The 142,258-nt window shown below is 40.5% G+C and overlaps 10 protein-coding genes across 23 annotated transcripts; 3 read left to right on the top strand and 7 right to left on the bottom strand.

Moving 5' to 3' along the window:
* The first annotated feature begins 655 nt into the window (after positions 1-655).
* gpm6bb (glycoprotein M6Bb) lies at positions 656-29,878 on the top strand. 2 transcript variants are annotated; one of them, XM_068704845.1, is made up of 7 exons: positions 656-792; positions 22,853-23,039; positions 23,824-23,980; positions 24,180-24,348; positions 25,193-25,266; positions 25,402-25,467; positions 27,751-29,878. In XM_068704845.1, the coding sequence occupies exons 1-7, from the start codon at positions 789-791 to the stop codon at positions 27,898-27,900; spliced, it is 807 nt and encodes a 268-aa protein (XP_068560946.1). In that variant the 5' UTR covers positions 656-788; the 3' UTR covers positions 27,901-29,878. The 2 variants fall into 2 exon arrangements, with proteins under 2 accessions (XP_068560946.1, XP_068560947.1); XM_068704846.1 differs by lacking the exon at positions 27,751-29,878 and adding an exon at positions 25,873-27,314 and having other exon boundaries at positions 658-792.
* Positions 29,879-29,955: 77 nt separating this feature from the next.
* ofd1 (OFD1 centriole and centriolar satellite protein) lies at positions 29,956-38,639 on the bottom strand. Of its 4 annotated transcripts, none has more exons than XM_068704844.1 (23): positions 38,556-38,639; positions 38,256-38,377; positions 37,956-38,159; positions 37,794-37,862; positions 37,668-37,695; positions 37,481-37,591; positions 37,252-37,388; positions 36,654-36,827; positions 36,365-36,471; positions 36,150-36,269; positions 35,600-35,673; positions 35,406-35,497; positions 35,004-35,193; positions 34,114-34,244; positions 33,819-33,930; positions 32,696-33,415; positions 32,266-32,419; positions 32,069-32,160; positions 31,295-31,423; positions 30,923-31,086; positions 30,643-30,825; positions 30,463-30,547; positions 29,956-30,189 (listed from the first exon to the last, which is right to left on the bottom strand). In XM_068704844.1, the coding sequence occupies exons 2-22, from the start codon at positions 38,349-38,351 to the stop codon at positions 30,473-30,475; spliced, it is 3,162 nt and encodes a 1,053-aa protein (XP_068560945.1). In that variant the 5' UTR covers positions 38,352-38,377; positions 38,556-38,639; the 3' UTR covers positions 29,956-30,189; positions 30,463-30,472. The 4 variants fall into 4 exon arrangements, with proteins under 4 accessions (XP_068560945.1, XP_068560941.1, XP_068560944.1 ...); XM_068704840.1 differs by having other exon boundaries at positions 30,477-30,547; XM_068704843.1 differs by having other exon boundaries at positions 30,477-30,547; positions 32,266-32,416.
* Positions 38,640-38,790: 151 nt separating this feature from the next.
* Positions 38,791-40,515, top strand: trappc2 (trafficking protein particle complex subunit 2). Its single transcript, XM_068704837.1, has 5 exons — positions 38,791-38,864; positions 39,132-39,258; positions 39,541-39,689; positions 40,091-40,172; positions 40,265-40,515. The coding sequence occupies exons 2-5, from the start codon at positions 39,166-39,168 to the stop codon at positions 40,361-40,363; spliced, it is 423 nt and encodes a 140-aa protein (XP_068560938.1). The 5' UTR covers positions 38,791-38,864; positions 39,132-39,165; the 3' UTR covers positions 40,364-40,515.
* Positions 40,516-40,822: 307 nt separating this feature from the next.
* rab9a (RAB9A, member RAS oncogene family) lies at positions 40,823-43,406 on the bottom strand. 3 transcript variants are annotated; one of them, XM_068704834.1, is made up of 3 exons: positions 43,056-43,406; positions 42,623-42,754; positions 40,823-42,480 (listed from the first exon to the last, which is right to left on the bottom strand). In XM_068704834.1, the coding sequence occupies exon 3, from the start codon at positions 42,439-42,441 to the stop codon at positions 41,833-41,835; it is 609 nt and encodes a 202-aa protein (XP_068560935.1). In that variant the 5' UTR covers positions 42,442-42,480; positions 42,623-42,754; positions 43,056-43,406; the 3' UTR covers positions 40,823-41,832. The 3 variants fall into 3 exon arrangements, with proteins under 3 accessions (XP_068560935.1, XP_068560936.1, XP_068560937.1); XM_068704835.1 differs by having other exon boundaries at positions 43,083-43,406; XM_068704836.1 differs by lacking the exon at positions 43,056-43,406 and adding an exon at positions 42,846-43,036.
* Positions 43,407-44,642: 1,236 nt separating this feature from the next.
* egfl6 (EGF-like-domain, multiple 6) lies at positions 44,643-52,704 on the bottom strand. The gene is made up of 12 exons (XM_068704833.1): positions 52,570-52,704; positions 51,093-51,199; positions 50,759-50,851; positions 50,420-50,539; positions 50,188-50,307; positions 49,009-49,143; positions 48,802-48,924; positions 47,671-47,916; positions 46,002-46,076; positions 45,821-45,913; positions 45,470-45,732; positions 44,643-45,185 (listed from the first exon to the last, which is right to left on the bottom strand). Exons 1-12 carry the CDS (start codon positions 52,641-52,643, stop codon positions 45,078-45,080), a joined length of 1,557 nt encoding a protein of 518 aa, XP_068560934.1. The 5' UTR covers positions 52,644-52,704; the 3' UTR covers positions 44,643-45,077.
* Positions 52,705-67,699: 14,995 nt separating this feature from the next.
* On the bottom strand, positions 67,700-69,084 carry tmsb4x (thymosin beta 4 X-linked). Of its 2 annotated transcripts, XM_068704839.1 has the most exons (4): positions 68,977-69,084; positions 68,193-68,305; positions 68,053-68,094; positions 67,700-67,936 (listed from the first exon to the last, which is right to left on the bottom strand). In XM_068704839.1, the coding sequence occupies exons 2-3, from the start codon at positions 68,290-68,292 to the stop codon at positions 68,069-68,071; spliced, it is 126 nt and encodes a 41-aa protein (XP_068560940.1). In that variant the 5' UTR covers positions 68,293-68,305; positions 68,977-69,084; the 3' UTR covers positions 67,700-67,936; positions 68,053-68,068. The 2 variants fall into 2 exon arrangements, with proteins under 2 accessions (XP_068560940.1, XP_068560939.1); XM_068704838.1 differs by having other exon boundaries at positions 67,700-68,094.
* Positions 69,085-69,693: 609 nt separating this feature from the next.
* LOC137868205 (toll-like receptor 7) lies at positions 69,694-74,747 on the bottom strand. Its single transcript, XM_068704832.1, has 2 exons — positions 74,137-74,747; positions 69,694-72,996 (listed from the first exon to the last, which is right to left on the bottom strand). Exons 1-2 carry the CDS (start codon positions 74,137-74,139, stop codon positions 69,925-69,927), a joined length of 3,075 nt encoding a protein of 1,024 aa, XP_068560933.1. The 5' UTR covers positions 74,140-74,747; the 3' UTR covers positions 69,694-69,924.
* Positions 74,748-74,807: 60 nt separating this feature from the next.
* On the bottom strand, positions 74,808-78,350 carry tlr7 (toll-like receptor 7). The gene is made up of 2 exons (XM_068704831.1): positions 78,266-78,350; positions 74,808-77,978 (listed from the first exon to the last, which is right to left on the bottom strand). The coding sequence occupies exons 1-2, from the start codon at positions 78,278-78,280 to the stop codon at positions 74,826-74,828; spliced, it is 3,168 nt and encodes a 1,055-aa protein (XP_068560932.1). The 5' UTR covers positions 78,281-78,350; the 3' UTR covers positions 74,808-74,825.
* A 1,258-nt stretch (positions 78,351-79,608) lies between these two features.
* Positions 79,609-109,858, bottom strand: frmpd4 (FERM and PDZ domain containing 4). 5 transcript variants are annotated; one of them, XM_068704825.1, is made up of 17 exons: positions 109,739-109,858; positions 98,183-98,299; positions 92,085-92,245; positions 91,673-91,793; positions 91,169-91,214; positions 90,093-90,197; positions 88,097-88,204; positions 87,557-87,688; positions 86,824-86,943; positions 86,485-86,621; positions 86,068-86,194; positions 85,746-85,835; positions 85,437-85,619; positions 85,183-85,306; positions 84,120-85,097; positions 82,334-83,542; positions 79,609-81,379 (listed from the first exon to the last, which is right to left on the bottom strand). In XM_068704825.1, exons 1-17 carry the CDS (start codon positions 109,780-109,782, stop codon positions 80,133-80,135), a joined length of 5,049 nt encoding a protein of 1,682 aa, XP_068560926.1. In that variant the 5' UTR covers positions 109,783-109,858; the 3' UTR covers positions 79,609-80,132. The 5 variants fall into 5 exon arrangements, with proteins under 5 accessions (XP_068560926.1, XP_068560928.1, XP_068560927.1 ...); XM_068704827.1 differs by having other exon boundaries at positions 91,691-91,793; XM_068704826.1 differs by lacking the exon at positions 109,739-109,858 and adding an exon at positions 105,291-105,807.
* Positions 109,859-116,680: 6,822 nt separating this feature from the next.
* LOC137868202 (rho GTPase-activating protein 6-like) lies at positions 116,681-137,054 on the top strand. Of its 3 annotated transcripts, XM_068704823.1 has the most exons (14): positions 124,724-124,741; positions 127,384-127,438; positions 128,370-128,529; positions 129,105-129,176; positions 130,093-130,346; positions 130,543-130,738; positions 130,934-130,989; positions 131,104-131,254; positions 131,373-131,521; positions 132,703-132,882; positions 133,618-133,715; positions 133,859-134,121; positions 134,490-134,564; positions 134,648-137,054. In XM_068704823.1, exons 2-14 carry the CDS (start codon positions 127,394-127,396, stop codon positions 135,205-135,207), a joined length of 2,259 nt encoding a protein of 752 aa, XP_068560924.1. In that variant the 5' UTR covers positions 124,724-124,741; positions 127,384-127,393; the 3' UTR covers positions 135,208-137,054. The 3 variants fall into 3 exon arrangements, with proteins under 3 accessions (XP_068560923.1, XP_068560925.1, XP_068560924.1); XM_068704822.1 differs by lacking the exons at positions 124,724-124,741; positions 127,384-127,438 and adding an exon at positions 116,681-116,912; XM_068704824.1 differs by lacking the exon at positions 127,384-127,438 and having other exon boundaries at positions 124,548-124,741.
* The last annotated feature ends 5,204 nt before the right edge of the window (positions 137,055-142,258 follow it).

The raw sequence follows: 142,258 nt of genomic DNA, 5'->3' as shown, positions 1-142,258 counted from the left end.
CTAACTTATCACTACATTCAAGTCACAGAACTTCCTCTAGAAAATGTGGTCACAACTTGGAAGACAGGTAAAAAAATATTATTGGATGTTTGTTTTTTTATCCAGATGGTTAGAACACTTTTTTAGGATTGTGAAATATTCCTTGAGAAAAGCAATGTGTTGTTTAACATTGTTGGTCATTTATTTTTGTGATAAACAAATACTCAACTTTCTGACTGAGGTGTAATGGTTACAATGAGAGGCACAAACCAGTGTTAGAATAATTCCTGACTCTGCAGTTTAATCGGTGGGCTCTGACCTGCAGTAACATCCCATATCTGTCTGCTGTCAGATTGACACAACTGACCTGATAACACTGAATCCTCCACATTGGCTTGCTTTTTGTAAAGAACAATAGTATAAAATAGCAACAATAATAATCTTGATTGAAATCCGTTTATTTGATCGACTTGCTGAACATGATAAACGTTATCTCTTGTGTGTCTATAGGGGACTTTGTGGACTCACAAGACAGTTTAAGAACAGAAGTGGCTGATGATGAATTGGTGACCAGTGAAACTTCCTGATGAGGGCTGAGAAGATGGGGGGGGGGGGGGGGGGGGGGCGTCCTCCCATCAGTAATCCCCCTCAGCAGTGACGTCATACAGGCTGTCTCCAAAGGGACGCGCGGCGTTGAGTGTTTGAGCAGCCAGGCGGCCAGTGTGCATCCCAGGACGCAACATCAGTGTAGCTGGGGCTCAACTTTCAGCTGATCGCTTCACTTCGGACACTTTGGGAAACTAACAACAATGGGTACGTTGTTTTTGTTTGTTTTTACCTTTAAATGCTCCAGCAGCCCATAGTAGTAGACGGATATAAATGTCGCTGTTTTAAAAAAAAATTCATGATGACAGCATGGTTCATAGTTTGTTACTGTCGCGCAAACTTTCTGGGCACGCCGATTTTTTTTATTTTTTTAACGTTCACTCAGCTCCGTCTGCTGCTGCAGAGATAGGCTGTTTACCTGACCCGGATTCATGAGAACCGGCATTAGAACAGCCTGCTGAAGCAACTTGAGGAAAGCGATTAGAGAGATTAAGTCCATCTGGATTCCTGCAGTCAACTCTGTGCGAGTCTGCGGAGGTGTTAAATCCAGATCAACATGCTGCCTCTACTGTCTCTCTTACTGTTGCTTTCAATAGGGCTTCAGTGGTGAACTATTGAGATGAGCTATTTGATGAAAACCTGACTTATTTTTATGATCATTATTGTTCAGCAGTAATTGATCATGTTGCTATGTTTGACAACGATTGCCAGTTAAAGGTATTTCCAAAATCAAACTGCACAGCATCTTCTGCTGGTAATGAATGACTAAGAGTTACTGGAAAAAAACTAACACGCAACATATTGTGTTAGTCAGATGCTCCATAGCTGAAGCCTGCATGCTTTGTGTTATGCCAGAATTAGTAATTGCTTTGTGAAGGGCTGAGCTGGGACTGTCTCATCTTTAAAAACAGTCCCAAGTGTTGGCCATCTGTGTTCCCAACATGGGGAGGGGGGGATGCATGGGAGGATCGAGGTGCTGATGCTATGGATGTTTAACTTCTCGCTAACTTTAAGTCTTTGAAAGAGTGATAAACTATGGACCAGATGGGAGAGTTGACATTAAAAACACTCATTCTGCTCTGGGATAGATAGTTTACAGTAAAAAATGACTCAGAATGGATCCAATTATTGTAATTTTACCATTTTTAAATTTTTGTGTTGGTTTTTGGGCAGCATTCATTGGCTTGTGTTGTTTGCCACGGCACAGCTGAGGCCAGCGAAGAACGCTGTGTGCAAATGTGTATCAATGCTCATTAATTCGCTCTGAAGCTCTCACAGAGGCGTCTTTGTGCTTCTAATTTGGAGCTGCTCCTTTGTGCGACTTCAGTGGCTCTTAATGTAGAGAGAGAAGTTCACAGCATTGCAAGTTTCAGAGCGGATGCTCTGTGAACTAATTCCCGACAGACCCTCTTTCACTGTCTCGCGGAGGATATTACTCTGCACGGCAATCAACCTTTGTGCATTTCCACTTGCTAAAGTTCCCATTTTTTTATTCGAAGATTCTCCATGACCCTTGTAGCCTGTTGTGGGCAGGAGTAGGTTCATTTGGAGAGTTGCTATTTGCTGTTGAGGTTTCCTTTTGTTTGGTCAGAGAAACTGACACCGTACTGCTGTGCTGTGATTTGCCGTTTCATGTGAAATGGCTTTGAAGACAGAAAATGGATTAACTGTGTGCGTGAATCCATTCAGCCCCAAATAAACAGGATGTCTTGAAGGCGATTCTGTGTGGAGCTGTGAAGTGAAGATGTCGTTCAGAGGTTATATAACCTATGTCTGATTTGATTTTACAGTGACCTTCACCTCGCAGAGGGGCCACATGTTTTTAAGAGAAATTCTCCTCTGTCCTTGCGGCGAACGATTTAACAGTGCATTGGGCTGTGTGAGGGACGTGGGAGGATAACTTGGCCTCAGTCCGCTGTGCTCAATTCAGAGGGAGACAGACAGTCATTTTCCACAAATATCTTGTTAGGTTCTTCTTGGTGTTTGTCCTGTGACAATTACTCACCCAACGGTGTTTGGTTACCAAGAGTTACTAGATAACCAAACACACATGAAAGAATTGTGGCTTCAGTTCTATTTTATCGTTTAACCCAACATCTGAAGAGAAAGCCTGAAGACAAAAATACATGTGACGATCATGCTCATTTTACCAAGAAAAGCATGACATGGTGCTCCATAAAAAGCTTAATAGTTTGTCTTTGCTGCAGTTTGTAGGCCCTGAACTAGAGAAGAAATCAAACATAAGCAAAGTTTACATTTTATTTTTCACAATGGAAAACAGTTTAGAAACTCTCAGTCTCATTTAGTGTGGAAGATTTGCCATCATTTCGATTTATGTCTTTTACAGATACAATTTGATTATGTGCTTGACATTTAAAGCTGTCTTATGACAGAAGATTCAACTAATCAAATACAGCAAATTATGGACACGGCTATGAACAGTGTGTCTGTTCTTCTTGGAGCCAGATTCTGATCGCAAAAAAGAAAGAAGAAGGAAAGATTGTTTTTCCTTATGGAAACTGGTGAACCCTCTAGTCGGAGTGTTTTGTATTCAGCGTGGTGGTCTTGTGGAAAAGGCCATCAAGGTTGAATGCAAACCAGATCCAAGTGTTACATCATTGTTTTTGAGTATTTCAAGAAAAGAGAGTAAATCACAGCTGACAGTTTTGAATGTGTCTTAAATTAAACATCTTGCTGTTGTTGTTACTGACACATGGGTTGCTGGTGTACAAGTGGCGGCTTAAACCTGATGTCAAATGTTAGTAGTTTCTATTTATTCTGATTGATTCTGTTCTTCAATGATCCACAAACACAGGGGTTGGGCAGTGTCCTTCATAATGATTTTTACATGTGTCTCCAAGGTGTCGGCTGTCTCATGCTCTTTAACGCGTCCTCCATCTGAACTAGGATGTCTGGAAAGTGTCCGATTATTTAGCTCACACATCAGCAGTGATCACTGTCACAGACACATGTGCTGTGACCCTGCATCCTGAGTCTGAAGAGAGGAAAGACCCATGACTGCTAACGCTGTGCCGGCGGAGGTGTTTTTGTGCTCTCGGAATCAACAACTTGTCATCTGACGGCAGAGCAATAACAGAGAGTCAGATACATTCCCTCTGCTTTTAGTTGACTCATGGCGAAATGGTCCTCAGAGGCATGTCGTAGGTCATGCACATGCTTCTGTTTCCAAGAGATACAGAGGAGAAAAAAAACCCACAAGCCTGCAAGAATGAGTCACTGCAGAGATGGTCAAAGGGTGCGGAGAGCAAAACTGAACGTTGTTGTTTTGTGTTTGTTTGTTCGATTCAAAGCATTCTCTCGTTAACTCCAAAAAGATGCCCTCCATGAGTTCAGTCCAGATAAAGTACGCGCTAACCTTTTTTTTATGACTGATCCCCACATTTTTATGTCACCATCAATAATTCCTAAATTGCTTTTCGTCTTTGGTTTGCAGTCATTAATTATACTGAATATCCCTCATAATGAGGTAGACGCTGTCATAGTTACATGATTTCTGGGCTTCTTTCCATTTGGCATAGGATATGACCGAGCCTATTTGGTAATTATACAGCAGATGAGGCCCCATACAGTACTTTTTGCAACTTTGCAGCTCTAAATAAAAAAGAGAACCAGTTAGTTCAATCATGATCTCATTCATCTACTGCTTTCCTTCCTACTCCACTTTATTTACTCCTCTCTCTCTGGGTTTCCTTTCCTCTCTCATCACTGCTTTCCTCTGCCTTTATACATTTTTTTATTTCTCTCGAGCCCTGCAGGTCTGCCAGAGCAGTCATGATAATTTGTTGAGCTTAATAACTCCTCCGACAACAAAGAGGGCCATTGAGTATTGTGACATGAAATGATAGGAATAGAAGTTCCTGAGTGGAGATGCTTGTTGAAGCAAGTGCCTTGGCTGTCACTTCTACTAAAAGCCTATTCACAGTTGAACAGAAGGGATGCACTGGTTGCATGGGCGACTCTGTGTATGTGTGTGTGTGCGCAAGTTTGTCCTTGTTAGAGAGATGCCACAGTCAAACTGCCACATGGTAGAAACAGGATTGCATTTAAATATCTGAAAATAGTCCCTATATGCAAAACACCACAGGCTTTCAGATATGCACAGGCAGCTGACCCCTGGTATTGTATACAATATGCCAAAAATACAATCTGGTCTTTATTTTATCTGAAAGAACACCCACAATTGTCACGGTTAAAGTGTCAAATACATGCAAAATATGGTCTAATTTGGGTTTTTTTCTTCATTTTTACAATATGTTGGCATCAGTGCATGTTCCTATAGTGCAGTGGTGATATTTGCTAGTGAGGCTGCAATCTATCAGTGTTTCGTTCACAGTCAGAGGATTGTTCCAGAAGGTCTGAGGGAAATAATAGATTGGGGAAAGCAAAGAGCCCCTGCAGCTGATGAACATTCACTCACTCATTCAACAGGCATTCAGTGCTACTGCAGGGGTTTCTCCCATCTACTGTAAACCACATTGCAGCAACTCTGTATGACCACATTTGCTACAGCACCAAAAACACTGCCTATGCCTTGATTCACTCTCTCCGAATCCCACGAGCAGGGGACATTGATTAAATAGTCAATAATGTTTTCACCGAATGACCTATTTTCCTGTTCCAGTCTTTGGTAAACAAGAAAATAGATCATAATGCAGCCAATGTTAAGAGTGAGTGAACAGTGTGATTGATGACTGCGGCAGAGAGGGGCTATGCAAACTAATGCGTCAAATACCGAGGCTTGGTCAGTCGCCCAAAACTTCAAACTATGTCACTCTATGTAACCCTCTAGCGTTAGTTTTGGAATGCGTCAGAGACATTGTGTCAATATATGCTCGTTACATGCATAGTGTCATAGTGTTTTCAAAGTAAATTTCCATCTTCACAGGAAGTTAGGTTTAGACAACAAAAACACATAATTAGGTTTAGGAAAATATTGTGGTTGACGTTAACTTTTAGTATGTCTTTTATTTAAGGTGCCTAGTCATTGATTGCCTTAGTTTTTAAGTCTGAATCACTGATTTTCAGCCTATTTTAGCATTATATTGTTTATTGTTGTAATGTTTAGTCTTGCAAAATGATATTGTATTGTTGTCTTTTATTTATTTATTTTATTTGCTCTGTGAACCATGTTGGGCTCCATGATCGGTGGTATCTAAATTGAGTTGAGTTCAGAATAACTACTCAAGTTTCTTCTGAGTGACATGCCAATAGCGAGTCCCGTAAACCATGTGTCTAATGATTGACATGACAATACACGTCAACGTTGACTTTTAGTTTCACATGGATCATGAACAGCGGTCTCCTGGGTGAAAGTCCTGTGTTTGTTTGACCTATCCGCAAACAGCACCCGAAACCATCGCCTCTCCCATAGACTGCATATAGCAAGTGGATGTAGTCACTGTGACGTCACCCATTGGTTTGTGAAGTACCGTTCTGAAGTCATTAAAAGATCCCCTCTTAATGTCCTTCAAAAGTAAGTGGTGCTTGCTCCAGCTTCACCAAGGCTTTCCTCTTGTTCAAATTTAAAATATTTTTTTTCAAGTGGTGAACCAAATCCAGGCTTCAGAATCTCTCTTCAGACACCTGTTGGATTTGTCAAAGATGCACAGTTGATATTTTTCCACACTCTTATCATCAGAGAGGGGGGATGAGGAAGTGTCTCTGTCAGCCAAGATGGTTGGTTCTTTCAACACAATGCATTAATTCTTCCTATTTTGGGAGAAAATGTATCAATGCGGGTATTGTTTTAATGTTTCCAAAACTTCTATGTCGATGATTATTTGGGACTTCGATGTGACCACAGTTCAGATGGGAAAGCAGTTAGGTGAAATGAGAAGAAATAATAGGGCCTCCAGCTAATTTCCCTGCAAGATCATCTGTGAGGAGTGAGAGCAGAATGCATTAGTCTGCTTTTCAACTGTGGGAGCCTGTAGGATTGAGCTGTTGGCTGTGTGCCCACTGAGTGTATTCAACCCTCTACAGATAGGTCTTTGTCCTCGGCGCTTTAACGCAGCTGCTAAACAACCGTAAGACAAAAGCATCTGGGGTACCCCAGCACACCAATGAGAAATGTTCACCATATGAAGAGCCCTGCCAGACAGCCTGAGACCATTTAGATGCAACCAAATGCTATGCATGGGATGAATTAATCAGGAATTTAAATGAATACCCATGTAACCCCTTATGACTTTTTCTTTGCCCCTATATTCAGGATTATTTGTGAAATCCTACTCCAGATATTCAAAGATGTGTTTTTTTGACAATACTGTCATGAAAGCGAACCTTGTGAAGTCTTGCTTTTTCACAGTTTGTTGCTTATCCAAGTTGTGGCAAGAAATGCACATGACTCCTCTGTGCTCATGTTGTCGTGATGTGGTGCTGCATGTGACACAGTGAAACCAGAGTTAGAGGTCACTTGACACACACACACTCTCTCTCTCTCTCTCTCTCTCTCTCTCTCTCTCTCTCTCTCTCTCTCTCGCCAGCCAGGAATCATTTTCCTGCCCAAGACAAAGTTTTTTAAGTTAGATTTTTTATTGTCTGCTTATTGTCCTCCAGAGAACGTCTTGATATGCAGGAGGAGGCACTTCTGCCAAGCAGGAGAAAATCTGCAATCGCTGAGCTTTTAGAAAGCAACAGCTGCGGGGAAACCCAATAGCTGAGGGAGAGTGTTTGGGGAGACTGTTTTGGAGATGGATTTCAATTTGACTAAATTGTTGAATGGTTTTGTAGAAAAAATGTAGTGTATTCCACTGAGTCATTTAGTAATGTGTTACGCTTTTACCATTTATATGCACAGGCTTTTTTATCACTTACTGTTAGGGCTAAACGACTTTATAAAAATATGTAAATGCAATTATTTTGACTGATATTGCAAATATGATTTACTATATTAGAGGGATTGATTATTTTCGCATTGTTATTCTCATTTTCCTTGAAAATTAGATTCAAATTGTTATGGTGTGATTTTGTGGGGATCTGTACCAAACAAAGATGTAGAATATGATGTGTAGGCTGGGAAATCCCTTCAGCACAACATATTGCACCTTGCCATATTATGACTCTTTCAATTAATTGTGCAGCCCTACTCACTGTAAGTTCACTTGAGAGGAAATGAGAAACCTACCAGCTAACAGCAGCTTCAGGGGAGAGGAAATCCCAGATGTTTCTGTCTAAAAAACAGCTTGACCCTGTAAACCACACGCAGACCAGAGGAGAGATCAGTTAGCAGTATGAATGTTACAGCTACACCACTGAGAGGTCTCATAAGTCATCTTAGCTTTTGACCTCCACTCTATGGAAAAACAATACGGTAACAACAGTGTCCACGGCTGAAAATGGGAAAGTAATGTTGTGAAGGAACGGAGCAAGCCGGAATGTACAGAGCAAGCTTCCTGCAACTGAACACATGTTGTGTGTGTGTGTGTGTGTGTGTGAGAGAGAGAGAGAGAGAGAGAGAGAGAGAGAGAGAGAGAGAGAGAGAGAGAGAGAGAGAGATAGAGCGAGAGAGAGAGAGAGAGAGAGAGAGAGAGTATTACAGCTTGTAGATGTGTGCATAGTGTCTTTTGACAGTATTAGCTTTAAGAGTTGCTTTGGGTGGCCTTGTGTTTGTTGTTGTTAGGCAGGTTTAGATTATACATTTTCCAAGACAATATAAGAACATCATTTTCTGTATTTATTGATTTCAAAGTTATTTGAATTTGAAGCACTGACTCGTCCTGTTTCTTTTCACACTTAAAGCTACACATCTTCAAAAAGAAACAAAGTAAACAGTGTTTTATTTCGTCATTGACATTCATGACACCGTTATGCAAATGATTTTTAATCAGTTTCTAGGGCCAAAGTGTTCTGTAAACACAGATTAGAGCACTTATTTGCAAACAAAATGATTTAACAAACATGACTCTCTTTTGATGTATTATCAGACCAGTGGTTCCATCAAGTTTGCACAGACTGAGAGAGAGAGTGTAAATCTTTATACACTAATAATGATGTTGCGACATCTGTTGGTGCCATAAATGGAGTTTACATTGCACAGTAAATGCTTTAAAGTGTCCAGTATGATGGACAAAAGGGTATTACCGCCTGTTCTGTTGGAAAATGGCCTATCAGTACTTAAAGCAGTAAAGTAATGGATTGACCCACTCTCACAGAGTTCAGCCAGGGGAGAGTATATAACGAACCACTAGAGAGATTAGCTGCCATCTTTCTCTTGCGATGAGCTGTATTAGCCACTTATTGTTAAGCACTTAGTCCACGTCTAAACTGCTTCCATCATGAATCTGAGGACAAACAAATCCCTGCAGGGGTGAAAGTGTCAGGTTCAGGTTGCGGCCGACTCCCTGTCCTTCCAGGATCCAGCCGCGGGACGCAGGGCTTAGAGAAGAGCCTTGTGGAACAATGGCATTAAAGTGATCTCCGTGTCATCTGCTCTGTTGTCATAGCGCTGGCGATGAATCCTGACATGGTGGAGTCCAAGTGGCTACTATGTCTCACTGGCTGGGGCTAAAAGGAGGAGGTTTCTACTCCTTCTAATGAGGGATGGGGTGAACAGAGAAGAGGAGGGATTGAAAAGGGTAAAGTCTTGGGTCAGGGGTGAGAGGTTGGCAGCGTGAGGTGGAGGACAATAGGATTGGCGGGTGACACGCAGAGAAAGAAATCCCAGCAGCTGGGATAGACAGAGAGGGTGGGGGCTGTTCATGGGAAGCAACTCCAAGATTAGCTGGAAAGTCTCGTCTAATGTCCCTGTGTCTCTGTGCTTCATTATGTCTCTATTGTGTGTGTGTGTGTGTGTGTGCGTTCACATGCTTTTGCCCTGTGCAACAAGTAGGCAAATGAAAGACTGTCTCGAGCCCTGTGTTATTTGGCATCTCAGCACCTGGAGTGTGAGAACATTTGAGTTATGGAGATCCTAATCAGTGTAAGAATGACATCTGTAGAAATATTTTGCTTTCACACAATTTCTAGGTCTCCTGGCGCAACATGCTAGATTTTCTTTACAAACATCCATATAAATTCAGTAAAATTTGATGTTTTTCTTTTTTTTTTAACCCATGTGTCAAATGTTTCATGCCAAAAATACATTTTACTGGAGCTGGTTATTCAGGTTTGACGTTATTATCACTCAATATCAGCATGCTTGTGTTGTTAAATTTCCAAAAGATTATTCATAAATCAATAACAGTATGTGCACATCTGTAGTACAAGACTAAACAAATAACCTGCTAACTACCTTAAGATTCAAAGTGACACTGTCACTCATGAAACTCATGTATTATAAAAGGAAACTCAGTGGTCTTTGTCTTGAGCTAAATAAACAAATGCTTACAGTGATGGATATTGTATTTCAAAGATTAACACCACTAAGGGAAGTCCCTGTAGTGCTTATTTGTACTCTGTGCAGTCTAATAGACTGTCAGACATTCAAAATGGCTTTGGAAGGTGCTCATTGTCAAAATGACTGCAAGGTGGTTGCAGTTTGCAGTTAATCTGTGCAGAGAAAAGATGAATATAAAGAGAGTACAGATTAAATCAGATTAGAAGGACATCAAACCTTAAAGGGCCATAATTACATGTACACAAAGGAGCTCTAAAGCGGCTTTATTCAATATTCTATTAACAACGGACCACATGACTATTTGTATGTGGAAGATGTCGCTCATAGTGACAAATCCACAGAACTTTAACACCTGACTTTGCACCTGACTACTACTTTAAAGCATCTTTCAGCTCATTGCTTTGGTTTTGTGGTTTGCATCTGTTTTCAGTGAATCATTCTACGCTACCTGTTCAGCACCAAATGGCCGACGAACAAACATCCCTATTAGCTGGTGACCATAGTGGAACGTGTAGCACCTGAACAGCCAGATATTTCCCTCAAGAGTTTGTGGAGACCAAAAGGAGACCATGTTTCTGCTAGATATAGTATAAGTATATATACTGTGGAGTAAGCGCTTTTTTCTCTCACAAATAATCTTTCCCGAAACTCGTCTATTCTGGAGGAACTGCTGGACGTGTTGGCCAATGTTATGGAATTAAAGCGTTTTTTTAAACCCCCTATTTTGTCGTAGAGTCAACTATTCAGGAGTGGCTGGGTATTTTCATTTTCCTCCACTTCTTGGCAAAGTATTATCACAATATAGATTGAAAAAGACAAGAGGTTATTATCTAACATTATTCTAACTGGATAATGGAGAGGTGTTTGCTTGCAGTACCTTTTGGCTGGTTCATTGGCTGCATAATGTAAGCGTGGCAGACCACAAAGACGGCAAATAGCCTCTTCCAGACCGGAGGCGTCATTAAAATATTTACTGCACGCTGAAAGAGAAAACAAACAATTATGCAGACCTTTACTTTTCTCTAAAATGGCAGCAACACGGCCTGTATGGGAGGTGGTATGGTACTACCTCTATAAACGCCTTATCGCTCTCTTTCACTCTCTTCCAGGTTTCTGTTTCCTGGTATTGATTTGCTCGTTTGACTCCAGACTGAAATTGTTAAATTCTTAGTCTAAAGGTTTTGACATTGCATTGGTTTTCTGTCCGGCCAAGCCATAGTGGCACTTTCCAAGGTACTGTAAGCTAGGAAGCCTGGATAATAGGAAGCATCTGTGGCTCTCCCTGCAACACGCTTAGGCCAAAACCACAGTGGCTGTGGAGGTGCCAGAGTCAGGGTTGTGAAGTCATTTTTAAAAGAAAAACATGGCTGCCAGGCATCCTCGAGTAAGCGTTTTGCTCCTTTTCCAGACCTAACACGATAGAGTATCACAAACATGCAATTAGTGAAGTACTGAGTCAGATACTTTGGACATTGTTTGGTCAAACACTTGTAATTACACTGGAGAGCAAAATTCAATCTGGAAATTGTACAGTGGAAGAAACGCCAAGACATACATGTCTCTATAAGAAATGGCTGAAATTGCATAGCAGAGCTGGATTTCCACTTTTTCAGCATACACCTTCACATGTTTACAGTGGTTTGGGAGAATACTTTTATATGTGGAAAAAATTTAACAAATTATTTGTGGCTACAAAGGGACCTGTGTGTGAAGTCTGATAAATTGCCTCAAGTGATGTCACCTGAGTCAGCATTGGTTGGTGCTGAAGACTACAAGTTTTAATGCCAAATAGAATCTGGAGGTGTGAAGTAACACAGTGAGCTTGCCGTGTAGCCTGCTCCTCATCTCTGCTGGAGGCTAGCATTTCAAGGCTACATTAGCTGCATAATACATCCGAACCTCTGACTCAACTGTTGGCGGTCAAGTTGCATTGTGGGTAATGTCGGTGCCAGGATTCGACAAGGAAGAAGATGAATGCATTGAATTGCATAGACCTTTTGTTTTTAAACAGTCCAATGAAAGATAAGCATCAAAGGCGCTCATTCAAGTATAAAGGTTGAAAAGCGTTTATTTAAGTATGACACCATAATGATTCAAATACCCTTTAACCTTCACTCTACTCCACCACTGAGTGTGTTGAAGAGTGTGTTTTTTTCCTGCTATACACACAATGTTAATATCCCTTAGTTTATAGCTATTTTCCAGGGCCAAAGGGATCCAAAAGGATCATTATAAGTCAGACCCCTGTGGTTTTCCCTCTCACAATCCACATATTTTGTTGTAATGGATGAGGACAGTTAGCATATTCATTTTGTTCCATTGCAGAGGGAAACTTTTCTTAGGAAATATGAATACAATTCTCATGTTGGTTGGATTTACTTGGAAGAATTAGCTGTTCTTCTAGGGTGAGTTTGAGACATGCATTTTGATGTTTTAACTAATCATTTTTCATAACTGAATTGTTGAGCAAAATTTGTACAGAATTTGTAATGCCTTTTGTTATTCTGTAGACTCAGAGGAAAATGGGTCGACAAAACAAGTGAATGGATCTGGTAGTGTGCTGCTTTTGTAAACCAATCATGACAATGATTCAGCACGCCAAACATGAAGGCGGACATACAGAGCAGATTGACCTATGAAAATGTGCTGCATTGACATCCAGGACAGTAATACCATGAATGAATGCAATTCACTGACTGCAACAAGATTGCCAAAACAGGGTTTACAAGAATCTCTCTCTCCAATGTGGTTATATACCACCAATCACTACAAGAAATGAAATGCTACAGCTGTTTCCATGAGAGCAGCAAAATATTCCTCATCTGCTCTGCTTTGGTGGGATGAGCCTGCTTTCTCAGGCCAGTGTTGGTAAGGGGAACTCGGGCCTGGGCACTTGTCTGCTTCCCTGAGAACTCCGTCCTCACTGTGAGCCAAGCAGGGTGCAGGTCTTCACGGGTGACTGAACACTGAGGAGCATTCAGGGCCCCCAGTCTCACAGCGTGAAAGGTTGACCCACAATGAAGCCTCCTCCATTTGTATAAGCTTCATCATCATTCAAATTGTGTCCTCAAGTAGGGGAGTGGCGCTGTCTCGACACTGAAGCGGAGCATGCAGCTTTCAGGCTTGGCCTCCTATGTTCACATGAATATTCCCACAGCTAGTCTGTCACAGTATTTCTGGTAAAGCTCCAATCAGTCTGTTGCTCTTTATGTGTCTAACAATACCTTTCTTGCTTTCATTTCTGACGTTCAAGCTTCTTTTTTAGCTTGTTGTTTTGATTTAAGGTTATTACATTTACTGTGTTCAGTTTCTCTTCTCAAAATCAACCCTGTTGCCAGCAGCAGGCAGCTGTTTCCAGCAAAAGATAAAATGAATACACACTGTGCTACCTGCCCAGGCTATTGAACATCTAACTACTAAAGAGCAAGATATTCATCTCAAGAGTTGATGGAGACCAAAACAGAGCTCAAAGCAGAGTGAATGTTATATTCGTCAGCTGGAACTTTAAATTATTTCTATTGAACACAAAGTAGACGCAATATTGTGCATTTGATTCCTAGAATTAGGTTAATTGCATTAGCTGAGATCATTCATGCTTCACAATCACTGGCTCATTCACCAGTGGCTGCTAGCTGACTTATGTAAAACCAAACAGCAAACATTTGCTATAATTGGCTTCCCAAGTGTCTTTGACTGAAACAGGGGCTAAAGCCAAGATTGAGGATATGAATATCTTTCATAATCAGTGTTTTATTGACTTATTATTTGCCTTTAGAGGACGAAAACGAGCATTGTATCAAAACTATACATGCTGAATTTCTATTTCTGAGGTAACACTGGGTTGACCACACTTTTTCAATGCATGACTTTTCTTCTGTTAAAGAACCCTTTGTTCACTTTGGTTTTCCCTAGCTTAAGATCCAAGCCAAAAAAACATTATTTTAATTGCAGAGTACATTTGTCTTTATTTCCAATCAAAAGCATATGTTTATGCTTATGTTTATGCTGAAAACCCAATTCGACCAGGCCTGATCACATGTTTGGAATTTTCTTTTGCATGTGTGCAATAAACTCAATCATTTTGTTGCTTGTTGTACTCTGGATCTGCCTCTTTGTGGTTAAGTGTGTGACACATTTACTCTTGTGTATCAACGGCTTTTCTTTTGAAGCTTCACTTGAGCTCCTCATTACAATTAATGGGGAAATCACAAGCACAGCTACCTCGAAATCAACTGGAGAATTCAAACCACCATCACTTCTGCTGATGGGCTGGAGGCTCCCTTCCCCACATAACAAGGATGTCAGTTCTGCTGGCGTTTTACAGGGCTGATGGTGAAAAAGCTAGAAGATTAGTGCGGCATTTGTCGTTGTGGGATCCCCGCTAAGTTCACTTCCCTGACCCCTGAGGCTCCCCTCCCCTGCTGATCCCCCTCCTCTCTGAGGTCTGGTATCCGTGAGAAGACCCCACTCCAGCTCCGCTCCAGCAGGGCTCTCCCCCCACCGCTGAAAGGCCTTTCTCTCATTAGCATGCCCCTGGGGCTTCTTGCCCTGCTGTTGCCAAACAAACACAGCCAAGATCTTCTTCCCTGTCTCCTCACTGTCTGTTTCGCCAGTCATCTCTCGCTTATCTTGAACAAGTTGTTTCTCCTCGTATCATCCTTTAAGCATTCTCTATTTTCTCCGACCTTTTATCAGCATTCTTCATGTTTCTGCCGTTAGGATACTCTGGATTTCCCATTTTCAGAGGCTGTTTCCTCAAGGACACGCTCAGTGTCCTTGTTTAGGAAATGTAGATTTGCCTGTCTTTCCTGTGTCCTTTTTATGTGAGTTAGAGGCCACCAGATGGAGGGAAGACGGCGGTCAGAGGTTGCTAATGTATGCTGCAGGAGCAGAGGGCATATGGTGCCAATCAAAAGATGAAGGGCTAACCCCCCAGCCACACTACTCCACCACAGCACGCCCGCGCACACACACTCCCCCTTTCTTGAACTGTGGTCAGATGTGAACTAGAGAGAGGTGATTGTGTGCCTATATGCTTTCTGTCCCAGCCTGTACAACAGAGAAGGGTTTTCACCCACTCTAAAGAAAGGGTCTGTACTCACCCATCTGCACCCGAGCCTGTTCTCATCGGATTGCTATTCAGGGTTGCGCTTCAGTTTCTCAGACAGGCACGCCTGAGAGGAGGGAGTGTGTTAAGGGCATAGACGAGGATTTATCTGTCATTTGAGGGCAAATTAATTTGACTTGGAATGAATTGCAAAACAGTCATAACAAACACCACAGATGCACATTTTGCCTGTGATACAAGGATTTATGAGACATATGACTGGGGCTCAACCAAATCTCTTCTGACAAGACCTCTGTCTCTTGTAAAGGAACTGGGATGTACAGTTGAGCGGTGCCTTTGTGAGGCAGGACGAGACAAAAAGAGCGAAAGTAGAGGAAAGAGCAAGAGAGAGAGAGAGAGTGAGAGAGTGAGAGAGAGAGAGAGAGAGAGAGAGAGAGAGAGAGAGAGAGAGAGAGAGAGAGACGTCCACGAAGGAGAGGGAGCAAACAAGGGAACGAGAGAGGAGAGAGTAAGGAAGAGAGAATTTGCTGAAAGGAAGCATTTTTGTTGAATGGGAGAAAAACAACCATGGAAACTCCATCAGAAGAAAACCAAGACCAGAGGCTGGACAAAAGAGGTACCAATGAGCGCTCACAAAGAGCCAGTTCAGTTCTTTTCACTACTGTGTTTACTGGGGCTTTAACCTACTCCAGCCTGCTTGGTTTCACTCTACACAATAGTTGGGTAGATTCTGCTCAGCAGGGACTTTGTTCATCCTTGTTTCATAATCACACATAACTAATGATATTCCAGTCTCTTATTGTGCAACGCATCACCTCTGTCATGCTTCTAGTGTGTTGTTCTTTGCTGCAGTAGTTTGCCTGTGCTTGTTTTATGATCTTGTTAATTTAAGTATGTGGGATGTTTTCAGCAGACATCCATCCTGCAGCAGAAGGGATGCTGTGATGCCACTGGTCATCATCATGCTAGTGTCACTTTTAAGGACAATGAGCCTGTTGCAGAATCAACAGCAGATCAATCAAACCTCAGGGTGCGTTTGACTTGTTCTTTCAGGATGGTGGATGATTAATGAGGTGGATGAGGGGCTGGCAAGGACAAAGATAAATGAACCAGACACTACCAGTCTCACAAATAGACAGCCGTGAGGAGTGTGTACACTGAGGAGAGAGAGAGAGAGAGTCATTAAGTCTGTCTTCTAAACATCTATTTCAGGTCAAATATTGTACATTTAGACAAGCACTTTTTCCAAGAAAGGTTGTGGTGCTTACTAATGTAATAATGTAGTGGAAATGAATGAAGAACTGTAACTTTGAAACATCTCTTTTCTTTGAGTGATATTTAATCACCTCGAAGTCATGCACCTTTGACAATGTTGACAGTGTCTGAAACAGTCACTGGGGCAGTAACTGAAAATAACTGTCATTCTGTCAATCTGTCAGATGATAGAGCAAATGTCCATCACAGCTTCCCATTGTCCAAGTTCATTTTGTCCGACCAACAGCTAAAAATCTCAAAGTACTCCATTTACAGTTAAATAAAACTGAGGAAAGCAGCAAATCCTCACATTTGAGAAGATGGAACCAGCTAATGTTTAGAAGTTTTGCTTGACAACTTACTCAAAAGATTAACATCTACAAGAATTATTTTTTTGTTTTTTTTTGCTTATTCCCCCACTCGTATATTTTTTAGAGAGTAGAGAGTCCCGTAATGATGGGTGAGAGATGGAGATCACATTGTGATCACATGGTTCGGGCTATGAGCCATGTTTTAAAAGGAGCTGTTCCCGAAGCTGAGGCTGGGTCTGGAACCTGTGGGCCTGTAAAGCCCACTGAGACACTGTATGTGATATTGGCCTATAAAAAGAGTTGACCTGACTTGACACCCATCATTTACTTGTGTTTCACACAGTTCATGATCACAAATTTACTCCTTTAATGTAACCAAACACTCAATTTATGAGCCATTACGGCCATCATTGCCTTTTATTGTCATTGAGTACATCCACACATCTCCCTCCCCTCCATTCACACACAGTCATGGTGAGCTGCAGGCAACAGCTATTAGCTGACAGAGTGTAAGTTTCCCTCGTTAGAATTCTGAGACCACTTTTTGACGTATTGGCAGGGTCAGATCTCGATCCACGTCCCTTGAGGATGGCCATTATAGCCATTATGGCGATTTTAAGACTCCTCTCAAAGTGGAGAGTGTGGAAAATGAGACTGTTTCTCATAAATGGGGTTTTGGCAGCTCGCCCCAGTGAAGCAACAAACAACAATACTTAACATTAGCTGTAAACAGACACATCTGTCAGCAATGAGGCTGGATGCAAGATTAAAACTGGATGGTGCTTTTTATCGGAGCTGAAAGCCAATTTGTTGTTCAGGTCTCAGGGATGAGATGGAAGAGTTGCAATGTTTTCATCTCAAATTGTGTGTCCAAGTTTGTTTATTTGTGTGAGTGAGATTTATTTGTATATAATATACATACTCTTACTATGTACATATGGTTATGCGGTGCTTCTATGTGTTTCTATGTGGTTTATTGTTTGCGTAGGTGGTTGTGTTTGTGTTTTGTCATCAAGCTAAACAATGTTTTTCAAAATGTCTGCTGCTGACTTGATCACATACAGTTGGTATTTCTCAATCGAGGACAATTTTCCACTTTCCATTGAGGGTCCCAGCTGTTGGAAGATTTCAGCTTTGTGATGTTGACAGGCTGTGTTCACGTGATGCCTGTAGGATGAAGAAGGTGATGAAGGTGATGAAGCAGAGCCAGCTGCAGGGGTTAGTGTGATGAGTCTGGGCTCAAGCAAACTGTCATTAGAGGCATGGATGGATTAACTTGTTTGGAGACACTGGGAAAAGCATCTTGTTGGGGCCCCTGTTACCCCCGGTACCCATCATGTACAAAGCACACAGCACTCTATGGCGGCTTCATTATATTTGTAGGCAAACCCAGACAACAACTTGTCTTCCTCTTCCTTCCTTCCTATTCCTGGTCTTCCTATTCCTGGTCTTCCTGTTAAGGCTGCTTGCTATTAACGATCGTTTTCATTATCAATTCATTTACCAATGCTTTTTGCACTCGTTTGGAGTCCAAGGAGACATCTTCAAATGTCTTATTCCGTTTGGCCAGCAGTCTAAAACACCAAGATATTTCGTTTACTATCAGGAAAAACAGAGAACTAGATGATATAGACATTTGAGAAGCTGGACAAATCATTTTTGATTAACCGATTATCAAAACTGTTTAGTTTTCTGTTTAAGTAATTAACCAATGAATTGACTAATTGATGTATCTCTAACTGCTAAAGCAGTACCTAGCCACAGGTTTTCTGTACCTAAGTATGTGGTAATTTGATAACAAAAACTGTTTAATTTATGAACAGGGAACCATGTGAGCACAATATACACTAAAATAATACACTAAAATAATGAAGATGTTATTACACAACGCAGCCCAGTTGATATTGTCCTCAAATTATGTTAATTCCGTCACAAATTTGCAAGTTATCAAATTACCAAAAACAGGGCACCTTGGTGGTCACCAAACATGAACTTCGGGGACTTTTTGTTGTTCATTCCCCCTTTCTATCTCCCCTTTACCCGTAACCCAGCCCCGTTTTCTCGGTCAGCCTAGCTGTGTGTGTGTGTTTGTCAGTCTTAATGAGCCATCTCATTCACACGTTGGCTGATATGAGCTGCTTTGACAAACAGGATTCTCCCGGAGTGTGAAGTGGCTGCTGTGGCCCATTGAGGCCGAGCTGTGTGCAGTGCTGGAGGGGCACACAGGATGGAGCTCAGCGGTGGGCTTGTCCTGGGCCTCGCGCCTGCGGGCCGGAAAGAGCGGGACCGTGGTTCACTGCTATTCTGAACGGCCCCTGAGAGTCCAGTGTGATGGACAGTCTATGGCTGCACACACTGGCTCTTTGTGTCAGGGCTTCTTGGACTCTGTCTCTATTTTTTTCTATCTTTCTCACACAATGTCATAAATGCGCGCACACACACACACACACACACACACACACACACACACACACACACACACACACGTTTTCTCACACAGGCGTCTTTTTTTTCTCTCCCTCCTCGTGACCCCGATGTGGCAAATGTAGCCTCTGCTGTAAGGCCTGACATTGTCATTACAAACAGTCGCTAACTTGTCTGTGTTTCTCTCTCTCACTCTATTTTTCATTCAATATGTCCTCTTATTTGTGTACCGTAGCGATGAGATGGAGAGTGGAGATTCTTGAAGTGGTAAGTCTAACCAGGAGCATTAGTAGTCAGCGGCTGGGAGCATGTGAGAGTCATCAGAGGGAAAAGGCCCAACGTGAACAAGCCAGCAGGATCCATTTAGTACAAGCTTGTTGTTGAGAGAGTCATCAGCTCCTACTGTTACTGTCCCCGGTGGAGGAGGATGACTTGAACTAAAGTCTGCTCCACAATATCCTGTACGCTATAAAATCCCACACAGTACACTCTGATCTGTACTTTGCTGTGTTGTAGATTTACTGATACTGCCTGTCTATTTTATAACTCTAAAATAGACATTACAACTTCCTCTGTGAAATGTTGTGTTACCCATCAGTCCTCTCTAATTGCAGAATCCATCGTCCTCTTTGAACTAGACTTTGTAATTTGAATTACATTGAACACAAACAAAGAACATCTGAATATTAAAGTCGTTTTTTTCTTTTACAGTAAATTAAAACAATAGGTAGATGAGAATCTTCTCATCTAAAAAGAAAGCGAATATATGAATTTCCCAAAATGTCAATTTATTCCTTTTAACCCAGCCCCACCTCCCTCAAAAGAGAAGGAAAAAGAAACAAAGCTGGTTTCAAGAGCTGATTCTGAATCACGAGGGCTTCTATAAAGACGGTAGATTTAATGACAAGGATAACATGATATCTCACAGACCCCACAATATCCACCAAAATTCCCCTTATTGAATTTATCGGCTGAATGAGAGTGATTTTACTCTGGTGCAGACTACCGTCCCCATGGTTCTGCTTAAAAGTGTAGTTGGGCTTTGATGTCTCCCCTGATGTCTAACACCAAGTCTAAAGCTTTCACAGAGGCCCTTTGTGAACAGAGTAGTATTCCTGAGGCTGCTAATAGTTGAACCTCGTCAAAGGGTCTGTCCTCGCCAGTGTTTTTTTCAGTCAACCAGAACACAGTTCTACTAACCTGCCAACATGTCCGGACCAGCTGTGAAAATACCACCTTGGATATATTGCGTTATTAAGGATAACAACCAGTAAGTGACACAAGGTTTATCCATTGAGAGAGAGAGAGAGAGAGAGAGAGAGAGAGAGAGAGAGAGAGAGAGAGAGAGAGAGAGAGAGATGTCTAATGTGCCAATATTCTCTGTCTGAATGGTTGGATGCTTTAAAAGCAAACCACCACTGTGGAATGGACACTAATCAAACAGATGGCTTATCGATCAGAATGGTGGCTTTCAAACATAAACTATGTTTTGTCTCCCTAAGTGCTCCAAGTTAGACAAGCATAACGGATGCAAACATGTCAGACTGACCTTGTCCGTGACAGGCTCCAGGGGAGGGTGGTACAATGGTCAACACGACATTTTAAAGCATTGCATACATTCAGTCTAGACAGTTTTGGTTCTTATAGCTGAAGACTTCCCAGTCTGTTATCGTTTTTTTCTCATTTTCACATCCAGTTAAAATCAGCCCATCGAGGCAGACTGACAGATATCATGGCATCCAGCACCATTCTATCACTTATACACAAATGATCTAATGGGACTAGTGACGCATATCAAGACAGGGTTTGAAGGCAAACAGACACATAATGAGTTGGGCGGTCATGCTGATTTTCATCCATGACATGTCACAATTGATTACAATCAAATGAATTGACAGTAAACCATTGAGACTTGTGACTGCCTCTGTCATTCATTAAATGCGCATTAAATACGAGAAATTTGGTAATAGGCCGGCTTTTGGAAACATTTCTTTTCTTCAGGAGGACGAACAGTGAGAGCTGGTGGATTTAGAGCAAAGATACAGTCTGCTACTGGATCAGAACTACCTGACAGTGACATCCACTACTAGAGCAGTTCTTCCTTTAAATGAACCGTATTTACTTTGCAGCTGGGCTCAATATCCTGTGGAGCTCTGCGCTCTGACTCCCAGCAGCCCACTCCCCCTCCCCCGACATGTTCATCAGAGACATGTGGGCTGCGGTAGAAGTTAGCGACTCTGCTGTGGGCACACTCATTGAGTTGAGGTTAACATGCTGCCATGGCAACTCCTATTCACCCACCATGGGACAAAAATGTTTTTATCTCCCTGTACTACACAAACAGTTAGGATAAAGCGTCCGAATGCAGAAGTGTTGACCCAGCAGCAGTATATCTGTTTTAATTTCCTTTTGTTACGGCAAGGAGCACGAACACAGATGAACTTTCGGGATCCAAGTAGAATTTTAGGTCTGTTTTTCTTCAAGAAAAACACGAATAAGTGTTGAGATATGCTCAGCAGCCTCGCGTTTCCCGTTTCCTATACTACATACAAGAAAGAGCAGAGATAAGAGAAAAACAGGGAATGTGAAAATTCATGTGTTCAGTCAATCACCTGTTAGCCTCTGCTCACCCTATCTACAACTCTTTCTCCACGCTATATGTTTTCTACTACATTATTATTGTCTTGTTTCTATTACATACAGTAGGCAGGGCTTGGATAATGGTGCATTTGCAAAAATCTGTTCTGTGACCAATGAAAACCTGTTATAATTGTGGCCACTTGGGGAGCAGAAAAGTTAGCTGATGTGGCAAACATGTTATTAAACAATTGCTTATTTGTACATCCAGCAAATGCGGAGTAACATTAATATTCATTTGGAGATGTGTTTGTGTGTACTTGACGTATAAACCAGGGCTCACTCTCCGTCTAGCTCTGTGTCACATACACAGTCATTTCATCCATTGTTAATGTAAAAGTATTGATTAAAGCAGCTTTAAACACTTTAGTTTCCATGTGACATTAGGCTTATGTGAGAGCTTTGGGGAGCATAAACAGCCAACGATCTGGATGTCCTATGACTCAACAACATCCTGTCAGACACATGTGGATCTGATTGGAAGCATACTGTGGTTTGTTTGCATGCATCCACAAATACAGCATTGTGGTGACCGGCTCCATTTCACGAGGTATAACAACACACTGAATGAGGCAGATCCATCTGGGTCACTTCATTTCCTCATTGTGAGTTACCATTGATTTCCATTACAGCTTGGCTGACACTCATTGCTCTGACCTGCTGGATGGCCATTAGTGCCCTTTAAGTGTAGTGATGAATTGTCAGATGGAACAGTAAAGGTAATGTAGACTGTAAAAAGCCACATGCAGCACACTGGACTGTTGCCGCTGGTAGTTGACATAGCAGAAGTTTTGAAAGGAAGCACGGCCACAGATGCATTTTCTGAAACTTATTTTGAAACGGACTTGTCTGCTCTGTCTTTGTCAGTTCCTTTGTTCTTGAGATTTATTAGTGAAAAGCCTGTGTTTCTATTCTTTAATGAGTCCCGATGCGAGACAAAATGCCCTTTGGTGTCTGTGATAGATCTGTTCAGGGTGTGCTGGGATAGGCTTGATGGATAAATGAATGACTCATGTGAATATTCATCTCACACTTCATCCCTCTGAGATCACTTCCTGTCCTGCAAGTTAAACACAATCTTCCCTTCCTTTTATGGAATTGGGGGCTGTTGTTTACTATTGCCTTATAAAGCAAAACATTTTGGCATAAAACACTGTTGCATGATATCCAATGACACTTGTCGCTGACCTAGTTTGTCTGTCTTTTTTTCTACAGGCTGCTTTGAGTGCTGCATCAAATGTTTAGGCGGGGTGCCGTATGCGTCGCTGGTGGCTACAATCCTCTGCTTCTCTGGCGTCGCCCTGTTCTGTGGATGTGGCCATGTGGCTCTCACTGGCACCGTGACCATCCTGGAAACTCACTTCTCCAAGGTCATCAGTGATCATGCCATGCTGACTGATGTGTAAGTGACCTCATATGTATGTGCTACATGGCAGCTTATAATGCTTGCCTGTGCTGTGTCTGATAATTACAAAATATTGTGTTTTTGAATGTCACAGTAGGATCCATTACACTAAAAGTGTGCTCTTACATAACCATCACAATAAAGAGAGGTCTAAAAGTAAGATAGATCTCACTTTTAATGAAGTTGACTTTATGTAGGCTATTTTTAGCTGACCACGTCTCCCACGTTCACCTCATCCTGGAGAACAGTCCTAATATGGCTCTTTTTTTATTTTATTTTGAAGTGGATCCATTAGTCGAGACAATAAAAATGGAATTACAAGAGACAGGACTGCACATATGTTTTATGTTGGTGTAGATTTGGAGTACACTGTTTAATTTAAGATGTCTGCAGGGGCAGTCTGTCTCCTGGCAGATGATTTCCAGAGACATGCATCACCTGTTATCTCTACATTTGGGCTTAGCGTCTCTCTTTACGTCTTAGAGAAGCTGGATCCCTATCTTAATCATAACCATCTGTTTAATGATCTGATTAATAAGCCAGCCCAGGTTACTCATGTTTTCAAGATTGCATGCAAGTTATAAGTTACCAATGATTGTAAGCAACTATTTCTGTGGTAGGTCATGGTTTTACTTTACCTGACATTTGTAGTGGGTTTTTCCAGGTGTTACGTTTGGAGGCTAAAAGCATGTTAGCGATCGATTTTTGCTTTCTTTGTTTTTTAACCTATTGCAGCTTTACAGGCATGACTTGGCTCATGTGTGACATTGCTCTTTAACAGAATACAGCTGATGCAGTATGTCATCTATGGCATTGCTTCGTTTTTCTTCCTGTATGGGATCATCCTGCTTGCTGAGGGTTTCTACACAACCAGTGCAGTGAAAGAACTGCACAGCGAGTTCAAGACCACCATCTGTGGACGCTGCATCAGTGGAATGGTATGTCAATACAACCACACTGCTGTGTCCGACTGGATTTTTAAACACAGAGTACTTAAACAAAAAAGGTTTCATGCATTGTGATTAAAATAAAAGATACATAGAAATGTGTTCATTATTGGAAAAAAGTATGACAGAAAAGAAAGAGCATTAGGATGAGGAGGGGGAGCATAACATTGTACCATGTCTGTGTCCTCAGTTTGTCTTCCTCACATACATTCTGGGTGTGGCCTGGCTCGGTGTGTTCGGCTTCTCCGCCGTGCCGGTCTTCCTCTTCTACAACATGTGGTCTACCTGTGCCACCATGAAGTCTTCCATGGCCAACCTCACCAACATTGATTCCATCTGTGTGGATGTTCGTCAGTACGGTAAGAGAATAGCACTTTGTGCAAGAGTATGCCTTTTTTTATTAGTGTATACACTGAGGTGGCTTAGAACTAATACAATACTCTAAATTAGGGGATTAGAGGGGGTCCTCAAAAAAAAACCAAGCAATGTCTACTTGTGAGCGCTCATCACCTGTTGCATATGTCTTCTGATAGTGATCAGTTTAAATCAAAGAATAATAATTTAATTTTAATTTAACTATTTTGAAAGGCCCTGAAACGTAGAATTATCCAGTTATTCACAAGAAAAATGCTAAGAGGAAAATCTGTTAAAATTCAAAATTATTTTGTATGTTTTTTTTCTGCTTTCCTAATATTTTGATAATTTTGCGACCCCTCCGATCGATCTAATCTAATGGGGCTCCCGACCCCTGATATAAACAATAACTTAAATTTATAAGTTCATCTGCTTTCTTTCTCCTTTTCCTGAAAGATGTCCTCCAGCATATTACTTTTGGACTTCCATAAAGTTTGTGAACTTGCAAGGGACAGATGAAAATAAAAGAATGCTTCAAATCAAAGCGACAGAGACCGAGCCATCATATCTTTTAGTCATAGGTCAGGTTCTAAAACACCAGATCGTACACTAGCTATAATGCAACTCAACTGCATCTTTCATTACACTCTCCCAGACTGGCTTTCCATCAGAATTAAGAATGATCTTCATGTGTAAATTTGGTGGAGTGCCTCTTTTTTCAGATTATTTTGTTTTTTAATTGTGTTTTGCTCAATTCATAGTATTGGACAGTTTGATCATAATTCACGTGATGCAATGAAGGAAGTAGAAAGGAGTGTATATAAAAACCTGTGAATTTCATGGCTACAGGCATTATCCCATGGAATGCCACACCTGGCAAAGCCTGTGGATCTACGCTAGGTGACATCTGTGAGACTAGTGAGGTAAGAGGTTGTTTTCTAACCAAACACATTCTTACTAATGGCATAGATACATTCAGCAAATGACAGCAGCATTATATGTCATGGACATCATGTATTTAAATGGGAGAATAATCACTGTTTGTTATCTTTTTCCAGTTCTACCTGTCTTATCACCTATACATCGTAGCCTGCGCCGGGGCAGGAGCCACTGTGATCGCTCTGGTAAGCTTCCCTCCGGTCTCTCCATCCTCTCCCTTTAGTCCATCTTTGCACGGTTTGTATCGGCAGATCATGTGTCAAGTGCTCCTCTTCTCATTCCCATACCAAGGAAGATTAGGCTTTTCCTCAGCTCCAATTCCATTTGCTGTTCCCCATCTGCTTAGATGCACATGGCCCTGTTTTTATAATATGGATGGAAGAGAGCACAGTTTGGGCTTATCTTTGTGTACCATAAAAGACTGTAAATTCTAAAAAATCACAATCATGAGTTTAAACAATAAAATTACAGATAGGATTTTTTTATATGATACTTACATTTATGATTGGTCACTTTACTAACTTATCAGAGTAGTGACGAGGAGGTCACCGGCATGTTGTCTTACAACCTTTTCTGTTCTCTTCCACCAGCTGATCTACATGATGGCTACCACTTATAACTTTGCTGTTTTGAAGTTTAAAAGTCGAGAAGACTGCTGCACTAAGTTTTAATCTGTTTTAAGAGCACAGTACAGCATTTGAGGCTGTACTCTATAGAGGCAGTTGCCACTGACAAAAATCAAACTAAAAAAACAACAACCTGAAAATAGGAAAACCAACATCTCTGCATTAGTAATCACATGAAGTGTAAATAGCTCACTGTATGCTTCCTTTAGTATTTGGTACCTAGGGATATTGCTTGTCTGAGGACACCCGATGAAAGTCGTCTCCAGATTGGGGTGGTGTTTTGTTGGCTGGTTTGTTCTGCTTTCTTTGGCACTCACTTATAGAAATTTATCACTATCAGATTTTATAGAAATGTGCACAGCTAGAAATCCACTACACATTTTTTTATATTTGTAATGCTTGAAGCTGATTTTGACCTGCACAAAACCTTACAGTATTTAGCTTGCAGCATTAATGGACGAGCATCAGTCGACTCTAGTCGGAGCTGAAATGCGAATTTGTGCACAAACTCCTGAGGCACTTGTGGAACTCTATGTAAGACTGTTGCACAGGCTGTAAGATACAATTTTAGAAATGATCCAAGTTGGACATGAGACCATCAATACTGCACCAAGCCCATATAGATGAACAGAATACAGCTCTGAAATTAGTCCGTGAGGACATCGGATGACAAATATTTAAGGTGTTCTCAGGCTTTGTTTTTGAATGCCAGATTATCAGCTTTAGTGAGGATGAATTCCAGTGATAAATCTGTAAAAGGACCAGTTACAGAGGCAAAGTGCCTTGTCCATTTCTTTGGTTTCTTTCCTTAGCCTTAAAATGTTGGCACTGACTCCTGAAACCATGAAGTGTTACACAGAAAATATTCAGTATTATTTCTTTTGTCACAAGTTAGATTCTAAACTGAACTAAAACCCTTTCATCAACTGTATTCTGCTGATGAATATTATGGTGATCAGTTGTGTTTATTGTAGGTTTCAAAGTAACTGCACATACCTAGCACAGCACACTATGAAGGGTTAGGCCAGTACCAGGGGTATTCTTCTGCATGAGGCCCTAAGCCTCACTTTAATTTCATGTATTTTATAAATAAATAAGAAATTATCCTATTTTAGAGTAGAGTAAATGTGTTGTTTTTGTCTATGAGGGCTGATGCTGGAATAGCCTCAGCTATGAAGTTGATGTTTTGTTTCCTACATTTTCCTTTTATTCTTTCTCAAAGTGCCATTTAAGAGCCGTTTGTTTTTATCTTAACACTGAGCCTGCATGCTTACATTTTTCAGATTCTTTGATCTGTTTATAGTTACTTATACTCCATATTTCATATATTTAATTTTCTCTTAAGTTTTTGAAGACTGTAGCTTTTACTTTCTATATAAAATAAACAATCTTTGTTTACAAAGGTATTCCTACTTGGTCTATTTCTTATAAATCCTACAGCAAGATGCAATAATACTGAACCGCATATGTATCAGGGTCAGATTCACAACATCTCATGCTTTGAACTAACCTCAAGCTTTTGCAGCTGCATACAACTCACATGCACAACCTGTGGCTCTCTTTCTCTTTACTCATCCTAACGACTTAAAAGTGTCACTTCTGTAGTATTGTGCGTAGCAAGATAGTAGCATAACTCCAGTATTAGTGATGCTTGTAACAGGAATGTTACAACGAGTCGTTTTCAGTAATGTCTTTTGTCACCCTTGTTTGTTGAAGTCTTTTGAAGAACTTAACTTTGTGTCTGTGTATGTCCGTGATGTACATACTGTAGCTCTGACTCCTGTAGCTTGCTTTGCATCTTTGACATGCTCACCGGCCATCCACCTCACCCTTCTCTTCCAGATCCACTTCCTCATGATTCTCTCAGCAAACTGGGCCTACCTTAAGGATGCCAGTCAAATGCATGCCTACCAAGACATCAAAATGAAGGAAGAGCGGGAGCTGCAGGACATCACGTCACGCTCAAAGGAATGCCTCAATTCCTACACATAAGGATACACACGCACAATCCATACAAACCCTCAACACACACACACACACACTTCAAGACAAATAGACACTGCAGCCAACCACTGTGGCCCCTTTGGTCCAAGACAACGCTCAGCTAAAATAACCTGCCAACTGCCCTAACACTGTGCAGTACTAACCAGGCTCCTAACAAACTAATGCATCAGTGTTGCTTTCTGCACTAACTCACCAAGAAGTGTTTTGGAACTGCTACTTAAAATTTCATTCATGCTTTTTTTTTTTTTCTGAAAGAAAAACAGCAGGTTTGAATTCTGATATTCACGTAGTGTTTGATTTTCTCTTGCCCTTTTATCATCTCCAGTTTTTTGCTGGCAAAGCTTGAGACGTTGCACTATTCTTATACAACACATAACGATGACATGTTGTTTTTCCGTCTTGCTCTGTCTTTCTTTTGAGCGGTGGCGGCCAGTTTTCAACAAAGGAATGTAACATTTTACATGTTTGCTTTTTTTTTTCCAATCAAAAATGCAGATTAATTATACACAACATGAAAGGCCTTACATTTAAAGTGGGTGTGTTACATCTAGATAGCATGTCAGAAAAACCATCAAATTATAATGTACTGACACAAGACTGCGTCATAAGATTTTTTACTTTAACTTCACAACCCTGTTCCGTTGTAAAAGTTAAAATATTGATAATATGTGTGTTAATAATTGGCTCTAGATTCTAATTTCTATTGTACAGCTAATTAAAAGTCACTCAGAACATTCATGGCCTCCATTAACACTACCTCAGGTGTGCACTAGAGCCTATGGAACAACTTAACTGGAACAAACATTTGTAAAATGATGGTTTGAAATCCCCATCATAATCACATGCACACACCGGGAGCTCCTCAACATCACAGTATCTTAGATGTAACCTTTACAGATAATGCCATGCCTGCTAAATGTGAACTGTAGCCAATAATTAGACAAAAGCATATTCAATATCTTTACATTTTGGTCCATGTATATTCATTAATGCAAATGACAAAAGATCAAGGCAGCCTTCATACATTGTAATATATGATACAAATTTATTTGATTTAGGAAAATCTTATAAAGCAAGTGTAAGTACATCCCATGTGCATTGGTATTGTGGAAAAACCTACAGAACTTAAGGTGTGAAAAATGTTAACTTGTTACAAGTCAGGATTCTTAGTGCGTTTCTTATTTTGAAAGATACAATTACTTAATTTTTGTTTTTAATTTTCTATTATTGCACCTGTTTTGATGTGCAAATGTCATAATGCTGACATAATTACTCATGTAATCTTTTATTTCTATTAGTTGAGTTACTGGTTTCTTTGTTGCATGAAGACAACCGTTTCTGCAGTGACATGTGATGTGCAGTCATGTATACTGACATCAGTAGTAGGCAGTGTTTGCCTGTTTCCTTTTTATTCTGCATACAAATTAATCAATTTTTATGTATAATTAGTTATAGTGCTTTTTTTTTTTCCTTCAAGTCAAAGGTATACGAGTCTTATATTATTTTGTTGCCTCATAGTATACCTGTATTTTCTATGAATGTCAAGGGCTTCCTCGTGAATTACTGATGCTCAACTTTTAATTCAACTTTCAAATAACAATTAGTTGCAACACCAGTCATTTATAAAATTGTACGGCAATCTAAATGGTAAATTTAGCCAAAGTATGAATGCCATTGAGTTTTACTCAGTATCTGGGAGATTTTGTTGGACAAAACCTGCATAGTTCTCTGCAGGACTAATAGCCACAGGTGGCCAAGGAGAAAGATGTCAGATGTACATGAAGCTAATGTACATCTCATCTCAGTATGCTGTGTTTCCTGTTGAATGAACCAAAAACTAAAGAATAAAGGCTACCTATCAATCACCAGGAGGACAACAATCCAGCATCCTGTCTGACTGAAAACCCCTTTATGACATTACTCAACTGGCCTGTTGACTGTTTTTATGAATAAAAAATAAAAATACTCGGTTGTGTTGTTTATTCTTTTGTGTGATAGAAAGATCTCGTTTTGGGGGTGTACAGTCAATCCAAATAAATTAAATTAAAAGATCCAATATGATTTATTCAAACATACTGTATAGAGTTGGTGTACAAATTGTGACAAATATACATACTGAAAAGCAAAATCTTAAAACAAACAATAAATGCTTCACACGTGTTAAAAACAGTACAAGACTGAATAGGCCTGTATAATTCATCACTTTATGATCACACTCTGGAACGAGCAGCTCACCAGAAATCATCATCTTCATCCTTGTGTGAATATGCTGCAACGCTGGGAACACAATACCAAGTTAATTAGTGAAAGCCTTGAGGGGCAGAGAAACCAAAATAGTATTTCTCAATTAATGTATCCTTAAGACGACATAATTCCAGAACAAATAACGTTAAAAAGAACAAGAGATGAGAAACCACGAAAGAAATTAAATGTTTTGGAAGGGGATTTTCTAGGCTTATATGTTTATTATTTTCCTACAGTAACAGCATAGCTTTTGAATAATACAATTTAAGTTGATGTATTCATAAGCAAAGCCTTAAGTCTAGTCACCTGTTGTTAGTTACCTGTTATCTTTCTCCTCGGACAAACTCTTAGCCTCTGGGCTCGTATGTCCTGCTTCTTCTCTTCCAGGGCTCTGAAACCACGCACACACACTCGGTATAACACACAGTGCAGCCGCTACAAGTCAAGTCATTCAAGCAAAGTTTTACAGGAGTTCGTGAAACTCACCTGTACATGCTGCTTTTCTCTGGTTTCCAGGACCAGCTTCATGTATTTCTCTAATGGATTTTCACCTTTAGACTCCTCCCCGTCATTATCTGCCTCTTGCGTCTGCTCTTCATCTCTTTTCTTAAGTTCAGTTTCTTCTTCCTCTTCTTTTTCAAGTCCTGGTTGCTCCATCTCTTGCAAAAGCTGGTTAGACATACATACTGTCAACATTCAGTTTACCAGGCCACCCTTTCTTGATAAAGAAGTGTTTTAAAAGAACTTGGTGTAAGATAATCATTACCATCTCTTTCTCCAGTCTTTCAAGTTCTTGCAGCTCCCGCTCTCTGGCTTCCTCTTGCTCCCTTTGCCTTTGTTCTAGTCTTTCCTTTCGCTCCCTTTCCCACCTCTGCTCCTCATCCTCTTCATCTTCATCCCTAGCACATTCACCTGAGGCTTGTGGGACTTCTATAAGACATTTGGATTGACTTGAGACAAATCAACTGTCCGTCATCACTTACAGGGATAATGGACCCCAGAATGGCCACACTATATGAGAGATTCGTACAGTCAGACTGATGGTGTACAGTAGATGGTGGCCATTCTTTTCATTTGGGGTCAACCAAGAATATGCGTCAATAACGGGTGGGGAGGGGGGGGACGACTAACGACTCACCCGCTTGGCCCTGCAAGTCCATTGGGTCTTCTGGGAGGTCCTGTGGGCGGGGGACAGCGGGGCTGTCAGGGGCCTCCTCACAGAGAGGGATGGCAGTGTCCAGGAGAAGCTCTGGAATGTGGCTGGGCTCTGGAGGGAGACATGCACAAAGAGATCTTTTATGCTCCACCATAATGCAAAAGGGCCAGAGGACCGACACAGAATACATAATCAGCTGCCCTTCATCTTCACCATTGTGCGAGGCCACTGAAAAGGCACTTTGGAGGCCAGTCACACACTCATTAAAAAGCAGCCATTCCCAAATCCTAAACCTCCACACCGGATATACTCCCATTTTGTTACTGTGATTTTGTTTAAATTATTGATAATGAAATTCAAGAAAAAGAAATAAAAAATAATGTATGGATGTTCCACACAGGAAACGGTGAAATATTTTGGCACAACAGAAAGTCTCTGCTCCATGTTTCCCAGATAGTGAAACCACGTGCAACAGAGGGAAGTGTACTTTATGTGCCAGCAGATTAAACGTTCCCCGTTGATTACAATAGATCTGTTTAAGCGCAATTTAACAACCAAACCATTTAAGCCTTTCATATCAGTATACAGAATATATCACACTCCCATGTTGAATTTGCAAACTGGAAAAGATCTAAACTGGGTCTCACATCGCCAGAGGAAGGCTGCAGTGCATTATGGACAAAACACAACCGAGTCATGCCGTAGTGTAGTTAAAACAATAATTAAAATTAATAAATAAATACTAGTTTAGAGTACCTGACAAAATCCCTGTGAGATCTTCTAGGCTTATTTTTTCCGGCTGTGGGGAAGACTCGGAGCTGGAGAACACGGGGTGCAACTTTGGTGGACTGACAGAAACAGGGGCAAAAATGACAATATTAGTATTCCCTACCTCTACGTAAAAGTGTATAAACATTCTGTAATGTCCTTGCCAAAGTGATGCCAGATGGTACCTGGACTGGTCTCGGGCTGTGCTCTGGAGCTGAGGACTGCGAGGTGGACTGAGCTCAGAGGAAAAGTCACCTGTGGTCACCACCTCGTTGTGGGGGGCACGAGGGAGCTGTCTGTCAAACGACAACTCTGGAAACGCCACCGGAGACCCAACTGCTTCAGCCAAATTTAAAGACTTTATGTTAGGCAATATCCTCATGGGATACAGATGAGAAATGTGTCGACTGACTGTTTTGAATGTTTTAAGCTTCTGGTACATTAATAAAATATATTACAGTACGTGTTAAATGTGTAGTGTATGGGCGCTGACGATATAGAACTATTTCATTCTTTATTTCTTGAGATTTAAAAGAGGTTGGTGCGTCTAATCCCCTTTGAAGTATTTTCACGGGATAAAGCAATTTTCTTTTTTTCTTTTATATATAAAGGTACCTTCTGTAATCTCTCTTTGAAGCTTTTTCCTGGAGGACGAGTGCAGTGCAGAGGACAGGCGTCTGGAAGGAGGGCTGTTTGCACCCTGAGGGTGTCCGTCTCTTAGAAACAGATTGTCAGTCAATGAATGAAGACTGTGGTCAGAGACAACTGTGGACTGGGGTTGGTTATGGTCTTCCAAGAAGGTCACTCTTGGTTGCGCAGGTGGTGCGGTTCTTGTGTCATAGTGTGCCGAGGAGAGGGCTCTGGTGCTACGTGGAGACAGCGGTCTCTGCGAGACCTTTGATTTGTTTGGTGAGCGGGTGTGTGAATGGCGAGCGGCTTGTTGTCTTAGAGGAGAGTCAGGACGGTGTGAAGGATGTGCTCGCTGTGGGGAAAGAGGTCCTAGGGGAAGCATGTGTGAGACGGTGGAGCGCACTGCCCTCTGATGGTAGTTCCTGTAGGCTTCCTCCAAGGTCTCAGCCTCCTTCTGCAGCTCCCGGATCCGAGCCTTTGTCTCTGCCACCATCTCCGTGTCGGAGTCTGGAGAGTCACTCCAAGGTGACTTGTGTCCTCGCGAGGGCCCCCCTGCTTCACAAAAATCATCATAACCTACTGTGGCCCTCAGCAGAGCTCTGTCCACATAGATGTCAGGGGGAACAAGCTTGTCAGCGCTGAGCTCCAGTACTGAGCGATCGACAAGAGACGGCTTGGGGTTACGCAGCACTTCATTTTCAAGAGCTGCCATCATCGCATGGGTTACACAAAAGAAAAGGGAAAAAAAAGCAAACAAGAGGAGAGTTGAACACTAATACAGAAGACCAGCCACCATTAAAGAGTACAAATCAGAAAAATAGGGTTGCTACAACTTTTTTAAAGAATTCTTAACATGCATTTATAACTAGGATCTTGTTGCTACTACTATAAAACGGCTTCCTTTGTTGTTTTTGCTAAAGAAAAAAAATGTATTCTAGTAATTGAAAAGAGAGAATGTTTGATGTTTATATTTGTAAGTATAACCAAGAAAGGAAGCCGGTTTGTGAAAAGCAGAAATAAAGTTAACTTCAGTTACGTATTGTAACATTTACGACATACAGACACGGCAGACGCAATGCCTGGTACACATGCCCAGTCACTGGGGTACCTTGTTGAGTTTGGCGAAGCTGCATCTTAATTTCCTCGATGTGGTTAGTCATCCACTGTGACCTCTCCTCACACTCCATCAACTGAGCCTTGAGCTGAGCACACCGCTCCACCTGCAGACAACAGGACATCACGTGAGAAGTTATTTTTTTGCACACAGTATTAAGGTCTGTGGGTCACCAGAAACCCAGATTACAAAAGAAATTCCCAAAACCGAGACAAAACCGCGTGGGAAAAAAAGAAAAAGCTGACCAAATAGTTTCCCACACTCAGCGAGAGGCTGTGATGTGACTGACCTCACTCTGGAGCTGTGCCTGAAGCACCTGTTTCTGGTTGTCAAACTCTTCCTCATCCAGACTGCGAGTGCTCTGCAGCCTCCGTAGCTCCATCTGCAAGGCCAACTGCTCCTTGGACGGCTTGCTCAAATCTGAGAGAGGGGTTATTGGGAGTTACAACACAATTTTAAAAAAGGCATACTTTTTTTTTTTTTTTTTGCCAGTCCAGTGTCTATTTCCGTGGGAGAGCTATCTGAGAGGGGGAAACAAGCCTATGGGGATACACAGGAGTTGTTCTGATTTAGGGTGTCATGTTTTAAGTGCTCCAGATCAAAGTTTTGGCTGTATGGATCAGACCAGCATGAGAGTACAGCACATGGGGCTTTGTACCATGTTTCTGCCTTTTGTTAGTGACGAGGAAAGAGGCCCGCTGCTCCCCTGCCCCTTATCCTCAAACAGGAAGAATACGGCATCCCTCAGAGAGAGGTGAATGTTTGGTTCTCGGCCACGGGTAAAGGGAGCCCTCTGTCTCTGCTCCCCTTCACATCCCTATTCCCTCACTGGTTCTTTTTTTACAGAGTTGTCTGCAGAGCTACAAACACAGCACAGAGGCCCCGCATTGGCAAGCAAGACAAATAAAAAAAAAAAAAAGACTGAGCTGAGCCAGAAGCCGTGTGACGGACTAACATGAATGCTTCGCAGTACACTGCATCTCCCACAGCTCACAGCGAGCTCACACTCGAGCACTGTGAACGGACATAGAAACTGGATTTATCTCAAAATATTCCGAGGTGGCAATTTTCTAGGTTTAAAATCAATAACTCTCGGGCATTACATTTACGAGTCACACAGGAATCAGCTGTGCATTACTGCAAAAAGAAAACCGGGATCCAATCCAAGCTAATCGTCACCTGCATGGAGAAGCCGGTTCTCCTCTTGGGCCTCCTCCAGCTGTTTCTTCAGCAGTCGCTGCTGCCCCTGCAGCTCGGCTTTCTCCCTTTTCAAGCTGGGGTAGTCACTCGTGGTCTCCAGTCTTTCCCTTAACAGCTCCTTCTGTTGAGTCAGCAGAGAAATCTGCTGCTGCGCTGTGTCTAGCTCAAACTGGAAAACAACAGAGGACACATGAAAAGAGACGGCAAAATAAAGCTGGAGATCTAATTAACCCATTACATTATTACTACATTACATTATCATCACATCACACGGTATGATTGAAAGTTTTGTCTGAATGCAAGTTTTCAAATATTTAGTATTGCGTCCATTGAAGGAGCTGAAGTTAACACTGCTGGATGACTGGAGTTGTGTTGTGTTACCTGCAGCCGTCTCAGCTCTGAACAGGCTCTGCTGTGCTCCTCTAATTTGCCATTAATTACAGCCGACTCCTTTTGGATACGAACAGTTTCCACTGAGAAGTAAAAAAAAAACATAAATTGTAAACACAAAATCAAACCGAAACATGGGCAATAGAAAACTAGTCAGCAGCAATAATCATAATCATAATCCTCACCTTTGTTTCTGTTCTCATTCTCGGTTAGTTTTTCTGTTCTCTTGATAAATTCATCCTTCAACTCAAGCTGATACCTAATTTTATAAAGAAATGTAAATAATAATAAGGTGCTTTGTAATTAAAATCAACACAAACAATCTTGGAAATCCATGCAGCCTTTTCCTATTACAGAGGGGTACAGATTAATAAACCAAAGCTAAATATAGAATGTGCCCAATTTACACCTATTTACTGACATCCACTCAAAAACAAAACAACGCACTCTGAGACTCATTGACAGCATTCAAACAATTAGAGCTAAAATATGTTTGCAGTAGAATTGAATGAATCGATGACTGCAGATTTTACGTTCAGGATACTGTTGTTCCTTTGAACCTACAAAACAGTGACATCCTCTGGTCACAAAACGACAATACCCCAAACAAAGATACAAACCTGACAATTAGAGAATATATCAAATGACAAAGCATATGGGTAACCAACTAAATATGTCTAATTGGTGGTGACAATGTGAACCAAAAAAAAAAAAGCCAGTACGACATAAAAATACCTGGAAAGTTCATTCTTCAGGCTTTGGTCGTATGTGTCCTCCATAGTCTTCACTGCCAGTTCTCTCCTCCTCAGCAGCTCCTCAGTGGTCTTGACCTTCTCCTCATGAATTTGACATGTCCTACCATCACACAAACACACTCTCTATGTACTAGTAGTCACAACGAGAGGGCATAGCATCACCTTACTTACATGAATGGTAAACAAAGCCCTTACTTTTCAAAAGCCTCCATTCTCATCCTCAGCTCATTCTCTCTTTGTCGCACCGTTTCAATTTCTTTCAGGACTGATTGTCTCTGCATGTAAACATTTCTTTCTTCAATCTAGAAGGAGAGACAAAAACAAACAACAGCATCAAATGCACTGACTTAGATTTGAGCAATTGGAAATAATGCCAACTGTGATGTTGAGAGTCTGCTCTAAATTCACTTTTAAGAAATGATGTTTGCTATGGTTTATCTTGAGAGAAAACAACAAAACACACATGAAATTAGCAGTACTCTACCTCTTGTTGTTTTTGTAATCGATCGATGGCATTTTTCTCTCGCTCCATCAACGCCTTTGCCTTCATCTCGTAGGTCCTCTCCATCTCTTGCTTCAGCTTATCAAATTCTTTATGAAATTTTGCTTTTTCTTCCATCTTCACCGTTGCAATTTCAACATCTTTAAAGTGTTGCATCTTAAGAAACAAGACACAATGTTGAGGCCAGCAGGAAAGCAACATGATCACATATTAGCCACTCATAAAACGTAAAGCACTTCACATCTTAAATTTACACCGTAAAGTACTTCAGCCTTTTACAAGGGTGTTGTTGGTGCACATATGAGAATGCAGCTGTTGTAGAAAAGTTATGCTTCCATGGTCCAAGAGTTCTTTGTGTATAAGGCGAATGTAATGCTACTTTAAGTTTTCGGTATATCCTTGTTCATGCAGACGTGCTGTGCTATAAGCTTCTCTGATCAGATTGTGTTGTATTAAAAGTTTCATCAAAAGTAAAGATTGAACTGTAGTACAAGTTTTCTACATCAGCAGCTGTGCTTCATATTTTCTCATACATTTTCTCATACATTGATTCATCAACATTAAAGAAAAATACACAAACCTTTGTGTTCATTTCTGCTTGCATCTGCGCTTCAATGTCTTTTCTATATGCATCCAGTTTGGATTGGAATGAAAACCATTTGTCCCCACTGTATTTGGAGCTCTCATATTCCTCATCGATTATTTTCATCTTCTCGACTGAGTATGGAAGACAAAAAAAAAAACACGTTAAAAATGTGCGTTGAAAGGAATGCTTGTGGAGCACAATGCAAGACTTTATCTCATCGTACCGAGAGACTCTCCATAACTTGCTGTGCTGGTTGTCTGAGTGTCAGCATCACGGCACCGGCTGTGAGTATAATGGTGTGTTAGCTGCGTCAGGAGGCTGATCAGGAACCCTGCTGGACAAAGAGAAAACACATCAAGGACAGGCCTAAAGGGCACTTTTATTCAAAAGGAACAGTATGCTGCACATACCTTTATCACTGTTGCCTTTGTTTGAAGACTGTAAACAATAGGAAATAATAACACTATTATTACTAACAATATGCTATTATTATTTATATTTCTAACATTCTAGATGTTAATCATATTATTCATTACCAGGGATCGGTGAAGCGCTGATTCAGGATTAATTCTAAGAAGTTGAAGCAGGTCTCCTGTCATGACAACCTGCCAAAATAGATCAGAGAGCAACATCTTCATCTTCCACGATGTTCTTCACACTTTAAATTGCAGTAAATTAAACAAAACGCTCGTGCTTACCTTGTCTTTACATAGGCCACTCTCAGGGTAGAACACAGAGAGGGTGTACTCGTACCCTGAGCTGCGGAGATGATCGGCCACTATGCTGTTACACGCCGAGACCAACAGGGGTTCAGAGTTCACATGTACTGGTCTGGGAACTGGTTCTCCTCCAGTCAGAGGTGGGTGTTTCAACTCCTGGATGAGCTGGTTCCGCAGCTGCGTCTGAATGAGGTCAGAAGAGTAACAGAGAGCAAGCGGAATGAAGACTAAACTCTTTAGACTACGAGAGTCAACAGCGACTTTATTCGCACGACTTACTTTGAGTGTATCAAGCACTCCTTTGTTTTTAAAAGTTTGATAGAGTCTTTTCCTCAGCTCATCTGGGGATAACGTGTCTTCCTTGGCCGAAGACATAACTGTCGAGTGTTGTTTTGTCGGTCCTGACAGAAGAAAAACACAAGAAACGCAAACGTTAGACAGCAGCAGGGCAAAGCTGCCATAGCGAGCTATATAACAACAACTTTCTAAGTATTCGTACCTAGTGTTTGACTGTAACGTTAATTACTCTGTATTCATTATACCTGGCATTCTGGAAAAGATAATACTTTCTGTGGTTACCTGCGTAACGACCAGAAACCGTTTCGGCGTCCCTTCAGAAAAGCAGTGCCTCTAGCATTTAAATCCGTCAACGGATATGTCGGCTCCGGGCCCATAGTTATGACGTCACGAGAAAATCTTCAATTTGTTTATTTTTTATTATTCAATAATTTATCATATATTTAATGGAATAGTCAACGTTATCTATATGAAGCTAAGCTTAAAACGGCGTTCGCCAAACCGTTAACCGATAAATATATTGGGCTGCTTGACCGTGTCGTCATCTTTACGCGTCTGTGATCACTTCTCTCCAGGAAGCAAAATTAACAGGTAAACAGAAGTCGATTGTATCAAAGTAATACGCTTTTGCTATTGTGCGTACGTTATTTTCTTATACTCCTTCAAGAAGCGATTTGTTTATTTTAGTCTCACAAGAATCCCTTGAAGACTTACACGTTGTCTCGCGTCTGCGGAGCACTACGGCTTTACGTTAGCTTGCTAGCTAAAAGGATCATAACCAATTGAGTGGTATTAACACTGCTATTTGGAAAGATTACATTGTTTAACCTATTTTTGTTTGGTTTGAATTGTGTGCAGGACAGTTTGACTTGGCAGAGACGAAGAGGAAACAATGTCTGGAAGTTTTTATTTTGTCATGGTTGGTCATCAGGACAATCCTGTGTTTGAGATGGAGTTCTTGCCAGCTGGGAAGCCTGAATCAAAGGTAACACTTCCAGTACATAATAATGCAATAACAGTGGTAAACAAATGTTATTTATTAGCCTAGCCATATACTACAGCTTACTGTCAGGATATAATCTATGAAGCATATGACCTTTACATATGAAGCATACGACCACACCACTGTGTTTAATCACAGTGGTGTGGTCGTATGCTTCATATGTAAAGGCCTTGGTGCTAAAAGACCTTTACAGTTATTTAAATTCAATCAGAGTGTCTGTTAATGTATCATTTTGTTTAATATGATTTGCGTCATTGACCACAGGATGACCATCGTCACTTGAACCAGTTCATTGCACACGCTGCCCTGGATTTGGTGGATGAAAACATGTGGCTGTCCAACAATATGTACTTGAAAACTGTGGACAAGTTCAACGAGTGGTTTGTTTCTGCCTTCGTCACTGCAGGACATATCCTTTCTGTTCCACGGGATTCTTCCCTTTTTATCCCCACACAGAACAGACTGTACATCATTCTTTATAAATGGTGGAAATCGCAATCTAATCAAATCAAATGTTGTAGTTTACTGACTGAAGAGACAGACAAAAGCCCTACATGGCTAATCTCATGTTTAATAAACATTTGTAATTTTTCCTTTTTTTGCCATTTTATAGATAACACAATTAATAAAAAAAAAAATCAACATATCGATAATGAAAATAATTGTTAGTTGAAGCCCAACTGCCATTATTTAACATGTTAGTTTGCATTAAAATGTGATTACATACCCAGTCATATTGTTGTTATAATGTACCGTGATATTCCAGAAATTCATTGGCATGGCTTTATTTTCTTTAATTATTTGCCTCACATATAAGATTCATCATGCTGCATGATGTGCGACAAGAAGATGGAATCAAAAACTTTTTTAATGACGTTTATGATTTATACATTAAGGTGAGTTGTCTTCCATGATTACAAGCATTTGAAATGGGGGATCCTTTGTTTTGTTTTATGCCTTCAGTGTAAAAATGTGTTTTGTCTTCCAGTTTGCGATGAATCCATTCTATGAAATCAATGCACCAGTCCGCTCAACAGCTTTCGAGAGGAAAGTACAGTTTCTTGGAAAGAAACATCTCCTGAGTTGATCACTTCACATGCACAAGGATTCCATGCATGTGCTTGTCTACTTGTTGTGTATATATCTAACACATTTTATGTCTGATGGCTTTCTTTTCCTGTTGCAAAAATCTAAAATGTATTCAACAGTTTTCTATTAAACATTTTCTTGTCTGATGTAGTTCCTAAGGTAATGTTTGTCTTTCTTTATTTCTGGGACTTTGGATACTGTATGTTGATCATAAATATTAGACTTTAAGGCATTCAACCGTCAACTTATCCCCAGAGAGCTTGACCAACAATGACAACATTTTGATTAATAGACAGAATTTTGAACCTTGACATAGTTAGGTTCTTTGTTTATATAATAGTTTCGGTATTGTATCATTGCAGTGGTTAAGCACAGCGGAATGGTAACATCCTGTTCAGACTAAACTTTGGGTTAACAGACTTGTCAGAGTTTTCGGGCTACAAAACATGCTTAAAGAGACGATTCTCTGGGGGTTTATTTATCATTTGGCATACCAGTAGTACAACTTTGAATGTAAAAGACAAACGGTTCAAACATGAACGGTTCACCATTTTAACTACTAAGCCGTGGGAAAGACTTCCAACTGTTAAAAATGGGAAAATGTTAAGAGTGCTTCAAAGATGAAAATCATTTAAATCAATGAACCCAAACAATGAGAAAGAAAGAAAACTGTTTACTCAATCATGACCACTCCTTCATTACACTTTCCTCAAGGCATTATTGATTTTTAAGGTAAAAACTGTTTACAAAATACAAAAGGCTCCAGAAACTTAGTTACACCATAGGCCATGCATGTTAACTTTGCTTCAATATTTATCTTCTGTTGGGGATCGTGTCCCACAGCCATAATCTATTCACAAAGCAGAATATGCATTCATCACGATAAGCCTCAATTTGTTAGTTACACATAGTAGTGACTTAGCTACTTAATAATTCTCAGAAATAAGACTATTAAGCTGCATAACTCATTTAATTATGCGGTCATGTATTATTTCATTTAGGAGTGACGTTCAGAAACCCTTTGATGATCTCACTCCCTTGGTAGCACACATTTTAAGTCACATAATTTGCCTTCATGACAGAAAGGAACATTCAACCATTTGAGAGGGAAGTGAAACTGTTCCAATATATTTGTCTAGTTTCCCGCAGGTAGTCTTGGGACAACACATAATATAGTTCATTTTTCTGCTACTTCTCCAAAGCCCCAGCCTTTGAACTGTGGCAGAGTTATGTGAATGCTTCAGTGATTTCATGTTTATTTGTAATTAGAGATGCATTTAGTGTTTTCCTCTCCTCTCTTCAAACAGAAGTCCAACTGTTAGCATGATCAAACTTCAACAGTATAACAAATCATAAAGCCAGTGGTATAATTTGTTTAAATAAGTTGTTACTACAGCATTGTAAACCTACAGCCTTGTCACATAACAGGCATAACAGCAAATTATTGTTAGTGATAGGTCCTGAATGTTATGAACAGCAAGTGCCAGCAGAGCGAGGCTTTCTGTGCAGCTTGACTGTGTCTGTGGGGATGAGGTGGTCCGTTCTTTCATCCAATGCCAAAACTCTGCGCACTGCCTCCTCAAAGGCCACCGCTACATTGGTGGCATCCTTGGCACTGGTCTCATAATAGGGGTAATCCCCGTTCTCCTGGCACCATTGCTTCGCCTCCTCGGATGACACCTGCCTTTCTGTCACATCCACTTTGTTGCCCAAGACCACGAATGGAAACTTCTCTGGCTCCTTGACATCTGCGTAGTAGATGAACTCCTTCTTCCAGTTGCCTAAATTGACAAAACTCTGGTTGTCATCGACACTGAAGGTGAGCAGGCAGCAGTCGGAGCCACGATAGAAAGGAGTCCTCAAGCTGCGGAAGCGCTCTTGGCCAGCAGTGTCCCAGATCTGCAGGGTCACCTGGTGGCCATCTACCTCCAGTTCCTTGTTGAGGAACTCCACGCCAATGGTGTGGAAGAGGTGCGCATCAAACTTGTTGGTGACGTAGCGATTCATGATGGAGCTTTTTCCGACACCGCCATCACCCAGCAGAATGACTTTGAGCAGGGATGTCTTTGTCGTCATGGCTGTTCAATCCCGATCGACCACTTTAGAATAATTGACCTAATGAAGAGATGCAGTGTGTAAGAGACATTTTTATTACCTGTATGACACTATAATATAATTTTGAAAAAACATTGCAAGCAACAAGCACTTTACTCCAGACACATAATTTTTGGTAGAAATGTTGAGTATTTTATCTCACCCCTGATAGATTTTGGCCTCCTCCACTTGTCCAGATCATGTGCTGTAGACCCTGGTCCTTGGTCACATGCTCGTGTGTTTAATGTTGATGTGAGCAGCCATGTAACGTTAGGTAACGTTAACGTTCAACCAGCTGTAAAACACCAGTTTCCTGATTAACAGATGGCCCAATAAAGCATAATCCGCTTCCAAACGTTCAATACACTGTTTGTGAGCACTCTTACCTGATATAAAGATTTAGCTTGTTAAGATAACGCGCACACACTAATAAACTAATAGATGAAACATGCTAGCACACAAGTACAGTTAAGTCTAAATTGCGAGTCTATCAGCTGGCTACGCGTTAGCTAAGCTAAGCTAACATGAAAAAAAGGAAAACAGGGGAACACAGCTGGAGTTAGGTTCTACTGCACTAATTACATTCGCTAGCTTACCTGTGGGCGAGATTGCTAGTAACGCACCTTACAGTTTGGGCCAAGCAGCTACTGAGTCAACGAGAAACATAACACGAAACCACTGAATTAATATTAAAGCATGTGTTTGACAGCTCCTCGCCTTGGTGTAGCTCGAGATAACGTCAGGTCGCACCGTTTCCGGGTGAACCTCGAAGGCTTGATGCTAACGCAGCTAGCTGCTAACAAGCTAACGATACATGGACTGGACGCCTCGGATCATGTGATCTTGTCGGACAGAAACAACCAACGAGAGCTGAGAAAACGTTACAAGCTCTTACGACCGCAGACTGTGTTTACAACGTACACATACAATATTATTCGCAGAGTTGCACGTCAAATCGTTTGATTAATTCATTTTAAACAGTGTGTCTATTTGTCTTCCCATATTCTCCGTCGGTAACACATCTTTTACTTCTTTGTATTATTCATGCTCAACCAACAGAGAGCGACATTTAACCATAGACGTTATGCATTTAACCAACGTTACTTTAAAGTCCCCATTTCTGATTATGGTTTGTTAATTTAGCTGTTATCTGCCAGCATCTCAGCTGCTCTAAAATTCACTCAAGCCCATCGAAAAAAACATTAGATGTAGTCGCCCTGTAACATGAAGTTAATTTCACTGTTGCACTATAACCATGTTTTTATTGAGATGTCTTCAGAAGGTACGGACGGAATATTACGTAGCAACACCACTATGTAAACATACCCCAAAATCACCTACACGAATCTTACCAACAAAATACACTAGAGCTGACGAACGATATGTCAATTATCAATTTTAAGTGCTTTAATGCAGAGTGGTCCATTTAGAATTGTTTTTGATCGTTGACATCTGGGACTTTTCTGAATGAAAGTAGACTCACTGACCAGTGTTCTAATGATGACAATGTTGTGGAGCACAGATTACAGTATGCGCCTCTGACTTTTATTAGTAGTACTAATTTTAACCAAGTAAAGCACAAATACCTCAGGATTGTACAAACACTAACATTATTTCAAGAAGTAATGTTAGTGTTGGTACAATCTAATTTGATACACAAGATATCAGACAGCAATATTACCTTCAAAACCCCCAAAACAGACAGTGCCAGCCAATGCTGCCACCACATGTCTTTGGTTGTTAGAGCAAACAATTGTTTTTGCCCCTTTTTGATATATCTATGTCAGTATGAAATCATTTTTCACTGAAGTTGAGGAATAAAATGTACCACCATGAAAAGTTTTTTTTGTGATACAATTCCAGTCCTGGCATCTATAAATTAACAGTTCATTTATAGTGGTATTTCTTCAATCAATAGACTGGATGTCCTAAAATTAACCCCATTCTTCATATTACCTTGGGTTTGTCCACACTGTAGCACTGATTATGATACAGTCACATCCATTACCAGAAAAGTCTAGGCGATGATTTGCATAAACTTTCAATTGACACAATCAAGGAAGAGGATTGGAAGACAGAGTTAGAAAAAAAAAAACAGATTTATTGTAATAGTACAATATAATATGAAAGCAAAATTTACAGCAGTTACGTACTGATACTTTTATCATTTGAACTAACCAGCCTTCAAAAACAGTTATTCATCTAAGATTGAATTTCAGATTTAATTCACGTAAGAATTCACATTACATGTCATAGATTATTTTCAGTTAACTTCAGCAATTACATACACAACAAAGGACTAAGCACAACTCTGTTACATCTAACTAAAAGACAAAGTAAGCATTTCCACCTATTCCTGAGATCTGGGTGATCTGTATCTTCGGAGACCATTTTGAAAATCACGATAGAGAATGAAGCCAAATGTACCAATGTAGCAGCATGGTGATTAAGTAAACATGCATGCACTCAAAGTACAGATCTTACCTTGAGACCATATCTGTATATTCGTGTGGATGTCTTGTAAGACAGCGTGAAACTCCAGACCAACATACAGACAGGAAACCGGAATCTTTGACATGTGTCATATTTTTGAAATTGTAAATCCGGGGTGGAGATTCTTAAACAAATGGACTGACATCCTCTTGACAGGGCCCTGAGGTTAGCACAACATTGTCCAGTCCAATCTCTCCTCCAACATCTTTCCCATGCTGAGCTTCAAAGACAATCTGAAAGACATTCAAAGGTACCATGGCATTTTCAGTTTGTATATTCGAGAAGTGATTCAACAATATTGGGCTTGTCTTTCAAACATAGGCCACTGTGAATCACATTAATTTAACATTTTAGAGAAAAACCCAGCTAGTCACAAAAGTTCTGCATAGACTTCTTATACAATATTTGTGCTGTTGTTCAATCTCCTTTGGCTGGTTTTATTCTCGTTAGCTGTTACAGCACTAGTTCAACGATCATCTATTGAAAATAAGTGCTATGAAACTATAAAATTACTCACAGATTCTGGCGCTTCCTCTGTCCAGGCCACAGTGAGGAGCTCTGTCTGCCAGCTCTGGTCTCTGCTTTGGCTCTGCTCCCATACGGGGTAAGCATTATTATCCAGCAGCACCCTGAGAGTTCCCACATTGTGACCCACCACACGGTAGTCAAAGGTGAGGCAGAAGCTGCCCTGCTGGGTCCGGTCACTGAGAAGCAACTTCAGCTTGGCTATATCCTCTGACTCCCCTAGGAGCCCACTCATGGCCATGTAGTACTCAGCACCTGAGAGAGTTTGTCGTATAAATGAATGCATCTACATTCCAAATTTATCTTAAATAACCTGTAATACACATATTAATAATTTTGTTACCGTTATGGTAGGCTACGCTCCAGTCCATGTCATCAGCCTTGTCTTGGACCCACTCACATGCTCCCTGATCAAAGTTGCAATCCAGGATAAACTCTAGAGGGTAAAACCAAAGGAGCACATTAGGAAAAGTATCATAAACAGTCATTAAATAACAATGGAACATGAACAGATATTTGATTACCTTCCTGAACGGGTGTTATTTGGATTTCTTTGACTTCTGTGGCGGGGCCAAACACTGATTCAAAGTCCTCTGATACTGTGTTAAGAGTCAAAAGAGAAAAATCTGTGTAAATTCATGAATTTTCTGTTGGATATACACCCACTTTCCAGTTTATTAGGTACACTTACACTTATACCTATCTTAAACTATTGCATTCAAACAGTCCTGTAATAAAACCAAAAGGTTATAAAGTTCTGTTTCCAAAAAAAACTACCTAGGATTTAATGCAGGACTGCATTCTTTTTAACATAAAATATGCCCCTTACACTTTTGCCTCACAGACATGACAAATAATGTTTTGTCTATGAATTCCTCATAAAATATGTGATCTTAAAAAAAAGAAAATTATGCAGCAAAGAGAAATTCCACAGTGAAACAAAAGCGAGAAAGTGCCTTTTAACCAACAGGTGTAGACCTGCCCTGCTGTCACTCATGTCTTGAGATGAATCTGCAACTTTAGGAAACAGCCCACCCCAAGTATTTTAAAGCTCTTGCAGCTAACCACCCCCATGGCAAGCGGCCTTAGAGAGTCAAACGAGTGACAGCTGGGTTATTGAACCTGCTCAGCTAGAGTGGGCTAGTGTTAAGAGGTCTAGAGTGCTGATGACAGACTTTCCAACTAGGAGTCAAGTCTGTTTGCACAACAGCTGTTTTGGGGAAAACATAATAAAAGGCTTGGAGGCTTAGTAACCTCCCTCCCTTCCTCACCCTCCTCCCAGAAGATGGGAAGCAGGATGAGTTGTATCCCTGGGCTCTCTCATGCCGACAGAGTAAAATTCCTCCCTGGAGGTGATGGATGTCTTGGGGCCTGTCTCCTCTTGCTATCTGAGTTCACACAGGCCAGGGTGTTTCCATGAAGATCAAGATTCTTTGTGAAAGGTAACCTCATGTGCGGGGTTTCTCATTGAGGTGCATACCGCGGAATGACCACACTGCCCACTCGTCTCTTTTTATCTGATGAAAGTGTCAGAAAGGAGCATCTATACACAAATCAGGCGTGAATGACATGATCTAGAAAGCACCATGTCACATAACCAATTAGATTGATTCTAATCATTTCTTCATTCTACATTGCTGGGTTCTTATTCAGAGCTTTATATTTTAGTTTTAGCCAATGGTTTGATATCATGAAAGAGTTTTAAAAATATGTCAGCTTAGAGTTGATAGGATCTTAGAGTTAGTGACCCTATTTTTTTTACAATGCTGGAGGACATGACAGCATGACAGTAATAATGCTTGTGGTTCTTTGAGGAAATAACTAGGACATCTTTGACTAATCAGATTCAATATGTCTGAGCATGTTGTTCACTAAAGAGTCAACAAATGTGTTCCTCCATTGTTAGTAACATCAAACCCTTCAAGAAGAGTTATACAGGTCTTAGTGGAGCCTGTGGGCGACAGGGGACATGAAGCAACAGGCCCCTTTCTTCTCTGGTCAAGGTCTTAGGCCTGACCTGCAATTTAATACTTACTGCAGCTGCCTACTGAAAAATCGACAATTGTATTCAGATGCTTTGTAGACATGAGAGCTAAGTCTCTGTAGAAACTGAGTTTGTTTAGTCTGTGTAAGGTTAATACATTGTGGACCACCCAGAATTACTGCAAAGGAGCCAAACGAAAGGGCACTTACTGAAAACATCTCCTCTTGGATTGAGCTGGTTGTCTTCCTCCACCTCCTCTTCTTCCTCCTCAGGAAATTCATCCACCTGTTTCTGCTCAGTCTGGGGGCCAACGTAGACCTCTCCATCATAGTCAAAAGGCTGCTGATGGAACTTAGGCGGCAGCGTTGCGGCTGGTTCAGGGATTATATTTTTGATGTCCTCGTTGTCCAGCGTACCTCCCAGAATCCCAGGCTTCACTTGGGAGTCCTGGATGGCTGCAGGCAGGAAGAGGAATCAGATTAGACATGTGGAACTGCAATCATGAGTGGGAAAGACAGTTTGTTTCCGGGCTTCAGGTACATTTCTTGTCATGTATTCTGCAGCTGCTGCTCTTGTCCTACTCCATGCAGATGAAGCATGACAGCAACATTCATTGCACATAACTTAAATTAGTGTTTTAAGTGCACAAGCATTTTGTCACACAAGGTCTGTATTTTAGAAGTCATGCTGAGGATTCCAGGTCTCATATCAAGCTGTGTGTGCATAGGACGTGCAACATTTTCAGCCATGAGCATGGGGGAGAGTTTGGAGAAGTGTTCTTAAAAAGTAGGAGGCAAGAGGAGGGAATAAATGGGGTTGCAGGCCAGGGAGTGAACAGTAGAAGCAGTCTTGGATTCCACACAATCTCACCATTGAGGAAATCATCTGCACTGCCTTTGTCTCCGTCCCACGACCTCTGATAAAACGGCTTGACTACAAAAAATAAAGGCATCTTTCATTTATGCTGAAACCGCTGGCCTCTGTAATTTGGCATCATGAGGCTTCACCTGTTATTATCTGGGCCTGGGTTAAAGAGTACAACACTACCAGCCTTTCAACTTCTTCTTCAGATGGCCGGCTACCGTACAATATTTAGACAGGTGTGTATTCAATCTGTGGCTCTCTCTTGCTGTGAAGAGGTATGGAGTCTAACAACAGGAAACTAGACTTGGCCTGTTCACTGAGTAAATGAAATATGTGGCTGTAAAACTGCTTCTGACAAATCTGACTGACTACTGTCACCTGGGAAAGGCCTGAGACATGAGTTGTTGAAATCTATTATGAATGGACTTGGAAGACAAGTTAATTCATGATTCTGTGTTGCAGTTCTTGGATCTCACCAGAGCATTCAAAGCCATTGCCTCTGAAGCCAGGCTGGCACCTGCACTTGAAGGATCCTTGAGTGTTCACACAGACAGCATGGTGGCTGCACTTGTGGATGCTGGCTGCACACTCATCAAGGTCTGGAATTGGAAGAAGCCTATTTGTACCTTTAGGAGCAGAATTTATCTTGATTGTTTTCCTCGTTATAAACTCGTATACCTTACCTACACAGTCGTATTTGCCGTCAACATATTTCAAGTCGTAGCCATTCTGACATTTGCAGAAGTAGCTTCCAAAGGTGTTCACACATTGTCTGTCGTAGGGGCAGAGGTTATTCCCTGTTACACATTCATCAATATCTGAAGGGAAACAGAATACAGGTGTTTGACATTAGTCACATGTCACATTAGGCAATATAACATTTTTGTTTCTTAGTCATTCTTTTGTAATGGCTTATTTCCACTGCTCTGCGACCCTTGATACACACTGCTGGCTATTTTTCGTGAATTGGGTGTGTTTCCTCTGATTCACATGGAGTCCTCAGCTGCTCTTTTTGATCTGCCAGCAGGGAACTTCGCTGTGGTTAGTGTACTGAGTTCATTACAACATCCCGGTGATCATGAACACGATCCCTCACTGGCTTCCTACTAGCATCACTGCTAATTTGTGTTTGCAGTGGCCCCAGGCCAGGTTGGAAGCAGTGTTTCCACTGAGTGTGGTAAGTGAGCTGCACATTTAGTTGTGGATGCAATGAATGACTTAACATTAAAAATGTGCAAGATTGCTTTTTTAGATAATAGTAACATCACCATTGATAATGCTTTTGAACGTGATACAGTGCCAAATAGTTGTAGTAGTCAGCCTATTGCTGTAGAGACAATCATTTAATGAATTAATATACATATTTTCATTCAGTTCATAAAAGTGTACTTCTGCTGTATCTCTTTTTTTTAGTGTGTTGAATTGATGGTAATCTTTAAGTTTAATGCTCCAGAACTATTATATTACTTCGTGATCTGTATGCCAGACTGGCTCTCTCTCACAGCTCAGGCAGTTTTGTGGGTAGAAATATAACTTAATTGCACCCATCTTATTTACAAGCCAAGCATGGAGAAGCCACATAATAGAATATGTACAGAATTGTTCCCCTATGCAAAAACTCACAATCCATGAGACAGAAACAAGCCAAAGTAAAGCCTTTTTTCAACTCTGTACTTTTTTATTGTTCCATCTGATTTTTCACTCTCCTTACATTTTGCTTTTCTCTAATCATTTATCATATTTGACATATAGGTTTTACTTGCATGATACCATATGCATAAAAACATTCATATACTATATTATTGTGTGTGTGTGTGTGTGTGTGTGTGTGTGTGTGTGTGTGTGTGTGTGTGGTAGCTCACCTACACAAGTCCTCCCATCTTGCCCCAGCTGCAGCCCCGCAGACGGGCAGAGGCAGCGAATCTCCCCCTGAACCTCCTCACAGCCATACTGACAGTGAGCAGCAGAGCATGTCCTGGAATCTTCGCGCATGGACACAAAAGGAACGCATTTATAAATATTCAAACTTGCCAACTTTGATTTTCATTTGTTTCCACTTAGGCTATGCACGGATAGGAGCACAATGGGACTCACTCGCACAAGATCCATCAGGCATTACGGTGTAACCATTGAGGCAGTAGCATTTGTAACTTCCAAAGGTGTTCATGCAGCGATGCTCACAGGGACGAGGTTTCAGGCCGCACTCATTCAGATCTGGAAATAAGAGTCACCCTTATTTTTCCACAAGCAACACCGTCTTCTCTAAAACCTAAAATATTTACTTTTTAACTGAAATGCTTTTATTGAAACACAAGAGAAAAAGATTTGCGTAAAGTGAAACATACCCAGAATTAGTCAGTAAAGCTTATCAACTGGAAATTAGATTATCCTGTACCCAGTTTGACCCATGTTTTCCAGACCCCAACTACCCACCTTGATTACACGTCTTTCCAGTGTATCCTGGGAAACACTTGCATTTGTTGGGGCCAACACACTCTCCGTGCTTGCAGCCATGGTCACACTGAGCTGGTAAAACATTTAACATGAAGAGAATATCACCAGAAATATCAGTGGTTTGAGAATGATGGATTATTATCAAACCACACATTTCTATTATACAGGCAAGGTTTTTCAATCTAGACTGTCGTTGCCTCCACATTTATTTTGGTGAGGAAAATATCTTTCATGAAAAGAATAACAATTGTTAGGAGACTGTGCATTGTGGCAGTAAATTAGATTTTATATAGATATATAAATGCTCTCTTACCCTCACACTGTCCTTTAGTGTTTTTCTTCCAGCCATAGCAACACTCCAGCCTCCTGCCATAGCGACAAACACCTGGTTGGTTTCCAGTGAGGACTTGTCTGTAGTGCCTTTATAGAGCAAGAGAAAAACAAAAGGTAAGATATGTAATTTCACTGTCTCAGCTAAATTTATAACCCACCCTGGTTAATGGATGGAACATCAGATAGTAAATTTGACCTTTAAGCAAAATCTTATTTCAACAATGAAACACTATATGGACATGTTATTACAAATTCAACCATATTGACATGAAAAAATCAGCACCCAACACATCCACAGTCTCACTAAGCTCTCCTAATTGTAGATTTCAGCCAACCTTGTCTTATAATTTTGGTCCCGATGGTAGTTGTGTGAAACAAAAACAACTAAAATGTCCCCTCACAGGCTTGTTTAGTGAAAAAAGGGAGCTCCCCGTGGAGTAACAGCCAGCTGACAGGATGTAGGCTACAGATGGAGAAAAACACACTAATCAGACACTTCCTGCGTTGTACATTGATACCTTATGCACAACCATATGTCCTCTTTTTTCACTGTACCTTGATCTTTACCTGACTCCATTTTCTGGAGTCAGATGAGATTCACAGTTAAGTTATTCTCAGTTGTGGTCAGCAAGTCAGCATTGCATTCAAAATAACTTACATTATATATAGATTATATTGCATGTGTGTATTTTTAACCTGTAAATTAAATTAAGATGCCATTTGACTTTGACTTAGTACATAAATAAATTCATGTCAGAATAATACATACAAATCTGACTTTACAGCTTTCAGCTTCATTTGTTCTACTTTTAAGCGCAGTGCCAAACTCTTATATCCCAGATGTTTAGGTGTCACAGGGATAGCATCCTATAAGCAGCCTCGGCTCCAGTTGGACTGGGGGAATCTGAGACTTGATAGAAATCAACCAGAATAGCCCACAGGAGAGCGGCTCCTTAGAGCGACAGGTGCTCTTCAGTTATTAACAGTTGCTGTGCCACTTTTAGCTGACACACTGTCATAGCTGTCATAGTCCTCTGCTGGCAGCAGCAGCAGCAGTGTGTATATACCATCAATGCAAGAGTTTTCCCTGTAAAGATTTAAAGCCAATAATTCTGTGTCAAATAGCGGGGAGGGTTCATGTTACTCATTAAGCTCCACTTAAAGTAAAAGCATGTAGAGGAACTGTCAGTTAAAATGGTAGTAATTCCCTTTTTGGCAACAGGAAATGGGCCAAATGAGTCAGTACAGTTGGTGGCACTTTTGGTTTATTATTGGTGCCATTGCAATGTGATACTCACTGTATGATACGTAGAAATATATCTGACATTATCTAGGAAGGTCTTTATCATTCTTGACTGAGTAAATATCCAAGTAAAGTTTACACCTGCTGCAGGTCTCAAGGTAGAAAACATAGCATACAACATTAAACGCCCTTATGCTCTAATTCACTGACTTACCTGTGGGCTTCCGCACTACCAGAGGAGATGTGGACTATGAAAAAAAGAGCCCCGACCAAGGTGAACGGCTGCATGTCTGTGGCTGTGAGCAGCCGGAGAGCTCTGCTTCCCACGGGGCTGACTTTGGTTTCTGTGAGTTCCAACTATTCCTACCGGGGGCTTATGCTCATTAAAAGGCTTAGACAGGAACAGGTCTTAGTCTTTGGTCCTCTACACAGAGCACGCCAGATTTCATGTATTTCCAAAGTACAAAGTTGAGTTCTCCTTCAGGGAAAAAACCCCTCTCTTTCCCACTCTTTTCAGTGGTGCAGCTACACTCTATGTCCCAATGTCCCTTCCTCTTTGAAATTCCAGAGGTGGGTTGACAGAGCTCTGTGAGGGATAGGTTGTGATTTTCGGAGGTAGGAGTGGGTTTGTAAGGGGGGTGGGGGTGCTTCTCTCTTCACTGAAACCCTATACAAGACCACATGAAAATCTTCATGTGGATCACCAGCTGAAAAAAAACATACTGATGGACAAATGTCAAATGCAGAGCAACCAATTGATCTAATTTGGGTTTTTCTTCTGGGATAACGTGAGCTTTACATGCATTTTTTGCTTGACGGTCTGCCGTTTCTTTGGGGGATAATTAGCTGTATCGGCTAATTTTGGAACTCAGACATGTTTAGGCCTGTCATTAGCAGCTGCAGCGCTCTTTGATGTCTCACTCACAGGTAGCACATGAAGTGTTGCTCTCCCACACATGCTAATTCCAAGTTCAGCTATAAAAATGTTTAATGAGTTTTCAAGCTTTCAAAGTCCGCTCCAACATCTGGTCCTGTTCCTCTATGTACTCTTAAAAATGGACAGGTGATGTTTCTGTGTGAAAGTTTACATTTGTTGTGGAAATACATACATATAAGACAGAGGGGATTTCTGCACTGAATTAATTTACACGCTGCATTTCTGCCACATTGTTCAAACAGGCTCAAACTGAAGATTTGAAAACTGCACTGGAAAAAGTTTTCAGATGAGAGGGAGGTCTGCAGTTAAACATTTTAGTCAAGCTCAACAATAAATGTCTGTGATTATTTCTCCAGACATTCAGTACCCGTCTCAGGTAGCAGAAATCAGCTCGCTAATGTTGGTTTAATCTTATTTTGTTTAGACAGCGTGAGGTCAAAACAGGTCTGGACACTGTTGCACCCATGTTTTTTGCAAAAATACACATGTTTTGTTTGTTATGGCTCCACTCATGTGTTGCTTTAGAACAAATCAGTGTGGCATAGACGCGACTCTAAGCTCACATACACTCCTTTACAGAGCAAGATGAACCTGAACTCCTATTGCCGGATCCACATGCAGCATTTCCTAAATGCTAATCCAAAAGGAAGTGTGGTTGCTGGTAAGCAGGCAGTGGTTGCTGCAAATATGCAGCATTGAGTTGTGGCATTGGCAGAAAGTATGTGATATATGTTAATGGGGGAGCAAATATCCGTACAAACCCCATGGACAGAAACTAGTAGTTTTACTTTCCTCGGAGTAACCATACTACCTTTGGGGAGCTTAATTGGTAACAAAGGTGGTATTTTCAAAAAAAAGAAAAAAGTAACTTCCACTAGACATGGCAACTTTTATTGTATTTTTGAAGAGATAGATTTTCACAAATGTTCTACTCCAATGAATTATGTAAGTGTAGCAATTATAGAATATGATAGAATGACAATACGAGCCGTATTCTCACAAACAAAACAATGGATTGTTGTGTTGTGGGTTTCTGTACTGTGTCAGGCTCTAGTCTGTGTTAATACATTCAACAACAACGCAAAAATGTGTGCTTACTTTACGGTGCATTACATTATGTATAGCAACTGTGTTTTGGCATCATATGTAGTACTTTCTGCAATCATTAGCCCTTGTTTCATTTCATGCTTGATGTCTTCACTACCTCTGGCAATCCGAGCTCCTAAATGAAAATAACATTTCTGTTTCTAGTCTGCAACCTGACTCTGTATGACTGACATCTCACACACACACGTGTCATGCTATACATTCCTTGGTGCTGTTATCTTGGCTGTGTGAGCTCCTCTGTGCTTATTCTCACAACAACAGCACCATCTCCTGGAGAAAGCCCTGGCATGTAGACCTGGGTTCAAACTTTAATCAACTGGAAGTTAGCAAGTACCTTTCAAAATATTCCTGTCTTACAGTTGTTCTCAATTGCTAAGACACATTTTTTGAAACTGTCACCCATTTTCTCAGAACTACAAACACAAAACCACATTGTCCAAACTACGTTCCCAAAACCCCTGACTCTTCTGGCAAAATTAAACACTCGCCCCTAAACCATTTAACCTGTGCTCAAAATCAAGCAATGCTTTCAAATCACAAACACAGTACATAAATATTCAAACACAGTAGATCAATCATTAGACACAACACAAAAAAATGAAGAACACAGCAGCCAGGGCATGTAGTTAAAGAAAAAGTGTTTATTATACACAGTAAATGTGTTTTGGTAAAGAATAGAATACAGTACCCAACTGTCAAACAATTGTATAGTAATAAAAACAATTCTAAATGAAAAGCATATTACAATGAAGTCAATATCAGTGTTCACTCTGCCTCAGCGTCTTGTCTTCGTGCTGGGTCTGGCCAGAGGACTTCATCCACCTGACAGGCGATGTTCTCCCTTGCCAGGCAACGGGGGAAAAAACCCTCTGGTGTGCCGGACCCAAGCTTGGCAAGACTCCACAGTGACGTCACCACAAGCCAATTCCATGGCTTGTATTAGATTCACCCTTGTGTATGGGTGTCTGTCATACACCTTCCACCGCCACGCAGAGAAAAATTCTTCAATAGGGTTTAGAAAAGGGCTGGTCGGTGGAAGGCTGACATTTAGGAAATTTGGGTTGAACTCACATTGTCCCAAACTACCACATAGACAGGTTGCACTGCCTGCTGGTGAACCTGGTGCTCACGTAAAGCATCCCAAAGACCATCCAGAAAGGCAAAAAGATGATCCATGTTATATGGCCCCAGGGTTGCATGATGGTGAAGAACCCCATGGTTACTCATGGCTGCACAAAGGGTGATATTGCCACCACGCTGGCCGGGAACTTCCACAATGGCACGTTGGCCAATTATGTTCCTGCCTCTCCCTCTCCTCTTTGCCAGGTTGAACCCTGCTTCATCCACAAAAATGCATTCATGCGGCGTCTCCATGGAATCCAGTTCAAACATTCTCTACACGTGAAAAAAGATACATACACCAAGTAGTGTAGTACATAAGGTATACAGAAATACAGACTCCTGAGTGTTCTTTATGCACACTTTATGCGCAGTAAAGTACAGTAAAGAGTGTACACTTACTTGAACATACTGAAATCGTAGTTCTTTGACCCGTTCTGAGTTACGCTCGAAGGGTACTCTGTAAACTTGTTTCATGCGTACCCTGTTGCGTTTGAGCACACGATCAATAGTTGAAATGCTGACACTGTTGATTCCTTCAAAGTTGATATTGTCCTCAACAACTCTTTCCTGGATTTCACGGAGTCTGATGGCATTGTTCTCAAGAACCATATCTACAATCAGAGCCTCTTGCTGCTGTGAGAACATAGCAGCCCTTCCACCCGCATGTTGTAGTTCTGCAAGAAGGGAAAATGCACAGTAATCTAAATCAAGTATACCGTAAATAGCAATGGACATCACAATACAGTTTTTCTATGCATGTTTCCCCCTAGTCTAGTTCCCCCGTTTTTCTGTTGACAAAAGGATGTGCTGACTTAGAGTACACTGTAATTACTAGTTATTGTATTCAGTACTGTAGACAGTATGTACCAAAATGAAAATAAACATTTACCTGTTTTCTTGTCTGAATAACCTGATGATGGTGGCCACAGAGAACCTGCTCAAATTAGGTTAAACTCGGAGTCCTGCTTCCCGCATTGTCATTCCATGCACAAGAACATGGTCAATTTCATCTGAAATGACTGTTCTTGGTCTTCCTCGTCCTCGTCCTCTTCCTCTACCTCTACCTCTACCTCCTCGTCCACCACCTCTAACTTGAACTCTTCCTCTGTCTCTTAGATTGTCTCTTTCCATTCTTGCATCCATCCAACACACCTGTGCCACCAGTGCACTCTGACCTGGCTTATATTCAATCGGTTTAATCACATCATTGGAAACAAGTGCGAACAATTTTGAGGTGTTGTGTTTTATCAATGACAACTGCGTTGTAATTGTGGTTATTGTTTGCAGCATGTGTTTACCCTTTTGGAACACAAGTGCACATACAGTGCCTTATGTTTTTAGAGAATGAGATTGTGTTTAGAGTTTAGCCAAAAGAGTGCCTCATTCGTAAAATGAGTTTAGGTCATTGAAAATTTAGTTCAGAGAATGTGATTTAGTGTCTTAGCAATTGAGAAAAACTGTAAGTATGTGAATATGTTTTCAGTGACTGAAAAAACATAGATTGTTTCATTTGTTGTAGTATGAAGCACTCTGTGCTGTTAGTTAGATATAAAAGAGTTTCACAAAAGCCTAGCCTGACACATTTAGTTGTGTTCTTAGTACTACTATTAAGAAATATTTCTTTTAAACATTGCAAGTACGTGTAGTTTATCATAAAGTATTTTTGGAGTATAAAATCAGAGTCTGCTTTGCTCCCCCTGTGAATACATTTCCCCTCAAGGACCACAGAGATGAGTTTGTTTCTTAATATTTTTCATCAATTCTATTTTCTTCCAGGAGGGGGAGACATAGTTCAGCACTTGCCAACGCACATAAAGAGCCAAGAGGTAGACAAAAGGCCATGTGTTACATATACAGAGTTTCATCTTCATAAATCCAAAATCTAACTATTCTATAATCTGGATTGCAGATGTGTTTAGTTATAGAGAAGTAAAGGACGTGTCTTTACTGACTATGCATAGCAATTCATTGTTTTTTGATTAAATGTGTTTAGCATAGGTCGGAACAGAAGTCTTAACTGTGAGTGGAATTTTACCAGTGTTGGTGATTTATTGCGTGCTTTGTCTCCTTCCTGTCTATCATATATACATATATATATATATATATATATATATATATATATATATATATATATACAGTATATATGTGTGTTGACTGAAGTCAGCTTCATCATATCCTGAGAACAGGAAGAGGCACATTAAAGAGAGTTTGTTATTGATGGGTCAGTGATCTACTTTGCTGTTTCCTGTGGCTTATAACATGGTGTTCTGATCATTAAAGGGTTAGTTGTATCTTTCTTAGGGTGTGTGTTATGGATCTAGACCCAATCTTGTCGTCTCCTTATGATTTAAAACTGGCTTCAAGTGGTGCAGCATTTTATTGAGGCATTGCTAACTTTCAGGAAGTGTGCCTCCCGACTTCCTGGCATTCACTCAGGCCAATGCTTTCCACACACTTAACCCGGCTCCAAGCCTGCAGACATGACTCGATAGTTATAATTTGATAATGCAGCTGAAACTGGGATTAGCAGACTCCAGTAACCCCAGTTACCCCCCACGCTAGATGTATGCTATTTTTTAAAGGAAATTAGTGGCCCCTACGCAGGGCACACATATATATCCACTCAGCGTCCTTTACATTGGCCCCTGGCACAATGAGCAAGGCTTTTACTATAAAAGGAGAGACTAGGCTGTTGAAGTTATTTTGAAAGTGATGTGTGTACACAACCACATCCTGCCCTGAGTGGGAGATGAAATGAGCAATGAATGCACTGCAGATAATACTGACTGCTGTGAAAATGGGCCACGGCTCATCAAAGACATTGAGGTACACTTTTTGAGGTAAAGATTTAAACACTGCTGTATCGATTTGACCAAAGTATGTGCAATAGTCAAATTTCAAAAAAGCTTTGCGTAACAATCATTGGAGCATTTTTATTTCAATGTAGTCAACTATCAAAACAAAAAAATGGCAACTGCCTGCAAAGCTTTCATCTTCAAAATGAGACATTTTCTGTCACATTGCAGCGTGATCTTTCTAACACCTGATCAATTGTGTATCGCTCCAGGACGATCTCTGCAACAGTGCAGGGAGGGGTGTGTGACTTCCTCCTTCAATCATAGATGTGAAGTTGAGAAATCTTTTTGACTGGGTGTGTCTGACTGGAGTATTGTGCATGCCCGTCTCTCGAGCGTTACATTTGAAAGTTTGTGAGGAGAGAGGATGAAACAAGTGATTTCAAAGTTCTATTGAGTTTGTGCAGGTGCTTCCGTGTATAAAAGTGTAAAGGAAACACATCGAATCACGTGTTTGAGGGCCACATTGTAGCTAAGGAGATATAGAGAAAAAAAAAACTACCTTTATACAGGAAAACGTTCAGTGTCCAAGAGAACCTCAGATACTTGAAGTTTCATTGTTGTACTTCTATTTGTACTTTTGCTCTGTCCTTTACGTGACCCAACAGAAACCTCTTGTAAGTCCCCAAAAGTAGTAGCCTTATAAGTCCAGGTGCTCTTTCTAGAACATCTGCTGTCCACAGATTACACAATGACAGGCTGCTGCTAAGTGAGGTTGAAACCAGTGCAACCAGAGAGACAGGCATTGGGGGATTCAGGCTGTCTGCGAGATCACACAGACACTTTAGTCCCTTGACATGACGGGTGTAACGGGTTCGGGTGTGCCAAACGCAGGCTCTGGCCCCAGCTGGACACCTCCCGCTCTCCTCTCATCAATAATGCAGCAGCTGTACCATGCTGTGAGGGTGGCTTGATGGGGAAGCACCAGACATCTCAAGAGGTTTGATGTGTGGCTCGCCATTATTTATTAATGGATTTGCCTGGTCAGAGACATCACAGTGTCCTCTGTAATCTGTCACAGTCTCAAACAAAGCTCTTACTGTATGCTAGGACCACTCTGCTGCAGAGCTGGTGATATAGCCTCACAGAAGTAATGTTGCATCAGTTGCTTTGCTGGAGTTGTACCACAGTACAGTATTAGAGGGGGAGACTAGATTTTGTCTGTTGCATTGATGCAGGCTTTTCACTAATCCAAGTGAGGAATTAACACTTAAGATTCATTCTTCTCAGAGGACCCTGACTAGACTTCAAACACCACTTAAAACAACATCATATGATACTGTATACAAGTACAGATGTTGCAGTAGGTTCTTTTACTTCCATTTCTTCAAATCTGTGGTTAGCCTATGGGGGACTTCCCCTGTGCACTTCCTGTCAGATGACTATATCTAAATACACGTCCCTTTCACACAGTCTCTTTTATTAACCTTCTTTGAGAGAACCAATGACTCAACTTTACCAGGTTCTAATCTTCTGTTTCTTTTCTGTCAGTACCGCTCAGTCCTGCTTTACCAGTTATACTGTAGTTACAAGTTGCATTGTTCTTTGATGTCTGCAGGGCCTCATTCTGCCATTTAACCTTTTAAAGTGGCAGGACCCCAAAGGTCAGTGTTCAAAAGTGCCCTTTATTCTTCTTAACTGGTGAGGTTCATGCTTGGTATAGTTATAAAACTATGTACCCGAAGAAGAGAACCTATCCCACCTTAGTGCAGCGATCACATAAACTGCATACCTAACAGGATAAGACATGCTGCCGTATCACTTTTAACTCCGACCATGTGTGCACAAGAGTTCTGATGTGCCTGCACTGTTGTAGAGATTATAGGCTCCTGATAATACATTTTAAAATGACTGTGCTGTTATTACATACTTGTGTGGTGTATCAGCATGATGAGAACAACCATGTTTCATTTCCTGTTTCTTGTAAGAATGATTTTTGTATCTATTGCTGCAGGGACACAATATACAGGGATAAAAAAAGACTCTACAGGCATGACATTTTAAACTGCAGTAATTAACTGTTTGGGGTCGTATACAATGTATTATTAAACTGAAAGATAAAAGTGCACTGTATGTATGTTTTGGTGTTTATATGCATACATACTGTGTGTAGGTACTGTATGACCTAATAATTATGTTGATAAACATGCAGAGCTGTGCAGACAGGTCTGAGGCTTGTTTGTTAAATCTAGGTTCCTCTGTAGCGTGGCCATCAGGAAGTGGAAACAGTCTGCCAGAAAAGGAAGAGAGAAAATGTCACACAGCAAAAGTCGGAAGTTTTAAAACTTTTAACCAAGCTTTGTTTTGATGGCTTTCACAGACCCACTTTGAGCTGTACACACACACACACACACACACACACACACACACACACACACACACACACACACACACACACACACACACACACATCTCAAAGTGTTTATCCATATTAGGCCTAATTACAGGGAGATCAAACCATTCTCAGACCCAATCTGAATGCCATAGCTTAAGACGTCTTGTTTCACAACAACTTTTGCAGACTAGTGCAAACATGGTTTGTGGGCAAATCTACACAGAGGATCAACCTTTAAATCCCTGAGTTGTGCCAATATTCTGCACATCTAGTTAGGACATGCTGACCTGGGTTATTGGAGGACTGATACCTAAGCACATTCCTCAGACAGATCTCATCAAGCTGCCCTAGTCCTAGTCTGGGCCGTGGTGCATAGCAGTAAAAGATTAAAAAACAAACAAACGTTGAAATAACTCATTCGTTTGGACAATGCAACACACACAAACTAAAAACACACAGAGAGTTGCGTGCAAGTTACATCAAATGAAATGTATTACCATCACCAGTTCTCAAAATATACAAACAGACTTCTGCACCAGAGTTTCAGATCTCACAAGTATAATGTGTGCAGCTTTTGGTACCATTTGCCAACATAAATCATGCTGTTCTGTGCAATTTGCACAAAATGTTCCTCAGAAGCAGTGTAAAATCTTGGCACACAATAATATCCTGAGGACATCATTTCAAACGGCTTCAAGTCTCCACTTGCAGCTCCTTATTTCTTATGCCTTATGTTAATAGAATATTAGGAGTATTCAGAGTCCTTTGCTATAATGATACTTCATAAAATCATCAGTTAACTTGTGCGTAAAATGATGAACAGATTCCTTTTCTTTTTTTGACTTGCTTGCAAACAAGAATTACAAATTCAGCAATGGTCAGCAAAACTTTGAGTTTTATTTAAACACTCTGTCAGTCTATATATGGTGCAAGTCCACTCGCACGTTAATTTAAACATTTGCTTTGACAGTATGGCACTGCGACTCTTTAACCACATCCTGTTTCAGGCTTCAGACACATTCACAAACAAGCTCCTGTTACATACAGCGGCAAAGTTTAATGTGAGATGTGAAGGAGATTTAACAGCCAGGACATGATAACACTTTCTTGTCAACACGGGGTACTAAGAGGTGAAAGTAATATTGCAGGACCAATATAAAATACGAACGCAAACTTTGAAATAGGACACATTATAAGTGCTTAAAAAGTTGTTATATATTTTCTCAGAGAAATGCTAATCATGTGCAGACACTGTAATAAACAACCAGGAAAGCCATACTGTAAGTTAGAGACTGCATAAGAGGGAGGAGGAGAAGTTGACACACTGTGAGGATTTGTCAAGAGCATTATCCTGCTCTTGAATGATTCATACAAGCCAAAAGGACTTAGCTGGAGGGCAACATCATTAGTGGAGCTTTGTTTTCCTGTGTCCAATGACAACAACCACAGCAATGATATATCAAGGCCCTGTCCTATTATTCATGGGAAATGTTGCCATACATCCTTGATGTGATTACTAAGACACTATCTGACACAAAACAAACGCTCGGTCAAAAACGACCCCACAGAATAGACACATGCACTAGACAGCGTTTGAATTGTCCAATTCTACTTTTAAACACATACATTTTCCCTTATTCATTATGCAGATTCATCACAGTACTGATCACAGTTCTGTATAAAAATGTATCCAAACATGGACCAGTCAGTTTCCTGATGAATATATCACCTTGATGTCTCATCTCAAGAGTTTTCTCAGCAGTAGAGGTATGATATTTCGCTCAACTGACCCATCAAATACATCATTCTTAAGACAGCTTGTGTGAGCTCTGCATTTCCTATACGCAGTTTGTGCCCCTCGATCTAAAACACTCGCTTCCGGTGTTCACGTCACATGATTACTGCCACAGAATTTCTATCTCCTCCTTTAAACACATTCAAATCGGTGTGTCACTCATTCCTCTCACTTCCTGTGTCGGAGTCAGAACTGATCACAGTTATCACGCTAGCTTAAACCCCCACCTTGTTGTTGTAGTACTAGAATGTAACACTGTGAATTATTCCTGCATTTAGGTTGCCAGACTCACAGCTGGTGAGCTACTGAGCTCGCCAGGGTGCTCTTGCAGCTGAAAGGTTGCATGCACATGTCACATTGAATCACACTACACTGCATCTCCTCCGTCAGTGCACTCGGAACACATCTGCCTAGCTAGTCAGATTGCACAAAATATAGTCCAGCAAGCCAAACAGGTATTTGTTAATTATCGGATGCCTATGTGTAAATAACCCTGTAATCTTCCTCACTTCCTTGAATGGTTGTTGAGCTCTATGCCATGTCATTTTTTTTTTTTTTTTTTTTTTTTTTTGCAAGAACTAGCTCTTGAAATGTTCTGAAATAAGAGAGTAGTGTTGATCATTTAGACATGATGTTTTACATTTATTTCAGGAGTTACATGAGTAGTGAAAAGCTTCGAGATAAAAGGGAGATGGAAATATTACAATTTTGATGTTTATGAATATTCCAAAATGTCTTAGGTAGATGGGGATTCCTCTTTGAGAAATTTGGACTCATGACCTCAGTATGTCTAAAAATCCAGGCTTAATGCCTGCCTGTTCCTCTATTTCAGTGCAGTTTGTTTGTGTTTTGCGTACGTTGTAATGTTTTGAAGACCTTTAAGTCTTAAAAAAGTTTGCAACCAATACTCATCTGGCAGATGCTGACTGCTGATTGTTTTTTGAACAGGTGTCTGTGATTGTGATGGAGATATCTGTTGAAATGTTTTTCCGTGGAGATCCTAAATTATTTTTTCTGCATTCTGTTTATTTTGTTTTCTATTTGAGTCTATTCTTTTTTTTGTTCACTTTACTTTAAGAATCTGTTTCATCTACTTCTGCTTTAGAAAGGGAGTATTTTCATTAGGTTTCTGTAATTCTTAGGACTGCATTCCAGGTGCATTTTCTACTAAGTTGGGGTTTGGTGTTCATTACACTAACTAAAGGTTAACAGGCCTCAGAGAATACGAAACAGGTCAGGCAACAATTTGTCTCTCTTTGCATGCGCTTTGGTAATCAGGTTTTTTTTTCTTCTAGAGATTCCAATCAAAACCTGCACACAGATAAATATTTGTGTGTCCCTGCAAAGTGATCGGTTTGTTAGCCAGATATATGGGTAATCTCCCGTCTGCCGCAGATCTCAAGCACATTTCTGAGAGTTTCTTTGTCACACATAGCAACCATTATGGTGTGTCACTGGATTGGCCAGCTCACACCCTCAGCTTTTGTGTCTACCTATCACACAATAGCAGCACTGCTTTTTCCCACCGTGGGTATGATAATGAAGACAAAGATGAATTGTTCTTTTCTTGGTTCACTCTGAATCAGGAACATAAAGACGCTGAACCTCCCTTTACAGATGAATGAACATTTTTTTCCCAGCTTTAGTGAAAACTGAGTAAACCTTTCTCATATAAATCAATCTGCATCTGTAGTATGTCTGACAGTATTGTGACAGTATTTAGTTTACTGTCGATAACATTCCATAATGTTCCTCTTCCTAATGCATCTTTGGATATTTGTAATTATTCTGTTATTCTTATTATTCTGTTCTGTTATTTTATGTCAGTGACAAAACAGATAATTAGACACAGTAATTTGGTACAATTAGGATTTGTTATAAATAGACTCCCAAATAAACCTTTAATTATTCATACTGTCCCTATGTACTGAAACGTAACAAAAAAACACAGCAAAAATCAATATAATCATAACAACAAAAAAAAAAGAAAACTTTGCACAGTGAGAAACCAAACCAGCAGAAAATAGTTTACTGGGGAGTTGAGTTTCACTTGTTTTACTTCACCCAGCAGCTATTTCTTACGGGTCAGCCTACGACCCTTTACTCCTTTTAAATGATAGCACAACTAGATAAAACCATTAGTGTTGTTGGATTCCATTTAAGTAGTAACTTATGTGTAAAGAAATAGAAGAACAGAATGTTTTTACCAAAATACTTCTAAGTATTATGAAGGAATCTAATGATCATGTGACAAAGATAAACTACATATATAGTAAAACCACCACACAAGAGAGACATTTTTAAATCATTACTACTGTACTTGCACCAATCTAGTGATCCTAGTTATCAAATTGCCTGCTTAATTTAATTGATCTAGTGCTCTGATCATGTGAAAATGTTTGGGAAGCTAAAATCTCCTGTCTGCTGCCATGGAAACACCGTGCAAGAAATATTGACCGGGCGTTCAGGTTTTAGTCTGAACATGAGGAAGCAGCAGAGATGAACTTGACCGCGCTGCTGCTACAGCAGCTGTGAGATCCTGTCACATCCTTCTGCTTGTAAACACAACAACCGGTGGAAACAAGCATTGTTTTTGCCCTCGTAGTATTTCCTCTAAAAAAAAACCCCAAAAGATGTCAGGGGATTTGCTGCTATTATCAACAGGGGTTTATTATTTTGTGCCTGTTGTTTATTGTATTGGTTTAAAATATCAGACACTGATTGGTAGTCAATTTATTTGCATTAGTAAAGCAGAATCTCACGTTACATTTTCAATAACAAAACTTGAAATGTGAGAAAAATGGTCTTGATCATCCCTCCTTCTCACATTGTGACTCATTGCTACACTGTAATTCAACACGGACTGCAACATTAATCACATCCAGTGCAAACCATGTGATCTGAAACATAGCTACAGTCAGTTCACAGGCCATCCTCCATGACACAGCATATATCAGTTAAGTTAATCAGGAGACACAAGTCAGATGAATAAAAGATAATTGTTTATTATTGACGGATGATATGTGATGATAAAGTCTTGACAGCGCTTGGACTCTACAGGGAGATGTGTAATCGAGGGGCGTCTGCCCTGAGTAACAGCCAAATAAATCCCCCCCATGGAGTCCAGACACTGGTGGTGGCTGATAAGGCTGATAGACTCATGAGTTGATGAAGCTGATGAATCTGATGAAGCTGATGAATCTGCAAAGACTTTGCAAAGATGGAGAGGCGTAGGGGCGCGTAGCAGCAACATAAATGTACTGAAGGTAGAGAGACAACCATATTTAAAAGGAGACGGAAGCGAGATGATAGGCTAACAATGTAATTGTGTCGCTGTGCTATTGTATAGAAGAGACCAGCTGATCTAAACAACTGATATCATGATTTACAGCCCCAAACAATGACAGTAAGGAAGATATGAGTGAGCATGCGTGAGAGGAGTGAATGACAGATCTATGAGGAATAAACTATGTTTCCTACAGTTCCCAACTGAACTTAACTAGAGCTTTATTTCTAAGCCACTTGCGGAGTAACACTATCGTATGGATGTTGGGATACAGTATACAGTGTACTGTAAGCCTTATAGATACCCAGTGTGGTTTCATTTCTTAAAGCACATTACGTATGTAGCTAGAGGCAGTCTAAGATGCAGTTGTGTTGTTCGTAGTGGGCTGCAGTCAGTCCGTGCCACAGCCGGTTCAGAGGGTGCCCGTCACAACACTGGCAGATGGCCTCTTGGTGCCTCGAGCCAAGTTCACCACAATCAGCCCTCAGTGTCATTTGCATCCCTTTTCACAGACAGTTATGAGGTTTCGACTGGGGCTGACCCACACGAGGAGCAGCAGCAGCAAAAACAGGGTAACTCAGTACTATGGTACAGTAAAGATTTTGATCGTTCCAACATACCGTCTCTCAAAGTGTCCATGGAGCATAATGCTGCATTCATGTAGCAAGGTTGTCAGGAGAAAATGTGTCTGCTGCTTTATACATACATCACTTATCAGTTTAACAAAGAGTGGAGAGTGTAACAGGAGAAGGCAGTGTCTTGTAATGTGTAATATTGGCTACTGTTTTCCCCAAAGCACACATTGTTATAAGACACTGAGAAGCTGTTGTGTGGCAAGACTGCACATAAGGATGGGAGAGGACTTAAGGGGGGGGGGGAAGCTGGCATCACATGTGATTATAAATTTGGCCTTTTGCTGCTGCTTAAAAGGGCTATGGAAAAATAAACTAACATGTCCCTTTTCCCACATTAAAAATCTTAGATTAAATGCAGCCTCATGGAGAAAAGGATGAATGTGAACTTGTTTCAATCCCTCAGCAGAGCCCATTATTACAGCACAGCTGTTAGTCTTTTTATTGACAGTTATGTAATCTCTCTCCCCACATGAAATACTGTCAACTCTGTGCTGCAGAATGAGGTGTAGGATAGATTCTCCTTCTGTAAATTAGTCTTTTTTCTTGGTTTCTTTCTTTCGTCATTGTTTTCACATTCAATGAGGTCACAAAAGCCATCATTTACTCAAACTACTGCAGTATGGAATGACCAGTCCTGAGTGGGCAAATTTGTTTTAAATGGCAACTGTTGTGCAAGGTTCTCTTTACATCAGTACTTACTAGTTGTGCATCCTCCGCTCTAAATCACATGCAAATTGCAGTTTTTCCCTTTATCCATAGACAATTGGGAAGAGGTCATGACAGTGCAGCCAGGGTTAGCATTTTGAGCATTGATATTTTGGAACACAATAGATAAGCTCATTTGATTTATATATAAAAAAAAAAAAAAAAAAAAAAAAAAAAAAAAAAACCTCTTGAATAGCTCTTGTTCAAAAAAGTTTCCTAGGCCATTGAAACAGTTTTCAGTGTTTTTGGTGCACAAGCAGCAGCTTCCAGGTGTGAGAAGTTTTTCATATCTACTCCGTTACATAACCTTTGCTGTGGGAACAGAGTTTGAAAATGGAGCACAGCATGCTTTAGCAGGTTAGTGTCCGTGCTTTTTAAGTCAGGCGTTAACTTCACTTATTTGTAGTGCTAAAGACAGACGCCACCCCGACAAAGTGCTGCCATAGAAGCTCGTTGAGATAAAAGCTAAATTCATGGCCAAACTGTTACTCAAAAGTGGTTCTTAGAGCCCAGGGTGGAGAGTATGGAAATCTGTTGGTGTAAAACCACAAGGACACAGAATCATTATATATATATTTTTTTTATTTTGCATATTTAACAAGCTTGTGCATTCCAGATTTTCTTACAAAACACACCGCTTGCTATGAGAGCATTCACAAGCAGCCAGAAGAGTTACAAATCATAGGGAAGTGTAGGTCCCCCAGTTGTTTCAGGACACGTCCCCTCCAAACAGCACACTTAAGAGATGCATCCGCGGCAACAGATGACCAGGAACCCATGGTGACGACAAGCCACACTCCCTTACTGTACAGAGCAACATTAGCCGAGTTAGTGGTATGGTGGCTTAACAGCCATGTTTTTAAGTACCGCAATTGGAATACACATTGTAACAGAAAAGTAGTAAGACTTGTGGAATGTACAATGCACAGCTCTTCATTATGAAGACTTCTCCTGCTCGATGGCTGTAAGAAAAAGAAAAAAAAAAAAAAAAAAAAAATTATTGCAAGGTTTACCATAGAAAATACATGATCTGGATTAAAGGTCAGTGTACATCACATACTTTCTTTGGTTGGCAGGGTGTTTTTCTCAGCCGTTTCAACAGGCTTCAGCTTGGACTTGTCGAATTGTGTGACTTCGGTGACGTCGGGTTTGTCAGACATTTCTGCAGGGGTTCTAAAAACAGACATGGAAACTCAAATTAGTGGTCCTTCAATTGAGTTCAATCAGAAGACACCTGGGCAGATAGTTGGTTATCAGAATTAAGAGCTCGAAGGGCCATTTACAAGACCTGCATTTGGCACAAAAAAAAAAAAAAAAAAAAAAAAAGAAACCAATTTTTAGAAAGAATGACTTTGTGAAAACATGCCGCGTGCGTTTCAGCACCCGATTTAAGAAATGCTTTTGTCAGTTAGTGAACGTGTGCAGCTGAAGGGACACCGCCCTTCAATGCAATCTAGACGTGCAGACTGCTTTCACTAGAGAACCCCCCTCTGAACAATAAACCCGACTCAACTGCAGAGCATGAGTCGATACTGAATTTAACAGGTTTAACAATTCGAGCCACTACTGACAGAGCGTGCAACATTAGTTTGGTTTCATATATTAAACAAAGACATGCAGAACCAGTCTGTTGCATTTCTCTTAACAGGTCGGACCATCAAGCATTTTCTGATTAATTCCAGCGGCTTTTAACACTTCATTCAGCCGGCTGATAGTGAGCCAAGATATTGTGAGACGATCAGGAGAAACGTTCTATGCACTCACTAGTCCCTGAATCAATCATCAGTAAATATGAAATACAATGGGACTCGCACATGATGACAGAAACAATGAAACACACTCACCTGGGTTTGCGTCGTATAAATGACTGGGTGTACGTCTCTTATTGGCAGAGGAGCGGAGTGATGGCTGTAGCGTCAGTCGCAGTATATATACTGCGCAGTATGCAAATAGCCAGCTGACGTCACGTCCACTGTCTCCAAAGTCTGCTTTTGTACGAGTATGTTTTTTGCTTTAAGATGACTACAATTATACAACGCTGGGTATACCGCAGCCGTATTTTTTACATTTTGAATTGTGAATTTATGTGAGGGAAAACAACTTCAACGTATAGCTAAGTAAAATCACTCCATCAGTCTGCATTAATAGAAGGTGTCTTTATCATCACTGCGGTTTCGTTATCGTGCCACAACGCGAGTAAAAATGTAGGCTGCAGGGTGATTTAAGACTGAGGTAATGAGTTGACTGGTGTGGGGTTAACCTGCACATAACGACCCGTTACAACGTGTATCAGAGGGCGACACCTTGCGGACAAACTAAGGTATAACCAGGAAGTGTAGATCGAGGGGGATTTCATTGGACCTGCAGATTGGACTTTTAGTTTTGCAAATCTCGACATGTTTTCTTTTGACTCTCTCATAGTTGTGTCTTGACAAATTAGAAATAGGCCTATGGGATAATGCAGCACATTTTATTCTTCCAACAAATTGTGTTGGTTGAATTTGTTACCTTCACTATATTGTCTAGGCTAGATGGAGACCACATCACATCGAAAAAGGGCACAGATTTTAAATGAGTTGATTTAATTGATGTACTCTTTGCACACAAGACATTCAGTATCATTGTAAACAAAAACATAATCAATGTCTTTATTTGTCTTTAATTAAGCTCCAGACAGAGTGATCAAAGTTGTGAAATACCACATCAGAGTTGACATAGAACAATCATTTTAAACAGGCACCAGATATAGCATAACGTTTGGCCTAAATCATTCCCAGACAGTTGTCATTGGTTCATTTGACGGTGAAGTACTTTTTATAAGTCTTGTTGCATAACACCTGGTTGTCCACTCTGACCACATTCCTCAAGATTTGCCAAAACCATGGCTCTGCGGCAGCTGTTCTCGGCCACTCCAAGACACTATTCCCACACATCCGCCTCCTCAGGCGCAGGAAGTGAGAATGCTGCAGGACGGGTTCCAGCATCAGCAGCACGATCACGTCCACGTTTTCATCAAGCAGTCTTTGGTGGGCCAGACACATCGCCAGCTTGAAAACCCCGGTTTTAACATAGGCCTCGGTTAAGACGAACAGGGTCTTACGACTGTACCGGATGCTCTGAGCGAGGTTCTCTACCAGTGGGGCTCCGGGGGCCCAATCCCTCTCCTCCAGACACAGAGGAAGATGCTTATCTCCTTCATCCTCCAGTTTCACACGCAGGTTCGTCATCACCCACTCGGAGACGTGTGGATCTCTGGTATCGTACGTCACAAAGACATCATAAACACAGTCTGATGAGTTCAAGGATCTGTATCCTTTCAACTTAGCTTTCATATAGTGAAGCACGTAGGAAGCATCCCAGTAGAACAAGTGAGCAACTGTTGCCACAAACATGAAAACAATAATGAAGGAATTTGTGAGAATGTAGATCAAGAACGCCTGACTGTCATTTACACACTGGTTAATGTCAAAGTAGATCAGAACTTGACCGTACTGGTTTGCCGGTGTGTCGCATTTCACCTCGGTGGTCAGCCAAGGGATCTTTACATCGCTGTTTTCAATCCACACAATGAAATCTAATGAAACACAGGTACACTGGAATGGGTTTCTCTGCATGAACAAAGTCTTAATCTGAGATTCAGGTCTGGATTGGAAGGTGGATTGATTGATTATAGTCAGTTTGTTGTTGCTAAGGCTAAGAGTCGTGAGGCTTTTTGCACCCTTTAGAAATCCATTGTCCAAGTGGATAATGTGATTATGACTCAGGTCAAGGAAAGTCAAAGAGACGTTTGCCTTTATACCCGTCACATTAGATATATAATTGAAGCTCAGGTCTAAAATTTGAAGTTGATGGAAACACTTGAGTTTGTCCCATATAAAATCAGTAAGATAATTGTGATTTATGCGTAGTGTGGTGAGGTTAGACGGCAAATATTCATAAACATTGTCTGGAATCTTTGCAATGCTGTTGTAGGATATATCTAAAATTGTCAAATTAGTAAGATTAGTAAAAAGCATCTTATATGAGCCGTCCTTTTCTTTCCAAAGAGTCCCGAGAAAATTATTTGTGAACTGAAGTTCTGTTAATGATTTGCTGTGCATCATTTTTGTTGTCAATGTGGAAATGGAATTATGACTCATATTCAGCACTCTCAGAGCAGGCAGATTTTTTGTAAAATTTAAATTATGTGTTACCCCAAATGCTTTAAAGTAGTGATCATTGTTACTGAGGTCTAGCACTTGTAGTTTATTTAGTTCTTTGAAGGCGTTGTCATAGGCCAGATCAATCCTATTGAATGAAAGGTCTAGATATGTCAGATTAGGCAGCAAGGAGAACTCGGTTCCATTAAGTGCTGCTGAAAATCCATTACTGGAGAGGTTGAGACATGCAATATTCCCATAGCCCTCAAATTGCTTTGGAGAAATGAAGAACAGATTATTTGAGCTGAGGATTAGCACTCGTCCAGAGTCAAAGCACTCTTCTTTGATAAGGCCGTGGGATAGTTCATAAACAAAATCTTTCGGATGGGGTTTTACGAGCGGTGAAATAGAGAGGTCAGACCCCTGATTGTATCCGTCACTTGGACTTCTCACTGGGATGGGATACAGCCTGTTTTCTGCGAGGTATATCATTTTCAGGTGGAGAAATTTGCTGAATATGGTGGAATCAGAGTGAATAATGAAGTTTGTCCCCAAGTTCAGTGCGGACAGCTTTCTGAGCTCGTACAGAGGTCTGAGCGTGTCCAGTCCAAGATTCTGGAAGACCAAACCCTCCAAATGCAAAGTTTTGAGAGACACGAGATTTGAAAACTCCTTTGAGAGATTTAATGTCGTGGGGTATAATTTGAGGGCAAAGTTGAAAGAGAGATCAATTACTTCTAACTTTGGGAGATATCTTAGAAATGTTGCCTCCTCAGTAATTGCTTTTAATAAGAAGTTGAATGACAGGAACAATTGCTTAAGCTTGTTCAGCTTCTCAAACCAGGAGGGATTCAGGTGGTCCAGGGAGTTTCCTCCCAGGTTCAGTATTAGGAGCTGAGTTAGATTCTGAAATGCATTAGGATGGATACCAAGAGAAATGTTTTGGCAAGGAACACAAGGAAATGGAGCATTTTGACATCTTGGACAGTTTCCTTCTATTTTTAGGACTTTTAAATTCGGTAGCCACAGAAAATCATCTTCAGATATGTCCTGGATTCTGTTAGAACCCAGCTTTAACACGCTTAATGATTGGGGTAATCCTTTGGGAACTTCTGTTAAGTTGTTAGAAGACAAGTCCAGAACCTGCAGCTTGCTCATAGCTGCAAAACTGTCTTTCATAATCGTAACAGAATTCCCACAAGGGTTCCAGATGTAGCAGTTTCTGGATAACCATAAATGAGTCACATTTGTTAAGCCAGCAAGGCTCCTGTTATCCAAAAAAATAATCTTGTTATTGTTCAGGTCGAGGATTTCCACGCTGAGAGGGAGATTGCTGGGAATTTCTTTCAGATAGTTGCCAGTCAGTCTCAGTTCTAGCAGTTTTGTCAGATTTTTGAAAGCTTTCACAGCAATGATCACTGCTTTGTCCTTGTTTGCCCTGCTGAGATTGAGTTGAGTCAGATTCAGCAGGCTGGAAAATGAATCACCCGAAATATTCTTAATGTAGTTTTCTGATAAGTTAAGTTCAGTGGCATTAGTGGTTATCCCATAAGGTACTCTATGCAGATGACGCCCTTTACAGTCAAATCGGACCGTAGAGGTATTGTACGCTGTGACATCACAAGGGAACTGCGATGTCATCCACGCAGGTTTGCATGCAGCAGGCTGGATCTCATAATGGCAACACAGACAGAACAGCAGCAAGTGCATCCAACGTGTGAAGGTCTGTAAGTGAACAATATAATTGGTGAAATCCAGTATTTCATAAACATGTATATAAACAGACATGTATATCATATAGTATATCATGCATTTTGTGTTTTAAAAGGATGGGTTTTGCAATGTCTCTAAATAATAGTTAGAAGGTATGATTATAGCAAGCAAAACCTGTTTCAATGTTCATATGGGCACCCGACTAATGTTTTAGGACAGACCTGACAAATGAACCAATCTTAAAAGTATTGAAAATTACTTTTCCGAATGGTACCACTTGTAACCAGCAGGTGGCAGCTCTATGCAGCTTAAATATCACTCAACTGGAATAACTACTCTTGGCAGTTTGAATTATGAATTCTGTTAACCCCCTTACAGCCAGATGATGTAACTAAGTAAGTCATTTCTTCCTCCAAAAGCTACACATTCTCACTTTAACATCTGGTTTTCCTTTTATTCCCCATAAGCTGCTGTAGGTTGTTGAGAGTATTTCAAAGTGAGAGACAGTATCACATATATATTCTGTGCCTGTGACTAGTTCCAGATCTTTACTGAGGCTGTGATCTTTACAGTGAGTGAAATATGGATTCACCTTCCATCGAATGGAAATAATTTAGTCATTTAACGAGATGTCAGCCTGACACGTCATGGTATCTTTGTAAACGAGAATTTAAAATAAGGTTCTGTGGGTTTGAACAATGTCTGGCTGTGCGGCATGAATTTGTAATCACAAGACCGCTCCTTAACTGTTTCTATCTGAAAAATGGAAAGGGATACTGATAGAATAAAGATGATAGGATATAGTTTGTTTTCCACACAGTTGTGAGTAAATTTTAATGTATTTTTTACTGTAGATCACACCATTATCAGAAATGCAATTCAACAGTTTTCAATGAGTCAAAGTATACACAGTTAAGCCAAGTATTATCTAGGGCCATAAAGTTAATCACAGAAGCACAAAGTCATTACAGATTACATTACATATCCAATTAAAAATGGCATGCAGGTAACCAGGAAATCCCTAACACGCCTCGAGAAACAAGAAGTCTTAGTAAAACATTTAGTATACTTTTAGTAGATATATACATTCTATGCTATACAACAAGCAAATATTACAAATAAAGTTCAGAGAAACGTATCAATAAAACTCACCATTGTGCATGCACTGTGATTCCTTATGACAAACTTGAAAAACCTTGACCCTGGCACGCTTTCATGTAAAATTGAAAATCAACTATTTGTTAAAAAACTATGTCTGTCTTGTGTGTCATTAGGTCATCAAAAGTTCAAAAATTCTACTTAGACTGTGTTCTTAATTTTTGATACGTAAAGCATTTAAGATACATTTAAAAAAAACAACCTTGTTGCTGAAGTCAAACAAAAGCAACGAACTGGCTGGTGCTCACAACAAGGCTGTGGGGAGGAAGTAGCATGTGAATTAAAGAAGTGGATCTGTTCCACTTCCCTTTTTCATATGTTTGCAGTTTTGTTGCTATCTCAAAGTAAAAAGGATTATTCTCTGTGGAGATGGCAAAGAGACTCTATTGTGTGACGTGACCCCAATACAGTACATTGGTATTTAAAATTATCATTTAAAAAGCACAATGTAAAACAGGAACAGAAAGCAGTGATATGAAGTCAGTAGAAACAAATTGATTGACAACATTGAAATGATCCTGTGAGATATGACAAAAAGTGAACCTCTGGGGACTGCAGGGGATCCCTGGTAGCATGAGGGTTAAAGAGTGGGTTGTTGTTCACACATTGTAATTCATATACAGAAGTACATTCAGAGCAACCTTAAATTAAAGCAGGAACTACGTATCACAGTATATTGTTTTTTACAGTGTCTCTTTGAATAGACTGTTGTATTGTTTGTGACTTTCAGTTGCTAAAACACTTCTCAGGCTGAACCAGAAGTAGAGCTGGGCTTGAGGGTTTGTAGGCCACTCCAGCACGGACCGCTTATACAGTCTCTTCCTTAATCTCAGGTACTTTGAATTGCAAGATACTTTCTCTAAGAAGATCAGTACAATCACGTCGTTTCTTTCATCCATCAGCCTCTGGTTGGCCATGTAAAAAGCTGTCTTGAAGTTGCCACTTTTGAGGTATTTGCTGGTGAGGATGAACACTGTCCTCTTGCTGTTGTGGATGCTCTGGGAGAGGTTGTCGATCAGGGGGCATCCAGGGATCCAGTCCCGTTCCTCCAGACACAGCGTCAGGGGACGGTCTCCGCGTTCCTCCAGATGAGCGCACATTTCCTTCATCACCCACTCTGTCACCGCCGAGTCCTCCTTGTCATATATCACAAAGGCATCATAGGCAGAGCTTTGGGAGTACAGGCGGCCGTAACCTTTGAGCTTTGCCCTGCAGAAGTGGTAGATGTACCAGACGTCCCACAGGAAGAGGTGGCTGGAGACTGACAGCGTGAGGAAGCTGAGGACGAGGGAAGTCATCAGGGTGTAGAGGATGATTGACAGGTAGCTGTGCTGGCAGGCCAGCAGGTCCACTGAGATCACAAGATGACCTCTCTGTGCCCCTGGGCTAGCGCATGTAACGTCCGTGGCCAGTCTGGGGATGGTCACTCTGGTCTTGTTGAGCCATGTGACAAACCAAGTGGCATTGCAAGTGCACAGGAATCTGTTATTGTGCAGAAGCAGCTTGTCCATATTATCAACGACCTTATCTGGAAAGCTGGATTGCTCAATGTGCTGTATGTGATTAAAACTAAGATCCAGGTATTTTAAGTTGGAGGCATCCTTAAGAAAATCTGGCGTGATTTTTACGATTTGGTTTTTATGTAAAAGGAGCTTCTTTAGAGATTTGGTACAGATTGACAGCATGGGTGGAACAGTAGTCAAACTGTTTCCACTGAGATCTAAGACTTGCAAAGATTGTAGAAGCTGTAGTTTCTCCCAATTAAAGGATTCATCTTTTAGTTTGTTGTTCTTGATGTAGAGCTCAGATAGTTTGTCTGGCAAACCGCTGAACACTTCCGGTGGAATGAAATTGAGGTTGTTTTGAGAGATGTCGAGGACAGTCAGATTAAGTAAATTCTTGAAATAATTGAAGTATCTAGTGTACCCGTCTCTCCACAACACATCTAACCGGTTATCTCTGAACTCTAACCTCTCCAGAGATTGACTCTCCAGCTCTGTGTTAGTGGAAGTAGAAATCTGGTTGTGGTTCATGAGCAATATCTTGAGATTTTTCAAATTCCTCGTAAAATTGAGCATGTGAGTCAAGCCCTCTGACTCAAAGTAATGGTTGTTGTAACTTATATCCAAGATGACCAGACTTTTCAGCTCTTGAAACGCAGTGGAGTAGAGCAGATCCAGGCGATTATTGGAGAAGTCTAGATATTGTAAATTAGTCAGATATGTAAATTCAGAGCCGTTCAGACTTTGGCTCATTGCATTACCAGACAGATTGAGGCATCGCAGCTCTCCGAAATTTAAAAATCTTGAATGCAAGAAGAATATGTTGTTTCTGCTCACATCCAGGGTTTTGCCGAACTGACTGCAATTCTTGTTGACAAAGGATGTGATCGTTCCAAGTTCTTTATCTTTGTATTTGCAGCTGCGTGCATATTCATCATATCTGAAGTAATGAATCTCTCTCACTTCCTTACTTTGGTACTGAGCTGCAGCCGACATGGGAGACCAGTTCAGGGGCTCTCCCCCCGAAAAACCGACACCATCTAGGCCATCGGAGGGGGAAGAAATCTTGTTGTCAGACAGACTGATTATTTTAAAGCTTTTTAGTTCCATCAGAATACTTAGGTTTGTCATTTTAATGAAGTTTGTACCTAGATCTACAACCTCCAAGTTTGTGAGGGGTTTTAAAGGAGCAATGCTCTTTGGCAGTAGCTGCTGAAACACAAAGCCCTTCAGTCTGAGGATTCGAAGGGATTTGAGGGAGGAGAAACTGCAGTTCAGCCTCAGTGTTTCAGGGTACTTCTGAAGCTCATAGTTAAATGAAAGGTCCAATTCTTCCAGTTTCCCCAGGAATCGTGGGAAGTCTGTGACTCCTATCGCTCTTGCTAAAAAGTTTGATGAGAGGTCAAGCTCTCTCAGCTCTGCTGTGCTGGCAAACCACTCCGACTGCACACATGTCAGCGAGTTACTGTGCAGGCGCAACGTCTTTAGCTTTGTCAACATTTTAAAAGCTGTCTTGCTAATATTAAGTGGGGAATTATTTGGGCACGGATTGCATGGGAAAGGAGCGTTGTAGCATCGTGGACAGTTTCCGCTAATATCCAGAATCTCAAGGTTAGTTAAGTTTTTGAAATCCTCATCAGTGACTACTTCAATGTTGTTGTTGTAGAGGTACAACTCCTTCAGACTTGTGGGTAGTTGATGTGGAATAAAGGATAAGTTATTTGACTTAAGACACAGCAATGTTAAATAGTTCAGCTGTAAAAATGCACCATCCTCTATGGCATAGGAAGTATTACATGGGTTACGGTAATAACAGTTTTGACTGAGGTACAGCATCTCAATATTTGTAATCTCAGAGAGGTTTACTTTAGAAATATTATAAATGTGATTCACTTCCAAACTCAGCAGGATCAGGTTTTGAGGGAGGCCTTTGGGTATAGTGTAGAGCTGATTGCCATCTAGATACAGTGCTCGCAGGTTCCTCAAGCTGGTAAAGGTGTTTTCCTCTATTATCACACTCTCAGTGCACATGCGGTCCTTGGGCCCGATTTTGATTGGCACACAGTTGCACCGCATGTCAATTTCCTTCAGGTTCTCCAGACCGCTAAAGGAGGAGGAGTTTAATTTAGGAATATGGTTGATGGTGAGCGTCAGGTTGGTTGTGTCTCTCGGGATGCCTCGGGGGACATCTTTGAGGCTTCTCTCAGTGCAGTCAACCGTCACCACGCTGCCGTTGTTGTCCTCGACAACATCGCATGGCAGAGTTTTTGGGTAAGACACGCTAGTTGTTGACATGGAGAGGCAACACCACAGACCCAGCAATGTCACACACATCTGTATAGAAACACAGGTGGTTCACTGAGAAATACATGCAGGTGGAAAGCTGATAATACAGTTACACAACTAAGAAAACACACACAATGCACATATGAAGCATGCTAAAATCAACATTTTGAGTAAAGTGATTACAAATATTCTAATTCATAACACAACTAGCGTCTCATTTTCCACTTCTTCATGAAGTTTACAGCCCTTCTAAACAAAGCCAACCTGCCATTTCACTACTTATAAATGCAACTATAATACAATACAGTATATGAACAAAGATAAATGATACTCACTAGATGGAAGAACATTGTTCAGGAGAGATTCACAAGAGGTCTTGCTACGAGTTGTGTTGTCAAGTTTGATGGAGTAGTGAAAGAAGTTTAACATTGATGATCAGCTCTAAGGTGATGGGATGAAAGTAACAGGTGGCTGGGTTAGCCCATTGTGTGTATAATTAGCCAGCGTCACTTCCCTATTTTCAAAAATCACACACATCCAAATCTTATTAGGTTATTCAGTGGTTTCATTTCTGGTTCTTCTGCAGGAGAAAGTGAAACCCAAGCTCGGGTTTAGGTTTAGCAGCTTGCATGGTAAACATGCTATTCTGGCAGCAGGCAGAATCTTTTTCCTTTATCTTTTGCTACTTTGTGGCTACGGCTGAATAACATTCACTCTCATGTGTGATCTGTCCAGACAGAATGTGTGTGTGTTTGGTTCTTTATTTGAGAAACCCAATTTAGGACTAGATACTGTAGTTTTAGAAAAAACATCCCCCTGATCAATCTCTTTCAGTAATAAGGCATGATGACAAGGTGGCTTTTTTAGCCTTGCTAGCTGCAAGGTTCTATGGATGGCAATGTCCGTCTGTCTGTCGGTCCACATCTTTGGTCCAGACTGAAATTTCTAAACAGCTATAGGATTGACTGCACTGCAAATGTGTACAGACATTCGTGGTCTCCAGAGAATGAATCTAACTTTTCATCTAGTTCTATCATCAGTTCAAAATTTGAATTTGTCCAATACTTTGGTTTAAGAACAAATACCTGCTAAACTAAATCATATTTTCATCATCCTCATCTGTGCTTATGTTTTGTGCTCATTAGCAAATGTTAGCATGCTAAGAAGCTGAACTAAGTTGGTGAACATGGTAAACATATCCTGCTTCACAACAGCACGTTAGCATTTAGCTCAAAGTACAGCCTCACACAGCTGCTAGCATGGTGTAGACTCATAAATGCATGAGCAACATGTGCTACTCTCTCACATAACAGTATGCAAACACTCTCTCCCGCCCAGTGAAATGGGCCATCATCATCATTAATGCAAAAAGCATTACCACCACTCAGGCTTGAGTATGTGGTAAAATCATTAATTATTAAATGTAGTTATAAAACTAAACACGTTTCAAGTAACTTTTCTGTATGAATAATGCAATTTTAGGAGCAAACTTGTATAATCTAGAATTTTTTTGTTTAATGCTTCAGAGATAAACTGAAAAAAGTGTATTAATGATCAGTTATTCGCATCTACCACTGAAAATTAGATAAAATAAATATGGTACTGTATGAGAGGTTGGTAATTAACACAACCATTATTGTGTTTACAAACACAAACAGACAACAATAATTTGAGAAGCCTTTATTAAAAGTTTTTATCTTTTTAATGATGTTGACAAAAAAGAACAGGAAAGGACTCAGTGCTCATGTGTAAAGTAATCATTAAATTAAGGTGAATCCAGCAAAAAAGTCTTATGCATTACTTCATTAAACACATCTTGTCCTGTGCAATGATTTGTCTAGAGCTGTATATAGTTTATGCATTTCTCCAACATATATATTCTTACGATGTATAAACAAGGTACCAATAAGGTTGTAATAATCTACATGTTAAGCCCCTAATATAACCAATAAATCATAAAAAATAATCCCTATTATATAATATAAGATAATATACTTGAGAGGAGGGTCATATGCTTCTTCAGAGGCCTTAATATAATCTATTTAAAACTTGAATGATTCATATCAATTAATTTTTCTCACCTTCCATAATAAAATATTGTATATACAAGGCAAGTTTTCTTTTTTCACAGCAGTTCACATTGGTTGTTACACCCATGTCTCTTATGTATGGCTTTAAAATCAATAATTAGGACAAAACAGTTTATTTGTAGAGCAGTGGTTTCAGTGAGTGAGTTAGTGCGTTTATAATAGCAGACATGGTGGCAGAGTGATGTGTCAATGCATTTACACTTTGGTCACTGGGGGAGCTTCCCGAAGCTGCCTCAGCAGCTTTCAGCAGACACACGTAGTTCATGACGACCTCATCCACCTTGGCTACCACCTCACGCCGCTTGCTCTCGGTGCTCAGGCCTTCCACGAGTGACATGCATGCTTGCGTTAGGCAGCAGAGTGTGTGGAAGCTGTGCGTCAGAGTGAGCAGTAACTCCTCTGGGCTGCTGTACTCCACGCCCATCTGACTGCAGGCACTGCTCAGCACTTTGGCCTGCATGAATAGCAGCTGGGAGAACGTGTCCATGTCAGCCTCGTTGACCTCTCGTTTCTCACCTCTGAACGAGCGTCCGAGGCTGGAACGCAACACGCCGACCATCTCTAAGGCATCCTTACGTGCAAGCGCGAACCCTGTCTGAAGGCTGTAGGTTTTTCCCTTCATTGAATTTACACGATCTAGCCTTGCTTTGAGGCTCACATCATTCGCGGCTGAGACCATGTTACTCTGCTCAGCTTTATAGTCAGCTTTCATGACTGTGTCTTCCTCACGATTGAAAGAAACCGAGTTGACAGAGAACAGAGCATGTGAGGGCATCTTTCTGTCTTCATCATCACCATCAGTGTTTTTCTTTCTGCGTAGGAAGAAGTGACCGAAGGGCACACGGCGCCTCCACGCAGGCCTACATGCATCCAGCCTGGGAGCTGTTGACTCTGGCAGCAACAGGGAGGCTCCTCTGAGCAGCCTTTTACCGGATGAATTAGAGGCGACTGAGCCGTGGGACAAGCTCTTAGGCAAGGTTTTGGCAGAGAATATCCTCTGTACGTTTGGGGGATCTTGAGACTGGAAATTCTGACCACCACTTTTCCTTGTAAGTGTGGCTCTGGTCTTTTGTAACAGCGCTTCTAAGCTCCTGGAGCCCGGCATTATGGTACTCCAACTCCTCCTGAGCACCAAATCCCTGCGTGGCTTCCTGAGGCTGCTTGATTTAGGGTCACATAAAGATCCACTTGAGGGGAAAGCCAGGGTGTGTGGGTCAGGCTCTGAGCTTGCCTGTGTTAGCTCACTGGGCTCTGTGCTACTTCTTAATGAAGATGGTGACGTGGTTGTGGTGGTGGTACTGGTCTCATTACAGAGAGCTAAAGATGACTCTTCCCCAACCTTCTTCAGCTGTGTGCAAGCTACACTAGGGGTAGTAGGAAAACAGAGAGAACTGTTAAGCATCTCACACGTGTTAATAATAACAAATATACTATACATGCACTATGAATACAGAGATGATGATTTGAATATTTTCCAGAATTTGCATACTTGTTAAAAACATATCTTGATTCCTAAAGGGGTAAATAGATGGAAAGTGACACTTCAAGAAAACGAATAAGGGCAGGAATATATTTGTTAAAACATCAATGTCTACTTGCAACCCCCTTGTCAGTTTAATTTTAAAGACGTTTAAAAGTCAAGGTATTTTGATGTTTTCAAAATAAAATAAAGGAAAAATTAAAAAAAAAAATAATAAGAATTGTGTGCAACAAAAATATGTTTAAATGTATGCTAAACATGATAAACTAAAATGGTGAACATGGTTAAAAAAAATACTCCTACTTAAAGCTAGAGTTTGGTAATCTTATTATGTGTTGAAATTCCCATTACATCCTGACATCAATCACTACTTCAAATGCTCTGACAAAAAAAAAGAAGGGGAAAAAGGCAGTCACAGGACTGTATACGCTTTTTCAATCATTTCATTTGGCCCAGATGAAGTGATTGGCCTAACTGCCTTTCAACGTGCTAGGTTGACAGCTGTGAGAACTAACAATAGCCATGTTGGTTGTTAACATTCATTATGATGTGTTAATGTTAATAATGATACTTTTGGGGTAGTGGCTTTGGAGGGAGGCGTGAAAAGGCAGGCTGTCAGCTGGGTTTTTTAGTAAGTCTAGCTTACTCTTGCTAGTTTTCTCAAGATTATCAACCCTTGCTTTAACATCATCAGCATGTTAGCATTACAAATATACACCTGCCTGTATTTGCCTGACTTCAGTAAATGTCCCTTTTGTTCCTGTCATGTCATGTAAGTGTATGTCTGTGTCACAGACACAGATAAGAGAGAGCACCCTCCTGTTTAGTTTTACCTGTGGTTTCTTTAATCTTGGGCATACGGTGACTGCCATCCCGTGTAATCCCGAACCCAGGCTCAGCACTGGTCGCTGCATGGATCTTCCTCAGCAGGGTGGAGTCCATGGAATGGCTGGCCCTCCCCTGACCTGGGGGCCCAAAAGCTTTCTCCTCAGCCGTTGCATAACTCAGCCCCTTGAGTGAGGACTCTGAAAGTACATGCATATTGTCTGTGGCACAAAGAGGAGAATCCATGGGGGTGACACAGCTGCTGCTGCCGGTGCTGCAACCAGCGTCTATAGAGGAACATTGTGAGCTCTGGAGAGAATGAACGCCTTCACTCTGTATCGATGACATGCGCTTGCTCACGTGATACTCGTATGACTGTGTGACGTCGTGCTCCGACGGTGGAATCTTAATTTGCTGCTGCTCATTGTCCTGTGAAGTGGCATCTCCTTCTGCAAGGACAGGCCCTTTGGACGGAGAGCGGAGATGCTCGTTTAACTGTTGGCTTCTTTCACTTGAGTCCCGTTTCTCTCCCTTTACTGTCAGCCTGTCTGCGTGGGAAGCCTGTGAGTCACTCACACATTCTGGAGAGAGATTTTCTGCCATTTTGTTTCCGGGCGCTCTCTGCTGCCATTTTTGATGCCTGTCTTTAAAGTGAGTTCGCCCAAGATCAAGTTGATTCATGTAGTAGGAATCTCTCACAGTGAAAGCGTTATACTTCCCAACAAGATGAGGGGGCTCTTCTCTTGGTGAGTCGTGAGAAGTCATGTGAGATCTGTCAGAGGATTCACAGGTATCTCCGTGGATTCTGCCATCTGCCTCCCTCTGTTTTCCTCTCTGCCTGCTCATTAATGAGCCAAGGTGCATCTTAGTGAAGTATTCACTGACTGACTTTATTTCCATTGTCTCTGGCTCCATTTCACCGCCATCCGAGTGACAAATCTGGGAGGAGGCGACGGCAGAAGATTTTGCCTCGTCATCCTGATGCTCCTGGGGGTTGTACTGCATAGCTGCCGCACCACCATCGCTTGTTGCAGCGGCCTCTGTCTTTTCCTCGTTCGCGGCGTGGTATCCTTCTGTCATGGCTGCATGCATCCTCAGGTGGTTTTCTGAGTGTCTTTGAGCAGTGGCCAGCTCGGAGCTCTCTGTCATCTCAGAGGAGTTGGTCTCGTTGCCAGAATCTGAGGACTCAGGACTAAATGCTCGGGATATTTCTACACCTGTGTGCCACAGAAAGACAAAACACTGCATTAACAACTTCATATGACACACGAGAAGAATCACAGATTAAGAAATTAGTGAAATAGAGTTAATGGTAGTGACATGTAATTCAGCATGTAGGGGAAAAAGGTGTGAATGATTACTTTAATAAATACAAATAAATATAATATGAATAATAAATATAAATCAAAACAAATCACATAAAATTACAATCAATTTACGGAATCCTAAAATGTTGCTAAAGAACATTCAAGACTTAAAAATTTGCATTCCATTGATTGCTATTTAAAATGATTTGTTTGCATTTCTTTATATTAAACACATATTTGACATTGTGCAACATGCAAATCAAGAAAACAAATAAAACGATGAACAAAACAACAACAAATCTTGCCCAAATGAATGATACTGTAGTGAACACAACTGTTTGTATGTTGAAATGAATGAAGAAATACTCATACAAATGGAAACATAGAACAAAATGGGCTTTATTGAAAAAACAACAACAAATCAAAAGTGAATGGCTGGAACATGTGTGGTGTTAATGGATGAATGTTACAATAGTGTAAGGAGAACCTGTGCTACTCTCTGACTGTGCCGGACTCTGTTCCTCAGACGCAGCGAGGGCCTCGAGTGCCTGTAAGGTCGACACCACTGCATCGTTTAGAGGCTCCCCGTGGACCTCTGCTCCGAGGTTGGGTACTGAATCTATGAGAGACACTGGGATGTCATTGCAGGCCCCCTGTGCCCGAGTCCCTCCCCCCTGCTGCTCCTCCTCGTCAGAGCTGTCCCTGAAGCCGGGAGGAGGAGCAGCGATGGCCAGGTTAAGCGAGTGCAGAAGCACGTCATTGTCCTCCTCGTCGTTACCCTCCGGTGGGGGAGGGAGGGAAGTCAAGTCTATGATGTCATCGCTGGACCCTGAGAGCGAGAGTAACATAGGCTTGTCAATGTCACTCATCACCATGTCCTCCTCACAGCTGATGTCATCCTCATCCTCTGCTTCATCTGTTGTCTCTGCGTAACAGATGTCGTGCAGCAGCGGCTCCTCGATGCATTCAGTAGGACCAAAGATTTTGGTGGAGTACTGATAACCGTCCCCATCTTCTATGGCATCCATCATCTTATAGTCCTCCTCAAGACGCCTATACATGTGGCTGTGATTGTCTAGAATCTCTGGGCTCTCGTCCATCAGTCTCTGGTAGCCCAGGTTTTGGGGGTTTACACTGTCTAAGGGAGGATCTCCAAATATGAAGGAGACCTTTGCACTCCTGGAGGAGTCTTGGGGTTTGGGCCTGGGGACATTGAGGTAAGTTTGGGTGCAAGGGATTCTGCAGCACTCTGCTCTCTCTGCCATGTGAATTGAGTGCTGGGCCTGGTGGATCTCAGTTATGTAAACTGGTTGGCCTTCAAATTTCCCGTGTTCAAGGTATTCACACTCCTGGTCAGAATAATCTTGGCTGCATCTCTGGTTGTTTCGGTCTTCAAATCCTTTATGGGGTGTGCTGTATGTACACTCAATGGCCTGGTAGGTCTGCTTTACTCTTGCTGCATGGCCTGCAAAGAGGAACCAAAACATTTAACATGTATATTTAAACACAGCAAGTTCTGATGAGTCATCTTGTGATCATTTTAGACATACTTGTTTCCGTGTTTTTGGCCACATTGAAGATGGAGCGCCGAGAGTCCACCAGTAATCTGTAGTAGCCAGCAGTCAAACAGGCCAGATTCATTGCATCAACAGACTCCATTATGAGAGTGATGGGCTGTGAACGAGGCAGATAAGCAGATGACAGTAAGCGTAAAATAAATGGGATCGTGGGACTGTAGAATGATGTTATAATTCCTGCTAAACAGACTTGGTGCTGTTAGGGGGAAGGAAGAGGGTTTGCTAACCTTTACGTCCAGAACATGTAGCTCCACTCGAACCCTGTTCTCATCTTCTGTGTACATCTCAATGCGGTTGACATGACTGAAATCAGCCAGGAGAGCCACCAGGTTTGTTTTGGTGTTAATCACATGGCTGATGCCGTACTTGGGCCCCACCAGCAACGTCACTTCTGTGTGCTTCTCGCCTTGCTGTGGAAAGAAAATGGAGTGTCAGCACACGTATCACTTTCAGCATGCAAATCAACAGCGTGTGACCTGGCGTGTTTTTGTGTCACGCACTGGCAGCACTTAATGTGAGGAGATGGTTTCACTCACAATTAGCGTGGATTTAAATACCCGTCCTCCATACAGCCTCAAATCGCTGAGATACTTCAGATAATGGACCTTTGCCTGCAAGGCAGTCAGCTGGAATGGGGGAGGAAACATAACACACAGGATTAAATACAAGCTGAACTTATTTAAATGAGGTGTTAACAGCAGAATGTAATGTTAAAAAAAAAAAAAAAAAAAGGTGCAACATTATATGTTCAAGCCACCAACCACTGAAGCACTCCACTAGGTGGTAGTAAAGAGTCTCTTCAGATGTAGTGAAAGAGAACGATGAAGAGATAATAGGGGAAGAGGTAACACACTTTACCTTTTTACCAGGCGGCACCAGGTTCTGGTTGGTTTTGAGGATGTGAGTGAGAGCTTTTTTGATGTTCTTCTCTTTCATGCTAGACAGCACTGCTGGAGGCAGGAACAACGCCAGACCCCACTCCTTCCTGCAAACCCACAATTCATTACGATTAGTCACTATGACAAACAGTTAAATCATCACTCTTGACCGCTGATAGAGTCACTTCACCCTGAGGTGGGACATTGATTAACTGACAGGGTGCAATCACAATCATTAACTAAGCAGGGATGTATCTTCTGGCATTGCAGTTGCACAACACTGGTGAGATGATTGTTGTTTTTAAATGTATGAGAGCATTCTGGACTAAGTAACCAAACAACAAAATGACTCTATAGCTATATATGCATGGTGCAGTGTGAAAGACAATCTACTCACTCAATATACTTTAAGGAAACTTTCTGGGAGTGCTTGGTATTGATGGTTAGAATATACATTTGCAGGGCAGCCAGATGGAGGGCCGTGTCGTATTTCAGCTCTGACCCAAATCTCTCCAATACCACATCATTACAGCTCTGGAGGAGCCGAAGAGGGAGAGGACAGAAACAGGTTAGCAATCATGTGTTTGCTAAGGCAGTAATTATAGCCTAAATTCTCAATAAGGTTCGAGTTCTGAGGTTTTTTTTTCTTCTACATTAGCATACTTTGGTTCTTTTAAAACTTTCACCATAAACCCCACTGTATGTTTACGTGTTGTCTGAATCTGGTGATATTCACCTGAACATAGAGGTACTCAAATGCTACTGCGTCTCTCCTCAGCAGGTCCACAGGATCCTTTGGGACAAAAGTGATGCGAAAAAAGCATTTCATCTTGTTTGACCCTGGCCTCTGTGTCACCTAGAGCACAAGTCAGAAGATAGGGAGGGTCCCATTAGTCAGGGTTTTGCATCTGCAAACAGGGAGCATTACATGCAACATTTGATATTAGGCCTAACTAAAATCCTGTAGTCTGTCAGGATTAATAATTCACAGTGATTCAATGAATAGTTTGACATTGTGGGAAATGAGCTCATCGCTTTCTTGCCGAGAGTTATATGAGAAGATCTATGCCACTCCCATATCTGTCCGATTAAAATGTAGCTGGAGCCAGGAGACGCTTAAAGACTGGAAAGAGCGGGGAACAGCTAACCTTGCTCTTGCTCTTCCTCTTTTTTTTTTGTTGTGTAAAAACAAGAGGAAGTGGTTTTCTTCAACGGACTATAACAAATATGTGTTAACACTCTGCAATAAAGTGAAGTGAGCATATTTCCCACAATGTTTAACTATAACATTTTTATGTAAAAGCAGTCAAACTGAAAATGACTCTGCAGTTCTTCCCCTTTTGTCCTACAGCATGAGTACAAAAAATACTTTATACTGATGACAAGGGTGGTATCCTCCCTCTGTTTTGTCAAGTCTATCATTTAACTGCCTCGCTGTTGTTTAGTAGCACAGAGGAGAGCTGACTCACCTGAGTTAGCATCTCCTGCTCATGCAGGAGCATGAGTTTGCTGGCAGACCCCTCAGCTCTTTGCTCCAGCATCAGAGAGAAGTGCTCGATACTCTTAATGGATAGCTTTTCTTGCAGGGTCAATATGACATCCTTTCGCAAAGGCAAAATCAGAGTTAATATAATATGAGAACCGTGCAGATGCAGCAGCCTGCTTGTGCTCAGCTCAATGCTAAAACCATGAATAATTTTCACGGCTGAACACGTGCAAAAACATTAACGGAACATACCATCAGAATTTCTATTGCAATATTAAAAAAGAAAGGAAATGTAAATTGCTGACCAAGTTCTCCCTGATGCACAGTTAATTCAGTTCCAAATACTTTTTGGTTAAATCATGTTTTATGTGCAGTTAAGGTTCTGAAGGCCGTAGTGAAGGTTGGAGTTCGCACTTTATAATGTGGAGTGCAACTGTGAATAACATTCAACATTTAAACCGAATACCACTTTAGATTACGCAACTTGATTTCATAGTGAAGCCAGGTTCTCCACGACACCTACCTTAATGGATGTGCTGCTGTCAAATTTAAATGATTTAGTCTGCCCGTTCTCCAGGTACACCTTCAGGACATTTGGCATGAAGAGAAGAGAGTTGTCCTTCACCGTTTCCTGAGGATAAGAATCTTTTGATTAGCAAATCTCACTTTTTTTCTAATTAATAGATGTTCATATACTGTAGATAAAGCTGGAGTAAGCAAAAATTCCATAACAACCTTTCAGCATATTGTGAGAGAGATATATGTGAGAGAGATATATGTGGGAGAGCTACAGGATGAGGGCCGTGGGGTAATACCCCACGGCCCTCATCCTGTAGCTCTCCCCTCTCCGTCCTAAGCCCCTTCCACCAGACAAGCATATGCACACGTTTCACACACTAACCTGTATGAGTACTAGTCATTCATATCAAACATTATCCCGATCCTGTTGTGATCCTGATGCCGTTAAATAGCAGCAATTCTATGAGAATAACCATCCTATTTTCTTTGCAAACTTGTGAGCCTGTAAAGCCCTTTGAGAAGACTCACATACTGTGATTTTAGCTTGCTACAATATCTGCAAAGTGTTACAGAAATGGAGAGAAAAAGTTGAACGTTTAGCCTTCTGCTAACTGTAGCCGTCACTGCACTGCAGAACTATGCTCATGTAGAAAGCTAAACTATTAGAGAGATGGAGAGAAAATGTAAAATATTTAGCTTTCGGCTAACCATAGCCGTGAGCTGCCATGAGCTGCAGTCGGCTATGGTTAGCAGAAGGCTGAGCTATTGGCAACATTTTCTCTCCATCTCTGAAATGCCTCGCCAATATTGGTCTGTCTTCTATTTTTGGGTTGCTTTGCACCTTTGATTAGCTAAAGCATGCCGTCACAAGCTAGATTTTCTTAAGCCTGAAAACAGAGCCAAGAGGAGGTGCAGAAGTTTTCTCTCAGACGACTTGAATTACAATATGCTGAAAGGTTATTATGGAATTTTTGCCCAATTACACCAAAAATAAACTGCCTAGCCCCGCTTTAAAGTGCATTAGAGCAAAATGCTGTAATTAGAAGACCCTTGGGAGAATATGATTGCACATTCATGAACTCCATATTAAAGTAACTCTGAGGATTAAAGGAAAATTAAAGGAGTAGTTCCACATTTTGCTTTCTTGCTGAAATGAGAGGATTGATACACTCTCACATCTGTATGGTATTTAAGAAGCTACAAACAGGCAATGGTTAGCTTAGCATAAATACTTTTAGAAGGGGGAAACAGCTAGCCTGGTTCTGTAGGCAACAAAATTGGCCTAATTAGCACGTCATATTTCACAGTGACAATAAGACTCTAGGGAAGTTACTGCGCCCAGTCAAGAAATATATGACATTGTTAGTGAGCTTTAAAAGGTGCTGGTTGGCAGATTTTTGTATTACCGTTGGACAGATCCAGGCAAAATGTTTCCCGCGTCTTCTAGTTTGTCATGCTAAGCTAAGCTCTTCTGACTGAAGCTTCATATTAGATACTGTATGAGAGTGATATTGACTTTCTCATCCAACTCTCAGCAAGAAAGCAAATTAGAATATGTCAAACTATTTCCACATTTGTCATTGTGCTAAAATTGTAATGCAAGTAATACAAAGTAACCCACTGATGCATCTTCTTTAATAATCACTTTCTGGTATTATGTACGATGCTGTCCTTTTTGCTCAGAGGATATAACTGATAGTCTTCTTACTTAGTGGTTGCTCTCTAAAAATGCTCTTCTCTGTGTGACACATCTGATAAATCAGGGAAGCTGTGAGAGAGTCCCTCTTTTTCTGTCAATCATACCCACATGCTCTCTATTTCATTCCAGAGATGAAAAGAAATAAGAGGAGGAGGTGCATTTCTTGCTCATGCGTGTCTTCATTTTACCTTTCGGAATATCTGATATTTTCACTCTGCTTTACGCACACTTTTAGAGTTCAAGTCTGCCGCTGTTCAAACCTTGATGTGTACCGAATGAATCAGTGTACAGTGTGACTTACGGGGACCTGGCCATTGATGATAACCTCTTCAGCGAAGCGGACTTTAACAGGATTAGTCTTTAACTTGGCCTTTTTGGCTGCGCTGATGAATGCCGATTTGGGTGACTTTTGGAGGGAAAAAAGAAGAAGAAAAAAAACAGATTTAAAGGACAATCAGGTCTTTTATCGATGAGTCATGTATTTGTTCAGCTCACACAATTCAAGGACATGTTCCCTTCTTGAAATATGACAACCTCCCATTTCTCCACTCAGTGCTGATGCAATTAGGGAGGCTCTGTGTAAGGGCATAAGAGGAGGACGCCCTCACTGCCAGTGTGTCATTGAGGCTGCAAAGAAACGCCTGGTAAACGGAAGCAATTACAGGCTGGATTATAAGAGCTGCTTGGGAATACTACACCCATTTTTTTCTGCAATTGAAATCCTTTTTCAGGTTTAGCCATATGTTAAATGGCTCATCATGATGAGCCTCTAGACACTATAATACTGAACAAAGTGTTTCATTTAAATGCACAATGAATGGATGTATTTAGAAAAAATCACATGGCAGACATTACAGTTTAATGGAAATGTTGCATAGTGTAAAACACCAAAATGACTGTCATGGTGTACAGAGAATTATCAGAACCACTTAAGAAACAACATTTATGTTGTTTTCTATGAGAATGCTCTTCTGATTTGATCTTATTTTGGAGGGAATACAAGCATAATTCACATTTCTACTGACTTATTTTGTGAACTGTAAACAAAGGCCGAATATGTGCTGCTGGCGCTGTTTGTTCACAACCATCTGGTGCTCCGTGACTCCAGTAAATGTTGATGTGGCAGGTTCATCTGAGGTCTTGCGAGGATCTGACGCTACAACATGAGAAGACTTGAAATGACTGCAGCAATTGGAACCTTTCAGTTAGTGGGGCTGTAACACTCAGCTAAGGCATTACTGATACAATGCCAAAAAAGCATATTATGGCATGAGTAAGGACTTGCTTTCATGGAGTCAACAAAATGAACAGTTTGAAACACACTAACGGCCTATTGGAATGCACTCTATTTCACTCGTAGTGGATGGAGAAACTTACTGGGTATGGCTGAACAACGCTCAACAATATGGACTCCTTGCAACTCCTGCCAAAACAACCAGAAGCAAAAAAAAAATGATGTTAAGGGAAATCTGGAAATATTTCAGTTTTCTTCTAGTTATTGTTTTGCTTAGGACATCATGGTGGATGGTAGCACGAGGGACATTGTGTCCCAGTGATGCTCCTGGCAGCTCTGCATTGCCTCCGAAGTGCAGAATTTTACTGCAGAGGTCAACCCCATTCAAGGCCAAAGGAGCTGTGAAGGAGTGGCCACACTAATGGCGCACAGGTCATACCAAATCCTCACAATCAGCCACTCAGCTGTATTAGTGTTATATCTTTAATGAGACACCTAAAAAAAACATCAACTGTGAAAAAAAACATTAAATCTACTTTTACACTGTTGAAAGACAATAGATTATGAAAACCTGAATGAAGTTTTCTTTTAATGGGCACTATACAATTATCAACAACAGGTTCAACAGCAGGCAAATGACATCTCACCTGAGTGTGTTGTCATACCTGACAAGGTCAATGACCCTCTCCCTGGGTGCTGAACTGACTGGCTCATCATTAATCATCATGATCTCGTCTCCCGGGATCAGCCTGCCTTCTGACGGACCCCCTGTGAACACAAACCAAACAGGAGTTAAGTGGTACAAGCTGTGCACAGTCATGCCATCTTTTTTGATTTTCTTGGTTTCCTGGCTCCTGTCTCTAATGAATGCTCACTCGTTGATATCTGTAAAAATCAATGAATCATCCACGTAAATTACAGCCAGAGAGGGTTGTCCTCTGTCCTTTCTGGCTCATTTTTAGGGGGATCTCATCTGCTTCTGGGAATGTGTAAATAATGGCCATGGATCGGATGAGTCACTGTTATGTTAGAGCTCACTGTACAGCTGGGGCACTTTACCTGGTGTGACGGAGCGGACCACCACAGGTTTCTCACTGCCTGCCACAAATCCAAAGCCAAGCACTGGGTCTCGTCTCATCTCCACCATCCGGGGCGCTGGTGGCACAAACCTGTCCCCGTCCAGACGGACCTCATCCAGAGAGCTGCTCTGGGAGACGTGGCTGTGGGAAGAATAAAAAGCATGTTTCCCTTCATCACTGCTGGTTGTTTTTGTTACATTTTAAAGCGATGCTTTTTAATGCAGTGTTGTGTAGCCACTGTTGGTGTATCAAGGAAAACAGAAATGTCAAATGTTACACTTTCATAAACAAACAAACAAAAATATTACAAGAATTTAAAAATGGCATTGGTAATGTTGTTTTGAAAATGAATTAAGAACTGGAGTTGAATTTTGAGTATTCATCATGAGTGTTCATCTCAATATGCAATAATTTTGACTGCAGGTGAAACAATAATCCGATTGACAGAAAAGTATTTGGCAACTATTTTGATAATTGACTCATTGTTTAAGTCAAAATTTAAGCAAAAACTCCAAACATTCTCTGGTTAGAGCTTCTTCACTGTGAGGATTTGCTTATTATCTCGTTTGATACTGTAAATTGGTTTTGGACTGTAGGTTGGACAATCAGGACATTTGAGGACATCACCCTAGACTCTGGGAACGTGTGATGGGTAATTATGACAATTGTCTGACATTTTATGGAACAAATGATTCATCAATTAACTGAGAAAATAATGTGCATATTCTCCTCTAATGAAAATACTTGTTAGTTGCAGCTCTAAAATAGGAATGCTGAACAAATATAACCAATAAAAAGAGTTTATCTTCAAGAGACAATGACAACTGCAGCTCAGCAAGGACAAATCTGTTCAAAGTCGTAAAGCAATAGATGCAACCACTAACTGCACATAAAATGGTTGTTTACCTTGTTTAGCTAAACCCCCAAAATGTTTAAAGACAAGATGCAAGATATTGTTTTAAAATGAGAAACTAGTGCAATGTTGCAAAAATAGAACATGTGGGCAATGGTAATCAGGAACCGATGTTTGTATTCTCACATTGCAGACATCCACTGTGTGCTTTACAAAAGAGCAGTGGCAATTGTTTGTGGTATTCATATATGTGTTATAGAATAGGCTTTTGCTTTGCCACACTAATGATGCAGGTCAGGTATGATGTGTAGTGTGCTGTTGAAATCTCCTGCCTGAGTTTGCAATTTTCTATCACGATCACTGTAAGATTCCCGCCATAGCTGCAAACCAAGACTGCATGTTTTATACCTTATTTAACCATTCCAGTTAATCAATGCATTTTTCTCTGTCCTTTCAACACAGTTATTATTCTCTTCTTGACCTCAAAAGATGATGCAGACACTGTATGTGCTTTCACATCTTCTGTGATCAGAGTTCTACAGCATTTCTCCACTTTCTCTGGCTGCAAAGGCAGTAGCAGCTCCGTATGGTGCCAACAATGTTGGTTAATTAAAGCCGTGGGCAGACAGTGTGTAATTCACAGTTATTCTTGACACATGTACTATTCACCACTAAATACTAACAATTAATCTTCTAGCACAAAGACACAGACAGATCTGTCAATTGCAATCCCGATATAAAAAAAACAAGAACATGTTCCACAAGATGGTCAAAGCTAAGTGATTGTCAACTGAGATTTTGGAGGAGGATTCAACAATTCTCTCCCAGAGCGATAAACCAAATGCATCTGCTAAATAGATAATGAACGATGACAAGCTTTTTTGTGCTCATATCAGTTCTGAACTAGAAGTGAACCTGATCTCTTTGATGGTTACTTTTATATATATATTTATATATATATATATATATATATATATATATATATATATATATATATATGTATAGATAGACATTACCACCAGTCTGTAAATATCGCCTTTACTAGCTGATTCTAGTAAAATGGGGCCTTTATTGTTTGGAGTGTGGATAAGAGGTCTACAGCACATCGCTACAGTGGGGAACAGACTTGAAATGAATCACCTAGTTCTTATTTATAAATGTCAAACAAAGATGCTCTAAATGAACCAAATAGTTTCCTCTTTTCGTTCCAGACAAAACATAAGCCACTTTCTATTCAAGCTGAAGAAAAGCCTGATGTAGACCGAAATAAAAGGAGCTACAATAATCTCTGTCATCTCTGAAGATACATATTGATGACATGCCTCCATTGTGCCTCACTCAAAATTAGGAGAGAAGCCTCCTGAAAGTATTGACAAAACAGAGTAGGAACTATAAGGTTTTGAAAGCGATGCATATTAGTAAAATGGAGTAACAAAGAGTTAAATTGAAAGTCATTTAACAACAATTTGTAATATCCATTTAAAAATGTATCTAGCAATTGGTCAAATCCACACAGAATCCTCTAATTTCACGACGGTGTGGTACAGTGTGTAGGCAGGCAGAAAGACGGAAAGCAATATGTGCAAAGCCGGCAGTAACAAGACTAAAAAGGTGGAGCTAATTGAAAATAATGAGCTGAGTGGGTTGTCCCTGAGGTCATCTAGGAGTAAACACTGGCTGCGTTCCAAATCGCATATTTTTCTTTTCACTTTTAGTACTTACTGTGTAGCTGCCCTTACAAAGTATGCTCTGTTGCATGCAGTATGCATGCAATTGGGACATACTACTTCGTCATAATACTGCGCCATGAAATGTAACCCTTTGCTCATATATCCATCACAGTCAATGAGCTGTGCTGTCAACATGTCTTTATCAATGTATTTAAATATGGGTGCATTTGTGTATGGATGTCTGGCTGTAAGCTAATTTGTTCATGGCCCAGTACTTGGAGGAGATGGACAGGAACTGTATGTTCAAGTTGTATTTGTCTTTTGTGATATAGTTGAAAAATAAAAAAAGACATTCGTCAAAGAAATAAGCTTTGTTGTCTTCGAGAAGGATCTATCTGCAGTCTCCAGGCCACACAACACATCCACTTTACTACGAGACACGCCCCTGACACTTAACTGGGATCAAAGTACTTATTTTAACGCATAACCAGGATCTTTTACTAAACATAAGGTACCTACACCTAACTCAGTCAATTTAACATAGCTTCCTCTGCACAGAGGATTGTGGGTCAGAAAAGATAGAAAAAAACAGAAAAGCATGCTGTCTTGCATACTGCAAAATCCGACCTGATGCAGTAAAAATCCTGGTATTTTTGGCATACTACATTTGGCATTCTATGTATTGAGAGAAACTAAAAAAAATTCTGGCTTACTAAATAGAATGGATATATATTTGTATTGGAATGAAACCCCTCATTCCGTCATCATAAAAATAAGAACATGTGTTTGTGTCAAATAAGTTAAAATAGGCTTGGTTTCCTTTGGCGGCTTGTTTAACAAATACCCATCTCTAAAAATAAAATTTAGTCCTGAAATTATTTTTATCTGACATGAAAGTGGCAGGATATGTGTTGTCTTGTACAGGACTGCCGACAAATTGAAGAGATTGGGAAATGCTGTTCAGACACAATAAATATAAAACCTAAGCACAAGTTTACCAACTTCCTTATTTCAGACCCCGTATACAGGAATGTACCATATTACTGTCTTTGAATAAACAATATTATGTTTTTCTCATATCATGTCAGCAAAATATTATAGGCATCCAGAGGCTTTCTAGATAATACTGGAGAGTAGTCAAATATTTAGAACACACCCACTTCAGTATTCACACACCCAGTCCAGCATGGCATTGGCCGTTATTGCCAGTTGAAGCAAAAGGCCCAGAATATTAAACGGATTTTTAATTGGTGCAAGAAGCCATTTATTTATAAATGGCTTTTTAATTGTATCATTAAACGTAACAGGCATTTGAATGTACCAAAGAGTTTTCTAAATGTATCAGGTAAATATTACTAATTTTATAATAAAGATTCAAGTCCAAAATGAGTTCAGTGGCACACTCAAGCCTTCATACAAAAGAGACAGAGAGCCCCCCCCCCCCCCCCCCAATTAGTTATATATATTATATAGTTAATTCTAATGCTTCTTAAAATTACATTTTGTCCTCACCCTTGTCACCCCAACATTAAAACAAGGCATCTGTTTCAGTATGTTGACAACTATTTAAGCGATGACTCATTATCACACAGTGAACGCTATGACTTTATGTTTCTGAAGGTCCTTCTAAGACACATTTAGTTTTGATTTATGTGTCAGTTTCATCTCTCAAATGACAAACTCGGCAGATTGTGCACAAATCAAAACCATATGGACCTGTGCATTCAGGAAGAGTACTGTCCCCTCCCCTACACGGCCACCTGCTAAACATGGCTGAATTCCCATTGTGCAGACAGCCATGCATCTAATGGTCCCTAATCATGCTCATTAGCTGCTAGTGGAGCTGCACAACACTCTATACAGCAATCAGAAGCTGCACTGTGAGCTATGTAATTAACAAGATGAACAAAAAGGAGTAGCAAGAAATGCTGACATGACTGTCACTGTACAAACTAAAACGACCATTTTCACTGTTGTTTCCTAAAAGCATATTTTGGACAAAGTGGAGTAAGCTCATTACCAAAAGCAATATCCTGTTTCTCTCGTTCTGAAAGGCTGCTCTGACACAGCTCACAACTTGTTGGTGCTGAGGCGCTTATTTGTCCTGTGTGGAACCCATTTTTTTTTTTAAATAATGCAATCACAGCCAGTTCGTATTGGCATATTTTTTTGCTGTGTCACTTCTCCTTTTAAGGGACTGGCTGCTGGGAAATTTCAAAACCTACTAAATAGAGATGTTTCTTTTCCAGTAAATTTGACTTAATGAAGTCAATTTAAGTACTGATGGAACCACTGTTCATTTCACTTTGACATCTTTGTGCATTCTGTGAAAAGAAATTGTCATCCTGCCATCTCATTCTCATGACAAAGTGGAAGTCTCTGTTAAATCTCTAATTTTTCCAATTTTGATCTACTCTGTTGAACAATCTCTCTAAATCTCTAAACTAAAACACAGTTATATGCCTTGACTCACAGTGTAAATATTACATAGCTACTGCTTTATTCATGTGCTCCTGTCACGCCGACTAGACATGTGTTCTGAGAAATAAAACAATTTAGTATCAGCACCCTAGAGCCTTGACAGACTCAGATGACCATGGACAGTCAAAGAAACACTTGATTATTCATGAGTCTTCCTCAAATTTAGAAAGCTATGGAGCCAAAACAGCCTCCATGATCTGTCTCATCCAGACACGCTCTCTGCATCCAGCACTTTCACCGCTCCTTACTTCTTATATAACTCCTCTGACATCACGCTTCTAATGCTCTAACCCATGTGTGACAAGAACTCACCTCCTATTCCGTATACAATGCAAGTACACTGATTTTGTTTTTCACATTTGAGGGCTGCATCTATGACGCAAAAATACTGTGCACGTTGTTGCATAATAATTAATGTTAAATGAGAAGAAGTGACAGTCTTGTGAGCAAATGAAAGGAGCAAACCTTTAGCAAAACAGTCAAAATCTAGTATGCACAGGGGTTCATGAACGCAACAATATTTTCAGTTCTAGTATGAATGCATATTATACATCTCGATAAAAATCAAGGAAAGCTCAGCTGAATCAACAGAACAGATAAAATTAGCAAAAACACTAGAATATGTGCACACAACCATATAGACAACCAGTGCAGAGTTTCCTTTTACCTGCCTGTACAGATATCCAGAAGTGCCAATTGCAAAGAATCAATTACGCTGATGACACACTACAACCCAGCATCCTCAGGGGGACGTGCAGACTCTCAGATCAAAACAAGTCCCTGCACCGGTGAATTTCTTCCTCGGCGGCAGCGGGCACACACTCTCAAAAGCCCTCTTCTGCATTTGGGAGACTGCATGAGGAGTGTTGTGGGTGTGTGAGAGAGAGTGAGAGTAGGCAGCGGCAGAGTGTGCGCAGCAGTGGAGGGAACAGAGAATCAGTATTCTGAACGCACAGATGGAGACAGTGTGGAGGCAGTGACGTGGCTGGAATAATCACAGGTTGGCAACGCGTCTGAAACATCTGGGACAGAGAAAGAACCCCTTCTGGGTTTTTTTAAACACAGGGCACTTACTTGATGTAGAAGTCACGCCCCTCTCTATTGGTACCCATGTCCCATCCATTGGGGGGTCCCTGTGATGCACTCCAGGTCCCTGAAGGGGGCGGCCAGCCTGAGGATTTGGTCCTGTGGCTGCAGAGGAAGAAAGGGATGACATATTAAGCATTGATCAACTTTATATCATAGCGTGCGGCGGTTTCATTCAAAACCATGCGCAACACCTAGAATATCAAGCTCAGAGTTTATATGATAAATCGGTTAATCCCACTCTAAAATAATACAAAAATAATATTTTTGTCATAGAGTTATTAAAATCCTAATAGAAATAAATTAGTCGTGGGCCGATATGAAGCAATTCAAGTGATAAGAGGATGTCTGATTCCAGCGTGATAAACAATGTTCCATAGCCACAGTTCACTCGGTGAATACAAATCAAATTAATTACCTAAGCTAGACACACAGGCGGAGTTGTCATGCCTCAATCTTGTGCTTTGAGAGGCATGAAAATGGTTTTATTTCTAGACGTCAGCATATTATTTATAAAAGAAGCCCCGAGGAGTTTTCTTATAAAGTGGTCATTTGATTTGCTCAATGCCAAGACGATCTGATGAAGTTCATCAGATAATAGAACCAGCTATAACAATCGTTGACAAAACAATTCATTGTACTCTATTGTATGAAAGACTTCTTAATAAAAAAAGATTTTCTGATTCTATCAACAAAACACAATCCTTCATAGCCTTTTCCCTGTGCTACAAGTTGGCAGAGTGCAGGTATTTAGAAGAACTGTAATTGGTTAAATGTTTTCTGTGTCTTTTTCTCTGCACCCCCCCTCTTCTCTTCCCTTTATCTCTGTCTTTCTGTCGGCACACTGGTGATGCTATGAAAGCAGTGGCACTAAGTTATGTCACTTCAAAGGCTTGTCTGCCGTGTAACAGGGCTCTTCGCATTCATTATTCAAAGCTCCTCTTTCTTTCCCTCTAAACATTTCCCCAGTTACTGTACCGATGATAATAAATTGTGTGCAGGGTGCTTGTATCTGCATGAGACTGTGTGTTAGTGTGGGTGTGCCCATGAACACATCTCTCTGTATGGGCGCACGTGCCCATTTCACGAGGTATTAATAAAATATTGCCAACTCGTCAACACAATGTATGAGCTGAGAGAAAGGTTACAAACTATTCTAAAGCTATTCGGTGCAAGAGTGAGGCATTTGGTTACAAAATAATGCAACCTAAGGGTTCAAAAAACACACACCTAAATGCTACTGGACGCATTAAATCATAACAAATTAATGAACATAAAGGCATATGCCGTTGCTGAAAATTGTGTTTTTCTTTTATGAACTACATTTAAAGTTGGGCTCTGAACACAGGAAGTAATCTTTCTTTCTCTCCCAACACAGTGGTGTGTTTGGTGGATGTTAGTGTTTCCACATGGATATGGATTTATTTGACCTACAGTACATTAGCTGGGAGCAGGCCTCGGTGGTGTATATTTAGAACACATTTCCTGCAGCTCAAAAGATGTGTGTGGACACAGCTGGATACTGTCTGACATTTTTGGAGCCATGTTCACCTCATTGATGAGTCCTATTGTGCCCTCCTTTTCAGCCTCTGGGATGAAGCTTACAGCCGTGTTAACATGAGCAGTGTTTGATGTCGCAGATTTACACATTTTAGTAGCGTTTCATGTAAGGTCATAGAATCTTAGCATATTAATATTATTCTACAATGAGAGCATTTCTGCAGAGTTACACCTTTGGCAATGACATTTCTCCAAAGGTCTACAGTGTAATAGTGCATATTGTACTTACAGTTTTAGATGCTGTGCCTTCAAAATATCTTTCTGAACTGAAAATTTCCACAAAATCCATTTTCTGTCACTCAGCAACAATGTGTCTGTATTAATGTCGTAGATCCTGTGATCTTTGATTTCTTTTGTCTGCAGGCGGGAGGTGCATTATGCCATTGAGTCGCAGCACTCCGACTTACAGAGAGGCTGAAAAGGTTCGCACTAGTGGACAGTGAAACTGATCCTCAGCTAGCATTAATAAATGATGTCTGCACAGTCGCATCGGACTAAGTAATCGAGCGCTAAGCTGGCAAACCATGCTACACAATTCATGAACAGTTACCCAAGAGTCAGAGTGGGGACAATTAGAAGTTGGAATCAAATGTAATTTCTTTCAGGATACATTGCACTAAATCTACAAAATGCATAGTGACTTCTTTATATATATATATTTAAATATATGTTTGAATTTTGCAAACTATTCCGTAGCAACCTGAAGCTATTACCAACCTAAGTTTAATCTTTAACAGTCATTAACAACAAAAAGAAAATAAAAAAAATGACTCATAGTGCAAATGCAACTATATGGGAGTATAAGCCTTTGTTACCACAGCAACTAGCATCAAGGTTGCCTCATCTAAATTTGGAAGACTACACACGGTTTTATTGAAAGACTTTTTGTGCAGTACAGTGGTAGAGTCTGTCATCTAACTTTATCAGTAATGAGGAAGATATAAGTTTAATTGTACTGTCTGCAAGTTGGGGAAAAGATCACTTTCCAGTCCTTCATAAAAATTGCATGAACAATGTGATCCTTGGTTTATCACAGGAGTTCACTTTCGCTTTCATCTCTCTGAATACACGCTAATTAAAGAGAAGCATTCTGGTTTGTTATGAAGGCTGAAATCCCGTTAAAGTAGGGAGTAACTATGCATTATAAACAAGCCGCAGCTAAGAGGAGCACATTGCAACACAGACACTAGGTTGAATAATTTACATTGACAATCTCCATGAGGGTTGGCTATATGAAACCACACTCTGGTGCCACATGCCTGCCATTACGCATATTGAGAATTAAACAAGTGTAATTTTTCAAGGAGGTGTTCAGAAAGTTAGTTTCTTTGAGAAGAGATTGCATCAATTTACATGCTCATCGACAAAGTACCAGGCTCAGCATTTCTTTCCCAGAATGCACTTGGCGAGAGACGGAGAAACATCCCGGACAGGTTCAGAGACCCATATTAATTTCCATTTTCCTTTACATATGCCATCATCAATCAAACATCACATTTTTTCTCATCCAGCGCAGCAAGTTTGTCATGTGTGCGATTGAATAGAGATACAGTCTCAAAGGATTGAATGTGTTAACAAGTTATTTTCACATGTTTAACGTTCAGCACTGTTTCTTCTGCATGAATACAAACACAGATAAACACTAAATACAACCACATTGTCACAACACATATTTAAAGAAAGAATAATTAACATCTTTGTGAATTTCTTGGTTCCACTGCATGTTGTGGATGTGAAATCAGTAATAATCTTTGCGCCCACCACTCCACTGTCGTTATTACCAATCCCTGAACACACACCCAACTCGTCACCAAGTTGAATACAAATAAAGAGTATTTTTTCCCTCTCCTTGTGTGACAGGGAGTGAAGGGTTTCAAGTGTGACTTTAAATACACGCCTCGCGGTGCTCTTGAGTTAAACAGAGACATTCATGCAGAGATAAACCGCTAATGTGATTCTGTTTGGATATGAAACCTGTGGAGACGAGACACCAGATGAGATGACCCTCTCCAGGGAGGAGGCTGGGGAGTGAGCAGAGCAGAGCTCAGACACAGAGGAACCTCTCTGATTAAAGGCATTATTCCTCCACTCCTTTTTACACCGCCTCCATCCTGTTGATGGAAGAAACGCGCTGCCTTTTGTTTCAGAAAACTCTGATGCTTTGGTCATCAGGCGGCACAGTAGAACATGATCCAATCTGGCAATTATTTTGTGCACTGCGTAGCTGTTAGTTATTTGAAAAATATCACTGACCATGTAGTAACACTAAATTGCTCAATTTCATGCTACTGTTCTTGCCCATTGTGTGACTTAAACGTCACAGTTTTTTGTCCACTTTACATTGTGTTTATTAGACAAGCAAACACTGTTTCCTTATATTTTACTGGTATTTTCCTGATATGCAAGAAAGCACTTTCCCTATCAAACCAGCCTGGGTGATTAGAATTAGTACTAACACTCACTTGAGAATAAGAGTGTCTATTTTCCCCATTATTTTGACTGAATATGGTATTTCTGTGTTTGTCTTTAGAAGCACTGATATTGTTGCCATGGGCAACTGCACTATCCTGAGCAGCTCTCCGGAGCCTCTATATAGAAAGGGTTTTGGTTAGTTAATCTCCTCGGGGTGGGAATGAAACAGCATCTGGGAAGCAGGCCACCCGCTATGATCCTCCCGCTCCTTTACCGTGTGTAGGTTAACCTCACAGTCAACCTGAATCTAGTTTTCCTGTAAAACAGCAAGACACCAGGTAGCCTGCTGCAGCACCTATTGCAGAAATTAATGTGTGCGATTGCATGCAAATACACACAATACATTTCCCATTAGACCACATGTAAAAACAAAAAAAGAAAGAATGCAAGACATCAATGTTTTCGTTATTATTTCATTAGTACTCTGTGTTTTCCCCAGGCCTCCTTTGCTCCGCAGTACTCTATGTAAAACATCAACCAAATAGAGTGATGAATTTACTCTGTGGGCACTGAACTAGACTTGGATTCTCCTTCACTTCATTGTGTTACTCGCTGCTTTTATGCTAAAAGCTCTAAAGGACAGAACAAAATAAATGGTTGCCTGAGACCTCGTCCACCAGCCAGCTGGCTCCCATTTCTGACCCTGAGCCATTTCTGATCTACTCTTCCCTGAGAGTCTCTGATTTGAACGTCAGATCTTTTGGTCTTTGTGTACTCTGATGAACATTTAGGCTAATCAATTTGTGTCCAGACCAGTGATTTCCTGCGCAAAAAGTTTGCAGTGAAAACATGTCGAACAAAAGGCGTGCATAATAGATTTTTTTTCAGAAAAAAAACACAGCCAGGAAGGAAGTCACGCAGTTCAACTGAATTAGCTTTAACTGTTCTACCATATCCATATTCATGCCAAAGACATCCAGAAAAATGTTTCCACCAACACATTTAATGAACACAGCCATCTATTACATAATGCTGACTTAAAATAGCTGTCATCATCACACAATAACAAATAACCCAGACCTGCTTTGAATGCATGCCATGCAAGTAAAACTCATCTATTTAAATCTGCTTTTAACCTGTGATGCTAGTTATGAATGATCTGTTTGTGTTCCTTACTGTTATGTCATCTCTTTATATTGTAATTGCTTCTATTGTTTCTGTTATGTAAAGTGCATTTGAGTATCTTTTAATGCACTATACAAATAAAATGTATTATTATTAATCACCTACACATACACACAGTTTAGCAACCCTATTGAGTCAGGCAGATTGAATAGTAATTGTCTATTTACATTAATGCATGATATTCATGCACAATATTTTTGTTGACAAACCATCTCTAACACCAGGAAGTATTAAAGTGTAACAGATCTTCCAGCTAAGTTAAGCCAACGTTCTACACGGAAAGATCAAAATAGAGCTGCTTTAACTTTGGTCAAATGACTCAAACTTGCTTTTTAGATGAAGGCAGAGGGTGAGAGTTTATCTTTCAACAAAAGAACGTCAAATGTGACATTTTTTTGCTAGATTTAAAAACAACAAACAATGAAGTAAATGAAAGCAGGAGGATGCTTTTGTTTCTGACAGCAGACACATCTGGGAGGCAGGAGGAAGAGACAATGAGGGTAAACGTTACCTTTCTTGTACATCTCTAAATACATAGTTTCTCTTTAGCTTTAGCAAAACAGCATTCGACTGACTTGAATAGTTGCTGGCAGCTTAGAGGGAGAAAACAAGATAAAAAAAACACCAGTGCAGTGGTAACTCATAATCAGGGAAAGCATTTTGGGGCATTATTAACGGTGACAGGAGTCAGTGACGTTGGTGGTCCACTGGGAGCCGCATCATAAATGCTGCCGTGAAGGGATACTAACTGGAAAACAACAGTCCTATCATCTGATGGAAAATTCCTGCTACATGCCTTATTTACTGCAGGAATGTTAAAAAATGAAGCAAGAAAGAAACGTAATACTGACGTGCAATGTTATGCTTCAATTCTACAGTAAATTGTCTTTGTTTTTGTCATTTCAAAAAACAAATGAAAAAAATTCCAATGCAGTCTGTCGATGACTCATAATTGAAATGAAATGCACTGAATATGCATTCTTGTGACACACAGTATCTGATTTAATCATTCCCGTTTATGATCAGCTGTTCCCACCACCAGTGGTCTGTGGTGTTTCTGACGGAGCCAAATCCCCGAGGAGGATTACTGTCCACTGGGGCAGATCAACTCAATCTAGCAGACCCATGGGTGCATGAGGTGAGGTGTCTGACCTGGCAATGAATTCATTCCTCAATGTTAATTTAACGTATACTTCACATACCAAATACGGTACCTGGCAATGCTTCTTGTAAAGAGAAAAAAAAAACACACAAACCACATTTTCAGTTATTTCTTACACTCAAAGTTGCCATAAGAATAAGAATATAAACTTCAGTGTAGTTTTTTTTCTATTTTATTGTCATCCTCCTGTTCTGGCCATAGGAATGTGAACTTGACGGTTTATATTAAATGAGAATGAATACCTAATCATTCTAATGACCAAAGAAAGATCAAGCTTGATTGTAAAGAAGATATGTTGTCATTATACAACCAAAATATGATGTTTGAAAATGACTCACTCCTCTTCTGTGAATTGGAAAGCATCACCCGTGGCCCTTTGCCTGAAGTGAAAATCTGAAACAACTGCAGTTTATCTTTGTAGTGTGTCAGAACATGTGTGGTTTCATGACACCACATAAAGCAAAAAACCATGACTACTGTCTGCAGTATTTATGAACTTAGATATAGACAGTTTAGATGCATCAACCGCATCCGCTTCTGCATCCAACCCCACTCCCATCTACCTCACTTGCTCATTCATTTCACATCATACATGACTGCACAACTTGTTCTCTTGAGCAATCAATACCTCAGCATTTTTAATCACCCGGTTCCACATGTGATTCCTGTGTCACTCTCTAAATTGTACCTACATGAAGACACAAAACACCACCTACTAGAGAACAAACAGGCACACACACAGATGGGCAAATACATAGCAGCATCCATAGGACTCACCCTGACAGCTTTGGCATCTTCACAAAGCTGAACACATCCATGTGTGCTGCAGACTGCAGTCAAAGCTACAAATGTACCATCTACTTCACTCCGGCTCCATTGTACCACACTGTCTTTGGCAGCGAGGAATAAATAATTCAGGAAAAAAAGTGGCGCTTCCACAAGTCAGGTGGAGAGATTAGTCCTGTTGTCTGGGCTTCTGCATGGCTGAGTGATTGCTGTGTCCTCGCCTCAGCAGCGCAAATCCACAGCCCATGGAAAAGGATCTGGCAGAGCAGCTTCCCCCGGTTACATCCTTCAAAGCATGCCTCTGTTAGCTGCGTTAAGCCACCTTCATTTAATTTCCATCGCGGTGGAATGATGTGCGGGAGCCGCACAGTAACAACAGCTTTGGAGAGAGGCAGAGAGAGCCAGGAGCAGAGAGAGGGAGGGAGGGACAGGGGTGGTGATGGTAGTAGGAGATGAGAGTGCAAGAGAGAGGGAAGAGGAATGCGAGAGTGTGTGTATGGGTAGCAAGGGCCACAAGAATTACTACTAAAGGATGCAGCCAGCCTCCAAGAATTCCCCAAAGGCTAGCCTCATCAATCCCCAACCATGTGGTGTGCTTAGAGCAAGCAGGAAAAAGGTTGAGCAGGATGAAAGAGATGACATGACCGAGACACGCTGCATGATGTGCTCATAATGTGAGAGCAACAGAGACAGAGGGGCAGTGAGAGCAGCTGGAGAGATAGGAGGACCTAATGTGTCCCCCTCCCCAGCTGAGGTCTCTGCCTCACAGCTGCACATTAGGATGCCCATACTGTACACTGCATTTGTTTTAACCTTTCAAGATAGTTCAGCTGCTAAATGCTTTCCCCTCAATGAGGGCACTCATGAGAGGCCTCCAAACATTTTAGCAATCCACCCAACACAAACAAACACAGAGCTGACGCAATGAGCGCCAAAAGAAGATCAGGGTTGTTCCATAGTAGATAATACGATTTGTGTGATTAATCAAAGTCCAGAGGGGACTTTCAAATTAGTCAGCTGCATGTTAATGGTTGCTTTAAGTATCTAATAGTGATATTATTTTTTAGATCGAAATACATCCCCATAAATGTTCTTATCTTTCTCCATCTAGTTCAAGATGTAGTGCAATTTTAAATTTGTTTGAGAGTTCCTATTTCACGTCAGGGTTGATGGTACACCGATGAATGAGCAAGAGGACCCTGAAAATGTAAAACCAGACATAATTCGACAAATGGTAACTTCTAATTTCAGCCCCATCTCCAGATGAAGAATCACCATGTGTCTATTATCTCAAAGAGGAAGAATCACCCTTCATAAATCAAACACCACATGTGAGGCACCTCTGTCGAAAACCACCAAGAGCCAATTAGCCTCGTCTCTGATCCAAGCAGGCGTAACACTTCTTCAGGTGGATCAGACAGCTTTGATAAACAGGAACTTCATACAGACAATTTACTTTGTTATCCTGCTCTGTGATGTGTCTACATAAAACACACAGCTAGAGGAAGCTATATACTGTCATCAATAAATACAGCTCAGAATGGCAATAAACTGTGGAAACAAACAATACTCTACTTGTTCATTTACACCATGGTAGAGTCAAAATGATACAACTTAAAAAGGGTAAAAGTTGATACCCCCCCTCTTATTTATGTGCAGTGTGAATCTCTGCTGGGGCCTTGACAGAATAATAAACACTCTAATCAATAAAAATGTCAGGCAGTAATGGATAAATAAATACAAATACGTAAAATACAAATACTAGTTGAGGAATTTAAAGCAACGATTTGTTACTGCTTCCACAGTCGAATAAAAACCACCCCATATTAAAATGCCACAACTTGTAAGGCTCTGCAGGGTGAGTCAATGTGCCTTTGCTGAGAGTGATACATGCAATAAAGAATGTTGTCACTTCCACTCAGGCTCAGATTTGTTTTCTGCCATATAAAAGATGCAACTCAATGGGTAAAAAGGTGAAGCTCACCATTTGCTCTGACAGGTTTCAAGTTTTTACTTAAAATCTCTGAACCTGCGAAGAGAGATTTGTTCAATTGTTTAAAAAAAAAAAAAAAAGGAAATGGAGAGAATCATTATGTTAATCGCATTCTGAAACAGTTCAGCTGATGATACATCTCTTGAAGGGAACAGGCAATCTTTTTCTGCGGAGTACACACAGGACATCAATGATGCGCTGATGAGCGAGGAACATGTCTGACAATTAGCTTCAAATGCAATCGTGGTGTCCTGTGGCGGAGGACTGAGAGACTCAGCGTATTTTGGACAGTTATGTTTGTCCATTTGGGCTTGTGGCCCAGAGGCCAACATGACTGGCAGGAGATATTAGGGTCAGAGAGAAGCGTGATCTAAGGAGACTATGGCTGAAGCTTTGACCGATAAAGCCCAGCTGCCCGGCTGATCCCCAACTCTCCTCTCTCTTCGAGTCCCCTTTAAAACAGCTGATTTCAGTCATTCTGGCACACTTGGCCACTTAAAGCCTAGCAGTGCTCAAATTTTGCAAGTCCTGCCTTTGGATCACGTTGCTTGCCTTTTAAAGCTAAAATTAACAGAGCATAACCACTTCGCGTAAATTGCTAACCATGCTGGATAGCAAGGGCACAAATGCAGCCAGTGCTGAATTAAAGCATGAAAACAGTTGACAGAAAAGGACTGTGAGAGCATGTTTTCATGTGTTACACTGCACATTGGGCAGCATTATGGACTTCAGTGCAGTAAGAGCTTATGTGTCTTTGTAGCTTTCACTGCTCTCTGATCCCAACTTAGCATTAGTGGCCCCTGGACCTCCATCAGTAGTTGTGTCAGCGGCCACAAACTGCCCTCAGACACCACATTTAACTGTGCCATCCGCATTTTACTTGTTTGTGTGAGTTTGTCAACATGATGAGCCACCACAGTACCTGAACTTTTCCGATCTGTTAGTGCGACACTAATTATGCCTCTGCCGTGGTTGATTTATTCTGTGAATTAAACAGCCTTTAGTGGGGAGTTTAAAGGTCTGAACGCTGTTTTTCCATGAATGAATATTCAGTGGTGTGACTAATTGGGGTAAGAAGTGAAGTGTTACGTGGCTGAGTTATGCTATGCCTTGAAAAGATTATGGATTTGATTTGCCAGTTTCACTACACCTGCTGATAAAGTAAAACAAATAAAAAATCCCCAACATAATGGGGATACTGCCATGATATTTGACACCTATAGCTCTGTATGGCTGGCACACGTGTCAAGTATATCCAACAATGTTATGTGAGTCATTGGCAGGTCACGTCTGGTGCATTCATCCTGCATACACCCGCTTATCCTCTTCAGGGTTGTGCCAGGCTCAAGCCTCTACCCAGCATGCACTGGGCAGGAGGCCGGGTACACCATGAACACTAGCTAGTCCATCATAGCACTATAAACTTTTCAAATTTTTGTTAAAAAAAAAAACTTCATAGGGCTGCAACTAATGATTACTTTCATTATAAATTAATCTGTTGAGTAATTAATAAATCACTCACACAAAAATGTCAACAACAATCAAATATTCAATTCAAAACATTTTCAGATTTGAGAGGCTGAAAACAGCTAATGTTAGCTAATGCTAAATACTTTTTTTTAAATGTTCTCTCAATTGATTAACCTAACTAATCGTTAACTAAGCTCCAGAACACTCTCCTTCTTCTGACTACGCCCTTGCAACTCATCAAATTAATTTATACTAAATGCAAACTTGGGATTTGTTGCTCTATCAGAATATAGCCATACAGGCCATCTTCACAGCAGACATGTTTACTTGCTATAGCAGAATAAGCACAGGTGCTAATATAGTTATTGATTGCCCTCTTCCATGAAAGCCAAGCCAGTTTGTGAGCAAACCCACAACAGGATTTGTGACTTATCTAAATGGACTCATCATAACTCATCATAAGTTATTAATTACGGCTGTGCTTTTCCTGCCATGACATATCAAAATGGAGCTGTGAAAAAGTCAAGCTTCAGCATGCTACTGTCACTCAGGTATGAAGATATAAAAGAAAGAGTTCTTGTGAAAATTGTTAACACAAAATATGTTGAAGAGGGCAGTGAATCTCAAAGAAAAACATTGACAATCCCACAGGAACACACAGTACATCATTACTGCGATGCAGTGGTAAAGAATACGTTGGGTAACTAACGACCGTCAGTCGTTAACAACAAACACAAAATCAAACACAAAATCAAGTCTTGGATTTTCAAAAGCCTTAACTGAGTCAATCATTAATACTTCAAAATAGCAAACAAAGTGAAACGCTGAAATGTCTGTTACCTTCTAATATATAGAAGTTCTTAACAATCCAAACTTTTTGTGCAATATCTACCATCAGTACGCTCATCCTTAGAGATGTAATCAGCTCTGACTGAACTATAAAGCACAGAACATCAATCCACAGCATACTACTCACTGAATGACAGTGAAGATGCCGAGTTCATTGTCGTCTGGGTCCATTGCTGATGACAGGTCTTTAATGCAGTATACTTGTTTCTGTTGTTCCTGTCCAGGCCTTTCAAGCCTCTTTCACTGATGTGTGTTCCCGTCCTTCCTCCTGACTCGGAAGTTTCTCCCCGCTTGATTTGGACTTTCCATAGGCAACTGAACTTGTCTGACTAAGTCATTCAGTTATGATTACATACAGTGGTCCTGTCCAAGTGAGTGGCCAATGCCCTGGGGGAGGAGACCGAGCTTGTCGCCTCTGCCTCAGTAATGAAATAACATCACATTCCGGGCCAGTGCATCACAAAACACAGAGGGATCAATGCTGAACAGCTGGACTCCAATGGGTTGCTGTGCTGGTTCAGGCTGCCTCAATGAGCAAGGGTGTCAGGGAAAACATTGAAAAAACAACGTTCTGTTTTGGTGAAATTCACCTGTGGTGTTTTCATATTTCATAGTCACAGCAGGGGAGTTAAAACATATATGAGTGTTTCCAACAGCTGAAATAAAACATCAGAGTTTTAACTTGATGGTATTATTTACAACATTTCAGTACACAACCAAATTGCAGTATCTGAAATATTAATCTGATCCCTGTACGATGCATTTGGAAAGGCCATGTGTTTTTATCATCCATGAAGAGCTTAAAAATTAAGCTTCAACCGTAATCCAAACTCTATCACTATCTGCCTGCCAACTGTCATCCTTAACAGAGCCAAACCTAAATCCTATATAAACCACTGAATTAGACCTTAACCTAAATGTTATACAGTAGCATCAGGTATTATTTTATTATTCATAATAGCTCATAATCTATTGTCATATAATGCAGCTTGTCGTTCTGTATTTCTAATTTAATAAATACAGTATATTTCATATTTTTTATCAAGTATTCTTTTTAGTTATTTTTAGGGCATTCTCCCATAAAGCCATGGCATTTTAACATCATGATAATTCACACTGGATTATACCATGCAGACTCTCTGATGCATGAATGGCAGACACAGCCTTCCATTAGTTATGAAGCGAGGCACGTGTCTTTGCCTCTGCAAGCAACTAGAACTGCTTGCATAACACATCCCATGCCTATGACAACTGAAAGTTCAGCTTCGTATAACAACTAAGACAGTGCTTCTCATCACAACATTCCTTGCCATATACAGTAACGTGCCATTGGGAAACGTGTTTCAGCACTCATATGCAGTGGCTGTGCATGGCCATATGGCCACAACGGAGCGCTGTGTGAGGTTAGACAAAAGCAGACCTTTCTGTGAGATAAATGCTGCACATGAATCCATCCAATCATGTGGTCTAACACTCGCCCCTGGGACACAGCGCGTTGCATCAGTGGCCTGTTTTTCCGTGACACACAGGTCGCACCACTTAGAGCGGAGACGGGGGATGTTCACAGTGAAATAACCCTGCACAGTGTCACACGACTGTAGCATGTTTGTTCTAGGGTCAAAACAGTGCTGACTTAAGATGGTGGTGACAGGCGGTGTGTGTTCTTAGATTCATCTGATTTAATGTGCTGTTCGCTGTGCGTGGGTGATGGCTCATGTGTTTCCTTCGAACAATGTGACGCTGCATGCTTCTTGTCAAGTTGCTCCGACAGCTTATAAGACGGCCACACGCCATTTCAATTTCTGATGAATTAGTAAAATACACAAACTGAGCAAATGTAACAAAAACATCCCAACGCTCTAAAATAAATAATAATAAATAATAAATAATGGCTGAAACAAATAAGCAAAAGTAAAAGATGCAGCTGCACGCAAAAGTTCATTTTCAGTCTATCAAAGCAAATATGTGCCTCACATAATAACAGGCAGGAAGTGACTTTTTCATTACTTTATGGAGCAGGACAAACAGAAGATGCAGTCATTTGCATAAAATTATGAGATTTGCTCCATGCAGAACAGGAAAACTCATATTAATAAAATAAGAGCTACTTCTTGGCCCTCACTAAAGGTTACAGATGTATTTGTAAAAGCTGCCAACTGCATTCATTCCAATAATGTGATTTAGACTATTTGGCTGCAAATTTGAATCACGCCAATTACCTTTTTTTGCCATCACAAAGAATGCCAATAGGTCATTAATCATAATTAATTAAGCAAGCTGGAAAGTCATTAACAGAGTTGGACAAAGCAATTATTCTCATTTAACTGCTTTTTAAATCAAACATTAACATGAAAGTGCAAAACTTAAAGAAACGTTTTCAATATGTATATATAAATACAATATAATATATGTATTTATATTCTTGGTCACAATTTCAGGAAAATAGAACACTAAAAACCCCAACAGGCATAAAAACAACTCTGGTAAATATACTAATGCCATAGACAGGAAGTACACAGAAGTCAATCGCAGTCAATGAGATTGCAGGATATCACATTCATCAAATCAGATAGCTACTCTCGTGTCAACACACTGCAGAAGCTCCTCCCTGCTGGCCTGGGAGGATAGATTTCACAGCATCCAGCAATTATCTGTAATGTGGGAGAAAAATCGATGTGCCCATGGAAAGCTGCTAAGGTCACCAAGCCGACGTTGTCACTTGAATCAGAGGCACTGCGTCGCTGCAGGCTGGGCTCCAAGCCTATCAGCCAGCATCTGTGAGAACACGCATCATTTGTAATGCCATGGATTACGATAATTATTAGCCTGACGATATGCAACATAATTGGTTTTTGCATGTTATCATGGTAGAATGGAAAATATTTTAGGTTTCAGTCATCTATTAATACAGATGATAACTATCATTTAAAATAGGAATCATTTCACGGAACTTAGTTAATTTTATTTGTTTTAATACCCCAGTCCTGAAAAAAAGAAGCAATATTTCTTTACATTTTTTTTTTTTATAGTTAGAGTTAAACATAGATACAGTTCAGTTTTAGTTAAGTATTTATACAGTACCTCAGTCCTAAACAAAATAAATGTCTTTCAAAATGCATTTCATATAGTTGGAATGTCACATAACCATTTTCAACCTAAAGTCCACAATCTATGCTGCTGCAGTTATAGATTAGATTTGTTACGCCAATTTCTGTACAATATAATATGAATTGGTGTGGAACACGTTTCAATCGTAATCGGAAAATGCTCATCATTGAACGTTTCTCAATCATTTTGGAGTTCGTGGAAAAACAAAGAAGTGAACCAGCATTAGACTCACCTCTGCTGCTCTGATTTTTGGTCCAAACTGCTGCTAAAGCCAATTTCATGTTTGCCTAAATTGTCAATTTCCATGTCTTCTCTCTCAGGTAGATACCCGCAACTGGAGCTAATGGAGTGCAAGCATCAAGTGTACCCTCTTGGTGGGTTGGAAGATCCCGGCAGCACTGTAAGGGGAGGGGAGGCCTCCTTGAAACATTGATAGTCTGGTGTAAATGCTATTAACGGCAAGGGGATATTGTGAGAAATGAAAAATCAATACGTTGTGGCCAGTAATGTTTGAAGGATCAGCTTGCTTGTGCTTGTCTGACATCCAGATTGCATTTTCCTCTCACCATGACTCCCATTTTTCCCCTTCAGTATAGAGAAGATGTGCTATCAAATGTAAGATGGTAATCAAATTAATAATAGCAGTCACTAATCTGAGATAGCTGCACTCTACTAAAGGGATTGGAAAGGTGTTTTGTCTCAACATCTCGGATTTCAAAAGGCAAATGCAGTGTTTTTCACGTCTGCATGGAATGCGTCTACACTAGGGAGGCAGAGACACGTGAGCCATTCTCAGTGTCACGCTCAGACTGTACAGTCCCCCGAAAATGATAGGATGTCTGCGATGACTCACTGAGTAAACATGTTGTATCTCTGCTGTGTTAAAGTGAAGCCTACAATTTTGTTGAGACCTTAAATAAAGAAAAGAAGACATACAGCACAATGATGCAATTGATCTACCGCCTACATAACGACCATTTTTACAACTCATAGCTATAATTGAAGTCAGAACGCAGCCTTTGTATTTTCTCATTAGGGCTGTTTCTCAATATCTGCAACCTAATGGAAGAGAAATAGGTGTCATAAACAGAAACACAAACGCAACATTTCCAAAGGCGCCGTTTCGCTCTCTTTTGGTCGCCCACTAGGACAGATTCGCTCTTTAATGTGCATCATTAAAGGTTCATAACACTAAGATGCCCTGGGCTGCTAGCACTACATCTGTGTGTGACAGTACACCAGCACAGACAAGTGAAAGAAAGGAGGCACTGCATTTGATCGAGACTAAACTAAGTTAGACTAATGATGCAATGCTCTTTATTACACTTTCTTGCATAATCTCAGTATATTATGTAGAAACGTCATTCTAAAAGCACTTTAAGCTGAACTTGCCTACATGTTGTAGTTTAGTAGCAACACATGAGTTTGACCAAGATATTTTAAAATGGCTGCTGACTGCCCAAAACAAAGAGAGATCTTTGTTTTGATGGCATTTTAGCATATTTGAACATTAATTTTTAACTTACAGGGTTACCAAGAGTAAAATCGAGTCAAATTTGATGTCTCTAGTAAAAAACAAATTACTGTTCAGTTTTTTCAGACAAGGGCTGATATATTTCTACATTTGCAGAATTGTTTAATTTATTAGGTTGATTTTTTCATGTTATTTTTGTTTAGGATGACATTGTATTGTACAGGTATTTCCCAGGCACCCAAAACGTTTGTCTGGTAATGTGATTTATTGTAGTTTTGTGTGGTAATGTGATTTATTGTAGTTTTGTCTGGTAATATGAGAGTATCATACACACCACTAAACTACACTATTCACTTGCATGAGAATAACGATAAGGTGGGTCCTGCTATATTACCTGATTTTGAGGCCCTGTCAAAGTCTTACATTTTATGCATCATGCATATTACAAATGTACAAATTACCACACAGCAAGCCTGAGGCTGTACTACGCTTGCATATAAACACTGTTACAGTGCACAAGAGAGGGGTTGAGCGGGGAGTTTATAGGCGCACAGCAACTCATTTCAGCTCAAGGGACCCAAAGCAGCTTAATCTGGTCATGGCAACAACCCAGGTACATTCTCCAAATCAGTCATAAGTACTATACATCTGACTCAGTTGATGCTTAAAAAGCAATGCGTGTGTGCTACCGCCACCTAGTGGCCTGTTGTCTAGTGGTGGGTTCATCACCAAAGGAGGAAACTGTCTCTCACTGATTCAAACGATCATTCACAGCCTGTCAACGACACACAGTCAGCGCTTCCCTTTTAATGTCCTTCACAAATAATCATTAAGTGCTAGAGTACAACTTCCCATCCATATCAAACCTGTTGTAGCCAGTAGCTGGTGTGTTAAACATTCAGAAATGATTTTAAATATGTAATCATTCACATAATGTCTCTACTTTATGTGTAGACCACACTGTGGTCATCTTAGCCTCACGTAGAGAAGTCTACAAGACAATTTAAATACTCCAACAGAGGCTGGATGTTATCATTTATCAAAATTCAGAAGTTTTAATTATATCTAAAAAAAACCTCATATATCAACTTTTTTATTTTCCTTTGGAAGTATGAATGAAGTACAAGAATCTGAAACCAAACACTATTTTGCGAGCTATTCAAAACGCCCACATTAACATTTTTTTCTGACATCCTTTAATTGGTAGTGAGTTCCCAAAGCTGCACTTATGCACCTGAGAAATTACATAACGGGAAGTCTGATGAGAATCTGTTTAGAGTCTACTCCAAACCTCGCCACCACCAAATAAGTGGATCAAACGCAAAGCCGCCCTCTTATCACCACTTCCCCTGTCTGTTTGGTGGACACTGCATCCGATGAATCCTTATCGTGTTACAGTGCTGGTTCACATGTCATGTTATCACACAAGTCCCTTCCCAAGGGCTCCCACAGGAAGAGTCTGTTCCCAGGGCACTACATGCCAAGTATCTCAACTGCCTTACGGTGAGGAAAGAATGTGGTGTGGTCAAGAGTCGACTGTGGGTAAGGTCTGCTCAATGTCTCTATTCATTATAATGGTCTCATTAACCTCAACACAAGTGAGAGCCACATTAGAATAATCAAAAAATGAATTTGAATGGTTTATTTTGAAGTTTGTTGGATGGATTCTGGTTCAGAAAGTGTCCCACTAAAAATGTGGATGCTGTGAATCCTTGCAAATCAGAAACTGCCATACTATACTATATTACTAACTATTAAAGAAATGTCAAAAGCAACGCCGACCCGGTTACCCTAAAACAGATCACATCAAATAACAAGATTACCAAGAGCAGCATCATTATATACACAGTGTTCTAGAACAATATGCATTTGTGTTAATATTAACTCTTTAGTTTGTGTGACTTTTAAAGTTTGTGTATTAAATCATTTAATAAGTCACTGGGACATATATTCTACATTTTGTAAAATTATATATTTAGATTTAAAATCTAGTTTGTGAAGTCTTGTCTCAAGTATAAAAGTATTATTGACTTTTGAGTGGATAGATTTCAATTAATTAAATAAGTATAACTGCTGTAAAGCAAGTAGAACATTCAATTTGTCGTTTTTTATTTTATTTTTTTTCATAAACAGCATGAGTCATATTTATAAACTTGTTCATCAATTACATTTCTGTTCACATTGTCTGGTGTGCAGAACTGTTTCACAGCAGGAGGGACTCACTTAAACACGCGCACACTGTGACACACCCACGCGTACATAGGCTAAAGGGCTTTTGCCCTAAACTGAGTACGCCTCATTGTTTGTTTTAGCGTTTTGGGGAAATTAGCATCGGTTTGCCGTTATTCAAATCATGAAAGGAGGAAGTACTGAGTCAGAGTACGTGGGAGGTGGAGGGGGTGTCCAGGCACTCCGCTCCCGTCGAGGATTTCATAATCTCCAGCATGGTGACGCGCTGGTGACTTGACGCTGCAGTGAAACGGTGCTGCTCCTTCGCTCCGTTTGGACTCGCAGCGGAGATATGCATCTCTTCTACATTTCTTGAATAACAAGCTGACCAGCTTAAGGAGACATGTCCGCTCAAGGATTGTTAAGCAGCGTTTTCTCATGCTCGCTAAGCCCCAAAACTCTTTCCAAACGGAGACTAAGACAGACCAGGAGTTTGGACACGGCGTTGATGAGAGATTACGGTACCGACGCCGAGGAGACATCGTTTAAGGTCAGTGACCTGGTAGCTCCACGGTGCAGGCGATCGTAATTGTTGTCAGACTTGTCGACCTGATTCCAAATGTTCGGAGCGGAGATATCACATCGGGTCGCAGTGATGATAAGTAATACACGTTATTGGTGTTGAAGGATTTGGATGACTGACATGAATTAATGAGGGGGTCGCAAGTGTCCTAAAATGTGGAAGATGTGATTCAGATTTCTTACTTACATCACTTTTGAAATGCTATTTTATTTCCCAATTGCATGTAGGAAGTGCACAATTTACAAGAATTAGAGTTTAGGAGCGAACAGAAGTTGAGCTCAGCGTAGAGTGCATCCAGATTCCGGAAGTGGCTGGAATTCCCTAAGGATGATGTGTCCAAGGAGTTTACAGGATTGTCGTTAATTCCCTTTGATCTTAAATGAACACATTTTTTACTGTATATTTGGTGCATGCAATTATTTTTATTTTCTCAAAAGGAGCTCGTTTTTTTCCCACACTGTTGCAACATCACTAAGTCCATGACTAGTCTCTGACGTGTTAAGCTTTATGTCTGGACTATTGACACCAAAAAATTACTCAACTCATTCCTTTTGATGAAATGATGTCAGTTGAAACCTTTGCTTGTGCCAACTTGCTGATGTTTAAAGAGGTGTGACTGGAAAAAAGTTGTCACATTTGGCAATACGCAACTCAAAAAAGCGTATTTTCTCACGTCATTATACAAGCTTTAAGGAGGGGTTCTGGAAAAAAAGTCTGGAAGAGGCTGTGTCGATTTATACGTATAATTCCTGTGCAGTGAAGCTTCAAGCCTGACAAAAGTATTAACATGGCAAAAAAGCCATATGACACAATTATACCACATTTTCTAATCTGTGCACTGTGAATATGTGCATAACCTTTATTACTGGACCATTATATAATTCCTAATGAGCCTGAAAACACAAAACAGTCATGGTCATTCCACCTTGGCAAAACAGTTTCCTCTTTCCATTTAAAGTGAGGCTTTTACTTTCTAGATTCATTGATAGATTTATTTATTAGTCGCCTCAGAGATGAACGTCTGATCACAACCAACAGCAGCAGTGCAGTAAATGTACAGTGTATTTTATAGTAGCCTCTTTATTACCAAAGGAAACAGATCACATAATTGTTAATGAATCATGATGCTTGGACACATCATATAAGATTACTGTTCATGTTGTTCGTCTCCATGAGGAGAGGGAACATGTATGAACATGTATTTAAAATCTATTACAATGTCCATTTGCATCTTTTCTATTGTAAAAGATACATCTTTTTAGATTTATACTTCTCCCTAGTATACCCATGTTCATAATTCGAGCCGTACTGCTGTGCTTAAGTTGGTCCTCATGGTAACACTGTGTGTTTAGTGTAACGGAAATGTATTACAGACATGACATTATAATAGGCTTGTAATGAATACCAGGTATCTGGTAGCTCTTACAGTCATCAACAAGAACCCAGATCCTACAGCCAGAGCCCTTAAAAATGTAATCACAGTAAATCTGAATGAAGATGATTAATATTGGAGACAGCTCTGTGTCAGAGAGGATATTTAATGTGATTTATGACTTTGGGGAGTGCTTGTGTGCACCATTATGCTCAGAGAGCTGCACTACAGCCTGGTGTTTTCTAAGGATTGTTCAAACGGTAAATGTTACCTCCACTGCAGATAACAACCACAGATGCATAGTGGTAATGTTTTACCACTAATATCATACGGGGTATTCATACCTAACCCACTTCTAGAGCTTCAACATGCTAGTGAGAAGAACTTCAGCCAGTTGAGCTGAGGTCTGAGGTGTCAGATGCTTCCTGGGGACTCACATGACCAAGCTGTCCGCTTAAACCGACAGTAAGTAAGTGCCTTGCACTGTATGCAAACCTCACTCCAAGTCCGTAATGAAAGTCACATTTTATGGGTGTGCAAATATCCAACCAGCAGTTAATTCAGGGACAATAGTATCTAAGATACCGTCACAACATCATTAATGAAGTCAGTCTGACAATGTTTCTCCCTTTGCACCGCTGCACCTCCGCCCAACAACAGCCCGGCTCTGCAAGATTATCCTTTTATGAGATGTACTATCATATGTCTTGTAACTCAGACTGTCCAGGTCTCTTGCAAAAAGAAAATGTTGCTGTATTAGTTTCTTGAATGCCATCCAGTGTATAGCTATTAGCAAAGAGTAAAACACATGCACGTACAAGACATACCTGGTGGAGTCTATTAGGAATGGAAATACATTATAGTAATGCGTATGGTCATAGTGTATCCTAATCAAGTTCTGTTGTCTCCCCAATGCTCTGTTATATGATGCATATGATTTAAATTATCACCAAGCGATAACTTAATGTAGCATATGATCTTGGCATAAAAACACATCCTGTTCCCTGTTTAAAAAGCAGTGTCAGATTGGTATTTTTGATCTATGGTACAAGGGACCTTGTATTTTCCATAGGTTGAACATCACTGTGGTCTATTACAATGCATACTCACTCTGGGTCTCGGTAGTCAGAGCTGAGATGGAAAGCAGAGACATCTGGTTTACATGAAGAAAGCTACAACTCTTATTCTCACAGCAGAGCAGCATGACCTGATCCTTGGCTACGGTCCCTCAGGCACATATTTCTTCCCACAGGAGACTGTTCGTTTGCAAGGCATGGAACCAAACCTGCTGGCTTTGCACAGCAGCACCTCAGCATCTACCTTGTGTCTGATAAGAGGACAAGTAAAACAGTGGGTTAGATGTAAACACAGATGATAAATCATTGCTTCACGCCAATTCAATTTAATCAAATGATAACAGGCATTTATGTGATCAGCCTCTTGTCAAAGGGTATTCCCAGCCTCAGTAGCAAGATACCTGCTCTGAATAATAGAATTCAGTTTACATGAGAATCCAGTATGTGTCTCCACTCCAGTCAGAAAGTGTAGGCATAGCGTGTATAATACCCCTTGGGGTATTCAAAGTGCCATTTAAGCTGATAGAAGAAAGGGGTGTGAACAGACTTGGGTTTAGTTGTTATATAAACAACGTGTCTGTCTTTATTCTTCCCTAGTTCTCCTCTGTGTATCACATTCAACAATGCAATTGGCCAACAAATCAGATTAATATGTTAACATTGTTTCAAATCAAATGGACATGCTGTCTTGTGGGATGGGAGACAGAAGCGGATTCATAAGATTAGATCTCTATGGATTATTTTGGTTTTGAGACAGCTGCAGAAACGGACAAACACGCTCAAATTGGCTTTCGAGGCATCCTTACAATCTGCACATTCAAGTTAATTATAGGCATTTCATTAGCAACCTGCAACACCTGTGATCTGCACTGATCTCCTGTGTACATGCCGGTATATTGCACTATAGAACTGATCTTGAATTGTTTTGGACGCCTTTCATTACTATGACAGAAGGCCCGACTGCCCCACTGCAAGTCAATTACTGTTTAATATGACTGGTTGAGTCCTTCCCTGAGCCACCTAACTGCCTAGCATTGGTTACAGTCATGTTTAGGATTGATTTATGCTGAATTTGGCATTTCATTTTGGGCTGTTATTGGACTGGATATGAAGACCGTGTGAGATATTGGATATTTGGTTAAATCCCTTTTGTAAAAACCTAACTTATGAACTGTCATTTCTTTTTCTTTCCACATGAAATCTTGTCTGTGGAAAATGGTGATTTTAAGAGGACCCCAGGCAGTGTGTGATGTAATCTCCATTCATTTGATACAAAGCACAACCCTTCAGAGAAATTACTTTGTAAGTCACTCTAAATAGCCAGAACAGATATGCAACTATAAAATATGTCTCTATTTGTTCAGGTATGTCTGAGGAAGCCAGTTGCAGGAACATATAAAGCCTTTAGAGGGAGCCATTCATTTTGCTTGTTGATTTTTAGTTGATTCTGAATAATAAATCCACATGCACCATTGATACAATGTATAGCTTTACGTGTACACTCTAATTTTAAATGCTTGTAAGGAAAGCTGCAAGTTTAATCCTAAAATAGAAATATTTTCTCTATCAAATTGAATTCCATGTGAAGTGTCCTATCACTGCTCCTTGAATATGTTGGTGGAATCATTTGATGATACAGAGGAAGACAAGTTGTGCTCTGAGCACCACGGAGGAGAGACGGCCAGAGAAAGAGCTTGGAGGAAACTGAAAACTTCCCTCTGCTACAAAGCCACTAAGGTTAAATGCAAGAGGAAACATATTTCAATATCCAGCTTCTTTACAGAACACGTTAGATTCGGAGACTCAGACACAGTGCTGAAAGTAGGGCTGCAATTAAAGTTCATAAAGGCAGACACTAATACAAATATTTGTGACTGAGGTGGTCCGCCAAAATCTATTCTCTGTCAGTGTGCATCAATGCTTTGAGGGAAATCTTTCAAAGGAAAAAGTGATTTCCAAAAATGTGGACATGTAGAATTTGATTTCTGTTTTATTTATTAATTGAGAAGCTTTTAGTCAACAGCATGTGTATGTAATCCCATCTGCATGCTGATGCAGCTGCTGGTCTGCTCGCAATATATATGATATGATAATATAAGCACCCAGACAGCACCTGCTGTCCAAGAGGGTTCTCATGTGCTCTAGATATGTATTCAAACTAATGTAATTACATGAACGATTGAGAATATCTCTTGAGTTTGATTTGTCTGTTCAATTCCTGACCTGTATCCAGTATCAAGACCATGTGAATTTGGCATGTACAATATATGGACTGCCATAAGCTATCTGTATCTAAATGTCTAAAACATTGAGCTATTAGTATACTAATATTAGGTTTTAGGTGGAATTATTTGTATCTGTTATTTAGACTTCATTATTGAGCTTTACTGTTTTAAATTGAATGAGGATTTCTCCACCAAACATCGCCTTCAAAAATGCTTTGTTTCTGTTGGACATGCTGCTTCCTGTTTATCGTCACCATGCATAGCATTAACAACCTCATTCCAGCACTCCAGGAGGCAAAAGCCACTCAAAGCTTCTCCGGAGCCGAATAGAAGAGACATGTCCAACCAGACTCGTAAAATTGTCCTCAGTCTCACACATCATTTAGAGGAAATCAATAGAATATAGTACAGTCATTTTTTGCAGGCTACAGGTGTTCTAAAACACCAACCACAGGGAGGAAACTCAATCTCCGTGTGGAGGGGTGACTGCTATTATAGTTCTGGTCTCTCGTAGCTACATCGATTAATCTGCTGCCAGACTATAATCCACGGTCCACCTGCACAGGTGTTTTCACTTATGCTGCCTGATTAGACCTCTCTCAGGACAGGCCGGGTGGTAGACTGTGCTTAATTAGCATCTCCATCACTGTCTTGCTGCACCAACCGAGGCACCTAAATGGAATTCAGCCATCACTGATTTCATTTTTACACCTGTGACGTGTCAAAACGTCTTCCATGACAAAGCCCTATTGGTACTTTTTGGCATGTCATTTTTTTCACATAGAAGACATTTTGACATGTCACAGTAGAAATCCATTGAGCTGCTTCAGTTTCAGAGTCTTGATATTGTGCATGCTGGCTCACTGTCACACTGGCATAGGAAGACACTTGAAAAACAGAGACATTGTTGATGTTATTAGCAAAACGTGTGTGTTAACTTTTGTGTCAACTCATAATGTTTTCTGTGATCTTCAACTCGACTAGAGAGGTCTAATCAAACCGAATCACTCAAAACACCTGTGTGGGTGTGCAGGGCCTATAATGTATCTAGAGCTAGAAAATATTTTGATTTTTTAACAATATCAATATTTGAGAGTTAAAAAAACAGCTGATAAACATACAGCATTCGATAGTCGTTCTTTAACATTAACAAGATGTGTACTGAGCAGGACATTTTATGGTTGAATAAATAACCTTCTCAGTGCTCTCTGGTGGATTAACTATAAAACTATCTTTGACAGTTCTTTACTGACATTCCTTGTTACTTATAGGCCTACATATATGCAGATAAAGATATATACAATAAGATAAACTATCACCAATACCAGCCTGGTGGATTTAGCAATCTAGCACAGCTCTTATTTTCTCAGCAGTTTTAACTAATTCTTCCATATGACGTATTAAAACCCAGAATAATCCCTACAGAACAGATAAAGACTCAGAGTTCTTTAGTCAAATACAGTTTACACAAATTACAGGAATGAGTTTTCTCACTTACCTCTTTATGCAGGCAATTGTGGTTGTCTGTTATTACCGGGTTTTGAGAGATGTGTCTCTGAGCTTTCTGCCACCACCGCAAAATAATAATGGTTTAACTCATGGGTATTGTAGTGTTCAGAGCGATTGAAACCTGGCCGAATATGTTTTTAAGCAGACTTCGTTGAGCGATGATTTGAAATGCCACACACTTAGGTACCCAGTGACGTGCGGTGAGGTTCGTGGCTGGTGAGGCACTGACACTACATAAATCAGATTTACAAATATATGAACCCAATAGAGAATCTTAAATCACCAGTCAATTGGCAGCTTGTACATTGACTACTGGTTGTTTTTCATATTTCATATCAGCATTCTTTACACACACATAGGTAAGGTACATATTTGATTCCCCACCGACCTACCCCACCGGGAGCGTTTAAGAAGCGGAGCGCTCGCGGGCACCACCCGCGAACATCGTGAGATTCCGCGATAATCTGCGTAACAACCACGGATGTATAAAGAGAACCACAAACACATAAAAGGTTACTTTACCTGTCCGACGTTGAACTGCTGTTGATTTGGTCATATTTCCCTGTTTTTTGAGACGTGTTTAAGCTTGGATATAGAATCTTACATTGTTGTGGTCAAAGCAAAATATAAGAAGAAGAGAAGTGTAGAAGAAGAGCAACGACAGAACAAGCATAAACCCGACCCGTGGGCTCTCGCTCGCCCTCTTCTTTGAGGCAGAGGTACTGTTTACCTCTCTGTGCTTTTTCACTGCGATTTAATGTCAGATCAGCAACACTAAATATGTTCTACACAGACGTGAAATACATTACCTAGTCTATGTAAAGAAAGGACATATAATAAAAGTGTCTACAAATATTACAGTGGTGACAAACAATGAGAAAGCAAAAGGCACGCGCTCAACCCAGTTTGTGAGGGATTGGGCAATCTGAGGTGAGGAACAGCTCGTCACTGCCTCACCTCACATGTCTCCTCTGTTTGAACAGGACATGCGCTGATTCAGCGATTTTGATTATAAAAATGCTTGAAATGATTGGAATCATACATAAATTACATTTATAGCACAGATTAGTAGAGAAATATACATTTTTATTTTATTTTATCATTATTTGTTTTTTACTTTTCCTCCTCTGACCGCACGTCCCTGTAGGTACCATAATCATAGCTCTGTGCTACTCCCGGTCAATACATTGATTTTAGCGTGACCGTGCACCATCGCGTTACCTGAATGTGATGTTTACCTTCAGCTGATTTACAGGTGAGAATATTCCTCTGTTTATCTCTTCAGAGCGTTTCTTTTGTTAACGTGTGCCCTGACAGTGACCCGTTCCTTCAGCCCCTCCCAATCCATTAACCATGGGTCACTGGGACTGCGTCTGTCACCGTGATGTAACTCAGTCGCTGGACTTAGACTACTTTTAACTGGACGTTGTCTGAGTCCTGGATCCAGGCTGTGAGCATGTGGACTGTATTTATGTTTGGGCGTTCATATGGCGTCGGTTGATTTAACGTTCAGTGGTGGTCTAACAAGTTTGAGGGAGGGGTGACATCGCGACCGTGTAGACCCGAGTCTCTGCGATGGGGGATCCAATTCCCAAGCGCAACATCACCTATCTCGTGAGTAGATCTGGTTGTCGGTTTGTCTCAGCAGCTTAACCGTATAGACGATGAATTAACCTAGTTGGCTTCCTGAAAGTTTCCCAGTACCACAAATACTTTAGAAAAATGGAGGAAATAGTTCCACAGATAGAGTAGACAGGGAAAGACTCTAAGGTTTTACCCCTCACATTAAAGTGTTGTTATATTTATTTATTCTGTGATTCATGTATAGAAGGCTACTACACTGACTGAGATTTTCTGGGTTACTGCTCTCATCTCCTTTTATTCCCACTCCTCATGTATGTGTCATACCAGTTGGTCTAGTTGTTTTATTGTTTGTTCAGTCCGTTTGTTAATTATTTGCTGTTGTTAATTATTTGCTGTTGTTAATTCTTTGCTGTTGTTAATTCTTTGCTGTTGTTAATTCTTTGCGAATTGTTGTTGACATTACCTTGAAAAGCAAATGAAAAAAATGCTCTAATCTACTGTGAATTATTCCATACATTAAAGCACATTACTTATTTTAAGAATAGCAGGATGTGAGTAATTGAATGAGTTTTTTTGTGTTTGCATTGGTCGTTTCCATGCTTTCCAGGACACCCCAATGTTATTTTGGTTTTGTCAATGCTGTTACACATATAGTTATAAAAGTAGCAGTTTTCATACATCTGATATAGAATCTACCGTCGATCTCTGAGTGTAGGGCCACTTGTGGGAAAGTCTTCTCACTGTGACTCCATTGAATGGCTTCCTGAGTACTGAGGAATATTCATCCCCTCACTGGATCCACTTCAAGTGTGGTTGAGTGTAATCTGAGTTTTTGATCTTGCTATATTGTATGAACTACCTTGCGCGTTTCCTCTCATTGTATTCCAGTTAGCACGAACAAAAGCATTGTGTTACAAGGTCCTGAATTAAAGTTAGGATAGTGCACAGCCAAATAAGTGTCTATTCAAGTATTCACTTGCACTTTGCACAGCAGAGTGTTGAGATAAATTATGAGTTCATACATTTCAGTAGGTATGCTTACTTTAATGCTGGCTTTGTAGTTACAGCATAGATGAATGATGAATACAAATCATTTTAAGGTTATAAAGCACTGGCTTCGAAACAATAACTTCATCCAGCTTTGACAACTGCTTCTGCAACAACTTGAAGCAGCTGTTTGCGTCTGACTTTCTTCCACTGCGACAAATATAAAAAAACGTATAAAAGGTTGTGTAAAAAGCCATCCACAAGTAAAAAAAAACTAAAACATTATTATTTATGATTGTTATGTAGTAGTGCTATATTCACTTATCCATCTTCTGACAATTCTAATAAGAAAAATAATGGATAAATGAGTTTCAATGTTGTACCGAAGCGACGTGCACTCAAATGGACATGATGAACTCAAACCTATGATTATGTAATAGCTAAAGAGGTATGGCATCAAAAAGCGGTAGGTTCTACTCTGGGGACCCATAAAAATGAAGACCAATCGCGACCCAGTTCACAATAGGCCTGATCTATTATGAGACTACAGAATGTATGCAAGCCTTTCTTATTGGATTCATTGTTAAAAGTAGGCTAAAATATTCAGAACAATACAAACATTCAGACTCCCTCGTGTGGCTCATAGGTGTGCCACAGATATAAAAGACAATGACAGAATTTCAGCAAAATTATTTTTGCGACCCACCTGTGGGTCGCGACGGAGTCTCTGGGAATAACTGGGAAGCTCATTTTTGGAATTCCACAAAAAAAAGCAGAGTAGCTCTCATTTGAGAACGTCACTTCACTGACAGAGAGAAACTGTGGGAACCCAGCTTACCCGTCATCAGATAGGGCGGAGGTTTCCACTCCCATATAGTCACACAAGAGGAATGTCTGAACAAAATGGGTAGATAACTGCAAACGTGACAATATGGCACTTGTTACGGAATTTGACAGAATTGCGACACAAAGAGTGGCACACAGTAAACACTGTTGCTGCTACTTCTTTATATTCTTGGCTGTAGAAGGGACCTACTTTTGCTTTTGTATCCTGATCATCTGTTGCCTAAATGATGAGGTAAAACAAAAGAAAGAAAATAATCCTTCAGAAAGGAATAACAGAATACAGTTGTGACAGATTCATGCTGTGTGTGTGTGCTCTACCATCCAGTGTCCTATCTGCCCGGCTTGTGTAGATTTTCAGTTTGTAGAGTTTCAGTTTATTAAAAGCCTGAATAGGAAGCTGCAGAAACCAAATATTAAAAGTAAGGCTATACATTAGTGCAGGGATTATTATACACATCTTTAGTATAGAGTGAGTTTTTTGCTTTTTTTGTCTGATCATAAATAAACCATTATTTATATGTGATGCACATGTAAAGTAAAAAATTATGTTGGAATATTTCTTCTCCAAAACCAGAGAGGATGCAAAATGTTGCATTTGTCAGGATCTTAAGAATCTTTATAGTGTAATGAGCTTTCCCAACGTTTGTTGGAAACTGGAAATTGAAAGCCTGAAACTGCAAACCGATCTATAAAATGTTTTTTGCTTTTTTTATTATTTGTTATTTATTATTTGTCTATTTACAAATTACAATTTGTCACTTTTGTTTGCTTCTGATTGGTCAATGTCAGGCTGTTTACAGTTTTTGATCTCATCCTCTAAAGTTAACCTGCTCTGCCAGCAGGTTATCCATGGTGATCTACCCCGTGAGCCAGATTCATCAAACAGGAAAACCTGTTAGTCACATCCCCTTCTCTGTGCTTATACTGTACTTTGTCATACTGCATATGTACTTGAAAATAGTATGCTACTGTAGCACAGCCCTAATTCTCCTTTAATGTGAGTGAGCCAATTCAGTGTAAGCCTTATCCTGATAATGAGTTACTAAGCCTCTTTGGAACATGGCTCATATGATTGGCTTGCCCGTACAGGATCAAAGCACTGTAATCTCCAGCATGGAGCTGCTGAATGGTTGAGGATTTCAGATCAGATTATTTGCCCCGTCATTACCACAGTACTAAATCTTCAGAATCACTTACCCGTAGCAATGTTAATAATAATTTTTTAGGAAAATGTTTTTGATTTAGATTGATGATAAATTATCCATAAATCCGTGGATAAATCAGCGTCATGCACTTTATTGAGTGGATTAGGGATAAAATTAAGATGAGGTATTCAACATTAAGGAGTTTATGATATAGTGTTTGCATTATTAATTAGCATGTTCTTGCTACTTGTAAATTAAGATAATCTACATAATCAGTATTCTTGCTCTGATAAGATGGCTGGTCCAATTCTGGGACACAGAAGTTCTGTCAGACAGCGTTGCTGATGTCAACAACTTACAGTCCTCGCTTCTACAATCAGGAAAAAAAACATGTTTGTGTTAGATTACATTATTAAAAAAAGTACCGCACAAATGCTGCATGCTAACATCAAGGAGTTAATATCATTCAAACTGTCTTTAAAGTGTTAGCTGTCATGGAAAAACAGACCAATGATGTTATGACTTTCAGCTGGCAAGTGAAGTAAAGGTATTTGTCAGTTCATACAAAGTGAGGGTCTGTAGAGGATGGGATTGGTCACGAATGGAGAAGGTGACAGCAATGATAGATGTGTGTGTGTGTGTGTGTGTGTGTGTGTGTGTGTGTGTGTGTGTGTCGTCAGGGTGACTTTACCTGGAACAGCGTGTCAGGACGTGACGTTGGCCTGAAGCCCGTCCCTTTGCAAAGCCTCTCAGAGTTGGAGAGGGTTCGTCTCCAAGACGTGGCCTTCAGACGATTGCTTCGGGATCGCGACCCGGGCTGCCACATCACCATCCCTAAATGTATTAAAACACACACTCACACCAACAGCCCCCTTCCTTATTCATCAAGTTGCTATTCTACCCCAAGCAAAAATGTCTTCTGAAACACATGCAGACTAGCGAAATGACAGAAAGTGTTTTTACATGAAAATAATTATTTAAGTAAGGGTGTCATGCTCCCTATTGATTTCAATACATGTATTGCAGCTTAATAGATTTCATGGTGTGAGATTGTCTACTTAAACACACTGTAATGACCTATGCAATCGCAGACAACTGCTTTGTTTATTTATTTAGGAGATAGTCTCTGATTCTGGTTGTGTAGTCTTTTGTTACATTCTATGCTTTGTTCACAACACTAATTACATTGTCAAAAAAAAGAAGAATGTTTTGAAATATATGACATCATTGTCTATGCCAATGCTGTTGTACACCTGTATAGGGGCTATGAATTAAGATTCAAACTCCTTTGTTTTGTCAAGGTAACCATTTACGAAATGAGCCTAAGAATGTCAAGTGGAGCAAGCCAGAGCCGGGGCATATTAACCTGGGTTCTTCCTCTTTTTTTTAACTGTGACACCTCTGCTTCTTTTCAGATGGCCACAAGCACAAGAAGTTACTTAGGCGGAAGTTGGATTCATTATCTAAAGAGAAGAGTAAAGACAAAGGTATTGTGGGATATACTGGATACACTCCATACTGTAAGGGGAATGTTAGTGCTCTCCATTGGAAAATTGTATTTAGATAAAGATTTCTATCACACTCAGTTATATTATTGTTAGTCTTTCCAAACCAGTGAAGATAAACAGTTATTTTGTAAGTCTGTGGGAGAGCCACTGAGTCCTGTCAGTTTATTCCCTTCCAGTTTCTAATCTAGTCTGCCTAGCCGGACACATGAAAACATACTCTGTGATCCTTTTGGCTGAAGCGATATAGACTCACTGAAGCAGACTTTCTCAGCTGCTGAGTGATCAGAATCTACAGTACGGTAAAAGAAGTCTCAGAGGGAGCTGCGATCTTCAACCCCCGCGCTGCCCCGCCCGCTGCATCAATCTGGCAGCAAAGGGATGTTCTCTGTCAGCCAGGCAGTCGAGGGAAATAACAAAAACAATCTTAAGTGGTGGCTCATTCATTACAGCCTATCCTCCAGCACGGCCAGCCCCCTCTTTCCTCTTTTCCCCTTTTGTTTACAAAGGCACTTCAGAAAGTATGCGCTCTCTGACTCTGAATACTGAGTGTGCACTGCAGACTACTGTTTTTTCTTTTCATATTAAATTTGAGTAGCATTCACGTAATTGTTACTCAAATATTTCTGTTGGATTTTTCCCCTTTGTATATGCTGACATTGAAACAAAACATAATAAATCTCAGCATGTATTTCAAAGGTCAACTTTGAGTATAAAGAATGAACGCAAAGACAAGTTAGTGGTTGCTTTGTACAGAAAATCTAAGCTCCAAAGGTTAACATATATAATGTGCTGACATGACTGACACATCTTTAATCTAATTCAACATCTCCCAGTTGACTTGGAGCCAACACGATGAACTTTAAGTCTCCCCGTCTTGCCCTTTCTCCTCACACAGAGACTGTGCCCCAGGCGTTTGGCATACCACTGTCGCAGGTCATATCCAACGACCGCACACACAAGCAGCGGCACGATCCCCCGCGGGAGGAGCACAGGGAATTGATGCTTTCCTTCCTCAACTTCAACTACAGCTTCAAAAGGGGCAACAAGGAGCTCTCCAGCAGCAACTCGTCCCTGAGCTCCACTTCTGAGACCCCTAATGAATCGTCTCTGCTCGGCACAACAGACGCAGCCCCGCGGACACGCAGGAGGGTAGGCTCCTCTTGTCGATAACGCCTACAGGCTGTTGTAGAGCAACAGGAATCCGTCAGATTACACTTGCACACTAGATTTCTCAGGGAATTTCTGACCTTTTTTGCGGATATTCATTCAGTGGGTAGCTATTAAATGACTGCACCACATGTTATCACAAATGTCACTGAATGGTTGTCGCCCATCTGCTTGACAGGGCGGAGTGTCGGTGGATTGTATCACTGATCTTGATGATAACCAGTCTCGGCTCTTGGAGGCCCTTCAGCTCTCTCTGCCAGAGGAGGCAGCTGGCAACAAGAAGAAGCGCCGTGACAAAAAACTCAGCCTTAACCCTATTTACAGGCAGGTGCCCAGGGTGGTGGACCTCTGCTGCCAGCACCTGGAAAAAGATGGTACACATTATCAAAGTTGAACAGTAACACTATAGTGTGCAGTATATGATATTGAAAATACCTAACATATCTCTGTGGAAGGTTGTGATTTAGTGTGTTCATAACCTTGTGAATCATACAATTTAAATGTCTTTGAGGCTAAATGTACTATCCACACTATTGGCACTAAGTGATTATTGTCATCTTTGCTTACAGGCCTGCAGACGGTTGGAATCTTCCGTGTTGGAAGTTCCAAGAAGAGAGTACGACAGGTACAATTTCAGCTGGTTAACTGTAACACACATCTCGATTTAGACAAATTGTGTCAACTATTGAGCAACATTTTGCTGTAAATAAATGTGTAAATGTCACAATGTTTCATCCAGCTTCGCAAGGATTTTGACCAGGGATGGGAGGTGCATTTGGATGAGGAGCACAGTGTCCATGATGTAGCTGCGTTGCTCAAAGAGTTCCTCAGAGACATGCCTGACCCACTGCTAACAAGAGAACTCTACACGGCCTTCATCAACACAATGTGTGAGGAACACACACATACACACAAACAAAAAATTCACCAAAAAGTTTGATAGAATTTGCAGTTGTGTGGCATTTTTTGTCATTGACATCAATGTGGTGGTCTTTTTTTTTCCTGCAGTGCTGGATTATGCAGACCAAGAGAGCGCCATCCAACTCCTGATATTTCTGCTTCCTCCCTGTAACAGCGACACACTGCAGCGCCTCCTCTGCTTGTTGTCCACAGTGGCTGCACATGCTGAAGACAGCCTGGACAATGACGGACAAGAGGTAAAGAAGCTGTACATGCCCTGCTTTATGGTAATCTGACAAGATGAGATTTACATACTCAAGACGCAAGAGGAGCTGTCAATATTTTGGCATGGAATTGGGATTATACGGCTCTTGTTGTTGATCATAAGCAAGTACAAAAAATATGTTTAGAAAATGAGCAGCTATCACTGAAAAACGTAAATAAACTGTTTACAAGTTTATGTAATTGAGATGAATCCCAGCAGCCATCTGAATTCAGTAAAACAGACACCTGCAGCCTCCAATTTGAGGAAAATTAAGTGCCAAAGCGCATTATGCATGATGATCCATTGTGGGAGTCTTGATTAAATGATGCACAGCTAACAATAACCACACAACACTGACGCTGTGCTTCTACATACATCATACTGTTCGTTCATAACTCAACTCCCCAGTGTTTTAAACAAGTAGTGTAAGTCATTTGCAACATAGAGGGAAACAGTTCATTTCAAAAGCTATAAACAGTATTTGCACCAACTGAAAGAAAAATGTCCTACTCCATGAAGCCATTCTGGGCCCAAGTCATCTTTTCATGTTAATTAAATTCTTTTAATACTAATCGTCACAGTGGAGATGAATTGTTTCCCACGGATCTAAAACTAGTTTATTCTTGGCATCGCTCCCTAGAGCATACATACTGTAACAGTGAACAAGAGGTCTGCTTGGTCTCTTTGAACAAAAGAAGGTAGAGCCAGCCTTATTGATGGTGGCAGGGCTGTTTTATGTGAACATTCCCAACATTTCAAGGATGACAAGGAGGGTCTACAACAAAAGACTCTTGAAACCACAATTCCAGTACTCTGTGTGTACAAGTTTTCATTCCTATGTGTAAGCAAATGGGCGGATTAAAAGATCTGGGGTAAAATTTATAATCTAATCGAATTAAAGAACTTTGCTGTGATGGGAGAGGTTCACTAGCAAAGCAGCTGCATTTGATACGTTTTGCTTTAACCTGACAATTCTGGTTAAAAAATGAAGAAATTTGAATTAAAGCAATCTTACTCATATTCTACCGCATAGAAGAGATACTGGAATCCATTCTTTACTGTAGCTGAATAATTTGACATCCACCATATCAAAATATCCTGTGAAAGTGTCTGTGAATGTGCATGTTCAAGAGACTGTCCATACAAATAAATCCTGTCCTCGGTTCTGTTTAGATCACAGGAAACAAGATGACATCGCTCAATCTAGCAACCATCTTTGGACCCAACCTCTTGCACAAGCAAAAAAACTCAGACAAGGAGTTTGCAGTCCAGAGTTTTGCCCGTGCAGAGGAGAGCACAGCCATCATCAGTGTGGTCCAAAAGATGATCAATACATATGAAACACTTTTTATGGTAAGCCATCCTTACTGCAAACCAAAAGGCATCAAACGGTTGAAGACAGCCCTGGGCTTAATCAAACAATCTCAAGGTCTTAGTCAGGTCTGGGGATGATTCTTGAGCTTAATAGAGTGGAGCCACCAAATGAAATGTAAACATTAGCTTTATAGGTTCTGAGAAGGGCTACGCTCTTATAGTAACCTATAAAACAAAGTAGTGTCACAGTAAAACAGTCAACCTTATGAAATGACGTTCAGTGAATACTCTTTTTAGTGCATGGGAAATGAGAAGCATCTCTGGATAGGTCAATAACTGGCATTGCAGCCTGTTTTGTTTATGATTGGGAGTGAGGGCAAGATCCTCATCTGCATTATGTTTTCTGCTTTTCACCAGAAACTTAAGTGCAGATGCACTTAATTCGAGAGTCTGAAAATGATCTCTTAAGGAAGCCAGAAGGCAAAAAAGCCCATCACACATTTGCTCTGCGTCATTAGTTCAGCCTTTCTAAACTGCTGTTAATTGTTTTCACCTCATACCATAAAAACATGATGTCTCTGCAGCTTTAAAAAAAAAAGAATCTGCTCTGGTGATACAGTAATGCTGTCATTTGTATGGAGTACAGATGCATGATAAATATTGAGAAGTGTATAATCTATTTTGGGTTCAATAAAAGTGTGGTTAATTATTAAGCACATTGAAATGAATGTGATGAATAATACAGTTTTACAATTGTTATTTTGACTCTCCTAGGTTCCTGCTGACCTTCAGAATGAAGTGCTGATGAGTGTGCAAGAAACTGATCCTGATGTTGTGGATTATTTACTGCGGAGGAAGGACTCTCAGTACTCGTGAGTTTCCACTTTTGTCTCATTGTGTGTGTTTTTTGTGGGCCGTCCCTCTGCCCATGCCTCCAAATCATCAAGATGAATAATACGTTATTCCCTGGTGATGATGATCTATAATCTTTGTTGCATGTTCTCCGTTTCTGCAGTGAGCCAGGCCTTCTTAGAGCAGGGGATTCCTTCTCTCTGACTGAGAGATGCGTATCCAATGACTCCATCAAAGTATCTAGTGGAGAGGTGTCTCCCTATGATAACAACTCTCCTGTCCTGTCCGATCGACTGCTGTGTAAATACCCAGAGGACAGCAGTCCGGTCTCAGACGGGATCCCCAGACTTTCTGGGCAGTACAAAGACAGCGGCCATTCTAAAGACGGATCTGGCCGCACCTCTCCTACACTTTCTACAGATAAAGGTGAACTAGGTTTATTGCAAAATATACTTTAGTATTATAAAGAAAAAATTAAAGAAATTGCTTTTCATTTTGGAAATACTTATTGACTTTCTTGCTGACAGTTAACAGAATATTGTTACTACGCTTAGGGTTCGGGTTAGAGCTGAAAAGGTTGGACTCACCTGATATATTTATGTTTTTCTTATTTCCTTCAATAATGAATATTTTAAAAAAGACAAAAAAGAGTATGATGCAGGCGCCACATGTATTATTTACATTTTAAATAGTTTGGCCCCGAAAAAGAAGAATGAAATGCTTTAAATTGTACGTTTAGTCAGTGTCACCACAGTGTTGAAACTGCTGTTGTGACCATTTTTTGTTCCTTTTAGAGGCCTCCACTGATCATTTCTGGGACACGTGGCATGGACTATTCAGCAAGGAGTTTACTGGCCATCATATTACTGGTAATACAATCTTTTTACATGTTGCTGCAGAAGGTCTTGAGATATGTAATGAATTCTGGATGCTAATGAGTGGTTTCTCCCAGGCTCCCTCGGAGACGTGTCGGAATGTGAGTCATATGGATCTTCAGAGGGGCTGAGCAGTCACCAAGGTAACAACAAGCTGCCCGTCAGACAGTCGCAAACCTCATTGGGCGTGCTGGGAGTCAGGCCACACCCCCCAGTGACTCGCAGCTGCAGTGGTCCTCATGACCAGAGAGGACAGAGACGACCTCAATCATCATTACATCAGGGATTGAGCAGCCAATCAGCAGCCCTCAGCTCTGGCAACTTAGCAGAAAGGACAGGACAGCCAGCATCGCTTAAGGTCAAGGCGGACGGTTTGTCTCCCCCTCACTACTCTGGACAGCTGAGGGAGACCCATATTTCTTACTCGACGCCCTCCCTCTTCACGTATCAGCCTGACACCCAAACCCCACAGCAGTACCAGCAAAGCCCTGCCCCCCAGACTGTAGGTACTGCAGATGCCTCTGGGCCTGGACAAGAAAAGGGCCCTGGTACACCAAACTGGCAGACGGAGAGGTGGCATATATGGCATATACTGTCCAAAGAAAATGCAGACGCCCTGCCTGAGACATTGGTGTGATGAACCCTGTGACTATGTTGAACAATACTGAAGATAACTTCAAATACAGGGGGCCATTGTCCTGTTACACCATCAGTCGCCAAAATGCTACTTAATGATTCTCATTGATAGACTGATGGGACTTTACATCAACCACCATTTAACGAGGTGATGATAGTGCTGTTATTTTACATTTAACTTTATATATTCATACTGTTGTGTGACGTTAACATGATGTAAATTATATTTTTTGAGAATATTTTAATGAGCTGTCATCATTAACACAGAGATTATTTGAAATACAATCATGAAAAACTTGTATTTAGACCTGAATGTCATAATTAGACTTGGTATTAATTTGAATTTGAAACCATGAATGTTTTTAAGATGAATGTAACATAAATTCTGTTTATGTTGTCATATTGCTTTAGATGTGTACCATATCATATACTTTAGCGACTTTAACATTTAGTTTTGTTACCAGCTCTTAATTATAAACTACTTTTGGAAATGCTGCTGAATGAGAATTTAAGAATTTGTTTATCTTCTAAACTTCTAAATTTGAATCATTTCTATGGTATGGTATGAGACAATCTAAATGTAACATGAATGGAATAAGCGAGTGTAAAGTGGTGTCGGTCAGGACACACATTTTTGTTCAAGGTATACTTTGTTTAATATACTTTTGAATTCAGTAAGACCCTCTCTTCCTTCAGGGTTAGTCGTTGTGGCCGGTTCTGCACATTTTTGCCCATTGCCATGTAATTACCTATATCATAGATTTATGATGATTTAAGTGTCCACAGCTACAACGTATTAAAGGAAAAGAATGTAAAAGTCAGTAGGGTACATATTGAATTCCCATAAGGAGCTGTGTTTTCCGGTGCATGATAACAATCTAATTTGACCCTTTCACATAGGAGTTAATTTAGGAATCGGCATGAAGTTCAATCAAATGGTTACTTAATTATGGTGGGCAGGACAGATTCTGCTCTCTAGTCAGAAAACAATGAAACAATTACCTGAAATGGCCACAAGAGGGAAGTATAAGACCAGGAAATGGTTTTCACTTTCCTTTTCTTCCCCAAACTGTAATCCTTGTGCATTGTGGGTATACAGTGGGTTTTTAATGACTCATTACGTACTGAGCAGCTATTATAGGGATGGTGGTGATTTCATGCTGTATGGATGATGGCTTTTTATAAAGATCTAATCTTTCACTCTTTCAGTCTTCTATTGCTACTATTGAAGAGTGCATTTTCTTTTATCAACAGTAATCTTGCTTTATGTGAATAAAAAAAGAGAGAGAGATCTGAGACAATAACAGTAACATTTACCACTAAGTACACTTTTAAAGTACTGGAATTGCAAGAAGTACCCACAATAAATGCAATTATGCAGGAAATGGCTACCATTGCAATCTGGCACAGATTACAGATAGTATATAACAATCTCGGAATGCAGTTTTGAGGCTACAGCAGTATGTTTATTTGCCCTAAAGTGTTGGAAATGATTGAGATTGCTGAAATTGTGTCATTTAAGAGATTGTGTTATACATTTGTGTTTTAAAGTAAGTAATCTCCCTATGTTTTGACAATAAGCGTCCTCTCCCAGATAATAAACTCTTCCCTTGTTAAGCAAAGCATGGAGATTTCCTCAACACCAAGACTAAACTTTCTAGGCCATATCTGTCTCCACATCTGTGTGAGCCAAGCTGCATTTGGCCACCACACAATCCCATTCTGACCGAAGAGACAGAACAGGATGTCTGGTTGTGTTTTACAGAATCACTGCCGTTTGCCTAGACTTCTGCATCTGCACTGCAAATGTAGCAGTTTGCCTTCACTATCCCATTGAATGTTCTAAACACTAACAGGCCAAGCATTGAAATAAAAAACAGCCTGGAGAAGATTTTGTTTCCCCTTCATCTGTGACCTGCCTCCCAAAAGCAAACAATCAAGATCAAACATTTAATTTCACATCTTATCTTTGCAGCATTGGTGGATTGGTTAGTTGATCCTTTGGCAGAGCGCTGCAACTGTTCCCAACGGGAGGTCCATCCTGTCTGAGTCTGCTCACTGGCATCAGGAGCAGCTGCAGGGAGGACAGAGGAAGGTCACAACCAAAATGAGGCTGAATGTCCAGAAACAAGGGAGCGCTGCCCCTGGTGTTTCAAGGTCGAGATAGATACACAAATCTCTACAAAGGAAAAATAGAGCTGAGTGAGAGCTCATTAAGCTGTTGGTTATGGCACAAAACACTTTGAAATCCAATGTTACAAAGCCGCAGTCTATTTCTGTCATTTTGGATACCAACTCTGAGCTACTTAATATGCTGATGTGTACTGACATCTTAAGTGCTGAAGGATTTAGTCCACGGCCTTCATTTTAATCAACTTTATAACAAAATCAGGGAATGTATCTCGAACAAGTCAAATACAATCATTGCCATCAATCACTGTTGCATCAATGTTGAGTTTTTGTGTTGCATTTCCATTTCCAAAAGTGAAAACAATAAGCTATTTTGTGCTGATGTATGAGTCTACTTTTGCTCCATTGTATCTGGAAATGTGCATCCAAAGCCTTTAGTAGTGAGGGACAGTATATGTCAATAATGAGTGAACACAATGCCCATTATTTCACTAATGGAAAAATGTGCAAAACAATGGTCAATGCAAGAGTGACACAGGACCTAAATGTCAATAACTGTGGCTTATAGGAGTCACGGTCATGACTGGGTAATGAAGTTTATTGCAAGAAAGAGAAATGTTCAAGATTAAAGGATTAGCTGTTATTGCATTAAGCCTCTCAGCTTAGTCCAGTTCAACACTTTATGAACAAAATGGGAAGTTTTAGATACCAAGTGTTTCACTGATAAGACAAGTTTAAGCAAGTTGGTGCACTTTTTGACTGGATTTGAATTCTGAGCAACTCTTCCCCTCTTTTCTTTGGATGGGGAGCTGAAGTAGCACTTGATTGCTAGATTTCCTAGATTTTTTATTTAATTTCAAGGCTTTCCAAATCGATTTATTTATATCTGTTTGCAGATTATCAGTAAACGGAGAAACATTTTTTTCTCCACTCGCCTGTTTTCTATCTCAGTGAAGCTGAGCAGCCCCCCAAATCTTGTTTTATTCACCCCATCTGCTCTGCCTACATGCTCCAATTGGAATAAATTTGATCAATATTTGTCCTTTTGAAACAAGGCTCATATTGTATACAAAGCGAGCTAAATTCAACATGTTTGGGTTTAGCTCGTTTTGATGATGTTCAACTGATTGGTGTACAAGAAGGCTATGAACAGAGTATGTTAGTGTGCTCTCCCAATTACACCAGCTTATAGTGCTCATATTGCCTGTTTTCCCCTTCTCTCCTTGAGTCCACATGATTAAGCGATTCAGTTGGGATGCAGGCTGCATGCGTTTGTTGTGTGTGTGTGTGTGTGTGTGTGTGTGTGTGTGTGTGTGTGGCTGTGTTTGTGTGTGTATGTGTGTGTGTGTGTGTGTGTGTGTGTGTGTGTGTGTGTGTGTGTGTGTGTGTGTGTGAGGGGGGTAGATTGCGTCAGCAGCACACTTCAGGCCACCAAAAGGCAGTTTTCAACAGGCAGTTTGGATCAGCCTACAAACTTGCGCAACAAACACACATTATGTGGCTGAAGCAATGCCTCCCATGCAACAGAATTTGAGCATCCAGATGTTTTCCACCAAAGCTGGTTGTTATCAAGCGTATTATATGGGACAGCTATGAACACATACTGATGCTATCTTTTTTTATTTAGCAAACACTTTGCATATGTTATCTGTGAATGTGTTTCCTGTTGTGTCCGAATAAGGGTGTCAAGTTTGAAAATGTCCATTTTCTAACTGATAAGAGACTGCGCTATCATGCGAAATTTGTTCCAGAGATGCCTGTGCAACTCTCTGTTCTGTTAATATATTTTTTTGCGAAATATAAGCAATCAGCCAGAAAATATTCAAGTTGTTGATTTCTTGGAGAGAAACTCAGTGTGCTGCAGGCTACATTTGTTAAAATTCCCCTATGTACGCTGATTGCAAGAGAAGACACGTAGCATTAAATCAAGCATCTAACATATAATCATGTTTGTTTTGAGCTTCAAAGAAAGTGCCAGCAGTTAATACTTAAGCAGAGGATCGACCTAGGTAATTATCACAGAGTGACTTCAAAAATGAAACAGTTCTAAGACTTAAAACGCAAACACACAAACATTTTGGCAATATGGCTGTGTTCCCGTGAGAGAAGAAAGGCTTTAATCTCAGCAAATGGAAAATTTCACACCATTGTCCAGAGGAAGACAGTGAGCAGCAGTAGAAGGTCTCTCTGAACATTTTCCTCACCAATCTCCTGCTGGCAGATTTTTCCTTCTAGCTATCTTGGTTTTGCCTTTATTCCCTTATTAATAGAGCAGATATGTTTTCAGAAACATTCAGATTTAGCAGATTCACTAAATGTGCTGCATCATAATTGTCATTCTCTCTTCTCTTAGGTTGCTTCTTACTCCACAGTTCAGGTGAAATGTTCATTTGGTAGTGATCTGTTGCATATTATAGGTACCCATCTAACAACAACCAATGATGGGCAAAGCAACCATTTAGGCACCCACACTAGAAGCCGTCTAGTTCTAGCTCTATATCACTCCCTCTCCTTTATGTCAGTCTCAGATAACACAACGAAAAACACAAAAACATGCAAAAAATAGTAAAAAAAACAGTAGTAAAAAGTATCGTCAGTTATGTATAATTAAAAAGAAATGAAGAACGATCAAACTATAGTTGAAGTAGCTCAACAGTTTAGGAAAGAAAACAAAGACGGCCAGAAAAGTGTTTAAAACCTTCCTGTGTAATAATCAACCATTCAATTTTAAAATCTTTAGAAGTTCAGGCCAGCTTTGGAGCACATGGTTCAAAAGCTGTCTTTTCTTTAAAATAATTTGTTTGGATTATTTAGTGTGAGCTGTTATTGTGTGGCCGTTAATGAGGATTGACTTTTAACAGACAGTTAAAGAATGAAGGCAACTTATCAATACAAAAGCAGATACTTCACTTTACAGAGGTCAAACACGAGAGCACAACAGCGAACGCTCAAGGGGTTTGCATAAATAATCAAGAAACACCAAGTGTTTCGGTTTGTTGATTTCATCTTTATTTGAATTTGAATAGATACCCTCATTGCATTTCTGGCACCAAACGCATGAAATTACTAAACAGAATTGAACGTATGCTTCAGAAGTGACTTGTGAATGGGGCTGTGGCCTTCTGGGATCTTTCTGAAGCTTTCTCTCTGTCTTTCTGTTCTCAGAAGGCCAAAGTGCCAACAATTTTCTCTGCAGTCAGCGGCACATTTGTTGTGATCTTCAAAGCAAATTATCAAAAAAAATGCACCATTGAGGCATCAAGCTCAGCAGCGGAAGCCTCAATTCTGTATAATCTCTATAAAACAAAACATCAAGTGCACAGTACAGATGCACCATTCTGTTTGTATATCATTCATCAGTATTAGTCTGATATTCTTTTTATGTGAAAAATAATACTAATCCTCTTGGACACATACACTGAAGACTATTGGCCCTCGATGGCACATGATTTAATGCTGCAGATTTACAGTTAACGTGTCAAAACTCTGCACACCCAAACATTTCAGTCGGACCTATCAGACATCTGCTGATGTCGATGCTGGGGCTTAGCTTTTGCTGGAAATGTGCTGAAGTCATCAAACTGCATATAAATGAATCATGCTGTAAAGGTGTAATCATCCCACCATAACAGGTGTGTAAAAAGTCCCTCTAATCCCCAACTTTTGAGCCCGGCATCTTGAAAGCTGAGCCAAACTCTTTGAGAACAAAAGAAGCAGTTAGGCTGCATGTGGATGCCATCTTTTCCCTCAGATGATTTAAACTGTAATAAGGCTCAAAAACACAATACAAAGGGGACATTGAAGTTATGTGGAAAAGGTTTTCACCATTTAACTATCAGGATGCCCTGATGTTGAACAAAAGTGTAGCATTATTCAGGGGTTTGGGTTCTAGATAAACATAAAATATGGATTAGCCAAAATTGCTACCAACATGGTTCACTGTGATTTGATATCCATTGCACAACATTGACCTCATCTATAAGGATTTGTGTGCTGTGACTGGGACAAATGAGGTGAGAAGTTGAATCTGTCTGTGATTTGTTCACTATCTTTGTGATTGTGGCAAAAGTTTCCTTAAGCTGATGATGTTGGACTTCAAGCTTACAGGGTTTGTGATTTTCCCCAAGAGTTTTTGCAATTGATGCACATGATTATTGTGCACCTCCACCATAAACAAAATGTTTTTAAGTGTTTTTTTTTTATCAATTTCTAGATCTCTCCAATCCATTTTTCAGTTTAGCTTTTAATGTGTGTCCTGACTAATGCTTGGCCAGGCGCGTAACTAAAAAGTTTCGCCCCAGAAAGGATTTTATCCATGCCATTTTTTCGACATGGTGACTAGTACAGCCTTACAGCACCTTTCCTGACACGTAGACACAATACATCTTCATATCCAGCCATTTTATTTGATTAGGAGTCGAAAAGGGGGGAATTCCTCACTGAAATTCTCGGTAACCTTGACTTTTTTCACTTGAGGAATGAACGCCCAATTCCTCAAAAATGATCTCATTATGGCAAGTATGGAATTGTGTTTTCACACTGACTCATCTATCTCACAGGATGAATTCTCATTAGGGTGGAGAAAACCAATTCTCTCTTGCTTAATAGCAATATTTTTTTCCTTCTCTGCCTGCTGGCTGCTGTGGATCCTTGAGCTTGATCCTTATTTCTCTCCGCCTGGTAACTCAGTGGAGCTGCCGGCGATGACGAAGAAAAGCATGTCATCCCTATCATCTGATGCTGACTTGCAGTATATCAGCACCAGGCCCAGACACAGTTTCACCCATTTTTCTTTCTCTTACCTGCAAAACAATGTGGAAAGTGACTCATTAACAGTACCATTTCCAGTGCTAGTGATATTGGTGCAATAATTTAAAATTCCAAAGCTTTTTGTATGATTTGTATGGTAATGCATGGAGATA

The sequence above is a fragment of the Cebidichthys violaceus genome, unplaced genomic scaffold, assembly GCF_023349555.1.
Source record: "Cebidichthys violaceus isolate CVI_PGR_0920_01 unplaced genomic scaffold, fCebVio1.0.p SCAF_11, whole genome shotgun sequence".
NCBI lineage: Eukaryota > Metazoa > Chordata > Actinopteri > Perciformes > Stichaeidae > Cebidichthys > Cebidichthys violaceus.
Note: the sequence above shows the minus strand (reverse complement) of the source record. Positions and strands in the feature narration are given on the sequence as shown.

Coding starts and splice junctions, on each gene's coding strand:
- gpm6bb (XM_068704845.1), top strand. Junction 23,981..24,179: donor GACGCTGCATCAGTGGAATG/GTATGTCAATAC, acceptor CTGTGTCCTCAG/TTTGTCTTCCTCACATACAT. Junction 25,267..25,401: donor ACATCTGTGAGACTAGTGAG/GTAAGAGGTTGT, acceptor ATCTTTTTCCAG/TTCTACCTGTCTTATCACCT.
- ofd1 (XM_068704840.1), bottom strand. CDS start 38,351: ATGTCTTCGGCCAAGGAAGACACGTTATCCCCAGATGAGCTGAGGAAA. Junction 37,592..37,667: donor CAAAGGCAACAGTGATAAAG/GTATGTGCAGCA, acceptor CTCTTTGTCCAG/CAGGGTTCCTGATCAGCCTC. Junction 30,826..30,922: donor AAAGACTGGAGAAAGAGATG/GTAATGATTATC, acceptor ATGTCTAACCAG/CTTTTGCAAGAGATGGAGCA.
- trappc2 (XM_068704837.1), top strand. CDS start 39,166: ATGTCTGGAAGTTTTTATTTTGTCATGGTTGGTCATCAGGACAATCCT. Junction 39,259..39,540: donor CTGGGAAGCCTGAATCAAAG/GTAACACTTCCA, acceptor CATTGACCACAG/GATGACCATCGTCACTTGAA. Junction 39,690..40,090: donor TTCGTCACTGCAGGACATAT/CCTTTCTGTTCC, acceptor TGCCTCACATAT/AAGATTCATCATGCTGCATG.
- rab9a (XM_068704834.1), bottom strand. CDS start 42,441: ATGACGACAAAGACATCCCTGCTCAAAGTCATTCTGCTGGGTGATGGC.
- egfl6 (XM_068704833.1), bottom strand. CDS start 52,643: ATGCAGCCGTTCACCTTGGTCGGGGCTCTTTTTTTCATAGTCCACATC. Junction 50,852..51,092: donor CACTAAAGGACAGTGTGAGG/GTAAGAGAGCAT, acceptor ATGTTTTACCAG/CTCAGTGTGACCATGGCTGC. Junction 49,144..50,187: donor AGATGGGAGGACTTGTGTAG/GTGAGCTACCAC, acceptor GTTTCCCTTCAG/ATATTGATGAATGTGTAACA.
- tmsb4x (XM_068704838.1), bottom strand. CDS start 68,292: ATGTCTGACAAACCCGACGTCACCGAAGTCACACAATTCGACAAGTCC. Junction 68,095..68,192: donor CACCCTGCCAACCAAAGAAA/GTATGTGATGTA, acceptor TTTTTCTTACAG/CCATCGAGCAGGAGAAGTCT.
- frmpd4 (XM_068704825.1), bottom strand. CDS start 109,782: ATGGACCCAGACGACAATGAACTCGGCATCTTCACTGTCATTCA. Junction 87,689..88,096: donor ACAGCAGCACATCCATTAAG/GTAGGTGTCGTG, acceptor CCTTTGCGAAAG/GATGTCATATTGACCCTGCA. Junction 81,380..82,333: donor CAAGATTAAAGAAACCACAG/GTAAAACTAAAC, acceptor CCCCTAGTGTAG/CTTGCACACAGCTGAAGAAG.
- LOC137868202 (XM_068704822.1), top strand. CDS start 116,766: ATGTCCGCTCAAGGATTGTTAAGCAGCGTTTTCTCATGCTCGCTAAGC. Junction 131,255..131,372: donor GGCCTTCATCAACACAATGT/GTGAGGAACACA, acceptor TTTTTCCTGCAG/TGCTGGATTATGCAGACCAA. Junction 134,565..134,647: donor TACTGGCCATCATATTACTG/GTAATACAATCT, acceptor GGTTTCTCCCAG/GCTCCCTCGGAGACGTGTCG.